The sequence below is a fragment of the Momordica charantia genome (assembly GCF_013281855.1).
Source record: "Momordica charantia cultivar OHB3-1 chromosome 3 unlocalized genomic scaffold, Mcharantia_2.0 BLBB01000003.1, whole genome shotgun sequence".
Taxonomy (NCBI): Eukaryota; Viridiplantae; Streptophyta; class Magnoliopsida; order Cucurbitales; family Cucurbitaceae; genus Momordica; species Momordica charantia.
The window spans coordinates 17,860,811-18,004,989 of record NW_028275161.1 but is presented as its reverse complement, the minus strand read 5'-3'; the positions used below and the strand labels follow the sequence as shown (position 1 = coordinate 18,004,989).

The 144,179-nt window shown below is 32.3% G+C and overlaps 4 protein-coding genes, 1 long non-coding RNA gene, 1 other non-coding gene and 8 pseudogenes across 6 annotated transcripts; 10 read left to right on the top strand and 4 right to left on the bottom strand.

Moving 5' to 3' along the window:
- Nucleotides 1–9,046: 9,046 nt before the first annotated feature.
- LOC111020165 (berberine bridge enzyme-like 21) lies at nucleotides 9,047–11,679 on the top strand. Its single transcript, XM_022296737.2, has 2 exons — nucleotides 9,047–9,519; nucleotides 10,313–11,679. Exons 1-2 carry the CDS (start codon nucleotides 9,091–9,093, stop codon nucleotides 11,477–11,479), a joined length of 1,596 nt encoding a protein of 531 aa, XP_022152429.1. The 5' UTR covers nucleotides 9,047–9,090; the 3' UTR covers nucleotides 11,480–11,679.
- A 1,731-nt stretch (nucleotides 11,680–13,410) lies between these two features.
- LOC111020214 (berberine bridge enzyme-like 8) lies at nucleotides 13,411–16,455 on the bottom strand. The gene is made up of 3 exons (XM_022296810.2): nucleotides 15,992–16,455; nucleotides 14,899–15,520; nucleotides 13,411–14,068 (listed from the first exon to the last, which is right to left on the bottom strand). The coding sequence occupies exons 1-3, from the start codon at nucleotides 16,433–16,435 to the stop codon at nucleotides 13,521–13,523; spliced, it is 1,614 nt and encodes a 537-aa protein (XP_022152502.2). The 5' UTR covers nucleotides 16,436–16,455; the 3' UTR covers nucleotides 13,411–13,520.
- Nucleotides 16,456–27,023: 10,568 nt separating this feature from the next.
- On the bottom strand, nucleotides 27,024–27,698 carry LOC148212495 (tetrahydroberberine oxidase-like). Its single transcript, XM_088122089.1, has one exon. The coding sequence runs from the start codon at nucleotides 27,696–27,698 to the stop codon at nucleotides 27,282–27,284; it is 417 nt and encodes a 138-aa protein (XP_087978215.1). The 3' UTR covers nucleotides 27,024–27,281.
- A 74-nt stretch (nucleotides 27,699–27,772) lies between these two features.
- On the bottom strand, nucleotides 27,773–28,903 carry LOC111020167 (tetrahydroberberine oxidase). Its single transcript, XM_022296740.2, has one exon. It carries the CDS (start codon nucleotides 28,901–28,903, stop codon nucleotides 27,773–27,775), a length of 1,131 nt encoding a protein of 376 aa, XP_022152432.2.
- An 862-nt stretch (nucleotides 28,904–29,765) lies between these two features.
- On the top strand, nucleotides 29,766–29,870 carry LOC148212494 (U6 spliceosomal RNA). Its single transcript, XR_015790061.1, has one exon. It is a non-coding gene; the product is annotated as a U6 spliceosomal RNA (small nuclear RNA).
- A 15,969-nt stretch (nucleotides 29,871–45,839) lies between these two features.
- On the top strand, nucleotides 45,840–47,696 carry LOC148212493 (tetrahydroberberine oxidase-like; annotated as a pseudogene).
- A 5,402-nt stretch (nucleotides 47,697–53,098) lies between these two features.
- Nucleotides 53,099–55,028, bottom strand: LOC148212492 (tetrahydroberberine oxidase pseudogene; annotated as a pseudogene).
- Nucleotides 55,029–69,608: 14,580 nt separating this feature from the next.
- Nucleotides 69,609–71,529, top strand: LOC148212491 (monolignol oxidoreductase AtBBE-like 13 pseudogene; annotated as a pseudogene).
- A 12,814-nt stretch (nucleotides 71,530–84,343) lies between these two features.
- LOC111020156 (tetrahydroberberine oxidase-like) lies at nucleotides 84,344–88,538 on the top strand (annotated as a pseudogene).
- Nucleotides 88,539–94,547: 6,009 nt separating this feature from the next.
- Nucleotides 94,548–96,394, top strand: LOC111020226 (tetrahydroberberine oxidase pseudogene; annotated as a pseudogene).
- Nucleotides 96,395–117,834: 21,440 nt separating this feature from the next.
- LOC148212490 (tetrahydroberberine oxidase pseudogene) lies at nucleotides 117,835–119,445 on the top strand (annotated as a pseudogene).
- Nucleotides 119,446–126,356: 6,911 nt separating this feature from the next.
- LOC148212489 (tetrahydrocannabinolic acid synthase-like) lies at nucleotides 126,357–127,976 on the top strand (annotated as a pseudogene).
- A 3,219-nt stretch (nucleotides 127,977–131,195) lies between these two features.
- On the top strand, nucleotides 131,196–133,310 carry LOC148212488 (uncharacterized). Its single transcript, XR_015789875.1, has 3 exons — nucleotides 131,196–131,731; nucleotides 132,037–132,126; nucleotides 132,842–133,310. It is a non-coding gene; the product is annotated as an uncharacterized LOC148212488 (long non-coding RNA).
- A 2,967-nt stretch (nucleotides 133,311–136,277) lies between these two features.
- On the top strand, nucleotides 136,278–138,052 carry LOC148212487 (tetrahydroberberine oxidase pseudogene; annotated as a pseudogene).
- The last annotated feature ends 6,127 nt before the right edge of the window (nucleotides 138,053–144,179 follow it).

Genomic DNA, 144,179 nt, shown 5'->3' with positions numbered 1-144,179 from the left:
ACTGATCAATGCATACAAATAATGAACATGTCTTTTCTTGATAGATCACCAATAAAGGAAAATATACTCGTATATACCAATGTATTACCGAAGTTCCTATGTAAAAGTCAGATATATTATATGTCCTAATACATAGACCATTGAAATTGTTCTTACATATATATTATATATCCTAATCAGTATCACTATATTATATATACTCAAATATACAATGTTATAAAGGATAATAGCAAATAGAATCGATAACCAATAACAAAGAGCAACAGATTCTGTCCAAAAAGAAACCTAAATTCAGCCTATACAATAAGAAATATATACCTCGATTCTGTGCAAAATTGAAACGATGTTTACCTATAAATGCGACGGAGGCCGCCGGAGATGAGAAACTTGGGTACGTAGCCGGTGACGAATGTTGGGTGTGTTGCCCTAAACTCGTAGTTTGTATTTTTTAAAAACAAATGTCTATTTAATAAAGTTTTATTCAATAAATTTTTGAATCATAGCTTTGCATTATCCAAAATCCAATAAACTAAACATCCAAGGTTATTTGTGATGTAATCGGGACAGTATATATACTGGGTATATAGTTGATATACGGGGTATATAGTTGATATACGAGGTATATATTTGATATACCCCTGATATATGAATGGATAATGTCCCATGAATAACCTAAAAGGTCTATAGTATATGGATAAGACTGGGTATCTTATCCTGGCAACACTATGGATACGGCCCGCTCTGTAAAGGTTACAGACGACTCGATCCAGGTCGTTCGTGTGGAGACATGCGAGTAGGGGTATCCTATACAATGACTTTGTATAAGACCGGACCGCGAAATAGGCAATCTTTAGATGTAACACCGTTAACTAATAGATTGTCATTTCTTAGGATGACCAGACAACTCATTCTCAATCTTGAGTGAGTTATGGACTCCTGCCCGTGAGGGCTCGTCCTTTGATCTGTATGGGTGAGAGTGGCCCGAGTCGCCGACTCAACATTCCTACCATTTTGGGGACGAGACCGAGTGAGGAGCTGTGAACATACTTCACAAGATGGAATTCACTCCTCCCCGACTTTCGGGGAGTAGATGAGTGTTCCCTTAAATGCTGACTCCGGGACTTGAACAAGGGGCCCCGCCCTCTCATTGGCCGAGAGGGACTTCCGGTTATTGGTTGGACCATAACCGGGTTGTTCATTAGAGGAGCAGTGATGTTTAAGGAGTAAGATGTAACTCAGGGGTAAAACGGTAATTTGACCCAACTTGAGTTACGAGCACTCGTGAAGGATTGACTCGTCATTTATGGTCGTATATCCATGGACACGAAAACATTCTGCAGTGAGAAGAGTGCAACTGCGGGTCTTTAGTGGAATGACCCGTAGTTAACGAAACTAGATTAACTCGGTCAATGAGTTTGACCGATTAATCTTGCATCGTTGGAGCTTCGGATCTGTAGGTCCATTAGGTCCCCTTGCTAGCTCATAACGGGTAAAACGAGGATCAAATTTTTGGAAGAATTTGAATTGTTCAAATTACTTAAGAGATTATATGTATATTGATACATTATAATATATAGTTAATTGTAAATTAAAACTATATATTATGAGAGATATTATTTGAATGAGATTCAAATAAAATTAATATGAATAAGATTCATATTAAAACTATAGGTTAAAAATAATGTGCATAAGATATACATTAAAACTATAGGTTAAAAATAATGTGCATAAGATGTACATTAAAACTATAGGTTACACAAGAGAAATGTTTTAGAATATGATTCTAATTTTATAAATAATTAAGTGTTAATTATTTATGTATATATATATATATTAATTATTAATTGGATTAATAATTAATTATATTAATTAATTTTATATATATTAATTATTATATATATATATTATTATATATATATTTTAATTATTATTGTATATATTATATATATATATATATATTAATATTAATATTAACTCCCCTGCAAAATTGCAGGGGAATGGGAGGTTTTGTGACGTGGGGAGTTACCCCACGTCATCCCTCTTCTTCAAGAGTGTTGGAGAAGGGAAGAATGCTTTTTTTTTTTACAGAACAAAACACAGAAAAAAAAACCTCCAACGATTTCTCTCAAACTCTCTCAACCTCTCCCTCTCTTCGATCAAGGTGCTACCACAAGCACGATCCCGAGACCCAAGAGGATAGCGAGGAAGATCCGATGGTGGTGTTTGAGGGGAATTCACTGAAGAAACGTTCTTCAAAGGTTTGAATTTCCTCTGTATTTTCCCTCCGTAAAGTTCGATTTTGTATCCCGAAAATCAGCAACGAAAGTCCGCTTCCGCTCCGGGATTCACATCCCTTCAACGGAGACGTTGACGGTGACCAAAAAAAAAGGAAGACGTTGCCTTATAAATGCAACGGAGAATAGTTCGGTGACGAGTTGCCCTATAAATGCGACGTAAGCCGTCGAAGATAACGTTGATGAGAACCTTCAAGGTGCGAAGTCTTCTGAAGCAACCGGTGACGGAGATGACGGGCAAGCCTTTCGATTTTTGGGTTTCAGTCGAAGCGGTGAAGATGGAGACGAAGAGGTTACGATTTTTTTTTCAAAAAATCGTGGGTTACGAAATAGTGGAATTTAAAATCTGAATTAGCTTAATAAACGGGATTTGGTATATTTTAATAACTATTTACCAATTTCAAATATTATTAATGATTTGATATTTAGATGGATATATTAGTAATTTCCATTATGGGTACCATGAATTTTGGGAATTATATTTGACAAAAGTGTAAATTCTTTAACTTTCAATCCTTTTATGTAATTAGGTCTCCTAAACAGACCATCTATATACTAATCCCTTTTCTTTTCTAGGGCACTTAGGATATGTTACATGTTTTAGGTGCCCATTTTTGGATTTTTAGTTATTAAGACATTATCCTTTTCTTTTCTCGAGCCCCCCTCGACCCTTCGTAAATCCACTCCTACTATGGATCACTCTCTTCCCTAATTAATATGAGACTTTTTTTTGAAAGGAGAAACCATTTCATTAAAAGGGGTAGGTGAGAAACATATAAAAGAAGGAGGCTATATAAAAGCACTTCAATTAAGCAAAATGGTAGATAAATTATAATTACAAAAGGGATAGGATTTTGAGGACCAAGTTGATGCCAAGACTATAATATCCTCCCAAAGTTGAGCAGAAGAGCGAGATTTGTCCAAAAAAAAGATCGGTTGTTTCTTTTCAGCCAATTGAGAACAACACCAATACCATTTTTCCAAAAAATGGATCTACTGCTTTTAGATGAAGGGTAGAGAGTCTCGGTGAGGAAAAACTCAATACGCCCAGGAAGAACATAGGAAAGATTGAAAGAGGGAAAAAAGATAATTCCACAATGTAGCTGTGAAAAAGCAATGGAGCAGTAAATGATCTAATGTTCCGCCCGAACAATTGCACAAAACGCACCAGTTTGGATTGATATTCAGAGATGCAAATCTAATCTGCATCTTATCAAATGTGTTGATACCACGATGGAAGATGCACCATAGAAAAAACTTGCATTTTTTAGGAAGGTATAAACTCCACAGCTTAGCAAATGTAGCAGAAATTGATATGGAAAATACAAATTAACATGAGACTTTGTACACCTTGCAATTCCAATAATCCATGGATAGGTTTAAATATTAATACAATATTTTATCAAAAATTTCATCATCTAATGTAAATTGACTTGGTATATTATGTAAAAATAGAAATTATAAATCAAACTATATTTAGATGAAATATAAATTTAACTTGATAATTTAACCACGTTGGCATTATTGGAAGAATAATACTTAGATGTGCCATGCTGGCACCATTAAAATTTTGATGAGTATAAGAGAGAAATGCAGAAATATTGTTCTTATTATTATTTTATTATCAATAACATAGGAATTTGAATCCACGATCTTTTGGTCAAGGATACATACTCAGTTAACTAAGTTAAGATTGGCTAAATATTTTGTTCCCAAGAGATAGTTTGGGTGGCTTGAAGCCTCAAAGGAATAGCCTTGAGGTCGACCGCGCTTGACCACAGGGCCATCAAGCAATGTCAATACAATTTGTGCACAGATCCGCTAATGTTTTTCGACTTGAGAAAAACTGAACATAATTTATAATATCTACAATCAAGGTAGGGAGCATGTTACAAATTAAAACATGTGCGTTTAGGTTTGAGGATAAGAAATACATTCTTATCTTTACATTTAATGCGATAAAGTCCTCGTCTCTTGTCTTTTACCTTCCATTTGAAATGAAAATGTTACGTCTCATTCAAGGCACGTCCCGAAAAGAACTCTTCATCAAGTGACATCTCTATCAAAATGAAAAGTAATTTTGGGGCTCTACCATTAAGCTATACTTCTACATTGTTTCTAAATACTTTTCCAAGCAATCAAAGCATTCTAGAGGGGAGAAACCAAAAGTATCACGGCCAAGTGTTTGACTTTTAAGATTAAACATTATATTTTTCTACTTAGCCTAAAGACATCCACGTAGGGCCTTAATTAATTAATTAGCTTCATCCATAAAAGTATAGCAAATACAACACATCTTTGGGTAAAGCAAGCTAAAGGAAAGGAAACATTCTTAGGGAAAGTTCGATACGTGGCAAAAAAAGAAAAGAAAAAAATATCAAAGAAAATTTCCACGTTCGCAATTGTCGGTGATACCACAAGACTCAAAGCCTTTGCCACTAGATCGTCTTCCATGGGATAATATGCAAAAGGTCTCGAAATTGTGCATTACCTTGGAGGGGTGAGCTAGCGTTTCTTTGATGACAACTTTGTAGTTTGAAAAAGTTTCTCCTCCCACGCACATGTAATAATAAAATTAGGATAATTAAGGTGTCATGCCATATTTTTCATTTTATTGAATTTTCTATATTTGATTGAACATCTTTAAGAGAGGACTTGATATCACCCTATGAAAAATGCTTGAAAAATATTGTACCACAAAATTTTGGAGAAAGAATCAATTTTCTCTTCTAAATAAAAAATATTGATCTTGTATTTTTTTAAAAAAAAGGTTATCAAATGAGATGATTTGATAATACGATACGATCTATGCTTTATTTATATAGAAAGATTGTATTAATATTAATTAATTTCTTGTATGTACTTTATTGGATCATGGAGAGTTTGTACAGTCTACATGTAAATTAATTGATAAAGTATGAGTAATATTGTAATATGCAAAATCACCCATCAACCTTAAAGGTTAAGTTGATAATGATAAATTTAATATTTTATAGATATATCTTTTTTCAAAGGTAAAAAGGTTTTTTTTTTTTTTAATTTTATAGATATATCATTACAACTGATCTCCTCATGCTTAGAAATTTGCACAAAATCCAACCAGTGGTAACCAATATTAGAAGGGGAAGAAATGATATTGCATAAAATAAAATATAAACCTCCTATTTTTGATACCATGTTTTTTTTTTCTATTAAAAGGGTAAAGTAACAAAATTAAGAAACAGGGAGTTCAAAATAAATAAAGTTCACCATCTAGATTGGGAAATTTCGATCTCATCTCAGATTCTCTCCTCCATCTCTGGCTCCCTATGCAATCTCGTGAGCCCCCTTATTCGAGTCTCTTGGCACTTGCTTGAAAACCTCAATCCTTAGCTTGCAATTCGACGCCTGATGAACTGCCTCCTCGATGACCTATTGAATTTATGCAAGCTTAGAGTCTTTTCTATTTAAGAGATTTATCACTTGAAGGCAGTCGGATTCCACAATGATCGATATCCTCTCAATCATAGAAATCGCCTTCAAGCCTACACAAATGCCAAAGCTTCAAGGAAGTTAATGTCTTATTTCTGCATGATTGATTGACCACCTGCTAAGATTGCTTCTCCGCATTAGTTGATACCATGTTAAATCATCAATCAACTCAACTCAAAAACTTAAGTCGATGAATTAAAGTAAATTTAATGTTTTTGTTATATATATGTGCCACATTTTACACACTTTTATCAATGAACTAACTTTCTTTACTTAAAAAAGAGAAAGATAAAATTTAACATTTGTTAAGGAAAATAATTAGTATTCAAAGAATTATTTTTTCACACAGTTATTAGGCGGAGAAAATTCAATGAATTTATCCATTTTTCATCATGATAAAGGAAATAAAAGTTGTGGTCTTAAACCTTTGACAATTCTAACTTTTGTGTTTTCCAAAATTTGACCTAAAAGTTAATCAACGATGGAGATATTTATCAAACTATTTAATGCGACCTAGACGACATTTTGGACTTTTTTTTTTAATTTTTTTTATATTTACTTAATAATAATTTTGTTTCACAACGAAAAATGTATCACTTCAATTGGTACTTCATACAATAATTTTCCAACGGATCAAATTATTAAAAAAGTTATATATATATTGCAGCAAGTGAGATTTGAACACAAAACCTCATGATAAATGAGGTCATAACCATTGCACCATTACTCAAGACTTATGAAACGTTTTTTTAATCCCTCCAAAAACGTTTAATGTCAATTAAAGATGAATTTATTCCAAATCACATTAATTTTCAAATGGAATATCGATGATTGTTCCTAAATAAAAGAATATCATTGAATTTTTTTTTTCAAAAAAATTATGTTGAAGACATTATCAGATTAAATCATTCATTCAAATTTAAATGACTAAAATAGAACTAATATCAAATCTGAATGTCGCATATTATTAAAATTTGAGAGATTAAAGTAAAAACCTTTTAATTTTAAAGGATCAATATTAAAAGCAAACACTTAATAAGCTGGTGAGAAAGATCTAAACGATTGATGTCAATAGCATATCTACAGTTTTACTTTTATAGATTGATTATATCATTCTCAAAAAGTTTTCTCTATATACGAATTTAACCATTCAATTTCTTCCACAAAGGAAAAAAAAAAAGAGAGAGTAAAAATAGTTAAAAAAAAATAATGTAAGACAAAAAACCTATCACCCAATAGAAATGACTAAACCTCTTAACGTATATTTTTTTTTTCGGCACAAACCTCTTAAATATGAATGTCTTAGTTCACAAATTGGCAGCAACTTTTGAATGAATCTAGTCTGGAGGTTGATTAGAATATATCTTGAAATTTCTAACTTTTAATGAAAGTTTCTTCCTTATCTTAAAAAAAAAATGTTCAATATATATAGGCTAATGAGGTAGATTATTATAATTGGTCAGAATATAGATTAATGACTAATATCCTAAAATTTCAGTTAGTCAATATCAATCTAGGATATTAATTAATTACTATTCAATTTGTTTATATTATTTGCAATCATTTAGAAAGAAAAAAATGACACAAAAGTTGTTATGTTTGCAATTGTCTTGAAAAAAAAGAGGATATACATTTACAATTAATTTTAGAAAATAATGTACTTCCTAATAGTTGGCCTGGGATTTAATTAATTTATACATTCACCATCAATCTATTTTCGTTGTACTACATGATTGAGAGTTGCTGTTCGAGTTTTGATCTTAAATTTATTGTTGGATCGGTATGGCAACACTAGAGGGGGTGAATAAGGTTTAATTAACAAAATATAAACTTTTTAATAAATGAGCTCAATTTAAACAAAAATAATACACTTTTTGAGATATGCAATTTTAACAAAGTAAGATAAAATAAATTCTAAGGCAAACAAGAGAAATTTAAAGCAAAAAATAAAATTCTAAAGCAAACAAGAGAAATTTAAAGCAAACAATAAAATTCTAAGGCAAACAAGAGAAATTTAAAGCAAACAATAAAATTCTAAGATTAATTGCAAAAATAAATAAGAGAGAGGGTTTGAGAAATTTGACACCGAGAATTTTTATAGTGGTTCGGCACAACTGTCCTACCCCACTTCCCAAGCACCTCTTGGGTTATAAATAAAAACTCTGACTCTTTCCACGGTAGGAGTTAAACCGGTACACTACTCTTCACAAGAGAAAATACGATCTTCTCCACGGTGAGGGTCACACCGTTACAATGAGTTGAAGATTTTGAAACACACATTTACAAATTCTCAAATAGAGTAAATATATAAATTTGAGCTCACAAAAATTTCAATCCTCTATAACTTTAAAATTCTCATTTGCTAATCTCTCCAAGTTCTCAATTTTTCAAACCAGCATGTTATCAATTGAGAGGATAATTTTGAATGAGAAGTTTAGTTTAGGTAGAGGAAAGAAAATGATAAAAAAATCAAGTTTAATTTTGAACCATTAGATATTAATTATTATTAAAAATGAAGGGTTGAGATAATTAAGAATAATATATATATATATAATAATGATAAAATAAAATAAAATATATATATAAAAAGATGTTACAAGTTTTGAATTATATATATATATATATGCATGTGTGTGTGTGAGAAAGCGGTAAAATTTTCCAAAACTTTTTTTTTTTAACACACACATGTCAACATTCAGCATTTAATGCTGACATGATGTAAATTTTTTTTTTCTAAATAAAGTATCCTGTGTAACTTTTGAGTTTTTTTTTTTAAATCTTTTTCTTTTCTTTTTTAATATATATATTTTAAAAAAAAGTTTATCACTTGTCAGCTTATGAACTGTCCAGGTCATCTTCTCGGCTATTTTTCTTTCCAATTTGTTTCGATCGTAACTTCTCCGTTTGAGTTCCGATTTGGATGATCTAATAGTCGTTGGAATCGTTGTAACGAGCTCTACGCTGTGGACACTTTAAAATACAAAAAATGTCAATAAATAAAATTAAGTTGGTTATCATCAAAACATTAATTAATTAATTAATTAAAATTAATTAATTTGAGATTAAGGCCAAAAAGCCAACAATTTCGGTCTGAGATTTGTTTTCTTGGTTTACTCTGATTTACTCTCTATTTTCTTGTCTCCAGTTGGGTATTTGCATTGATCTCGGTCTATGAAATCCTCGCTGGTTGGTTTAATATATTTACCTTCGGAAAAAAAAAAAGTAATTCCTAGTATGTTTTTTTCCCCTCTTCTTTATAAAAGCCATAATCACTCATGAAATCTTCTTACATTACTTGGTATCATTATATTCTTGATTCCCAACCATGCTTCTTCTTCTTCTCTTGCTCTCTCTTTTTTCTTCTTCCTATGGCTATGGAGGCTCAGATTTTCTTTACAACAGCTTCGTTTCTTGCCTGCAACATTCAACACATCCCTCCGACCAAATCTCAGCCACAGTCTTCGCCAGAACTAACGCTTCTTACCCCTTTGTTCTTCGAGCCTACATCAGAAACGCCCGATTCAACACCTCTTCAACTCCAAAACCTCTTCTTATTCTAACCCCTTTTCGGGAAACTCATGTTCAAGCCGCCGTCATTTGCTCCCGACACCTGCGGGTTCAGCTCAAGGTGCGTGCTGGTGGCCACGACTACGAGGGTATATCGTACGTCTCCGATGTCCCGTTTGTCCTCCTCGACTTGTTCAATCTCCGCTCCATCGCCGTCGACGTTGAAGATCAGTCTGCTTGGGTTCAAGTAAGGGCAGAGCTAGAATTTTTCATATACAAAATCTAAATCTAAATAATTTCATTTTATCCTTGAACTTTCAAAATATATCCCTCTCATTTAGAGAGAGAGTATTTCAAAAGGTATTTTTTATCCCCAACTTTAGGCAATTATTAGAGCCACATACATCGGTTGTGGTGGTGGATAATATTTTCAACTTGCTAACTTTACGCACACAGATATATATATATAATCTTTAAAATTTGAAAATTTAGGGAAGTAAATTACTGCCCCTCTTCCTTTCGATCACGTACAATATGCAAGTATATTAGTAACAAAACAACAAGAAGAATTAAAAATAATAATTTTAAAAAAGTTAAAATTTAAAATAAACATTTAAAAATGTCCAAGTACCAAAATTATTATTTTTAGACTTAAAATATTGAAATAGAAAAAAATCACTCTTATCAATGATATATGATGTAAACTCTAGATGCCAAAATATATATGCCGATTTCCTAATATGAACAAAATAAAAAAATATTAGAAAAATGATAAAACTAATAGTCCAAGCGAGCATAACACGATAATTGACATATATGTTCGACTAAAAAAGATTGTGAGTTTTCAACTCTATTTACGAAAATAAAGATAAAATTAATAGATTAGACGAAAATGAAGGACCAATAAAATGCCAAAAAAAAAAGAAATGACTCATTTCATAGATAATATGAATAGTAATTATCTAGAAATGACTTCATAGATAATATGAATAGTAATAAAGACTCTCATTTGTTCCTTGAATTTCTTTCCCTCCCTTCAGGCAGGAGCAACCCTCGGAGAAGTTTACTATAGAATATGGGAGAAGAGCAAAGTCCACGGCTTCCCCGGCGGAGTGTGCCCGACGGTGGGGGTCGGAGGGCACATAAGCGGCGGCGGCTATGGCAACATGCTACGAAAATACGGCCTAGCCAGCGATCAACTCCTCGATGTCCACCTCGTCGACGTCAACGGACGAGTACTCAACCGAGAATCCATGGGGGAGGATCTCTTCTGGGCCATGCAAGGCGGCGGCGGTGGCAGCTTCGGCGTCATCCTCTCCTACAAGCTCCGACTCGTCCCTGTCCCTGCCACCGTCACTGTCTTCCGCCTCGAAAGAACATTGGAACGCAACGCCACAGACATCGTCCACAAATGGCAGCATGTCGCACCCACGGTAGCACACAAACTCTTTATGAGAATGCTTCTGCAGCCTGTCGTCAGACGAGGTGGGAACAACAACGACACGACGACGATCCGAGCCTCGATAGTGACACTCTTTCTGGGAAGATCCGAAGAGCTCGTGCAGCTGCTGAGGAAGGACTTTCCCGAGCTGGGTTTAACAAAAGAACATTGCTTGGAAATGGGTTGGATCCAATCAGTTCTTTGGTGGGGAAATTTCGGCAATGGGACTGCGCCGGAAGTTTTGCTTGACCGGAATCTGGACTCAGCCAATTTTCTGAGGAGAAAATCGGATTATGTTGAGAGACCCATTTCGAAGAAAGGGCTTGAGAGGCTGTGGAAGAAGATGATCGAAATAGGGGTAACGGGAATGGCTTGGAATCCATATGGAGGAAAAATGAGCGAAATTGGTTCTTCGGCGACGGCGTTTCCCCACAGAAGTGGGAATTTGTTCAAGATTCAATATTCAGTGAATTGGGAGGAATCTGGGGAGGAAGCCGACAAGAAATTCGACACTCAGATAAGGGAGCTTCACGGTTTCATGACTCCATTGGTTTCGAGGAATCCGAGGAGGGCTTTCTTGAACTATAGGGATCTTGATATTGGGGTTAATGATAATGGGGAGACAAGGTACGAGCAAGGGAAGGTTTACGGGGCAAAGTATTTTCATGGGAATTTTGAGAGGTTGGCGAAGGTGAAAAGTGCTGTTGATCCTCGGAATTTCTTTTGGAATGAGCAGAGTATACCACCTCTTCCGTACAAAGTATAGATGGATCGCGATCGTAATCATTTATATGTCTTTAGAGATTTTTTTTCAATTTCGTTTTTTCAAAAATATAAATAGCTGTCAAATTTTTAACGGTGATTAGTAGAAAAATTCTTGTTGATGCACGAGTAAGAAAGTATGGTTCTTTATATCATTTGCATTTGGATCAACTCTCGTAATAAAAGCTTGTATTGATCCTTTTATATGATTTGTGTAAAGAAAAATATTTACCTAGCTACCATACCTAGTGTACTATTACATTTTATATGATTTAAAGGGAGATAGGGTTAAGGCCACGTTTACTTACCCATTGCCTCGAAGGATTGGGTACTTTTGTAGTTTTGTGTTGGTTGGGTTTTAGTTTCATTGTTCTCAAGGAAAAAAATAGATGAGTGGATTCCACTTTAATTTTTAAGTCAACGAAAATAAGCCACGACAAAGTCGATAGGAATTTCTACTCGTTAATGTAAGGAAAGTATTGTTGTTGTGTTTTAACAGCAGATTTACAATTTAATTTTTTTTTTTGGAAAATGGATATACATTTCATTGAGGTAGGTGAGAAACCTACCAAAAAAAGGGAGGCTCAAATAAAAGCTCCCTAGTTCAAAGAAATTAAACATCATAATTATAAAAGAGAAACAGAAATTTGTATGTCCCTCATTATAAGTTTGTAGGGGATCTTGATGAGGCTGCAAAAATGGTTTGATTACCCTCTAGCCATAGAATAGAACGGTTAGATAATATTATTTGAATTATAATTAGATTTATTTTAGTTTATATTATTTGAATTGGATTTCCTATAGCTTATATTATGCTATTATAAATAAGTTATTAGGTTTCTATCAAGCCATTCAATTCAATGAAATCTATTTGCTATTCTCCCTATTTTTTCTCCTCCTCTAAAAGTTAACATGGTATTAGACCTAGGTTAGTTGAGACAATAAGTATGGAAGACAATATGGAGGAGGATGAAGAAGAAAATAAAGATTGTTTGATGTATTTTCGAGAAGGATTTAGTTTGACGGGTGGATTTGTGAGTTTCTATAACGTTTTTGGTTGCTTTTGTTTAGTTTGATTTTGGTTTTGGATTGGTTTTTGGAAGCATTCGTTGGAATTGACATTGGAATTGGTTATTAGTTGGTATTGACATTGACATTGGTTGTTGGTTGGTATTGGTATTGTCATTCACATTGACATGTTGTTTGTCAACATGTTGCAGTTTCTTTAGCATTTTGCAGCTTTGTTGGCATGTTGCAGTTTCTTTGGCATTTTGCCGCTTTGATTTTGATTTTCGTTTGGTTCAGTTTGAGTTTTGGTATTCGCCTTAGTTTTCTATTTTTATTTAAGCATTAATTTTGGATTATTGAGCAAACTCACAATTTAGTTTTTTGAATTTAAGGGGACGTTAGATAATATTATTAGATAAATATTATTTGAATTACAAGAATGAGATATTATTAGATTTAATTTAAATTATATTATTTGAATTGGATTTTCTATACCTTATATGATTAGGAATTATACTATTATTATAAATAGGTTTTGCTTTTGGTTCCACCCAAAAGGTTTCATACCATTATGGAGATAATTGTCTCCCTTATATACCATGGATCATCCCTATCTCCCTTATATACCATGGATCATCCCTTTCCCTAATCAATGTAGGACTTTATTTTCACTCTTTACAAACCCAACAGAAAAAGTGTCGCAAGACGTTATTGACCCGATTATGGGAAAAAAATGACAGAAATTTACGTATTTCCAAATATTTAACGGTCATGAATTACTTTAACTAAATTCAAAGCTAACGACCTGCAAGTGTATTTCTCACTGAGAGAGAAAAACACATCAAAAGTCAACTAATTGGGCGCTGACTTATCATGATTCAACAACAGAACTTTAATTTTATTTTATTGTAAAAGTTTGTAAAAAGCTAGCCATAACAATTTTTTTTTTAATCAAGCTAATAATAATCATCGTCACATGACAACCAACAAGACAAATAAAACGACAACACACAACAACAACAAATTAAACAACCTTATTATAATCTTTTCACGTATGGCAACCTAGGAATGCTCTGTTCGTTTCTGAAAAAGTTGTTTGGATCAACCCTCGTCTTTATCTTTACCAATCTGTCGAAGTTCCCTTCAAAATATTTGACCCCAAAAACTCTGCCCTCATTGTAACTGTTCTTGCCATTGTGGTTGACACCAATGTCAAGATCTCTGTAGTTCAAAAAGGCAGTTCTCGGATTCTTCGACACGAATGGAGTCATGAAGTTGTATAGTTTTCTCGTCAAGTTTATAAAGTGGTCGGCTTCTTCGACTCCTTCTTCGTCCCAGTTCGTTGCGTATTGAATCTTCCATAAGTTTCCAGCTCTGTGCGGAAATGGAGTCTTTGAAGATGCGATCTCGGCCATTCTTCCGCCGTAGGGGTTGAATGTCAACATCGGTTTTTCGAGTTCGATCATCTTCTTCCATATCTGATTCAAACCCTCCTTTGGAATTAGGGTTTTCACGTAGTCTGATTTTCTTTTCAAGTGGGTGAGAACTTGAGGTTTTCTGGAGAGTAGCGCGTCGACTGATGTTCCTGTTTCACAAGTCAAATTTTGGGAAAGGAAATTTTAATTAAGGCTAGGATTTATGTTTAGGGGTGATTTGATTATAACGATTTCTTTTTTTGGTTTTTGGTTTTTGAAAATTAAGGTTATAAACACTAGTTTTGTGATTTATTTTGAAAAACTTTACAGTCTAATACAAAATTATTTGAAAACTAAATTAAAAAGAGTAAGTTTTAAAAATTTAGTTTTATTTTGAAAATTGGCAAACAATTCAAATGAAGTTTTAAGGGATGGGAATGAGTATCAAATAAAGGAGGAGAAATTAAGCATAATTAAGAAACTAAAAAGGAAAGGGTTATCAAAAAGAGCCTAATTAGTAATTTTTATTAGTTTCTTAAAAAACATATTTTGGAAAAGATAATACAATTTCTCATTTCTCTTGTTTTTTTTCTAATTATTAAAACACATAATTAATGAACAATATATTTTATCATTGACTCATCATTGACTCATCATGAATACTTGAAAATTTTATTTTGTAAGTAAAAATTTGAGAAAAGAAATGATAACTAAAAGTATTTCTATTTTTGTAACTAAGAAAGGCCAGGAACAAGAACCAAAAAATAAATAATAATAATAAAAAGCCAAACAAACAAACAGTGTTTATTTATATCTTAAGAAAACGTATTTAATGTTAGGTAAGACCAAAAATTATCTTATTTCTTGTCGTGTCTCTTTTTTGAAATCTTTTATAAACATTACCAAAACAAGCCAGATAAACTAGTTAACCTTAAACCCTACAATTAACATATGAGAACTGTTTAAGTTTTTGGATTAAAAAGAAATTAAATTACTTTACCTAGTGGGAAATTTGTCCAAAAAAGAACCGATTCAAGCCAACTCATTTGAAGGCAATCAGATTGCTTCAAACCCAATTTTGGAAAGCTCTTGTCCATTATAGACAGAAGCCTTTCGGAATCTCCAAGGAACAAGGCTATAAATGTAGCTCTCAATGTCTTCTTTCCATTTTCAGTTCCATTGACAACATCGAACGTTACCCTTATGAACAAATCATTGTCGATTTCATGTGCCACCCTCTGCCACTCATCCACAATCTCCGTCACATTCTCAGCCAATCTTCTTTCTACTTTGAACACCGTCACCGTCTCCGGCACTCGGACGGTTTGGATTTTGTAGGCAACCACGACGCCGAAGCTCGATCCTCCGCCGCCTGTGATGGCCCAAAACAGATCCTCTCCCATTGATTTTCTGTCGAGAAGCTTACCGTTGACGTCCACCATCTTGGCGTCGATGATTTGGTCCACTGAGAGGCCGTATTTTCTCATCATGTTCCCGTATCCACCGCCGCCGAAATGGCCACCGACACCCACCGTGGGGCAAACTCCGGCAGGAAAGCCATGGAGCTTACTTTTCTCCGCGATTCTGTAGTACACTTCTCCTAGCGTAGCTCCTGTTTCAACCTGTTAAGAATATAAATAAATGATTAAATATAATAGTAACCTGTAAACTTAAAAATGGTTTATAATATCTAAGTGTAGGAATTTGATAACTATTTTGTTTTTTATTTTTTCTTTTTGAAAATTTAGCTTACAATCATTACTTACATACCTATATATTTCTCTGCCTTTGTCATCAACTTTTAAAAATGTTTTGATAATCCAAGTCAAATTTTGAAAACAAGAAAAGTAGTTTCTAAAATCTTGTTTTTCACTTTAAAATTTAGATGGGATAGAATTCAATTGTGTTCTAAAAAAAGTGAAAGAAGATAGAAATTAATTGCGAGAAAACCAGGCATAATTTTTTAAAATAGAGAATTAAAAACAAAATCGTTATTAGACAGGATCTAAATTTTCCAAAACTCCACATGAACAATTTATGGCCCTACACTGGGAGTGTTATAAATATAAATAAATGATTAAGTGATCACATACCCATGCGGTCTCGGTTTCAACGTCGACAGTGATGGCTCGAAGGTTGAACATGTCGAGGACGAAGAAGGGAACTACGTCGGAGACGTAAGAAACGCCCTCGTAATCATGGCCGCCGCTCCGAATCTTCATCTGAAGATTATGGATTCTGGCACAGAGAATTGCAACTTTGACGTGAGATTCATGCAGAGCCGTGAGAATAAGGAAGGGCTTGGGAGTGCTGGAGGTGTTGAATCGCAAGTTTCGAATGTAGGTCTGAAGAACGGAGGAGAAAGAAGCATTGTCCGGTGTGAAGATCGCCGGAGAAATGGGGTGCGACGGCGGAGAGCGGCGGAGAAGACACTTAAGGAAATTTTCAGGCGAAGCAGTCGTTGTTGCAGAAGCAAAAAACAGAAGTGAAAATAATAGAGATAAGAGGAAAAATGGGCGTAAAATAGTTGCCTCCATTTTTGTCGATATATTTTTTTTTTTGTTTGGGAAGATGGGATTTGGAGTTGCAGAGGGAATTATTTATAAAGATTTGAACTTTACTGGAGACGAACAAAGATTATGCAATTTTACAACACATTTTGACCAAGAAAAGTTCAAAGTCAAAATAAAATGCCAAAGATGATGATAATTTGTATTAAAAAATAATGTTATCAATATAGTTTTATTTTTTAAAATTTATGAACAAAATTTTCAACATTACCGGTAGTTGAATTGCATGAACGAAGAGTTTCTGTTTGATGGGATTGGTTTTCTTTTTATTATTATTTTATTGAAAGTGCAAATCTGGTCAATGATGTCAGTTTTTTTTTCTTTTTTAAATTTATGAACTGTTTTCTATCCACTATCTATACATAGAAAGTATTATTGAAATACATAGTCAATAATAGTAAAATGATTAACATGTCAAATAATATATGAGTAAAATGTTCTTTTTTAATCTGAAATTTTTAATACACACTATCGACAAGTCACGTATTTAGTATCATAAATTAAAAAAAATAAAAGAGTAAAACAATGCGATCTTCAATCAGCATCGTACATTATAATTGTATCAAAAGTTAGGGGTATAATAAAGCGATTTGACTCAAAGCAACTTTAGAATTGCTAATAATCGGTTCGGTTCAACACAATCGAGAGTTTATTCATTTTATTTTAAGTTTTTGCATGCGCTTTTTTTTCTCTCTCCCCCTCCCTCGATAGAATTTGAAATAGGCAATCCAGAGATAGACTACAACGACGATAGTGATGATGACCTAGTGATAGCGGCAACTGCGTCCCAAGTGGCAAACCCAAAATCTTTAAAAATTGAAAAAAATGAAATGAATTCTCTCTCTTTATTTTTCGTTTTGCTCCTTCGCACCTCAATCCTTCTCTAGAAGAAAGAAAAAGAAATGCCAACGATTCGACACTCGTGTCTAAACCGACTTGCTTCAGGTCCTTTCGAGTTTCACACCTATATAAAAAACTTAGAATTTAATTTGATCTCTAAACTCATCTATTATTTATTGTATTTCATACCTAAACTTGGTAAAGAAAAAACAAGCTATATTAACCATTTGTTTTTTCTGTTCATTTTCGTTGATAACTTTAACAAAAATCTTTAACTTGTTTTGGAACTCCACATTTGATAATCCAGAACATCCACAACATGTATGATGACTAAGATTTTGATAATTTTTTTTACCAAAAAAAAAAAGAAAAACTTATCCTAGACATTAATTCATCCTAAAGACTAAAAAGAGGGTTGAAAATAATGTTAAAAATATTAGCAAATATGACATAATTGTTCCATTTGTCGATTACCAGTAGATATCTATTAATGTTTATCAATAAGATATCTATTCATGATAGATGCTCGCCCATTATAATATTTTGATTTTTTTTCTTCAAAATAAAGCTGTTAACGTTCTAATAACTAGATGAGATTATTTTTGAATGAAAGCTTATACCTAGATACATTTAGTCCTCTACTTTCTTATGCATCTCTTTTTGCATAGATTTTGAGAAAAGGAGGGCTTTATCAAGTCCTTTTACTTATCTCCAATGGATGTCGATTTGTACTAAAGAAATAAAGGTAGGCCAAATGTAGTTCACGTAACTTGTTGATTTTTTTAATGCATTTTTTATTTTTTTAAAAATTAATAATAAACATGCTAAGTTCTTAATAGTATTTTTTGTCGGAGATGGAGATCAAATCATCGACCTAGTCAATAATGGTAATTTTTGTAATAATATTGATCGACATGGAATAAAAAAAAAAGCCCCATTTAGAAAGTAATATAAATGATAGAGGCACATTAGTTACTGATCAAATAGCTTATTTTCAATACAAACAAAAGAAGTTAAATCAAATAATCTCCTGAAATGTATCTTTTGCTGCTTAGATTAGAACATTCAATGACTATGGTCCTGGTTTATGTAAAGATAACGTTCAGTACAAGGCAAATTATGAAATTTAATTTTATTGATCTTATTGTACCGAACGGGGAAGAAATTATTATAATCTTAATCTTGATATGACCTTTAATAGAAAAATATCTTTGTGGGTACCCAAATACCTCTATATAAATGTACCAAAATAGTTGCTTTCAACCAGACGTGTAGTGTGTACAGATCCTTTTTTATAATAAATATGGAGCGGATGATTAAACATTCGACTTCAGAAAAGAAATCTTCATTGTAAATTTCTCTCCTCCCCTTTTATATATATTCAAGAGGGTTTGGATAAGTTTTTGTGGTGTTCATCGAAGGATGACTTGTTCTCCGTCAAATTTACGAAGACTTACCTTGCTAATCAGAAAATTGTCTTAGAGGTAACTTTGAGCTTCTTTGAAATTTTATGGGCTTTAACCACATTAAAAAAATTACCTTTTCAATTAAAATTAGGCTAAAAAAATGTAAAAAGAAAAATGATAAAAAAGCACCGTAAAAAATATGCATGTTCATAATTTGAATTTTAATACCATGTTTGAAAATATCATTTGCTTCCATTTCTAAGCCAGCCACACTACGTTGACAAAGAAGTCTAATCTAAAATATTAGACTTTTTTTTTCCTCTCTCTTTTGTGATTTGTCAAAGAGTAGTATTTTGCTGAAAAGAAATAATAATAATAATATTGGACAGAAAATTCAATCTTGGGGGCAAACAAAATTGAACCAATAATGATCTTATAAGAGATTGAATTAATATGGGGAAAAGATATGGTTCTTCTTACTTGTAAGAATGGATAATAATATCTCATCTAATTTCATTGTTCAACTAATTAAAACTCTATAGTTTATTTTAGTTGGATATGTATGTCCTAGTCCTTTCGTATCATATTCAAATTAAATATTTAAAATTTCAATTTCATTCTTTATATATGATATTATATATTTTTTAGGAAATTTTCACATTGTGATCCAGATATGATTAGGAAGATAGTCAAGAATATGTTTAAATAGAATAAATTAATTATTAGCAATCACAACATTAGTTATTAGCAATGACAACATTAACTATATGGGTCAAAATTCTATGGTTTAATCAATTATAAATTATCATGAACTATTTTATTTTTAATATCAATATTTTTAGGGTATTTTTTTTAATGTCAATTATATCGTTTTATAATTACTCTCTAATATTATTATCATTTTGGATTGATCTTGTAATAGTAAACGGCTTACTATCATCGTCAAAACGAGAGTAAACTGCTTACCATTATTGATTTACTATGTTAATTAAATTTAAAATAGTAAACCATTTAATGAATTTATTTAAAATATAGCAAATCACTTTGAAAAAGTAATTTATACCAAAGTAATCTATATATATACTTATTTTATTAAGATTGTTTAGTGGCTTGAAAATACAATATAAGATTTTTTTACTTTTGAAACAAAAATAAATTACGTTTAAACTTAGAAACCAAAGCAAATACTAGAGATTTAAATATATAATATTTTGCTCTTTTTTTTTTTTGAGATAACGAAAACTATGTTTAACATTTTGCAAATCACTTGTCATGAGAAAAATAGAACCAAAAGATGCTGTGGAGCCAAAAATCTAGGTTGAACTTCAAGTTCAAAGCGCCATGGCTCTGATATATGAAGAGTCACGACGCTGCCACACAATTAAAAATGTGGAGAAGGAAAGTTTTAGTCGTTTACACGAGAGAAAAGTAAGGGAAATCATTCTCGAATATTTCATGGTTCCATCTCAAAATCAATTGGTTATGAGAGGATTAGCTCATGTTTATTATAAACCATTGTTAAATTCTCTCTTTTTTCAATGTGGGATCCTTGACAATCCACATTAGGTGAATCCATATAAACCTGCAATGGTCTCTCTTCTTATCTTTATTTGTTATCTTTCTTATAACTTTTTAAAAGTTTTAGGTCGTTCACCTATTCTTTTAAGTTGCGAGTTTCCGTTACTTTAATTGTGTTATAACTGGAATCCTAACTTAATTTACACAATTGAATGGATAATATACATCATCTGTTTTTGTAATTGATAAATATATAGTTTTGTCCAACCAATAATAATGTATAGATATTAACCCACCTTATGTGAGCTTACCTGTGCTAGTCTCCCCACACGTGTCGATGTCCGCCTCACTCTAAATGAGACTCAATATTTTGACCTCATGGTTGGAGGTATATGCCAGTTACCGCTGAGCTATGCTCGCTTTGGCAGATTTTATTATTACTTAGATTATGATTTCTTATGCGATTATATTTAATCCAGTAAAATTAATTTTTGGAAATTATGTTTTAGACTTTAATATCTGAGTGATTTTTCTAATTTAGTCCTCATTATTTAAAAAGTTCAACTTAGTGTAGTTAGTATTAACGATTGGAATTAATGGATGAATGTAAGGTATGGTGTCACTTTTTTTAGTAAAAAATGTGAAGGTAGGAGATCAAACTTACAATCTCTTGGTTGTACAATAATGATTAAGACATGCCACATGATGCATCTATTAATTTCTCGAGCTATTACACATGTGTAGGCTTTCCTCCTTGTGTCACTAACATACAACTAGGCAAAAAAGTTGATGTACTAGTAACAAAAAAATTCTTACCAACAAAAAGAATCAAATGGGGAAGTTTCTGAGAAGTTAAAACCTTTGATGTTCCAAAATTTTCAAACACAAAGCTTTTTAATTTCTTTGCTCAATCTGTGCTGCTAAAAGGCTACACTTTTTTATGGGGCTCAAAAGAAGTTTGAAATGAACAATCATTTTCAATTAGTACATATTTTCCTCTATTCTGTTTAGTCAGAGTTTGCTTAAAACCAAAAACAAACTGCTGGAAATAGTACATTATAATAAAATATACCTATTTTTTATGTAGGAGCAATCCAACAGGATCTAACTAGTTTTTCCCCTTCCACATAACAGAGCAGATTATAGTTTAATCAATTATAAAAGAAATATACGATAGGGATAGAAAATTAAACAATAGATAATATACGAGTTCGTCCCAAGTTCGGGACTAGTTCCAATCTTTTACAATATGTAGGTTTCACTATGTTGAGAAGATTACGATGGGTCTTTTTTCATTCTAAGACGATCTCTAGATGCTACAACAATAGACACCTAATTTTTAAGCACTACAACAATAGCTACTTAGGAATACAGAATGAAAAATCTCACAAGAGTTATGAACAGACGGCCGACAACACTCTACAGTCCAAGATCCACTTTGTTCTCTTTCTCTCTGCCGAAGAAAAACAACGTCGCCACTCTCCCCTCTTTTCTCCCCTTTTCTTCACTGCACAAAGCTAAAAAAAGCTCAATACATATATCAATGTAATGAGATGATACTCGGGGAAGAAGGAAAATTGGTTTGGGCCCAAAAGTGGTTTCTTGGCCCAATAATAAGCATTTAATGAATTTTTCTTTTGTATCCACCTTAGCTAATAATCTCCCACTGGGAGATAAAATATCATGCAATAACAGTTCCAATCCTCTTGACAAACAACCAAGGCTCTATTCCCATGTAGCAATAGCATCTGATCATCTTGGAAAACAACGACCAAGGTTCCATCTATTCTTCCCCTGAGATTAGACAACCTACGTGGTCTTGTCTCCCAGACGTAAAAGATATTGCCGCGTGCTCCTGCTCGAACTAAGTGATACCTCCCAATACTTCCTTCTTCAATCCTGCCCAACGACTCCCAAAGAAAGAAGTTGACTTAACATCCCCATTCAAGCCTGTTACCAAGCTAGAAACTCCAACCTCGACCTCAGCACCAACTGTAGTCTTTCTCTTTGATGCATCATTTCGCGTATACGACTTCATCAATTCGCTGAACCGTCTGACAATTAGGGCTATTACCTGACAACCAACATAACTCTTTTTCTTTTTCTTTTCCAGACCTTCAAATTGTTGAACCTAAACTAATAGATCTATCCTGGTTGTCAATGTTGTTGGTTCTAAAGTGTTTCTTGAAGTGGCCCTTCTTGTGGCAGTAATAACATTCGAATTCTCCATTCCCATTCTTCCTCAATTTCTATGTTGCTATCATCGTATTCAACATTTTTTTTACCTTTCAGTTGAACCGCTAATGTTGGGCCAGATGCAAAACTAGAAGTGAATTCTCTCTTTCCTATGAATTTCTTCAGTAATTGCAACATCTCAAATTTCTAAAAATTTCAAACTTCTATCTCCTAACGAATTAGACACAGTCGTCTTCATCGTTTCTCAACTTTCAGGCAAATAAGTCAATAAAATAGCATTCACCTCATCACTAAATGTAATCTTCAGGGAAGCTAACTGATTGATTAAATTAGTAACTTCATTTATATGAGAATTCACAAAAGCATTCTCACCCATTCGAATGTTAAAATTTCTTCTAACAAGATATATCTTATTATTGACAGAGGGTTTTTTCATACCTGTTCATTAGTGCATTCATCAGACCTATCACCATTGTCTCATTCGCCATGAGACTCACCACATTCTTGGACAGACTGCAACGTCCGAATAGAGAGGAGGAGTACATGAATGAACCGATACCATATCCGAATGAGAGGGATCATGAGACCATGAAAGTGTGGTTGAGAAATGACTTAAAAGAATTGATAGTTACTGCGTATACTAAGAATGTGCACCTTTCTTTTCGGTAACTCGATCATAAGAACTCCAAAGTAGACAAAACTGTTGGGATTAGTGGAGTCAGAACGAGCTAGGTATGAGTCGGGATCAAGCTGGGACGCGTCGGGTCTAAGCGGGGATGAAAAATGGGGAAGCGGGCCACTGTAGGCCACTTGGGCCAAAGAAGACAGTGTCGCGACACCGCTCTAGGGCGCCATGGCGCTGTCCTAGTTGGTGTGCCGGTGCAGTTTTGCGTCCATAGTGCCATGGCACCGGGGACAGCGCCATGGTGCTGTTTCGATGTTTATAAATATCCAGCCTTCGGATTTTAGGGTTTACCAGTCGAAAAGGGGTTATTTGCAGCCGTTTTCAGAGGGGTTTTTTTTGCAGCAAATCAGTGGCAACGGCTTGGACATTGACAGAAGCTTTGGGGTTGATGAAGATCGATATTATCGGGTAATTGTATCTTGATTCTGTGAGTTTTTCATTCATGTTCCTAAATATTAATTGTGTAAAATACTTAGAAGCTAGGGGGCTTTTGTTGAGACCTAAGGGATATTTTGGGGAGTGTTATTGTATCCAATGACTAACAATATTAGTGAATTACTCACATCTAAGTGGAAGATTGGACGTAGCCCTTACTAGTGAACCAGTATAATTTGCTGTGTCGTTTACTGCTTTTCTTTCTATTTGCATATTCTTGGTTGTGTTGATATTTTCTGTAGAATGGGAAATTATTAAGGTCAGTTAATTTCCCAGCAAAAAGATACTAACTTCTAAGTATACCGAGTGTAGACAACACTCTATAGTCCAAGATCCACTTCTTCTCTTTTGCTCTTCCGAAGAAAAACAATGCGCCACTCTCCCTTTTTTTGCTTCGGTTTTCCTTCACGGTAAAAAGCTAAAAAATGCTCAATAATACATATATCAAAAAATATTAAAGTTGAAAATGAAATTTATATTCAATATTAATTACGTTTCAAAAAATCTTATATTAATATGAATTCTACCTAATAAAATACAAAAATTAATACATACAGACAATTAGTGTAAAAAAACTTAAAATATTAATTTTAAGAAAATCTATTATATAAATGTAAATTATATTAGATTAATGTATAAATCATATGAATATTCATAAGAGTGTTTTCGGAACATTATATAAATTTATAACATTCTGATTAATAAATCCTGCAAAACAAACGTGGCTCAGACATCTAAAATTCCAGATATCTAAGATGTCGGGCATCTGCCTTCCCAAAAAAATAAATGGCCCCTAATTTCTTTTATCTTGAATTCTTGTTCTCTCTTTTGCCTCTCAAACGTTATTTCTATTTTAGTAATTTAATTATTCTAAAATAACTTTTCAAAACAAAAATCAATTATTCAAAACAACTTTTAAACCTATCAGAATCAACTGCAGAACCAAACATTAAAATAATTTATTAAACAATTTTTACAGAAGTGGTTATGATTCAACCACTGTACTTAAAAAAAAAAAGAAAAAAAGAAAATTCACTTCAGATAGAACACGTATTTTAAATTTACACATCCCAAACATGTCCCTATAAATTTGTCCTAAATGTATGAACTTTAAATCCCCACCCATGCTGTTAAACTAATAAAAAGAAAGAAAACCAATCGTTTGTTTTCTTGAAAAGTTAAATAACAAGAACCTAATTTTTTATTTTTTTTTTATAGTTCAACGATGCGCATATTTTTGTTATTTCTAACAAAAAGTAATAACAAAGCATAATTTAATGCCATCATTACATAAAAATGATGATTATTTTAATATGCTATATAAAGATATAATATACAATTCATTTAAACAAAATATCATGTAATATAGCAAATTTGAACGTAACTCAACGAGTTAGCTAGCTCTCCGATAAGCGGACATCTCCCGCAACGCAAGTTGCATTGTTCACCGCTATCCAAGAAGCAAAAGATTCGAGAGTCCAGGTTCGATCCGACCTTGATTCTATCGAATTGCCGTCTCACCCCACTCCGAAATCTCGAATAACTGGCCAAGCCACTAAAGTAGCTAAAGTGGTGATAAACCCCATCAGAAAAATGGATCCTATAGCAAGCAAGATACTTATAACCAAAAGGTCATGATCAGTTCGAATCCCCACCTCTATATGTTGTACTAAAAAAATCTATATAATGTAATAGGCAATAGTTATTATTAAACCATATGACAAATAAACTAGGCTTCTCAAATAAAAAATGATAGATAAAATATGATACCAACTCATGTATATGTCAATATGAACTTAGCTCATAACAGTTAAAAAATATTGCTCTTTTCATATGAGTCGGAGAGGTTTAATCCTCAATCTCTACATTTGTAGACCTAGGTGGTAAGTTCGAATTCTCATCCAGATTTATGATGCAATATTACAAAAGAGAATTTTTAAATTTTACCTTCGTAGAAATATCTATTTGTAATTTAACATATTAATTATTTAATATGTATTGCATCAAGATTATACTATTTTGTAATTACGTTAAAGCGAGCATAACTCAACGGTAATTAGCATATATCTTTAACCAAGAGGATGTGAGTTTGACTCCATCCTTACCCGTTGTACTAAAAAAAACTATTTTGTAATTACAAAAACTGTGTTATATATTAAAAAAAATTCAATAGTTATTCAAATATGCTGGCTGAATTTTGCTTCCTCTTTGAATTATGAATTGTAGCCCCAAAATGTACCCTTAACTTCGTTATTTATGGAGGGTATGTTTGGAAGTGATGCAAGGAGTGATTTTGAAAAAAGAGATCTAAGGATAATTGATTTTCCAAAATCATTATATTTTAAAAATGAATTTTAAATGATTTTATGTTATTCTAAAATCAATTTTTTAATTTGCCAAACATGATTAATGTAAATGAAAATGATTTTGACAATGACAAAAATGGTTTTGCCATACCAAAATCACTCTCAAACACACTCGAAATGTGTTGTGGCTATTTTCTTTGGGTTAAGTTCTTTTGAACGTACAATAATGTTAAACTCAAATTAATTTTTTTAAGTCGTAATTTTCTTTTGTCTATATATAATTTATATATACGAATTTTATAGATATCTTAATAATTTCGTAATGAAAATATTGGCATAGATTTTGAGTTTAAATGAAAAAGAAAATGTGCTTCCATGATTAAGATTTTCATTGGTTATTTCTTCTTTTCTTTAAATGGAACCTCCAATGTTTTGACCTAAAATATACTTGAATTTTGTGATTGATAGTGTATTACCATGTGTAAATGAACAGAAATGTTACTAAATGATTTGGGCTTAATGTTTTTAAGTATTATTAAATTAAATTTAAATTTAGTATGCTATTTTATTTTGTTGGTGGAATATTTTTCTTTTTTTAATTAAGTTAAAATCTGTTTAATTGAATCAAGATTGAATTTGATTTTTTTTTTCAACAACTTATAAAAATGAATTTTGGTTAGGATTTCAAAATATTGTTGAAATTATCTACGGCAGCATCAACAGCGGAGGTGGTCGGAGCGGCAGCAGAATCAGCAAGCAGCACCAGAGAGATGGTGGTTGATGATTTTGGTTGGAGGGGAAGAGATAAAGTGGGATGGGGTAAAAAAAAAAAAAGACATAATAGTCTTTCAAGAGACGACCAAATTACGGGTTTGTCATGCACATTGAATATCTCTTGAAGAAACGATACATTTTGCGGTAGGAGAGAGGACCTTCTTTTGGCAAAGAAGAAAAAAAATTTGTACGGTCGTCTCTTCAAGAGTTTACCAAATACTGACAATAGTACAATTGAGACCGAGTGACACCATAATATGGAATGCATTTTTTGGAGTAAGTTTCAAAAAACACAATTTTCATTTAATAGGTTTTAAATTACGATTAAAATAAGTTAAAAAGTATTATTTAGAAAAAAGTCTGAGAAAATAAGGATCCAAAATAAACAAAATAAATACGAAAATAGTGGAGGAACAAATTAGGATATATTTTGTTTATTTATCGAAAAATACACAATAGGATTTGTACCTATATAGGTTGCCTAATTATGAATACAAATTGATCATATACGAACGTAAAGAATACAAAGGAAGCAATTTTATATTAAGGCATAAACTATAATTAAACCAAAGTAGAAAACCCTCTTATTCTCTCCGTATGCATCCATCAAATGGGGCTTTCTTCGGTACACACAATCATATATTTAAAGTCATCTAAAGTCCCCTCTTCTCCCACCATGACAAAAGAGAAGGAATGCTCTGCTCATTTCTGAAGAAGTTAGAAGGATCGATCTTAGTTTTAACACTCACCAGCCTCTTAAAATTGCCCTTGAAATATTTTACTCCCCAAATGCTTGCTTCCCCATAGCTCGTGTTCCCATTCTTGTTGTTCGTCCCAATATCTAAGTCTCTATAATTGATATATGCCGCTCTTGGATTCTTCGAGACGAAAGGTGCCACATAACTGTAAAGCTTACGAATCCAATTTATATGTCTTTGTGCAACATCTTCGCCTTCTTCTTCCCAATACACCAAATGTTGAATCTTGTAAAGATTTCCAGCTCTATGCGGAAAGGGAATCTCTGATTCAGAAATCTCATTCATTTTTCCACCGTAAGGGCTCAGAATCATCTCTGCTGCTTCAGCATCTTCTTCGTTGAATAATTTCCATATGCCCTCAAGCCCAGGTTTGGGGATTGGCTCGTTTACATAGTCTGATTTGGCTTTGAAGAATCTTTGGGGACCAATGGCCTTCTATCGAGAAGAACCTCCAATCGCTCCCCTCTAGGGAAGCCGGCAAAATAGAGAATGGACTCAATCCAACTCATTTGTATGCAATCTTCTTTTGCCAGTCCCAACCCAGGGAAAGTCTTGTGCATTATCGAAAGAAGCTTTTCGACTTTTCCGAGGAATAAAGAGTTGAAAGCTGCTTCAATTGTCCTTTTTTCCCCATATTGATCCGTTGAGTTCACGCCTCTTAATATAATTCTGATGAAAAGTTTGTCATCTTGTTTGTCGGCCACGTATTGCCACCGGTGGACAAGGTCGGTGGCGTTTTGTTCCAAATTTCTTGTAACCGTGAAAACAGTCACCACCGGTGGAACGGGGAGAAGCTTTATTTTCCATGCAAGAACAATTCCAAAGCTTGCTCCACCTCCTCCTCTAACAGCCCAAAAAACATCCTCTCCCATTGATTTTCGGTCGTGTAGTTTACCGTTGACGTCAATGAAGTAAGCGTCAACCACGTTATCAGCAGCGAGGCCGAATTTCCGTAGCATCAAACCATAACCACCACCGCTGAAATGCCCACCAACACCGACGGTGGGGCAAACCCCGGCTGGGAACCCCAAAGTTTTGCTTTTCTCTGCAATTCTATAATAGAGTTCACCAATGGTGGCTCCAGATTGGACCCATGCAAATTTCTTTTCCACGTCAATATTGATTGACCGAAGGTTTATTAGATCGACGACGATGAAGGAGACGTCAGAGACATAAGAAAGACCCTCATAGTCGTGGCCGCCACTTCGTGTTCGTATTTGAAACCCGTTGTTTTTGGCACAAACGATAGATGCTTGAACTTGTGAAACTTGCAATGGTGTGACAATGACTTGAGGCTTTGGGGTTTCGGAAGTTGTGAATCTTAAGTTATGAGTTGAGAAGTTCAAAACTGAAGAGTACGAAGGATTAGTTGGAGTGTAAATAATATTTGAAATTGATGAGCCATTAGGGGAATGAAGAGAAAGACAATGAAGAAAATCTTCATGGTTGTGAGCAGAAGCTGCCGATACAAACAAGACAACAAAAGTATAAGCTAACAAGGTAATTGGAGACTTCATGTTTGGTTTTGTGTTTCGAAATGGATGAGGGCTTTGTTATTTATAGTGGTAAGGAGGCAGCTTAATTTGAGCCCAAGGAAAAGACAAAAGGAAAAAAAAAAAAAAAAGACAATGTCAAAGCTTCAGCGTTAAAATATTGAACAAAGAAAAATCAAAGCACGAAATTATTTGTAATGGATTGAGTAAGTTCATTTTGTCATTTTTTCGAAAATGAATTGGCTAAGTCAATTACTTGATAAAAAAGTGAGAAAAAATTATAATTTAGGCCTCGTTTGGTAACGTTCCCGTTTCTTGTTTCTCGTTTACAATTTTTTAAATAAATCTAAACATTTTCTTAAAAAAGATTATTTTATCATATTTGACTTTTGGAAGTTGGAACCATGAAATACATTTTTCTTCATTAAAAATAAAGAAACAAGAACAGGAATAAGAACGTTACCAAACGAGTCCCTGGGTGTTCTAAATAAGATGATGTTATAATATATACTTAAAAGAAGTTTTGGATTTATTGTCTGTAGTTAATCAACATGTTCCTTATTATTGTCCATATTCGCAAGGACAGAGAGTTTGCCATTAAAGGGGATTACGAATAAATTAGCCCAAAATAACAAATTGAACTTAATTAAGATTTCATAATCTAGTATTAGATCTAATTGTTTATTATACTTCTTATGAAGAAACGTTGTGCTATGTAAATCTTGAGGGGGTCTCCATTACCATTATTGGGTATAGAATTTTCCTGTTTGGAAATTTTATAAGAAAAGGGTTTTGAAAAGATATTGGAGAATTTTCAAAATTGGATATAGCCTATAGACGTTTAAACATAGAAAACAAGGCATACTGTAAGGTCTTATTTGGATAAGTTTTGATAATAGGGGACCTCCCATGAAATTGGAACGAGAGAAGATTAGCATGGTCCTTGTACGAGAGGATGACACGCAAAAATTGAGATAAATTATCTACAATAATATCTCGTCAATATTGGTGAATCCAAAAAAATTATCATCTTGAGGCAATAGGTTAAGGATGTCCCACGTCGAAAAATACTAAGGGACATAACAAGATTTATAAGATATATGAGGTTGTTCCTCTCATTTGCCTATTGATCTTGAGAGGTAACCATAAAACTCGATATGGTATCAAAGCTTGACAAGTTGAAATGAGTAAACTATGATCTTTTTTTTAAGTTAAAATATATAGTCTCCAACGTTAAGGTTATTTTATTTTATTTTTTCTTACTTTTCTTTCTATTTAGCTATCTCTATTATTTAAAAAGTTTTAACTTAGTCCCTTGTGTTTTATTATTGGCCAATTTTAATATTCACTGACAGTGATGATCTAAATTAGAAAATGTTAAAACATAAGGACTTTCTCAACTATTTTTTAAATAATAGAGACTAAATTTAGAAAAAAAAAACATTCAAATATATTTAATTAAAACTTTTAATATTTTTGAAATTTAGACATAAAGGATTTTGTTCTTTTTTTAATTTTTAATAGCATAAAAGAAAATATTTTCAGGAAAACAACATCTTGAAACATTCAAATTGGGACCAAAATTCCACATGTATAATTCAAATTTGCAATGCAAGTTGTTGGTCTTCTTGTTTTTTGGATCATTCACACGTGCATGTGGAAGATTCACACGATCGATTACATCCTCACGTATATGTATAATCTAAACTTGGAAATCCAAGTTCATTTCTAAATTGAAAGTCTTAGCGTTTACATTTGAGGAAAAAAAATGAAACAACAACTAAAACCTAACAACTCAAAATCAAATTACTCTATGGATAACATTATTAGCCACCTGGCGTATGTGCGACGTAGGGAAGGTGTCGTTGATAAGTGTTTTAGTGATGTGGAAATCGCTTATGTCACAAAAACTAAAAACGATGCGGTTTTAGCGACAAATTAACGACTCGTGCGATACCGTCGCTGGTACTTTTAGCGACTCAAACTGATCTTCAATGATATTTTTTCGACGTCCTTGAGAATCAAACCTATTTTCTTGTAGTGTATTGCTGATGTATGAACCTAAGAAAACAACATAACGGGCTAAAGTCATATATTTATCAACAAAAAAATCAGAGGTTCGAATCTTCATCCCACATGTTGTAAAGATAATAAAAAAATATCACACTTTCTATTAGTACAACAAATTGAAGATATGAAGCATCAACCCTCTAGCTTCGAGGGAAAAAGTACATGTCATGCTGAGTATTTGATGGATTTTTTTTTTCTTTGCATTCCTAATAGATGCATACATGTGTTCATTATAGAAATATCCATATTTACTTGACCTATAAAATTATTAATTATTATTATTATTATTTACTTAAAAAAATCAGATTTGATAACGACAACAAAATTTCTTATAAAAAATCCCGTGAGCATTCATAGCCTCAACCATTTTTGTCCAAATTTTTTTGGAGGATGGAGATTGGTTTAGGCGTATATATCTCTAAGTCAATGGTAGAATTATAATCCTCTCCAATTAATAAAACTATTTTTTTTATTAGATAAATTAGTTTGGACCAATTTTATTTTCAAAGATTCAAAGTGAGGTCGGAGGATTGGAAAACAAAAAGGGTTACATGGTATAATTAACTGAGGATTATTTTCATGAAAAATATAATTTCAGTTATAGTTTAAATAAATCTAATTTGAAATTAACTATAAACTTGAATATAGTTTAAATTGGTTAAAATATATTATGATCGTCTAAAATAATGAAAGTTTCAAAATTTTGTAGTCCGCTGAACTAAAAAATAAAAACTAGAAGTTCAGTAAAGAGATTTCATTACCAATGCAATATTATAATAAGGTCAAGTGTTAGTATTCAAACAAAGATAATTTTATAAAAATATGTCCTTTAACGTACGTATTTGACATCAAAATATTAATTTAGATTAGTCTTGACTAAGTTACTTGAAATTATTTTTTCCACGCTCACACATTTTTCCAAGTCAATTGTCTTTATTTTAACTTTATGTTAATCTACTTCAAAAAAAAAAATTAATATTAATCAATGTTATCTCTAAATTTATAAATATATAAATATTTTTAAAATAGTAATAAATATTTTATTTTATCTTTTAAATATCAGGTATAAAACCCATTTTTAATTTGTGCCATAAATTAGTACAATTCTTTTAAAGTGCTCGAACAGGAAGCACTCCATAGGCATAGCTAGTATAATTCTTCATAAAATTCAATATCTATTTTTTTTATATTTTTTTTTCAAAAATCATCTAAACACACTTGATTTATTTGATCAATATATATTCGCATGAATAAATGTTTGATGTCATGCACATGTAGTAGGTTAATTTTAAGTATGTGTTTCCAAATTAAATAGATTTGGGTTCCCTCGGTTAAAAATGATTAAAAAATTAAAGCGTAAGATAAATAGTTTTCGAAAGAATATGGAAACACAAAAATATAATATTTAAAAGTTTAGGGATCAAAATAAAATAAAAAAATTTATGAGTAAAATAAAATTTAGACTTCATTTTGTTTATATGTACATAATAAGTGATGAGTGACGTTGGCTATTGAAATAGATGATTCAACAGAAAATGACATTGCAAAACTTGGAGGATTGAAGGTTTGAAATTTCTTTATTCAACGAGAGGGCGTTTAGTTCAAAGTTTCAAGGTTTCGTGTGAATTTCATTGTTAGTATATATATATATATATACACACGTTGTGTTGGGAAATTAATAACTTGAATAATTTTTTCTTCCACGTAAATATTAAACACACACCACAATATGCAAATAAGGAAGAAACTGTAAATATAAGAAAAAAACACAACAAAATTATACTGGTTTACCTAGTCTTTCACTCAGATGTGAGTAATACACTAATAATGTGTTGAGGATTAAATTACAATAACTCTTCCCAATAATATCCCCTAGAGGTTCCAACAATGATGATCTTGATCTCCCCAACCTGTGATGCCAACACCCGAGTCGCTACCACTAATTAGCTGCCAAAACATTTTGAAATCGGCTGCTAAAACCCCCTTTTCAGTTTGAAAAACCCTAAAATCCGAAATGCAGTATTTATAAACATCGACACAGTGTCATGGTGCTACATACGAAACGATCGAAAATCCGCCCGCGCCCAAATTGACAGCGTCTCAGCGCCATCTATAGTGCTACGGCACTGCCTCCTCTCGACCTCCCTAGCTTGCAACGCGCCGCTTCACCTGTTTTCATTCCCGCTTCGTCCCGACGCTTCCCTGCTTGATCCCGACTCGTTCATAGCTCGTTCCAACGTCGTTTTGACTCCACCAATCTCAACATGTTGATGGTTAATTATTATTTTATTTTATTGACATTTTATGTTTAATAAATGAGTTAGACCAAACTTTTCTTATTTTGAATGCATAACTTAATTTGTTTTATATTTTAGTAAAATTTTCTTAAAAAAATATCATGGAAGATCATATTTTGAAAAATATTATATTATGTAAGCATGATGAATGGAGAAAATTGAAAAGACCCCATTTTATAGCCCAATATTGCATTTATTATCGTGACTACATCTTTTGTTCACATTACATGGGGAAAGTCCAAACTAGTGTATTGGAGAACATGTGCCACTAAATCTCAAGTCGAGATGTACAAGCTTGAAGACAAAGATTTGATACTACAATTTATTAATTGTAAGAATAAATCTAAAATATAACAAGTTAGAAAAGCAAAAAGATTATAGAAATGTTATACTGAGGGATCGTTTCTTATCTAAATTATTTTGTCTATATGGCAGATCTAGATCATAATTGTGTATTTGCTACTTAATTTGTAGGATTTATTTACAGCAATATGTTATAATTATATCTCAAAAGCCAACATGAGCATAGTTCAGCGATAATTGACATATATTCTTTTTCTCTAAGGTCGAACCTCCGGAAAGAAAAATAAGAAGAAACTGAAAGAGAAAAAATGGAAAGAGCTAGAGCAAGGAGAATTCGATTAACTTTCTTAAAATAATCATTTTTCTTTTATAAAGTTTGAGTACAACAATTTGGGGATATGGAAATTGAACCTCCAACTGTGAAGGAAAGAGTATATACCAATTACGCTGAGTTATGCTGAAGTCAGTAGTAGTTGACAATAATTTGTCTTTATTATTAGCCAAAGGTGCATAATAGATAGAATGACACGTATTGGATTTAAATGGACTCTATTATCACTCTGCTCTTTCCTACAATATTATCACTTTTTCCGTTACTCATTGTATAAATTATGCTCTAATTTAGGAGATCTTGATTGAGATCATTTTCTTTCAATTACCCTATCCACATCCCTCGTTTTGTTATGGTATGATTATTCCTAATTAATTATAACGGTTGATACGTAAATTTGTCCTAACAAAATTATTAAATCTCCATCATTCTTTTAGATAAAAGAGATTTGAAACCTACAAAGTAGAAAAATTATACACCGATAAGGTGCTAGCCACACATAACTAATTCTTAAGAAGTCATAACTGAATTTATGTGAAGCATAAAAAAAAAATAGAGAGAAAATCCTCCCCTCAGAATATCTTCTCCTTTTTTTTGAACGGTTGAGCTTTTGGAATAATTTTAGAGTCGTTCGACTTAGAGCATCCTTTAGGTTGAAATTGGAATTCCAAAAGCTAGTAGTGCCAACCAACCAAATGAGATAATATCTGGGAAATATAAAGGTCTTTGATACTATTTACCTCCCGCGTTGAAAGAATTATTCTTCTATGTGTATTAAGATTACTTTGTGCTAAAAGACCATAATATAAAGGGGCAACTTGAGATATAGCAAAAAAAGTTAGGAAAATAAGCAAAATAGCAACAAGGTTTGAGTTTTTCAAATATAGCATTTTTTTTGCAAAAAAACGGAGGCCCACGTTTTAAATTACAAGTATACCCTGCAGGCCCGTACCAACAATAAATTACTTCTGATTGACTTCTGATATACTAATGATTGACAGATATACTCCTGATATATATGTGATATATGTTTGATATACATATGATATGAAATTGATTTACTTCTGATATAACTATGATATCTACTACTATAGGTGACATAGAATTGATTGACTTCTGATATACTATTGATTTACTTATGATATAACTATGATTGACAAATATACTCCTGATATATATGTCATATATGTTTCATATACATCTGATATGAAATTGATTTACTTCTGATATAACTATGATATGTACCACTATAGGTGATATAGAACTGATTGACTTCTGATATACTATTGATTTACTTATGATATAACTATGATTGACAGATATACTCCTGATATATATGTCATATATGTTTCATATACATCTGATATGAAATTGATTTACTTCTGATATAACTATGATATGTACCACTATAGGTGATATAGAACTGATTAACTTCTGATATACTATTGATTTACTTATGATATAACTATGATTGACAGATATACTCCTGATATATATGTCATATATGTTTGATATACATATGATATGAAATTGATTTACTTCTGATATAACTATGATATCTACTATTATAGGTGATATAGAACTGATTGATTTCTGATATACTATTGATTTAGTTCTGATATAACTATGATTAACAGATATACTCCTGATATATATGTGATATATGTTTGATATACATATGATATGAAATTGATTTACTTCTGATATAACTATGATATCTACCAATTATTTCGAACATATTACCTCTAATATATGTTTTCTGATATACTACTAATATATGAAATAATTTCTTTTTCCGGATAAAAGCAATGTACAAACACGAAAAATGAAATAAAAAAACATCGTCGAAAATGTTGATGTCGTTCGTCCCAAAAGACAACATAAACCAACGTCAAAAGTGTTGTCTATGGAAAAACGAAAAGCTTGAAATATATTATCTCCGATGACACGACAATCACCAAGAACAAAGATTGATGTCTCAAGCTTTTACCTAAAGATTATACAAGAATGAAACTTACGCTTTTCTAGACTGTTGGAATTTATGCTTCTGGAACTTATGCTTCTTCTTTTATAGAATTTTAAGAATGACATTGTTAGTCTACTTTTGGTTTATGCTACTGGTTCGTTTTGATGTTTAAACCTTTAAGTTTTTGGTTGAAGGACTTTGCTGCTGATTTGATGTTGATGTTGATACCCAAGAATGATGTTTAAACCTTTTAAGAATGACATTGTTGCTGATTTCGTTTTGATCTTTAAAACTTTAAATAAAACTTAATTGTACTATTGATATATGTACGATGTATACTTGATATATCACTGATATATTATTGATATACAGAAAAACTCTAAGTTTCTATTTACCTCTAATTTCTTGTAGTGTTGTCATTCACAGTAATTTCGAAAATCACCATTGACGTTCACATTCACGTTCCTTTCAAGTTTTCTTTCTCATTTTCAGTAAGTATCAAATTTTTTTTCTCATTTTCCATGCATGCCAATACCTACTGATTTCTAATTGATCAAAAATATAAGACAAAAGGTTAAAGTAGATAAAATAGTGATTTACTATTATACAACTGATATAGAACTGATTGACTTCTGATATACTATTGATTTACTTATGATATACTAATGTTGTCAGATATACTCCTGATATATATGTGATATATGTTTGATATATAATAACGAAGCGATAACTGAAAAGGGCAATTTGGGAATACTGAAAATTTTAAAATCAGGATTTTAAAAAAAATGCTATATCTGAAAATATAAAAAAGGCATGCTATTTTGCTAAATATATAAAACTTATATGCTACCCATTACAAATCCCCTAATATAAAATATCGGTAAATGTGTGATGTTAAGTTTTCTCTAACTTATTTTATGTTTGAAGAAGAATGTTTTACATATTTTTTTAGAATGTGCTTTTAGAGCAGGTCAAGAAGTTAGCGTAAGTAGATCGCAGGGGAATGTTGGGGCAATTAGAGCCAAATCTGAATTCCAAATCCTAGTCTGAATCTGCGGCTTGGAAGCATTGCTTGGTTGTTCTGAAAGTAGTGTTACAAGTTTACTACGAGAAAGTTCACTGAGATTTTATGAAGTTTATAATATTACTTCAGTTTTATAATGTTTTTAAGAACTTGAATTCCAGTTGTTTATGAAAGACGTTTTATGAGATTATTTTCTTATCAACTTACTACTTTTTGAGATTTTCAGCTCACTCTTTATCTTATGTTTTTCACCCAGGTTGTACTTAAGTAGTTGTTCAGCTTCTGCCACCCAGAGTAGTTTAAGAGTTGCATATCATTTTGTACGTAAATGTAGTGTGTTTGTAAAGAGTTTTATATTTACCCTATGTTGACAGAATAGAATGTTTATAATAGACGTAGAAATGATTGTTTTGTAAAGATTATTATTTTAGTATTGCACATCCATTCAGAGCTTGTTAGTCAAAGTTCAGGTCAAAGCTAAGAAGAAGTTGACTATAGATTCCATAGCTAGTCAGGGTTTGTAGTCGGCACATCTCATCTAGGACTAGTAGGTGTTTTGGGGTAGATCGTGTCAGTTTGGTATCAGAGCATAACGATCCTGCATTAGATGAGAAGCATATGCATTAAAGTTCATTCAATGAATGTGTGATATGCATTATATTGTAGAAAGTCATTTCATCAAGATGGTAGAATGCGTAAGTTTTAAGAATTCGAAACTCAAGCTACTACTGGAGACAAAACATAAGGGAAGGGGAATAAGTTAGTAAGATCAGTCAAAACAAAAGTGAACGAAGAGTTTGCCCGAGTGTAAACCACCTTCGCAATGGAGTCGTCCCACGGCAGAACGAAGAGAGAACATCGGAGAAAATCAAGGTGGCTACCGGCTGAAGATTCCCAAATGCAAATTGCAAAAGTTACAATGAAAGGAAAGGCAAAAGCAAGAAAGGAGCTCGAAAAAGACTTCATTTTGGACAGAGCTTATGGTACTTGCATGGTTGGTTTAGGACAGTAGTGGGGCTGTCATAATACAAGATAAGAGAGTGTGTTGGGACTTTAGAGGACTAAGGGAGTGAAGAAGAGTGGGGAGAAAGGAAATACAAACAAAAAGAAATAATGGAAATGGATAGAGTTTTTTTTAAGGGCCTACTCTAGATTCTATTTTCGGACCAGATACTCGTTTGAATTCGTTGATTTGTGATACCATATCAATATCAATGAAGTTCATTTATTCTATAAATCTTGTTAGGTTCTCGTATTTTTTCACGTGGGATCTTTAACAAAGCGAAACAATAATTGGAGGTTGGTCGTTTTAGTAATTTGAAAGAGTGACGACTGATCATATGTGACACAACGATTAAGGACTTTGTCGAGCGTTACGAGCAAGTTATTGAATATTAAAAGAAGAAATTATTATCATCTAATGAAAAAAGTGTTTACATGTCATGTCATTGTCGTATCACTGAAATCCTAAAAAATTTAGGTTAGGATTCATCCCAAAACCATAGGCTCAATCAACCTAAACTACTTGATTGGCCCAATTGGCCCAATCTTAAGAAGTCAATTGGTTCAATTCGTAACTTATTAGATGAAGGGTTGGAAGTAATTTTGGCCCGACTAAAATTACTTCTACTATGGTCAAAATCACTCTTTTTTATTAATTATATTTGGCAAATTAAAAAGCTGATTTTAGGAAAGTTTCAAATTACTTTATAAACTATCACATGGATGAGATTTTGGAAAATCAATTATACTTAAATCTCTTTTTTCCAGAATCAGTAATTCTACTATCACTCTCAAACACACTCAACGTCTTTGATCTTATTTGGATTGGGCTTTCTAGGATCATTGAAATAAGTTTTTTTTTTCTTTTATTTTCTCCTTTAATGAACTTTTAATCTATATGAGATAAATAGTAGTAAGTTGCATTTTATACAATTGCTTCAGAAGATTAATATTTAACTTTTTGTCAACTTTTTTGTTTTAACTCTATTTTAGATCCTACCTTTTTAAAAAATAACTATTTTGATCGCAATTAAGACTGATTATATACTAATTAAAAGGAGAATGAAGGAAGAGGTGACACGGTGACAAAGAAAATGAGCCTAATAAGGCTTTTTAGAGCATAAGATGTGAAATTGGTAAGAAAAAAATGAGTTGCAAAGGTTTTAATCTATCCAATTTCAACATCGACTAGCTTATGTGATATATTAATATATATATTTTTTCGTAAATCGGAATTGAATATTCAAACTCACAACTTTTTTATCAGCCGAACTATATACTAAAATTTACATTAATATATATATTTGAAGCCATAAACATTAATTGATTGTAGAATAAAAGAACTAACAATATTATTTGTGGGGAGTTATTCCACCGATTCTTCTTCTCATAGCTCTTTCAATTTTCTCTAGCTCCCTCATAATTTCCTCTCCTAAATCTTTCTCTTTTCCTTCCCCAATATGTAATTATAATATATTAATATAAACAAATCGTACAAACTATTTAGCAATGATTTCATGTTTCCAGTTTTTAAAAATTATGTCTATTTTTTCTCAATTTTTTTATATATTTTTCACAATTTCTTACCAACACATTTAAAATCTTTAGCAAAATTTTAATAACTAAAAATTTTTTTTAGAAACTACTTTTCAAAATTTAAGCTAAAATTTCAAAACATTATTAAAAAGTAGATAAAAAAGTATGAAAAAATACGCAAGTGAAAAAACTCAAAATAAAATGTTTATCAAACGCTTATATAGTCCCTCTACAAAAAATTAAGATTACTTTAAAACAAAATAACCTCTCGGTGACATCTATAGTATATATAGAAGGGATTATTGGGAGAAATTTTTGTCCTCATTTTGGCCCTTTCTTTTTTTAACTCATGTATAATTTTTTTTTTACCTTTTCATTTTCTTAAATTAGATAAATATATATGTTGAGGGTAAAACCGAGAAGGATACGTATCCACCTTTGATGAGTGCAGGACCACAAGCGGTTACACACAGTACACTACAACGACAAGGGGATACTCGTTTTCGTCTCCGTCAAACCTTGGTAAGGTTCTTCGCTTTGCATCGAATTAAACCACATGCTCCACCATAATAACCCGTCGTCTTACTTTGAAACAAGGGACGCTTCTGGTTCTGTCAGTGCTTGAAACAATTTAGTCTTCTTAGCGTGCTTCAGCGACAGGTGGTAGGCTCCAAACCTGCCAGTGGTGGCACCACTTGCCAGTTGTCGAGGACGTACACCCTCGACAGGCATCATACTATGTGGCGCATCCCTGCCACCCCAACCGTCGTCCTTACTCGTCGGCTACCTGAGCCTATATAAGGAAGGACGCTTACCTTCACCAGGTAAGTGAAAAGCCTGTCACTAATACTTAAGGTGTCTTTTCCCTATTTCCTACCCCGGTTATTGACTTGAGCATCAGAGTGTATTAGGCAGGACACCGCACCAGTGCCACTCGTCCGAGGGACACGTGGACCTTTCCAAAATCCGGCGTCAACAATATTAATTGGGGATAAATTTTATATTTTCATTTTGTATTTCAATTTTAACAAAATATAAATAGTGGTCCATGATGTGATAAATAATTGACAATTTGGTCATTAATCTTGTAAAAATTTTTAATTTTGTCCCTAGTGTACTAAGATTTTCAATTAAGACATTTTGCAGAAAAAAAAGTTTATTGGAATGGTAAATAAAAAGTTGATATCATCAAATTATTACTTTATTAATATATTTATACACGTGAACATGCTACTTAGATACTACTCATTGATATATAAAATTCATCTGGCTTATCATCAAAATCAAACTTGCTCATTAACTAAGTGTATTATTTCTAGCTTGCATGTCTAGACATGCTCGCGTATCTAAATAGGTTAATGAAAACAATAATTTAATGAAATACATGTATTTTATTAACAAAAATTAATCTATATAATACAATGACCTAATTGAAAATTTTTAATTCATTAAAAGTAAAATCGAATATTTTAAAATATTAAGGACAATAGAACAGTTGATATATTTAGCATTTTAATTTTTGTAATATTCATATTTTAATCTTTATTTGTTCCTAAAATAAGAACACTATTCTTTTTAAGACTAAAAAAAATATTATTTTAATAGATGTAATTCGATGAGCATTTTAGTTATCAACAAAATCATCAACAATCTTGACAATGCGAGGAAAAATCGTAATTGGTTTTAATTTTTAAAAAAATGTGATATTATGTTCCATCACCTTTTTAAAAGTAAAAAGATATATTTTTTTAACCTTAAAAATAACTTGAGAGGAATACATTTTAATTTATTTTCTCTTTCCTCTCATTTAATATTCAATTTTATTTTTAACTATCTGAAAAAGTATTTTGACTGAATTTAAATTTTTAATAACATATTTTCATTTAAGTTATTCTATAATAATATATATTTTTTTCAATCCTCATCTCGGACCTTTTAGTGGAGAATATATGACTTAACCAATTGAGTTAGGCTCAAGTTGGCATATTAAAAAAAGATTATTATAAAAAATTAATTTACATATGGTCTATTATAGTCTATTTTTATTAAAAAAAATTAATGATCTACTTTATTGGGTAAACTGCATTTGCATTTTATTTTTATATTGTATTAAATAAAATGAAAATGTTACCGACAAAGATTATTTTAAAACGTTTAGAATCACGTGCTACACCTAATATTGTAATTAGGTTCCAAAGTTTGTTAGATTTCAACGTTATTGAATTTTAGATTTATTCGATCGACCAGCGGGGCAAGAAAGAAATTCCCGTGCACGTATTCTCCAATTAACTGTTTTTTTATTTTCCCATGTAACTTGAACAAAAGATTTTTGTCACACTCAATCCAATATTGAGCTTTTTTTTCTTTTTTTGTGATCGTTAAAAAATATATATTGAGCTTTTTTCGAATATATATATATCTATAATATCGGCTATTGAAGTGTCGAACCTACTGCCCCATTTGTCTAACAAGGGGGCGGGCGTAACAGCTACATGAACTCCTTCTTTTCCGTTGGTGCCAGTGCTTTCTTGGACCTTTGGTACTTCGGTAGGGCGAGCAGCCCTTTTTCTCTTTTTCGGGAGAACGAGGGGTAAAAGCCCGAGAACTAAGAGGAAACAATGAGACGGGACATGGGACACCGAACAATGTCAGCAATCAAAAGGGGATTACAGTCGGAATCACAATAAAAGAAATTACGACCAGAATTAGATCAAAAGAAATTACGCCCTAGTATAGTTACCAGAATTAGAGTCGGAATCATGACCATATTTAAAAAGGCTTATCAAATTTTGCCTCTTGGGATCTTGCCAAATTCGCACCAATCTTCTAAGAAGAGGGATTAACAAGACTGCAGAATAGAATAGTTTTAAGACCGGTGTGGCTTTTGCCACACGGACTCCGATGCTTAAGTCAGTATCACATTAGTTGAGTATAGAGAGTAGGGTGTATAGAAGACGAATCCTAATCTCTCCAGGATTTACATCAGTCGAATCTTATTCCCTTCAGTATTTACATAAGTCAAATTTAGTCCATCTAGGAGATCTAGATAGAGTGAGCCTTATGCTGCATTCACGACCGAGACTAAGTCAACTAGGATCGGGCTGTGCGGGCGTCGGGAAGAATCGATGAGGTTCTCGGCCCTCCTTGGCGCCAAGAAGGTCTCCACGCCGGCCCACTTACCTTTCGCGGGTCCGCTTCTTCTTTGGCTCCATTCCTCCTTCCCGATTGTTTAATCCGATCTCCATTTTCTTCGTATAACAATAAAATATATATATATATATATATATATATATATAGATATATAGATAGATATACATACATACTTATATATATACACATACATACTTATTGACAAATTGCAAATAGAATTTATTAACTGAATTTTGTAACTTTTCAATAAATTTCAGCTAGAATCCCTGCTTGTGTTTAAAGGGATAAATATCATAGGAGAAAAGTTATAAAATTTTATCCCAATAAAATATTTTAAAAAAAATTCACTTAAATGCGTAGTTTAAGAAAAATTAGATTAAAAGAAATTACGCCGTAGCACGGTGACAACAATTACCGCCGGAATCACGACCATATTTGAAAAGGTGCTTATCTATAAGGACGTTTGTTTCATGGAAATCTAAGATTCCTGTAAGACGGACATCTGGATTCTCACGTTTGTTTTGTGATAATCTAGGATATCCGAGTATCTCGAGATGCCTGGGTATCTTAGGATATCATTTGGAAGACATCCAAATCGATTTGGATGTCTTTTGAGACATGCGTTTTCCATGATTCCCATGTCGAGAGCATTCTATGTTGACATTTTTACTCCTACGTTATTTTTTCATATATTTTTTTTATCAAATTTCTTTGGTTTTATTTGTAATTTTATAGTTTAAATAAATAAATATATTCATGGACTAATAGCAATTAAGTATATTTATGTATTACATGTACATATAAAATAAACTTCAATTAAATTATATAATATCTTCATTTAGTTTTAATTTGGAATGAATTATTATGAATAATATCTATTATCTTAAAAAAATAATTTTGTAGCAGCATTTTTTTAACGATCAGCTTACCTTTGATATTTTCTTCTTAAAAGAATATAATTTGATAATATAATAAATGAATTTTACCTCATATAATATTAATTATATAATTGTATTTTTTAAAAAATATTAAAGTTGAGAGTGAAATTTATATTAATATTAATTAACTTTTAAAAAGTCTTATATTAATATGAATTCTACCTGAATAACATCAAAAAAAAAAATTAATACATATATAAAATTAATATAAAAAAACCTAAAATATTGAATTAAGTTTAAGAAAATCTATTATATAAATGTAAATTATATTAGATTAATGTATAAATTATATGAATATTGGTAAGGACGTTTTTGGAACATCATATAAATCTAGAACATTCTCATGAATAGATCGTGAAAAAAAACAAACGTGGTTATCTAAATATTCCCGAACACCCATATATATTTTCCTACGAAACAAATGTGGTCATTTGAAGATACCGAACATCTAAAAAATCCGGATATCTGAAATTCTAGGCGTTTGAAGATACCGGAGATTTGCATTACCGAAAAACAAACGACCCTTAAGGAGTATTGCAAAAAGAAACGAAGAGAATAATTTCAACCTAATAGTATACTTTAATTTAATTATGAGGCAGCTTCTTTACTGAAACGTAAATAACTTAAATTGTCTATTCAAAATAATAGTAAAAAAGTGGTCCAACTCATTCATTGAGCATACAATATCAATCAAATATTTACCTTAAACATTAATTATAAAATATTTATTTCAAAAAATAATATACGATGGTGAGTTTTGTTGGGATAATGGAGTCAAAATAGATGACCTATGCGGGATATTTGACCTCTTATAAATAGAACCTTTTTGTTAAGGTTTCATTAGTACAAAATCCAAATAAGAGAAACTTGAGTGGTTGTGGGCAGTACGTGAAAAAAAGGAGTTTGTATCCCGTGGGTTTTAGTGAGGGTATTTTCAATTGTGTAATCCTAGGTAGCCATTGTTAGGGTACTTAGAAGCAAGATAATAATATCTTGAGTGAGATCTCAATTGTAATATTCTCAACTATAGTTGAACCTGTTTTTTCGCAGAAGACTAGACATAGTCTTAAGATAGGACAAACCACTATAATCCCTGTGGTGTTAAGTTTTTTATCCGTATCTCTTATTCCTTTGTTATTGTTACTTACTTATTTACTTTTAGCATGTAGAAGGAGAAAATAAAATAGTTCATGTTTAAAGAACTTACATGAGGATCGATTGATCTATATTTTTTTTCTAAAATTTGGTGTGAATTTATACTTTATCAAACTAAGTACAAATTCACACGAAACCTTAACTTAAGCCCTGAGAAGAGATTTGTCAAAAGTTTTCTTTTATCGGCAAACAAATCCTCCAAGTTCTACATTGTCATTCTTTGATGGATGTATCTCAAAAAAGTCTTGAATAAAGAAATTTCAAAGGCTTCAATCCTGCTTGAAAGTTCTGCAATGTCATTATCACCACTTTTTAATTTGGAAGTGAATAAGATTTTTATTTCAATTTTACAGAACAATATATCTACGAAACATTAAACATATCCATCAATATTTGAACTCAAATTTTTTTTTTGTTTAATTAATTAAAATATCAAACACCTTAAACGGCTTGTTTTCTTTTCTTACCTGTTTGTGCTCTTAAATTCTGAAAAATCTCTAATATCTTTTCAAAGCTCATGTTTCTTAAAATTATATATATATACATACACGCACGCACACGGATCAAATGGGAGTAATAGACGCCCTAACGATTAATATTTTCTTAAGACTTAATAGTGATTTTAACGTAATATCTAAGTATGAAATCTCATATGTTGGTTTGATAACTATTTTGTTTTTCATTTTCTGATTTTAAAAATTATATTTGTTTTTTTAACATGAAATATTAAGTTCAATATGTAATCTGACTTTACACCAATTTCTTTTTATTTGTGAATGTTCACAACCTAACTTAATTTACTAAATCACTACTTTCACTCTCTATAGTTAATTAAATTATGTCAATCGAGATTAAACAGGTTAAAGATATTTATATCCTAATCCTGATTTCAAATACTACCCCACATTGTATTAAAAAAATAAAGAAAAATCTATCTTACTCATAATAGGAGGAATTTTCTTTTTCTTCTTTTTCTAATAAGTAATTGACTTGACCAAATTTCTTAGGAAACTATATGGAGAAAAACTGACCAAAAAAAAAAATTGTTTTCTCAATCCATTATAATTAGTTCCGTGCTTTGAATTTTCTTTGTTCAATAATCTAAATCTCAAACTTTGACACTTCCGTTTTCTTCAGCTAAATAAAAAAGAGAGGTGCCTCTTTTACACTATAAATGGAACCCTTCATCCATTGCCAAAACCCAAAACCAAATATGAAGTCTCCAATTACCTCCTTAGCCTATATTTTTGTTGTCTTATCCTTTGTATGGGTAGCTTCTGCTTCCAACTATGAAGATTTTCTCCGTTGTCTTTCTTTTCATTCTCCCAACAACTCTTCAATTTCAAAGATTGTTTACACTCCCATCGATATTTCGTACTTTTCAATTTTGAACTTCTCAATCCAGAACCTAAGATTTGCGACTGCCAAAACTCCAAAGCCCCAAGTAATCGTGACGCCCTTGCAAGTTTCCCACATTCAAGCATCCATCATTTGTGCCAAAAGTAACGGCTTCCAGATACGAACACGAAGTGGTGGTCATGACTACGAGGGTCTTTCTTATGTCTCTGATAACGTTCCTTTCGTTGTTATTGATCTGACAAACCTTCGATCGATCGACGTGGATGTGGAAAAAAACGTTGCATGGGTGCAATCTGGAGCCACCATTGGTGAACTCTACTATAGAATTGCAGAGAAAAGCAAAACTTTAGGGTTCCCAGCTGGGCTTTGCTCGACAGTTGGTGTTGGCGGGCACTTCAGCGGCGGTGGCTATGGTGTGATGCTACGAAAATTTGGCCTCGCTGCCGATAACGTGATTGATGCTTACTTCATTGATGTCAATGGTAATCTCTTTGACCGAAAATCAATGGGGGAGGATGTTTTTTGGGCCATTAGAGGAGGAGGAGGAGCGAGCTTCGGAATCATTCTTGCATGGAAAATAAAGCTCCTCCCAGTTCCACCAGTGGTGACTGTTTTCACAATCACAAGAAACTTGGAACAAAACGCCACCAATCTAATCCATCAGTGGCAATATGTTGCTAGCAAACAAGATGACAGACTTCTTATCAGAGTCATATTAAACGGCATGATCAACTCAAGCAATAATCAAAACCAAAAAAAAACACTGGAAGCTTCTTTCAACTCCTTGTTCCTCGGACAAGTCGATGAGCTTCTTCCCATCATGCAAAAGACTTTCCCTGAGTTAGGGCTAACGAAAGAAGATTGTATAGAAATGAGTTGGATTGAAGCTGTTCTCTATTTTGCCGGCTTCCAAGGACAACCATTAAATGTCCTTCTCGATAGGAGTTTGGCATGGAAAGGCACCTTCAAAGGTAAATCCGACTATGTCAATGAGCCAATCCCCAAAGCTGGGATCGAGGGTATATGGGAATTATTCAATGAAGAAGAAGTTCAATTTGCACAAATGCTTCTTATCCCTTACGGTGGAAAAATGAGTGAGATTTCTGAATCAGAGATCCCCTTTCCACATAGAGTTGGAAATCTTTATAAGATTCATTATGCTGTGTTATTGGGAGAAGGCGAAGATACTGCACAAAGACAAATAAGTTGGATCCGTAAGCTTTACAGTTACATGACTCCTTTCGTTTCAAAGAATCCAAGAGCTGCATATATCAATTACCGAGATCTGGATATCGGAACAAACAACAAAGATGGAAACACGAGTTATGACAAAGCAAGCATATGGGAATGAAATACTTCAAGAGTAATTTTAAGAGGTTGGTGAGTGTAAAAACTAAGGTCGATCCATCTAATTTCTTTAGGAATGAGCAGAGCATTCCTTCTCTTTCGCCGTGGTGGAAGAAGAGGGGACATTAGATGTCGTGATTCAAAGAAAACCCCAATTAATACAGTGGATGTATACTGATATCAGAATAATGGGGTTTTCTATACTTTGTTTAGTTTATGCCTTAATATATATTGTATTCTTTTGGCTCATATATGGTCAATTTGAAGCCAAATAATATACGTACAAATCCTTTTTGTATTTTTGCATTAAATAAATATTTCCTAGTTTGCTTGTTAGAATTTTTTGTATATATATATATTTTTGTAGCTAAGCTTGTATAAAATTTATTTGAGCAGTTCTTTATTCTATGATTTTTTTTGTTCAAATATTACCGTAAAAATTATATAAAAGTTACGGACTTGTATAGAGATGTATTAACCAATTGAGTTATATACATGTTCATATCAATTCTATGAAATTCATTTTGGTTTTTGTTTTTTTATATATATTAAGTTTGAAATTTTTGTGCTTAGTTCATCTCCAAATTGAAGTTAAAATTAATTTGAATAAAGAAAACTTGATGCTAAATTTGATGTATGTGGGTCAGAATTGAAAATAATAGCTCATGTGTCATATACCATCAACCTAAAGGTTTTCGTTCAAATTCTTTCCAAAAAATATATTAAAAAAAAAGAATAAGGAAAATTTTGAAACTAAAATACAATCTTTTAACGTTAATATATATTCAAGCTTCCGACCGAAAAGGAAGGAATAGATGCCTCTCCACTTAAACTATAGTCATTTTTGGCATATTTCTTCTCCCCCTCATACTTGATTTAATAATTCACATGATTCTTAAGGTAAAAATATATTTTTTAGAAAATGATAATATCATAATTTATGGATTTGGAAATCATACCGACTACTCCACGAGAGGTAGAGATTATATGTTGACAAAAGATATAAAGAAACAAACAAAATTAGATATAAAATGTATGGGTTGTTATGTTTGAATTAAAAGACAAAAGTTGCAAGTCTTTTTAGATCAATACATAATAAATGAACACTATTGGTTAAAATTTTTGTTACAATATAATATTTGAGTGTTACAAAGAAAATAATTAAAAACAGATCTCGGGCCCCTCATCATCGAAATTCGAAAATGATGTCTAAACAACTATAAATAAATTATATTTAATTGAGTTTTTAACCAAGTTTATATTATAATATTAGAATTTAATACCTAAAAAGTTTAAGTTTATAGTTCAAATTCATAACTCCACTCATGCCATGAAGTATATGGGTTAATGTAAATTGGCTTGATGGATCAGAATGTTTTAATTGTGTTTAGTTTTGGAATAATCAGGAAATTAAGTTCAATTTTGCATGATATTTTATTAAGACTAATTGGAGCACTATTTTTTATTAACTTTTAACATATGTCATATATAGTAGCTAGTATTATTATATTCAATGAAGAAAGAAGTTTAATTTGCACAAATGGTTCTTATCCCTTCCGGTGGGAAAATGAATGAGATTTTTGAATGAGAGATTCCCTTTCTGCTAGAGGTGGAAATCTATACCAAATCTACTATTTGGTGGTTTGGACAGAAGAAGATAAAGATATTGAACAAAGACATATAAGTTGGATCCATAAGCTTTATGGTTATGGCTCCTTTCGTTTTAAATGACTGAGACCTGGATATTTGAATAAACAACAAAAATGGGAACATGAGCTTTGACAAAACAAACATATAAGGAGTTGAAAACTTCAAGGGTGATTTAAAGAGGTTGGTGGGCGTAAAAATCAAAGTTGATCCTTCTAATTTCTTTAGAAATCAGCAGAACGTTCCATTCTCTTTTGCCATCGTGGAACAGAAGGGGACATTAGATGTTTTGAAATATTATTGGAAGAAAGTCTCATTGAATGGATGTATAGGGAGAAGAATAATGAGGTTTTCTAGACTTTGGTTTGTAGTTCTAAGCACCTTAATAAAATTGTCACCTTTGTATTCTTCAGGTTCATTCATATATTATCGATTTGTCTTTGGAAGGCAACTAATATACGAACAAATTCTATAGTATTTTTGCATTAAATAAATACTTCCTTGTTTGGTTTTTCGTTACTACGAATCTTGTCTTTCATGACAATTATGAACAGTAACAAAGATTGGAATAAAAAAAATTGCCACAAATTATGCGAGCGCATTATTAGTGGTAAAAAATGCTAACTTCTTGATTTTTATAATTTTATGATAGTTAAAAGCTACCACGAAAATTGAATTTTTTTAATTGTCACAAAATGATGGAGGCGCGATTTCGCTGGAAAAACGTGACATTATATAGTTAGTTTGACCATTTTGAAAAATGTAACAAATGATAACGGGTATTTTTTTCTTTTTTTTTTCTTTTTGCCAAAAAAAAAAAAGAGTCTTTAAGAATGACTTAATTCTTTCGGGATTGCATGATTGCAATGAGTAGAGATTTATGATTATTAGTTTCCACAAATTGGCCCTAAACTAGTAGAACAATTTCACATTTTTTTCAACTTTGCTCGGGGAACCTATACAATCACATTGCAACTATTCTTGGAGTCATTTATGGTGGAAAGGAAAAGGAAAATGTACTATCACGTTTTGCATGCGTCTCTGAAATTAGTCGTGGAACTTTGATACAAAACTGCCCCGTAAAATTAGTTGGGTTTGTCTGAACATTTTCATTTTGATTTTTCACTTCTTTAAATTATAAAATTCCATTCTAATCCTTGTTCTTTGTCATTACAAAGACCCCACGTATTTCTCGCATTTGACAACACGGCAGTAGGCACTTCGACAATACTATGGCTGTTCTTTTTGTTCATTTTTCAAAATTATATCTTTATTACTTAGTTTGGATTTTGTGGTTTATTGTGTTCGAAAGGTGTACAATATTATTAAATCTATTTCGCAACCGTCATGAATTTGTCATATATAAAATTTCCTTAGACATTGCAAATCGTTATTAAATACAAAATGTGGCAAAAAAAAAAACCGTTATAAACTAATTATTTTAGTGATATTTGATTATTTTAGTTACAGTTATAAACTGTCATCAAATAAATTTTCTGTGATATTTTTTAATTGTGGTGGATGATCCATTTGTGACAAATTATAACGTAAGTTTTTCAATAACTATCACGTTCTCTACTTTCTTGATGTCTTAGTTCATGACAGTTACATCACTGTCATCAATTATGTTAATGATAGGTTTTTAACTATCGTTGAAGCCTTAATTTGTTGTGCAGTGCTTAAACTATTTTGGTAAAACTTGGATCCTTTCTTTTTCATCTAAATTTGCATAAAGGATTGTTTGGGCAGTTCTTTATTTTTTTATTTTTCTTTTCTTGAATATTACTTTACAAATATGAGGAGTGAACCTATAACCTCCCATTCTATTAAAAGAAAATAGAAAGACCATTAACCAGTGTTATATACATGTTCATATTGGCTTTATGACATTTGGTTTGATTTTTTTTCCAATGATTAATGATTTTATAATAACAAAATTAAAATTAACAAAAGATATGGTATAAAATAGCATGGAGATTTATTTAAGTAAAATAATTAAACTAGTATGTATAAAAATAATTAGAATGTAGATTTTTTTTTTTTTTTTACCTCGAATGTAGATTTATTTAAACTAATATCTACTCAGGTTGAGATCCGAGAAAACATCTAAGGCAAATACAAAATTTGCCTCTCCTAAAAAAAATTTTAAATTAAGGTCAAAATACTACTTGATTCATGTACTTTAATCTTGGTTTATTTTAGTGTTTTACTCTCAAAATGTTTGTTTTAGTTCCTACACGTAAAAAATGGAGATTAATTTTGTCGCAACGTCATCGCGACGCTGAGCGGCCGACGTCATCCCCTGAAGGATCTCTTTCGAGATAAGGGTTTGGAGTCGAGCGTAGGGAATGTTAGCACCCTACGACACCCGTTCGAAAACGGTACCACATTTTATCATAAATTATCTTATCATATCCTCGAATAAATTGGAGGGTTCCAATTCCCGTCACAAGGCACATTGAGACTTGAGCTAGGTGACTTAAGCATTGACATTCCAACACCTCACCAAAGTGCCACCACCTTAAGAATGTAAGCTATGTTCTATCGAACTTGGGTCTGTATATTAAAAGACAAACATCTTATCATATGTCAACACCCTAAGAGGTAAACATTGTACTCTTTTACAAAAACAAAAGTTCTAATTTATTTTTTAAACTAAAAAAACCTACGAATTTTGTTAAATTTAAACAAAAAAATAATAATTTTTTATGTATTTTGACATTAAAAAGATTTTTTCAAGAAAAACTTTTATTTCTAATTAAAAAAATCAATTTTACTTAAAAAAAATTGTTAAGATATTTTCTGAAATTATACTCATCATTTAAAAAAATGATTTCATTCTCCTAACAACTTAGTGTAAATTACAAATGTTACTTTATTTAAATCAAATCCCTAGAAAACAAATTTCTTTAAATCCTCTATTTTTTAAATCCCTGCATCAGAAATTCTCTTTCTAAAAATAAATAAAAAAATAAGAAAACAAAATTAAGAACTTTGAACGTAAATTTTAAAGAATCCAAGTTATTTTTAAATAAGATTTAGTTTATAAAACTCTTATTATTATTTTTTTTAACTTACAAAACTTTAATGCAAAATCTATTATTTAAATGAAATTAACTTTTTGTTACTTTCTTTAAAAATTATTTTATTTTACTTTAAAAAAGTATCTACATTATTTTTCAAAACTTATTTTAAAAAGTTTATTTTCTTTAAAAGGAAAATTTTTATTTTTTTGTTAAAAATAAACTTTTTTTTTTATTAAAAGAAATGTAGGGGTATACCGTGCAAAGATTTTTACCACGGATGTCGTTGGTCGTGTTAGAGTGGGTCGTTGGACTCTTTGTCGTCGTCGGTCTATCACCGGAGGATGGTCTCAAGGCAGCAATGGAGGTTGTGAGGTGTGCACCGGAGTCTTGTTGTGTGTTGGTTCTATTGAACCGCCTTTAGAGACTAAGGGAAAAAATAAAAAATAAAAAATAAAAAATTTTCTTCACCCAAATCATTCTTCTGTGGGCTCTCCGTTTTTTCCGTGTCCTCTTGTGTTTTGTTTGCCCTTTAAATATACTAAAAAAATAACAGTAACATGCGTGAGTCGAATAAAACCAGAGAAAAAGAGGGAAGGGAAAGCGTTCGATTTTGACGGGAGGAGGAACCAAATGTTTCTTTTTAACCAAAACAAAATCTAAATTTTTTTAATTAAAAAATCTTTATTTAAAACAAAATTATATAAATCTAATCAAATCTTTTTATTTCTTTTATTTTAATTTTAAATCAAATTCTTTAAAACAAAATCTATTTTTTTTAATTTAATTTAAACTTTAGCTTATAACCAATAATAAAGTAATCCTATAGTATTTAATAAAATAAAAATTAAATAATTAAAAATAAAACTAAAATGAAGCCGGATCAAAAGTGTTGTGTTTTCTCTTCCGTTACGTGATTGATTTAAAATATTATCTACTGGTTCCTGCAGTAATAGAAAAATAGCATCTTAATAAGATCAGTGAGAGATAAATTTCACAAAAACAATTTGCCTTTCTCCAATACAAAATTTGAAACTAATATTTCAAAATTGAATTGTTGCACCGAGTCAATAAGATGGAAAAGAACCAAATTTAACCAATCAAATACAAAATGTTGAAGAACCTAATTAGGATAAATTTCATCCTTTTTTTTTTTTTGACATATGTTAGTTGTCTAAATTGATCATACATGAACTTGAAGAATGAAAGGTAGCTTTTTTTTTTTTTCCTGCTGCAAAAGAAAGGTAGCAATTTTATTTACGCATAAACTATAAACTAAAGTAGAAAACATCCATTTAATGGACCGGTCAAGCATTCTTCCAAAAATCATATCTCAAGACGTCTCATGTCCTTCCTTCTTCGTCCACCATGACAAAAGAGAAGGAATGCTTTGCTCATTCATAAAGAAATTACGAGGATCAACCTTAGTTTTTATGCTCACCAACCTCTTAAAATTACTCTTGAAATATCTAAGTCCCCATATGCTTGCTTTCTCATAGCTCGTGTATCCATTCTTGTTGTTTATTCCTATATCCAAGTCTCGATAATTGATATACGCAGCCCTTGGATTCTTCGAAACGAAAGGAGTCATGTAACTTTCAAGCTTACGGATCCAATTTATATGTTTTTGTGTAGTATCTTCGTCTTCTTCTGTCCAAACCACCGAATAATGAATCTTGTAAAGATTCCCAGCTCTATGCGGAAATGGAATCTCTGATTCAGGAATCTCATTCATTTTTCCACCGTAAGGGATAAAAAATATTTGTGCAAATTCAACTTCTTCTTCGTTGAACAATTCCCATATACCCTGAAGCCCAACTATGGGGATTGGCTCATTTACATAGTCGGTTTTGGCTTTTCCATTGGCTTCAAAAGCCACATTCCTATCGAGAAGGACATCTAACGGCTGTCCTCCACGGAAGCCGGCAAAATGGAGAACGGATTCAATCCAACTCATTTCTATACAATCTTCTTTCGTCAGCCCCAGCTCCGGGAAAGTATTCTGCATGATGGGAAGAAGCTCTTCGGCTTGTCCGAGGAACAAGGAGTCGAAAGATGTTTCTCGTGTTCTTTTTCCATTTTGATGATTGTTTGAGTTCATGCCTCTTAATGTTATTTTGATGAGAAGTTTGTCATCTTGTTTGTTGGCCACGTATTGCCAACGATGGACTAAATTGGTAGCATTTTGTTCCAAGTTTCTTGTGATTTCAAAAACAGTCACCACTGGTGGAACTTGGACGAGCTTAATTTTCCATGCAACAATAATGCCAAAGCTTGCTCCTCCTCCTCCTCTAATGGCCCAAAACACATCCTCTCCCATCGATTTTCGATTTTGGAGCTTACCGTTTACATCAATGAAGTAAGCATCGATCACATTATCGGCAGCGAGTCCAAATTTTCGTTGCATCATACCATAACCACCGCCACTGAAGTGCCCCCCAACACCAACTGTTGGGCAAAGCCCAGCTGGGAACCCTAGGGTTTTGCTTTTCTCTGCAATTCTATAGTACAGTTCTCCGATGGTGGCTCCAGATTGCACCCATGCAACATTTTTTTCCACATTGACATCAATCGACCGAATGTTTATCATATCAACAACAACAAAAGGAATGTCCACATAGGAGATAGATGAAAGGCCCTCGTAGTCATGGCCACCGCTTCGCGTTCGTATCTGGAAGCCGTGTTTTTTGGCACAAATGATGGATGCTTGAATGTGGGAAACTTGCAATGGCGTCACTATTGCTTGAGGCTTGAAGGTTTGAGCAATCTTCAAACCTAAGTTATGGGTGGAGAAGTTCATAATCGAAGAGTACGAAGGATCAGTTGGAATGTAAACAATCTTTGAAATTGAAGAACAATTGGGAGAATGAAGAGAAAGACAACGGAGAAAATCTTCATAGTTGGAAGCAGAAGCTACCCATACAAAGGATAAGACAACAAAAATATAGGCTAAGGAGGTAATTGGAGACTTCATATTTGGTTTTGTGTTTTGGCAATGGATGAAGGGTTCCATTTATAGTGTAAAAGAGGCACCTCTCTTTTTTATTTAGCTGAAGAAAACGGAAGCGTCAAAGTTTGAGATTTAGATTATTGAACAAAGAAAATTCAAAGCACGGAACTAATTATAATGTATTAAGAAAACAAATTTTTTTTTTTGTCATTTTTTCTCCATATAGTTTTCTAAGAAATTTGGTCTAAGTCAACTACTTGTTAGAAAAAGAAGAAAAGAAAATTCCTCCTATTATGAGTAAGATAAATTTTTATTTATTTTTTCAATACAATATGTAGAGTAGAGATTTGAAACCAGAGTAGGATATAAATATCTTTTAACCTGTTTAATCTGGATTGACATAATTTAACTAACTATAGAGAGTGAAAGTAGTAAATTAAGTTAGATGGTGAACATTCACAATAAAAAGAAAGTGGTGTAAAGTCAGATTACATATTGAACTTAATATTCATTTTATAAAAATCAAATATAATTTTTAAAATCAGAAAATGAAAAACAAAATAGTTATCAAATCACATATGAGATTTCCTATTTTGATATTACGTTAAAATTATTATTAAGTCTTCAGAAAATATTAATCGTTAGGGCGTCTATTACCCTCATTTGATCCGTGTGCGTACGTGCGTGCATATATATATATATAATTTTAAGAAACATGAGCTTTGAAAAGATATTAGAGATTGGTAAGAATTTAAGAGCACAAACAGGTAAACAAAGAAAACAAGCCGTTTAAGGTGTTTGATAATAGAAACCTCTACTTTGATATTTTAATTAATTAAACAAAAAGAAAATTGAGTTCAAATATTGATGGATATGTTTAATGTTTCGTAGATATATTGTTCTCCAAAATTGAAATAAAAATCTTATTAACTTCCAAATTAAAAAGTGGTGATAATGCCATTGCAGAACTTTCAAGCAGGATTGAAGCCTTTGAAATTTCTTTATTCAAGACTTTTTGAGATACATCCATCAAAGAATGACAATGCAAAATTTGGAGGATTTGTTTGCCAAAAAGAAAACTTTTGACAAATCTCTTCTCTGGGCTTAAGTTAAGGTTTCGTGTGAATTTGTGCTTAGTTTGATAAAGTATAAATTCACAGCAAACTTTAGCAAAAATATTTAGATCAATCGATTCTCTTGTAAGTTCTTTAGGCTAAAAGCAAATAAGTAAGTAATAATAACAAAGGAAAAAGAGATTGAGATAGAAAAACTTAACACATAGGGATTATACTGGTTCGCCCCTATCTTGGGACTAGGTCCAGTCTTCTGCGAAAAAGCAGGTTCAACGTATAGTTGGGAATATTATTACAATGAAAATCTCACTCAAGTTATTACTATCTTGCTTCTAAGTACCCTAACAATATAATGACTACCTAGGATTACACAATTGAAAATACTCTCACTAAAACCCACGGGATACAAACTCCTTTGTTTCACACACTGTCCACAACCACTCAAGTTTATCTTATTTGGATTTTGTACCAATGAAACTTTAACAAAATGATCTATTTATAAGAGGTCAAATATCTCAATCCTTATAGGAAAACAATATTATAATCCTTATAAGATAATAATATCTTATTCCTTGTAGTAATTGGTAGTAGTGTTGAAAATTCTTTTCCTCATAGGACACAGATCATCTGTTTTGGCTCCATTATCCCAACAAAACTCACCCTCACCCTCGTATATTATTTTTTGAAATTAATTATTTTATAATTAATGTTTAAGGTAAATATTTGATCGATATTGTATGCTCAATGAATGAGTTGGACCACTTTTTTACAATTATTTTGAATAGACAATTTAAGTTATTTACCTTTTAGTAAAGCAGCTGCCTCATAATTAAATTAAAGTATACTATTATTTTGAAATTATTCTCTCTGTTTCTTTTTGCAATAATCCTTAAGTGCTGTTTGTTTTTTTGGAAATGGAAATCCCCGATATCTTCAAATAACTAGAATTTCAAATGTCTGAAATTTTACATATCTAGTATCTTCAAATGACCATGTTTGTTTCGTAGGAAAATATATATGGATGTTCGGAAATATTTGGATAGCCACCTTTATTTTATAGGATTTATTAATTAGAATATTCTAAATTTATATAATGTTCCAAAAAAGCCCTAATGAATATTCATATAATTTATACATTAATCTAATATAATTTATATTTATATAATAGATTTTCTTAAACTTAATTTAATATTTTAGGTTTTTTATATATTAATTGCATATATATATATATAATAATAATAATTATTATTATTTTTGTATGTTACTCAGTTAATATAACACTTTTTTACCTTTTTTTAAGTAATTAATATTGAATATAAATTTCATTTTCAATTTTAATATTTTTTAAAAAATACAATTATATAATTAATATTATATGGGGTAAAATTCATTTATTATATTATTAAATTATATTCTTTTAAGAAGAAAAATATCAAAGATAAAACTTATCGTTAAAAAAATGTTGCTTTAAAATAATTTTTTTAATATAATAGATATTATTCATAATAATTTATTCCAAATATTAAAACTCAATTGAGATATTATATAATTTAATTGAAATTTATTTTATATGTACGTGTAATACATAAACATACTCAATTGTTATTAGTTCATGAATATTTTAATTTATTTAAACTATAAAATCACAAATAAAACCAATGAAATTTGATAAAAGAAATATATGAAAAAATAACTTAGGAGTAAAAATATCAACGTAGAATGCCTTCGACAGGGGAATTATAGAAAACTCATGTTTTAGAAGGGTATCTAAATCGACTCGGATGCCTTCTAAATGGACATTCTAAGATATTCGGATATCTCAACATACTGATCAGATATCTTACATTATCATAAAACAAATGTGGGAATCCAGATGTCTGTCTCACGAAATCTTAGATTCCCACGAAACAAACGATAAACACTTTTTTTAATATGGTCGTGATTTCGGCTGTACTTCTTGTCACCGGGCCTAATTTATTTTAATCTAATTTTTCTTAAAACTACGTGTTAAGTGAATTTTTTAAAAAGATTTTATTGAGATAAAAGTTTATAACTTTTCTCCATTTAAATATGATATTTATCCCTTTAAACACAAGCAGGGATTCTAGCTGAAATTTATTGAAAATTTAATAAATTCTATTTGCAAATTGTCATAATACATATACATGTATGCATGCATATATATACAAATATATGTATGTGTATGCGTATACACACATATATGTATATGTTTGTGTATATATATATTTTTTTATAGGAAGAAAATGGAGATCAAATTAAACAATTGGAAAGGAGGAATGGAGCCGAAGAAGAAGCAGACCTGTGAAGCATGGTAAGTGGGTTGGGACCCGGCAATCCGGGCTGGCCATAGCCGACTTTCTCGACGTCGAGGAGGGTCGAGAACCTCATCGATTCTCCCCGACTCCGCACAGCCCGAACCGAGATGACTTGGTCTCAGTCATGAATGCAGCATGAGGCCCACTCTATCTAGATCTCCTCAGTGGACTAGAATTCGACTTTTGTAAATCCTGAAGAGAATAAGATTCAACGGATGTAAATTCTGAAGAGATTAGGATTCGACTTCTATACACCCTACTCTCTACCCTACTCTTTATACTCAACTAATGTGATACTGACTTAAGCATCGGAATCCGTGTGGCAAAAGCCACATTGGTCTTAGAGTTATTCTGTTTTGAAGATCTCGATCCCTCCTCTTAGAAGATTTATGCGAATTTGGCAAGATTCCAAAAGGCCAAATTTGATAATCCTTTTTAATATAGTCGTAATTTCTTTAATCTAATTTCTTTAAAACTATATGTTTTAAGTGATTTTTTTTTTTAAGATTTTATTGGGACGAAATTTTATGACTTCTCTCTCATTTAAATATGATATTTATCCATTTTAACACAAGCAGGATTCTAGCTGAAATTTATTGAAAAGTTGATAAATTATATTTACAATTTGTCGTAATATTTTTTATTTTTTGTTTATTTTGAGTTGTCCATTATAAAATTTAAATGGATAAATTACAATTCGTAACCAACTTCTGTCACAAAAGATTTTTGTGAGTTGCCATAAAATCAAACCTCATTGTCTTTTAATTTTCACTCCATTTTTCATCTGTAAAATTCGGATTAAGGGAAAAAAAAAAGGTTGAGAGGTGGTGAAGTCTTAGTTCTAATAGAAAAGAAAATTATTTTTAAGAGAGACTTTAAAGAAGAAATGAAAAAATGTGAGAAAAGTAATTTCAAAATGTACATACTAGAATGGACTAGAAAAACAATTCTTTTCTTTTAAATGACCCAAGCTACTAAAAATGAAAAATATTTGGTAGAAAAGTCACATTAATTTTCCCATTTCTATAGCTCATATTGGATATATATATATATAGATAGATATTTTCGAAAAAAGCTCAATATATTTTTTTTGACATTAAAAAGAAAAAAAGAAGCTCAATATTGGATTTAGTGTGACAAAAATCTTTTGTTCACGTTACATGGGAAAGACAAAAAAATAGTTAATTGGAAAATACGTGCACGTAAATTACTTTCTTGCCCCACTGGTCAATCGAGTAAATCTAAAATTCAATAACTTGGAGAATACTTGCACGTAAATAACTTTGGACCCTAATTACAATGTTCGGTGTAGCACGTGATTCTAAATGTTTTAAAATAATCTTTGTCGGTAAGATTTTAATTTTATTTAATACAATATAAAAAATAAAATGCAAATGCAGTTTACCCAATAAGGTAGATCATTAATTTTTTTAATAAAAATATACCATGATAAACTATATGTAAATTTCCGACATGTCATTATTAAAATTAATTTTCTAAATCATGAAAAGTAAACAACTAATTTTTTTTTAATATGCCAACTTGAACCTAATTCAATTGATTAAGTCATATATTCTGGACTAAAAGGTTCGAAATTCAAATCCTCGTCCAAATTGAAAAAAATATATATTGTTGATGCATAGATTTGGCTTCCTTAGATCTTGCCAAATATACACCAATCCTCTAAATATAAAAAGGGATCGATGGATCAACGTGACCTGCAAAACAGATTGAAACTAGGACCGGTGTGGCTTTACAACACAGGCTTCGATGCTTAAGTTAGTATCAGAAGTCGAGTGCAGAGAATAGGAAGTTCAAGCGTACCTTTTGGGGTTTGGTTAATCTCTTACCTTATAGTCGTCCAATTCCAATCCTCTCCAGATTTGTCCTAGTCGAATCTTAAATCTCCAGGCCTGTTACTTCGTTGTTGGTTTTAGGTCGGATTGAGAATCAATGCGAGTTAATACGGGTGTAACTGCGCAACGGTTGGATGGACTGTTATAATTCTCTACTGGGGGATGAAAACTGTTCGGCACCGGCCACTAGTCGGTCGGGGGCCGGCTCGGGTCGCAGGGTGCCAGCCCCCTTTCCTGACTTGTGCTTTCTTCTCGGGTTCCTTTCGGCCTCCCATCGCTTGGTCTCTTCTCTTTTTATCTTTTCCATAACATATATTATTGCAGAATAACTTAAATGAAAATATGACAATAAAAATTTAATCAGTCAAAATATTTTTCAGATAGTTAAAACTAAAATTTAATATTAAATGAGAGGAAAGAGAAAATAAATTAAATTTATTCCTCTCAAGTTATTTTTAAAGTTAAAAAAAATATTTTTTATTTTTAAAAGGTGATGGAACATAATATCGCATCTTTTTTAAATTAAAACCAATTACGATTTTTCTAGCATTGTCAAGATTGTTGATGATTTTGTTGATAACTAAAAATGCTCATCGAATTACATCTATTAAAATAATATTTTTTTAGTCTTAAAAAAATAGTGTTCTTATTTTAGGAATAAATAAAGATTAAAATATGAATATTACAAAATTAAAATGCTAAATATACCAAATGTTCTATTGTCCTTGACATCTTAAATTTTCAATTTTGTTCTATTGTCCTTAATATTTTAAATATTCAATTTTACTTTTAACGAATTAAAATTTTCAATTAGATCATTGTATTATATTGATTAATTTTTGTTAATAAAATACATATATTTCATTAAATTACTCTTTCCATTAATCTATTTAGATACGCGGACATGCTACTTTAGACCTGCCATGTAGAAAAAAATACATTTAGTTTATGGGTAAGTTTGATTTTGAAGATAAGGCAGATGAATTTTATATATCAATGAGTAGTATCTAAGTAGCATGTTGACGTGTTTATGTTAATAAAGTAATAATTTGATAATATCAACTTTTTATTTACTATTCCAATAAACTTCTTTTTTTGCAAAATGTCCTAATTGAAAATCTTAATACATTAGGGACAAAATTAAAAATTTTACAAGATTAATGGCCAAATTGTCAAATTACACCATTATTTATATTTTGTTAAAATTGAAATACAAAATGAAAATATAAAATTTATCTTCAATTTATATAGTTGACCATGGATTTTGGAAAGGTCCACGTGTCTCTCGAACGAGTAGCTTCGCTCGAGAATAAATGAACCTGCAACCAGAAAACTCGACGTCGGTGCAGTTTCTCGCCTAATACACTATGACGCTCAAGTTAATAATCGGAGTAAGAAATATGGAAAAGACACCTAAGTATTAGTGACATGTTTTTCACTTAGTGAAGGTGAGCGTTCTTCCTTATATAAGACTCGGGTTGCCGACCAAGAAGCATGACAGTTGGGGTGGCAGGGGTGCGTCACATGGTATGTGTATGTCCTCGACAATTGGCAGGTGGTGCAACCACTGGCAGGCCTGGAGCCTACCACCTGTCGTTGAAGCACGCTATCAGACTTGGCCTGCTACCCTTATCGTGGAGACGAAAATGAGTATCCCCTACGGTTGTAGTGTACTGTGTGTAACCACTTTTGGTCCCGCAGCCATCAAAGGTGGATACGTGTCCTTCGCGATTTTACCCTCAATATATATATTTATCTAATTTAAGGGAATGAAAAAGTAAAAAAAAGTTATACATGAGTTAAAAAAAGAAATGGGAAAAATGAGGACAAAAATTTCTCCCAACAATCCCATTCTATATATACCATAGATGTCACCGAGAGGTTATTTTGTTTTAAATTAATCTTAATTTTTTGTTGAGGGACTGTATAAGTGTTTGATAAACTTTTTATTTTGAGTTTTTTCACTTGCGTATTTTTTCATACTTTTTTATCTACTTTTTAATAATGTTTTGAAATTTTAGCTTAAATTTTGAAAAGTAGTTTCTAAAAAAAATTTTAGTTATTAAAATTTTGCTAAAGATTTTAAATGTGTTGGTAAGAAATTGTGAAAAATATATATAAAAAATTGAGAAAAAATAGACATAATTTTTAAAAACTGGAAACATGAAATCATTGCTAAATAGTTTGTACGATTTGTTTATATTAATATATTATAATTACATATTGGGGAAGGAAAAGAGAAAGATTTAGTAGAGGAAATTATGAGGGAGCTAGAGAAAATTGAAAGTGCTATGAGAAGAAGAATCGGTGGAATAACTCCCCACAAATAATATTGTTAGTTCTTTTATTCTACAATCAATTAATGTTTATGGCTTCAAATATATATATTAATGTAATTTTAGTATATAGTTCGGCTGATAAAAAAGTTGTGAGTTTGAATATTCAATTCCGATTTACGAAAAAATATATATATTAATATATCACATAAGCTAGTCGATGTTGAAATTGGATAGATTAAAACCTTTGCAACTCATTTTTTTCTTACCCATTTCACATCTTATTGCTCTAAAAAGCCTTATTAGGCTCATTTTCTTTGTCACCGTGTCACCTCTTCCTTCATTCTCCTTTTAATTAGTGTATAATCAGTCTTAATTGCGATCAAAATAGTTATTTTTTAAAAAGGTAGGATCTAAAATAGAGTTAAAACAAAAAAGTTGACAAAAAGTTAAATATTAATCTTCTGAAGCAATTGTATAAAATGCAACTTACTATTATTTATCTCATATAGATTAAAAGTTCATTAAAGGAGAAAATAAAAGAAAAGAAAAAAACTTATTTCAATGATCCAAGAAAGCCCAATCCAAATAAGATCAAACACGTTGAGTGTGTTTGAGAGTGATAGTAGAATTTCTAATTCTGAAAAAAAGAGATTTAAGTATAATTGATTTTCCAAAATCTCATCCATGTGATAGTTTAATAAAGTAATTTTAAACTTTCCTAAAATCAACTTTTTAATTTGTCAAATATAATCAATAAAAAAAGTGATTTTTTCCTTTCTCCCCACTCTTCTTCACTCCCTTAGTCCTCTAAAGTCCCACCACACTCAAGCAAACTCTCCGTTCACTTTTGTTTTGATTGATACCTTATTCCTGCTTGTTTGAGCTTGTTGAACTCTGATACCATATCAATATTCATGGGTCCCATCTCAAAAACAATTGGCAATGAGAGAAGTAGTCCATATCTATTATAAACCATTATAAGGTTCATTTTCTTTTCAATGTGGGATCCTTAACAAAACACACTACATATACATACAAAATGATATGCAACTCTTAAACTACTCTGGATAGCAGAATCTGAACAACTATCTCCTTGAAACTCAGGTACATCCTGGGTGGAAAAACATAAGATAAAGAGTGAGTTGAAAATCTCAATTAGTGGTAAGTTGATAAGAAAATAATCTCATAAACGTCTTTCATAAACAACTGGAATTCAATCTCTTAAAAACATTATAAAACTGAAGTAATATTATAACTTCATAAAACTCAGGGAACTTTATCTTAATAAACTTGTAACACTACTTTCAGAACAACCAACACAACAACGCTTCCAAGCTCCGGATTTGGACTAGGGTTTGGAATTCGAATTTGGCTCTAATTCCCCCAACATATTCCCATGCAATCTAGTTATGCTAAATTCTTATTTGCTCTAAAAGCACATTCTAAAAAAACATGTAAATCATTCTTCTTCAAACATAAAACAAGCTAGAGAAAACTTAACACCACACATGTACCCATATTCTATTCTAGTCTACTAACGCAGAGTAATCTCAATACACAGAAGAATAATTCTCTTAACGCGCGGAGTCAAATGGTCCCAAAGACCTTTTTATTTAGGAGTATACTATAGAAACACATACATATAGCATACGGATAATCACTTGGATACAATAACATGATAGTTTAAGAAACTTATTTCTGAACAAAATTCTCAAATCTCAACACTTGTTCTAAAATTCCCCTTTCTAACTTTCTCAAATCGTTTATAAAATCTTTCTTTCTATCAACATTTCATAAAATTCTAAAATCATTTCTAAAATTTCTTTCTAAATACATTTCATAAGCTTTAAACATTTCTTTAAAATCATAAAACATTTCTCTATATCATAACACATTTATGAAATTCACAAACAAACACAACTTCTCTCATTTCAAGTGGAAATGCTAAAATATACATAATATATATAATTTCTAGAAATTCTATATTAATAGATATTATAAAACATTAATAAAACACCACTCACAAATCCTTCAAACTGAGTCGTTCGCGGCTCCAATTTTTGTCTAACATGAAATATCGATCCAGTACCAAATTAATTCATACTTTAATCCAATATAAATCCAACATATTCTTATTTACAACGTAAATCATATTATCTCCAAATTATCCCACAAGTCGAATTTAATAACTCATTATCTTTCCTCATTAAAAAACAATTTAAAACATTCAACTAATTTAAAACAAACTTTATCAATCCTCCAAAACATGATTTCAAATATTTCACAAATAAACAAAATATTAATTTCAAACCTTTAAATAAATCTAAACAAAACTTTATCAAATCATATAAGAATATTTCAAATACTTGCAAATAAACATAATATCAATTGTCAAATTAGTTTTCAAATCCATAATAAAACTTCAATTTATATGCAAGATATCAATTTCAAATCATTATATCAAAGCCAAAATAAATTTTAGTTTTTGAAGGGATATGGTAAATCACTTACAACACTTTTCGAAGGGATGCGTAAATTACTTACAACACTTTTTGAAGAGATACGGTAAATCACTTACCTCTCTCAGAAATCGTACGAATCTAATTAACTTCTTCCTTGTTAGTTGTCAACTCAGAGGCCTAGAAACAACCATATCCAAAATCAATCCTTAAATCCTAGGATTTAAAATTCCACCAATTACTAACCAAATCTTATCTACCCATTTCCTATTCAAAACACTTTTTTATGCAAAATAATTAGGAAAGTATGGATTTGGGGCTACAAAATCAGATCTAAAACTGAGTTAAAAAACCTCTAAATCAACAATAACAACCTTTAATATCTATTAAAATCTAGAAATATACATATGATTTCAAACCAAAAAGAATGTTTATTTAGATCAATAATAAGTTAGTTTGAAATTGAAAAAAAAAAAGTTTGAAACTTGTTGGTATGGAAAATGAGGAGGTTGTTGAAGATAATAGAAGGAAAAAATGAATTAGAAAGATAAATTATAAAATTTCAGAGAAAGAAATGAAAGAATAATTGAAGACTTACATTTCATATGATCTCGTGTTCTTGTTGATTTTTTTTCCCACGAAATTGGTAGGACCTCCATTTCTGTTCATTTCCCTTCAAGAATATGATAAGATATTGGACTTTGGGTTGATTTTTCTTCTAGAAGATGATTGAATCTTCTATTGTTTTGTTGGTTTTATGACCAATTACACCTAAATGTGATCACATTACACAAATTATTAAATCAAAACTACCACATCAGTTTATAAACTCAAGTTAATTAGTTAAAAAAATTCTTCTAAAAATAATGAAAGAGATGTAAACAATACATAAATAGATTCCAAGAGTAGTTAAAACCAACATCAATTAAGAAATACGAACATTCAAACTAAATATCAATGAATTATTTGGTCAAAGAAAAAAACTTTTAAAGACATTCTCAACGAGAGAAAAAAAAACAGACACAATTTTATGTATGACTACTTTAATTTTCTTTCATTTTATAGATGGTTTGCAATTCAACTTATATGTGAATAAATGTATCACTTTGTTGAAGAGTTGCACTTCTATTATATTAACTTCTCATTTGAATGTGTGAAACGATGTATGACACAATTTTCTAATATCCATTACTTCGATTGCGAATAGGCACAACTCTACAGTCTTGATCGCACCAATTCTCTCAATAGACAAATTGATCCATAGTTGTCATCTCATCGAAATCTGAAAAGGCAAAATAGATATGTGTAAGACCATACGCATTGAATCAATAGACACATCGACCAATCGCATCCCTTCGAAGTTTAAAGGGTAAAATTGGTATATATTAAAAAATTGAGGGCAAAATAGATAGATGAAAATTCTACTCCATAGTCCTAAATAGTATAGATGCTTATTTTTAATTTCTACCATTCTTTTGGTTGACAAAATTACACTTTCATTGAAAATTATAACCTCTGTCCAAAAACAAAAATTGAAAATTATAATCATACTCATGAATAGAATACGTGTATCAACTGTGTTAATTAATAATTAAAATAAATGAATTATCGTCATGATAGGATTGATAAAATATTTTTGGTTTCTTGTCTTTTTCATTAAAATAATGGTAGGGTCAATATAACCATCTTTCCATTTAATGTGTAATAAAGAAACAAAAATATTTATAAAAATTTGATCAAAATTTAAGAACATATAAAAAAGAAAAAAGAATTGGTCAAAAAAATAAAAACTAAAAAGTAGTTTAGACTTTCAAATTCTGTTTCAATTTTCTTATTAAAATTTTACTAGGGAGGGAAAATACACATTATTAATATTCATGAGCTTATCGATCTTGGCTGGATCCCATTTTATTTTGGGATCGGATGCTCATTTGGACGTTTTGAGCTCCGATACCATATTAATATTAATGAGGTTTCATCTCAAAATCAATTGACAAAGAGAGAGTAGCCTATAACTATTATAAACTATTGTCAGGTCCTTTTTCTTTTCAACGTGAGATCCTTAACACACATCTATATAACAATATAAATTGTCCAAACGAAGAAATCTTAATATAAAGAAAGAACATTTCTTAAAATAAAAATGGTTACAAAATAAACATAGAATAATCTTTCTTTTACCTCACATCTTCCATTAAGATGAAAAATTAATTATATGGTCAAATCCCAAACCACCATATAATAATATTATATAAGGATTCTCTTTCTTTTAAAAAAGTATACTATATTAAAACTAATTTTTAAAATATTTCATGTGTCAAACTATTTTTTAAATAATGCATTTTTATTTGGTTAAGACATTTTCTCCATAAATTTTGAGAGTTAAAATTAAGAAAAAAAATGGAAATGAGAAGATTTTAAGGTATGACTTAAGAGTTTAAAAATGAAAAATCTACCTATTCAATCAAATTAAAAATAGCTGCAATTTGAAAATTTTCTGTACATTGCATCCCAAATATGTTGATATACTTTCTAAAAAGAATTGGTTGGAGGTTATTTAACTCCTTCGACATTTTCTTCCGAACTCCTTATTAATAGAACTAGATTATCATAGTTAAGGTTTACCCATCTTCAGGTGACCTCCATCTTAACCATGGCAGATTCTTCCATCTCCAGAGAGTGTCTTATGATTCTCTGCCGCTAATAGTCCTCCACCACATGTCATTAATGCAAGAAGAAAACATTAAAGTATATGCTCAAATTAAAAAAAATAAATAAGAAATGGTTGTCGCATGTAGTTTTTTGAAGAGATATTATATAACTCCACATATTAATATCTTGAGAAGATAACATAGGAGTGGACCAAATAAAAACACGTTATTTTAAATTTCTTTCTAATCACTCTTCAATAATTGGAGCTTCCCCTTTACTATTCCATTAACATTCCACCCTACCCTAACATAAGGACTTTGGTAGATTCTATCCTGCATCACAGAAGAGTGGCCACAATCATAAAACTATGCTTGGATTTTTATAAAGATCAAAAACAATATACATGGTCACATGTAGTCCTTTGAAGAGACGATATGTATGTCGACACGTATTCGTCTCTTGAAAAAATGACATAGTGGTCCATCGAATAGGAAGACGTTACTTTAATTCTCTGTCTAGTCACTCTCCAATTGATGGAAGCTGTGAGAGGCTAAGACAGCCATGAAAGCATTTTTCATTATTCGAAAATTCTCAACAGTTGTTCTAAAATTCCCCTTTCTAACTTCTCTCAAATCATTTATAAAATCTTTCTTTCTATCAACATTTCATAAAATTCTAAAATCATTTCTAAAATTTCTTTCTAAATACATTTCATAAGCTTTAAACATTTCTTTAAAATCATAAAACATTTCTCTATATCATAACACATTTATGAAATTCACAAACAAACACAACTTCTCTCATTTCAAGTGGAAATGCTAAAATATACATAATATATATAATTTCTAGAAACTCTATATTAATAGATATTATAAAACATTTAATAAAACAATCACTCACAAATCCTTCAAACTGAGTCGTTCGCGGCTCCAATTTTTGTCTAACATGAAATATCGATCCACTGCCAAATTAATTCATACTTTAATCCAATAAATCCAACATATTCTTATTTACAACGTAAATCATATTATCTCCAAATTATCCCATAAGTCGAATTTAATAACTCATTATCTTTCCTCATTAAAAAACAATTTTTTCTCTCTCCTATTATATTATAAGTGGGTCCCACAATTACTCTTCCAATTTCTCTTCCTTACAAAACCCATGTGACTACCCTTTCATTTTCTTATTTAATTTAATCCAATTTCTTTTTCTCTCTTCCATTTACAACTCCTCATTTTCCTTCTCTCTTCTCTTTACTCCATCATTCCGACAAACAAAGTAATAAGTCCACCAAACTTCTTTTAGTTAAACCAAAATTATATACTTGAGTCACACAAACAACAATAAATATCTTCCAGCAATGGAATAAACGTGTCAAAAACTTTTCAAACCAAAACAGTTCAAATTTCAAAATGTGATTTTAAAATTCAAATTTTAGATCTTTTTATAATTATTTCCATAATATCAGTCTAAGGATAATACAATAAAGGTATTAAATAATATTTACTATTTTAGTTTTGCTATTTGTTTGTTTGTTTTTTTTTAGAATAAGTTTTGCTATTTACTCAACTTCTAACGTCTATATTATTTTGGTTATACTATAAGCTTCTTTAAAAGTTGATTATCTTGACAAAAAATAAAAATGTGTTTTATAATATGGTAATTAGACTCATGCAAAAACGAAAAGCTCACATTAATACCACAAGAGAGGAAGAAAAGAAAATTCACAAACACAAAAATAGAAAAAGAAAGAGAAAAAAACAAACAAAAAAACAAGGAGGCGAGTGAAGTGGGCCATTCTCTCGAAAATGAAAATAGAAGAGAATCAGAAAAATAAAGTATGGCAGACAAAGGCTCCGCCAATCAGATAGCTTTCCCAAGAACCCTTTAAAAAAATGTCTCTCACAAAGCCCCAAAACGAGAGAGCGCTGCCTCTTTTACACTATAAATAAAACCTTTCATCCATTGCCAAAACACAGAATCTATCAAACATGAAGTCTCCAATTACCTCTTTAGCCTATACTTTTGTTGTCATATCCTTTCTATGGGTAGCTTCTGCTTCCAACTATGAAGATTTTCTCCATTGTCTTTCTCTTCATTCTCCCAACAGTTCTTCAATTTCAAAGATTATTTACACTCCAACTGATCCTTCGTACTCTTTGATTATGAACTTCTCTACCCATAACTTAGGATTGAGGACTGCAAAATCCTTTAAGCCTCAAGCAATAGTGACGCCATTGCAAGTTTCCCACATTCAATTATCCATCATTTGCGCCAAAAACACGGCTTCCAGATACGAACGCGAAGCGGTGGCCATGATTACGAGCGCCTTTCCTCTATCTCCTATGACGACATTCCTTTCGTTGTTGTTGATATGATAAACATTCGGTCGATCGATGTCAATGTGGAAAAAAACGTTGCATGGGTGCAATCTGGAGCCACCATCGGGGAACTGTACTATAGAATTGCACAGAAAAGCAAAACCCTAGGGTTCCCAGCTGGGCTATGCCCGACAGTTGGTGTTGGTGGGCATTTCAGTGGCGGTGGTTATGGTATGATGCTACGAAAATTTGGACTCGCTGCCGATAATGTGATCGATGCTTACTTCGTTGATGTAAACGGTAAACTCCACAATCGAAAATCGATGGGAGAGGATGTGTTTTGGGCCATTAGAGGAGGAGGAGGAGCAAGCTTTGACATTATTGTTGCATGGAAAATTAAGCTCGTCCAAGTTCCACCAGTGGTGACTGTTTTTGAAATCACAAGAAACTTGGAACAAAATGCTACCAATTTAGTCCATCGTTGGCAATACGTGGCCAACAAACAAGATGACAAACTTCTCATCAAAATAACATTAAGAGGCATGAACTCAAACAATCATCAAAATGGAAAAAGAACACGAGAAACATCTTTCGACTCCTTGTTCCTCGGACAAGCCGAAGAGCTTCTTCCCATCATGCAGAATACTTTCCCGGAGCTGGGGCTGACGAAAGAAGATTGTATAGAAATGAGTTGGATTGAATCCGTTCTCCATTTTGCCGGCTTCCGTGGAGGACAGCCGTTAGATGTCCTTCTCGATAGGAATGTGGCTTTTGAAGCCAATGGAAAAGCCAAAACCGACTATGTAAATGAGCCAATCCCCATAGTTGGGCTTCAGGGTATATGGGAATTGTTCAACGAAGAAGAAGTTGAATTTGCACAAATATTTTTTATCCCTTACGGTGGAAAAATGAATGAGATTCCTGAATCAGAGATTCCATTTCCGCATAGAGCTGGGAATCTTTACAAGATTCATTATTCGGTGGTTTGGACAGAAGAAGACGAAGATACTACACAAAAACATATAAATTGGATCCGTAAGCTTGAAAGTTACATGACTCCTTTCGTTTCGAAGAATCCAAGGGCTGCGTATATCAATTATCGAGACTTGGATATAGGAATAAACAACAAGAATGGATACACGAGCTATGAGAAAGCAAGCATATGGGGACTTAGATATTTCAAGAGTAATTTTAAGAGGTTGGTGAGCATAAAAACTAAGGTTGATCCTCGTAATTTCTTTATGAATGAGCAAAGCATTCCTTCTCTTTTGTCATGGTGGACGAAGAAGGAAGGACATGAGACGTCTTGAGATATGATTTTTGGAAGAATGCTTGACCGGTCCATTAAATGGATGTTTTCTACTTTAGTTTATAGTTTATGCGTAAATAAAATTGCTACCTTTCTTTTGCAGCAGGAAAAAAAAAAAAAAAGCTACCTTTCATTCTTCAAGTTCATGTATGATCAATTTAGACAACTAACATATGTCAAAAAAAAAAAAAAGGATGAAATTTATCCTAATTAGGTTCTTCAACATTTTGTATTTGATTGGTTAAATTTGGTTCTTTTCCATCTTATTGACTCGGTGCAACAATTCAATTTTGAAATATTAGTTTCAAATTTTGTATTGGAGAAAGGCAAATTGTTTTTGTGAAATTTATCTCTCACTGATCTTATTAAGATGCTATTTTTCTATTACTGCAGGAACCAGTAGATAATATTTTAAATCAATCACGTAACGGAAGAGAAAACACAACACTTTTGATCCGGCTTCATTTTAGTTTTATTTTTAATTATTTAATTTTTATTTTATTAAATACTATAGGATTACTTTATTATTGGTTATAAGCTAAAGTTTAAATTAAATTAAAAAAAATAGATTTTGTTTTAAAGAATTTGATTTAAAATTAAAATAAAAGAAATAAAAAGATTTGATTAGATTTATATAATTTTGTTTTAAATAAAGATTTTTTAATTAAAAAAATTTAGATTTTGTTTTGGTTAAAAAGAAACATTTGGTTCCTCCTCCCGTCAAAATCGAACGCTTTCCCTTCCCTCTTTTTCTCTGGTTTTATTCGACTCACGCATGTTACTGTTATTTTTTTAGTATATTTAAAGGGCAAACAAAACACAAGAGGACACGGAAAAAACGGAGAGCCCACAGAAGAATGATTTGGGTGAAGAAAATTTTTTATTTTTTATTTTTTATTTTTTCCCTTAGTCTCTAAAGGCGGTTCAATAGAACCAACACACAACAAGACTCCGGTGCACACCTCACAACCTCCATTGCTGCCTTGAGACCATCCTCCGGTGATAGACCGACGACGACAAAGAGTCCAACGACCCACTCTAACACGACCAACGACATCCGTGGTAAAAATCTTTGCACGGTATACCCCTACATTTCTTTTAATAAAAAAAAAAGTTTATTTTTAACAAAAAAAATAAAAATTTTCCTTTTAAAGAAAATAAACTTTTTAAAATAAGTTTTGAAAAATAATGTAGATACTTTTTTAAAGTAAAATAAAATAATTTTTAAAGAAAGTAACAAAAAGTTAATTTCATTTAAATAATAGATTTTGCATTAAAGTTTTGTAAGTTAAAAAAAATAATAATAAGAGTTTTATAAACTAAATCTTATTTAAAAATAACTTGGATTCTTTAAAATTTACGTTCAAAGTTCTTAATTTTGTTTTCTTATTTTTTTATTTATTTTTAGAAAGAGAATTTCTGATGCAGGGATTTAAAAAATAGAGGATTTAAAGAAATTTGTTTTCTAGGGATTTGATTTAAATAAAGTAACATTTGTAATTTACACTAAGTTGTTAGGAGAATGAAATCATTTTTTTAAATGATGAGTATAATTTCAGAAAATATCTTAACAATTTGTTTTAAGTAAAATTGATTTTTTTAATTAGAAATAAAAGTTTTTCTTGAAAAAATCTTTTTAATGTCAAAATACATAAAAAATTATTATTTTTTTGTTTAAATTTAACAAAATTCGTAGGTTTTTTTAGTTTAAAAAATAAATTAGAACTTTGTTTTTGTAAAAGAGTACAATGTTTACCTCTTAGGGTGTTGACATATGATAAGATGTTTGTCTTTTAATATACAGACCCAAGTTCGATAGAACATAGCTTACATTCTTAAGGTGGTGGCACTTTGGTGAGGTGTTGGAATGTCAATGCTTAAGTCACCTAGCTCAAGTCTCAATGTGCCTTGTGACGGGAATTGGAACCCTCCAATTTATTCGAGGATATGATAAGATAATTTATGATAAAATGTGGTACCGTTTTCGAACGGGTGTCGTAGGGTGCTAACATTCCCTACGCTCGACTCCAAACCCTTATCTCGAAAGAGATCCTTCAGGGGATGACGTCGGCCGCCGCTCAGCGTCGCGATGACGTTGCGACAAAATTAATCTCCATTTTTTACGTGTAGGAACTAAAACAAACATTTTGAGAGTAAAACACTAAAATAAACCAAGATTAAAGTACATGAATCAAGTAGTATTTTGACCTTAATTTAAAATTTTTTTTAGGAGAGGCAAATTTTGTATTTGCCTTAGATGTTTTCTCGGATCTCAACCTGAGTAGATATTAGTTTAAATAAATCTACATTCGAGGTAAAAAAAAAAAAAAAATCTACATTCTAATTATTTTTATACATACTAGTTTAATTATTTTACTTAAATAAATCTCCATGCTATTTTATACCATATCTTTTGTTAATTTTAATTTTGTTATTATAAAATCATTAATCATTGGAAAAAAAAATCAAACCAAATGTCATAAAGCCAATATGAACATGTATATAACACTGGTTAATGGTCTTTCTATTTTCTTTTAATAGAATGGGAGGTTATAGGTTCACTCCTCATATTTGTAAAGTAATATTCAAGAAAAGAAAAATAAAAAAATAAAGAACTGCCCAAACAATCCTTTATGCAAATTTAGATGAAAAAGAAAGGATCCAAGTTTTACCAAAATAGTTTAAGCACTGCACAACAAATTAAGGCTTCAACGATAGTTAAAAACCTATCATTAACATAATTGATGACAGTGATGTAACTGTCATGAACTAAGACATCAAGAAAGTAGAGAACGTGATAGTTATTGAAAAACTTACGTTATAATTTGTCACAAATGGATCATCCACCACAATTAAAAAATATCACAGAAAATTTATTTGATGACAGTTTATAACTGTAACTAAAATAATCAAATATCACTAAAATAATTAGTTTATAACGGTTTTTTTTTTGCCACATTTTGTATTTAATAACGATTTGCAATGTCTAAGGAAATTTTATATATGACAAATTCATGACGGTTGCGAAATAGATTTAATAATATTGTACACCTTTCGAACACAATAAACCACAAAATCCAAACTAAGTAATAAAGATATAATTTTGAAAAATGAACAAAAAGAACAGCCATAGTATTGTCGAAGTGCCTACTGCCGTGTTGTCAAATGCGAGAAATACGTGGGGTCTTTGTAATGACAAAGAACAAGGATTAGAATGGAATTTTATAATTTAAAGAAGTGAAAAATCAAAATGAAAATGTTCAGACAAACCCAACTAATTTTACGGGGCAGTTTTGTATCAAAGTTCCACGACTAATTTCAGAGACGCATGCAAAACGTGATAGTACATTTTCCTTTTCCTTTCCACCATAAATGACTCCAAGAATAGTTGCAATGTGATTGTATAGGTTCCCCGAGCAAAGTTGAAAAAAATGTGAAATTGTTCTACTAGTTTAGGGCCAATTTGTGGAAACTAATAATCATAAATCTCTACTCATTGCAATCATGCAATCCCGAAAGAATTAAGTCATTCTTAAAGACTCTTTTTTTTTTTGGCAAAAAGAAAAAAAAAAGAAAAAAAACCCGTTATCATTTGTTACATTTTCAAAATGGTCAAACTAACTATATAATGTCACGTTTTTCCAGCGAAATCGCGCCTCCATCATTTTGTGACAATTAAAAAAATTCAATTTTCGTGGTAGCTTTTAACTATCATAAATTATAAAAATCAAGAAGTTAGCATTTTTTACCACTAATAATGCGCTCGCATAATTTGTGGCAATTTTTTTTATTCCAATCTTTGTTACTGTTCATAATTGTCATGAAAGACAAGATTCGTAGTAACGAAAAACCAAACAAGGAAGTATTTATTTAATGCAAAAATACTATAGAATTTGTTCGTATATTAGTTGCCTTCCAAAGACAAATCGATAATATATGAATGAACCTGAAGAATACAAAGGTGACAATTTTATTAAGGTGCTTAGAACTACAAACCAAAGTCTAGAAAACCTCATTATTCTTCTCCCTATACATCCATTCAATGAGACTTTCTTCCAATAATATTTCAAAACATCTAATGTCCCCTTCTGTTGCACGATGGCAAAAGAGAATGGAACGTTCTGTTGATTTCTAAAGAAATTAGAAGGATCAACTTTGATTTTGACACCCATCAACCTCTTTAAATCACCATTTGAAGTTTTCAACTCCTTATATGTTTAGTATCTTCATCTTCTACTGTCTAAACCATCGAATAATAGATTTGGTATAGATTTCCACCTCTAGCAAAAAGGAAATCTCTCATTCAAAAATCTCATTTATTTTTCCACCGAAAGGGATAAGAAGCATTTGTGCAAATTAAACTTCTTCTTCATGGAATATAATAATACTAGCTACTATATATCGCATACATTAAAAGTTAATAAAAAATAGTGCTCCAATTAGTCTTAATAAAATATCATTCAAAATAAAACTTAATTTCCTGATTATTCCAAAACTAAACACAATTAAAACATTCTGATCCATCAAGCCAATTTACATTAACCCATATACTTCATGGGTGGAGTTATGAATTTGAACTATAAACTTAAACTTTTTAGGTATTAAATTCTAATATTATAATATAAACTTAATTAAAAACTCAATTAAATATAATTTATTTATAGTTGTTTAGACATCATTTTCGAATTTCGATGATGTGGGGCCCGAGATCTGTTTTAATTAATTATTTTCTTCATAACACTCAAATATTATTATAACAAAATTTTTAACCAATAGTGTTCATTTATTATGTATTGATCTAAAAGGAGTTGCAACTTTTGTCTTTCAATTCAAACATAACAACCCATATATTTTATATCTAATTTTGTTTGTTTTTTTAATATCTTTTGTCAACATATAATCTCTACCTCTCGTGGAGTAGTCGGTATGATTTCCAAATCCATAAATTATGATACTATCATTTTCTAAAAAAAAATATTTTCAATTATTTTGATGGTATATCACACCTGAGCTATTATTTTCAATTCTACCCACATACAACAAATTTAGCATCAAGTTTTCTTTATTCAAAATAATTTTAACTTCAATTTGGGGATGAAGTAAGCACAAAAATATTAAACTTGATATACATAAAAAAAACAAAAACCAAAATGAATTTCATAGAATTGATATGAACCATATATATATAACTCAATTGGTAAATGCACTATAGAAGTTCGTAACTTTTATATAAAACAAAAGAAATCATAAAAAAAATCATAGAATAAAGAACTGCTCAAATAAATTTTATACAAAGCTTAGCTGCAAAAAAAAAAAATATATATATATATATATACAAAAAAATTCTAACAAGCAAACTAGGAAATATTTATTTAATGCAAAAATACAAAAGGATTTGTATGTATATTAGTTGCCTTCAAATTGATCATATATGAGCCAAAAGAATACAATTGTAAAAACTTTATTAAGGCATAAACTAAACAAAGTATAGAAAACCCCATTATTCTGATATCAGTATACATCCACTGTATTAATTGGGATTTTCTTTGAATCACGACATCTAATGTCCCTTCTTCTTCCACCATGGCGAAAGAGAAGGAATGCTCTGCTCATTTCTAAAGAAATTAGATGGATCGACCTTAGTCTTTACACTCACCAACCTCTTAAAATTACCCTTGAAGTATTTCACTCCCCATATATATGCTTGCTTTGTCATAACTCGTGTTTCCATTTTTGTTGTTTGTTCCGATACCTAGATATCTGTAATTGATATATGCAGTCCTTGGATTTTTTTGACACGAAAGGAGTCATGTAACTGTAAAGCTTATGGACCCAACTTATTTGTCTTTGTATAGTATCTTCGTCTTCTCCGAATAACACACTATAATGAATCTTGTAAAGATTTCCAGCTCTGTGTGCAAAGTGTTGGGAAATTAATGGTCCAGAATAATTTCATCTTCCACAGAAATATCCAAACACAACAAAAAATATGCAAATAGGAAGAAAACTGTAAAAACACAAGAAAAACGACACAGCAAATTATACTGGTTCACCACTAAGGACTACGTCCACTCTTCCACTATGATGTGGGTAATTCACTAATAACTGTTTAAAAATTGAAATACAAAACTCTCCCCAAAAATATTCCCTAGAAGTCCAAAGCCCCTAGCTTCTAAGTATTATAACACACTATAATTAGGTACAAGAATGAATAACACTCAATAAACCCACGGGATACAGAATCTTTTTCAACACTGCCTACAACCATCCAAGTCTCTTTTATTTGGATTCTGTAAAAATGAAACCTTTCATAAGGGCTCTAGAGGCCAAATATCCTAATTTTTATAGGAAAACAATATTGTAATCCTTATAAGACAGCAATATCCTACTCCGGTAGGAATTGGTAATAGTGTTGAAAAATTCTTTTCTTCATAGACATGAGTTTCTTGTTTTGGCTCCATAATCCTAATAATTTCCCACTTGGAGACAAAGCGACAATTCTCTGCCTCCCACTCTATTAATAGTGTCCCATCAACTTCTTGACATCCTTTGTCAAGGCACAATTCTGACTACTATATCAATGAACTGATCCACACTGCTCGACCCTACCCAAGCTCTGTCTGTGATTGCCTCAAGACTGAACAATCCTACGTGGTCTTGTCTCCCAGACGTTAGAGACACCACGTGCTCCCGCTTGAAATAAGTGGTCAACGTCGCTTCCTTTCTCAATTGAACCTAACGACTTCTGAAGGAAGATTCCCCTGATGACTTGGCGCTCCCATCCAAGTCTGTTGCCTTTTTGGAGACACCCAACAGTAAGTATCGATCACGTTATCGGCAGTGAGTCCAAATTTTCGTAGCATCACACTATAGCCACCGCCGTTGAAGTGCTCGCCAACACCGACTGTCAAGCAAAGCCTAGCTGGGGAACCATAAGGTGTTTCTTTTCTCTGCAATTCTATAGTAGAGTTCGCCGATGGTGGCTCCAAATTTCACCCATCCAACGTTTTTTCCACATCAACGTCAATCGATCGAATGTTTATCATATCAACGACAACGAAAGGAGCGTCATTGTAAGAGATAGAGAAAAGACTCTCGTAGTCATGGCCACCGCGTCGTGTTTGTGTCTAGAAGCCGTTATTTTTTGCTCAAAGGATGGATGCTTGAATGTGGGAAACTTGCAATAACGTCACCATTGCTTGAGGCTTAAAGGTTTTGGCAGTCTCGAATCTTAGGTTATGGATTGAGAAGTTCATAATGAAAGAGTACGAAGGATCGGTTGGAGTGTAAATAAATAAAGTAGATTGTCGATTATTTTAATTAATAATTAAATCATAACAAAATAAATAAGAGTGCCACGATATAGTAAATTTTATATAATTAAAGTCATTACAATTTTTTTTTATGAAAAGTTAGTTTCATTAATTTTAAAGTAAAGTTTATTGTGTATATATCAAAAAATATATAATATAACCTAAATGAAAATAAGTCATTTTTAAGGTTAAAAAATCAAAATACTTTTCCATTTTTAAAGGGATATTGTACATATCACATTTTTTTAAATAAAAATAATTATAAATTTCAATTTATTCGCATTGTCATGATTATTTGATGATTTTGTTGAAAAATAAATGTTTATCTAATTACATCTACTAAAGTAATATATTTTAGTCTTACAAAAGTAATGTTCTTATTTAGGGAAATAAACATTAAAATATCAACAATACAAAAATTAAAGGTCTAAAGATATCAAATGGTTCTTATAACATTTTTGGTTACTTTCAATTAAAAAAATGTAGCTTTTGCTTACAACCATTGAATGAAGAAACTCAAGAAAGTGAGTAAATGTCCATATTACACATTCATCTCGTGAGGTATTAATCGTACATGACTACAACTTATTTAAGATATACGGGTAAAGTATGCAGTTTAGATAATACATATAGTTTGACACACACGAAGCAAGTTGCGGGAGACATTGTATTCATGAGGCAAACTATTTAAAGTGTATATCTTTCTTGGGAAAATTGTTTGCCAATAATTTTTCTCTTTCCACATTTCGTCATAAAAGAAAAATAGGGAAAGCACAAAAAACGACACAAGCAAATTTATACCAGTTCACCCAACTATGTGCTACGTCCAATATTCAGTGACAACGAGTTCTATTATGATATTGGGATAAATACAATGAGTCTCACAAAAAACGCTCTACAAAGCTCTCTTTAGATGTTATAACAATGACCATCTAGATTCTAAGCACAACACAAATAAATACTTGGGAATACATAGTGAAAAGAAAAAAAAAACTTCACTGACCTGATGAGAACGAGCGGCCAATAATGCTCTGGAAACCAACGTTCTCTTTTCTCTTCTTCTCTGCCACTACCGCCGCAATATTTGTGTAACCACACACTCACGGCCAAGTTAATTAAATGAGGTAGCTAAAGATAGAAAAAAAAAAGTTATGTTAGGAAGAAAAACCTAAACTTAAAGGAGAGGTGGGTTTCAGCTTTTATGTTTTATGGCCCAATCACTTTTAATATTTATTTTGTCTCCATTATATCCTAACAATCTCCCACTTAGAGATAAAACAACAATAGCAATAATATCCCTCATCTTGGCAAACTATCAAGGTTCAGTTTTGACTGCACCACAATATACTGTCAACACCTTCTTGGCACAAACCGAGGCTCTGCTCCCATTGCACCAATAGCTTCTAAAATCTTTTTGGTACCAATCAAGGTTCCATCTACGATTGTCATGAGATTGAGCAATCTTACGTGATCTTGTCTCTCAGACGTAAGAGACACGGCTATGTACTCCCATTCGGATTAAGTGGTACCAGATGTTTCCTTCCTCCATCGCACCCAATGACTCCTGAAGGAAAGCTTATCCACTAACGACTTGGCCAACCTAACCAAGTCCATTGCCAAGCTAGAGACCTCACGCCTACCTCAACGCTAACTGTAGTCTGTTTCCTCAATACACTCTTTCGCCTATGCGACTTCATCAGCTCGCTAATCCATCTAACAACTTGGGCTAAATTTCGACAGTCTACTGAACAACTAACTAAGCTATTCTTATTTTCCTTTCCTTTACTTCCTAGCTGTTGAACAGGAACTAACAGTAGATTCTTCTGATTTGTCCTGACTGTCTCTACTGTTGGTTCTATCATGTCTCCCCTTAATCATCTACGACCCCGTGCATGATCCGTTTCTCTAGTCCTTTGGCAATGCCAAACCCCAACACGTATACTGAAGCTTCTCTATGGCCAACAACTATTACCTCGGATCCCCTCATGAGTTTTCACATGTTCTCTACAAGTTCACTTTTGTACCCTTCATCATCTAGCTTCTTTGAATATATCAAATTCATCCTGAAACTGGGTATATACATGACACCATGAAAAACTAACTCGGTCCCACTATCAGTCCTCAGACAAACATCCTCAATCCCTATGATTTGGAAAGTCTCTCATTCCCTATCCTCACCGCACCATAATTCACTGCAATGAAGGATGTGAATGTAGTAGAAATTGCTTACCGCAAGTGTACGGGTCAAGTTTTAATAAAGATGGTAAGTAATTACTGATATCGTCCACTGGATTGGGTTTCTAGTCACTCAAGTACTACGGATATTAATGTCCAATTTTATCTAGAGAAACAATCAGGAATTTCTTTTGACACACAAAAGATAAAATAACAAAGTGAATAAAAAGACTCTAAGAAACTCTTATGGAGAACGGGTCCTAGGGAAATGATTTCACCAATTGAACCTACAACCGGACAAATTAAACATGCCGAGATTGAATATGCAATTAATCTATAAGACAAGAAATCAAGAATCATAAAAGTCTCTCCCGAGCACAATTAATTCTCTCACTTATTAAGAAACCTATATCCCTATCTAGTTTCATTAACAAGCAGGGCCTTAAGTCTTAATCTTTTAACAACCTCTAAGATAATTCTAAATCTCCCGATCTTAGAACTACCCCAGTCATGCATGTTTCAACCTAAACCACCTCTCCCGAGCATAAGATTCAGACTTAGCAACAATTAATCTGTGATCAAGAGATTAAAAGCATTAAGCAAATAAATGCATAAATAGATTAAAAACAAATCAATCAAGACAAATGTTAATAAATCCAACTCATAAATCCAACGGCTACGTCAATCCCTAGAACAAGAAGATTAGCTACTCATGTTCACGAAAATACAATAAAATCCCATAAAGAATTTCATAATAAATCTAGAAAAGATAAGGGAAATGAGAGAAACTAAAGCCGTAGTGTCGATTGACCGTCCCCGACTCAATCTCCACGATCACGAGCCCTCGAAAATTGTCTCCTCAGCCTTCTTGCCTCAAACATCGAGCCAATCCTCTCCAAAGATCCATTACCCCCATGTGAGAATCCCTATAAAAGTCCTAAAAACGGCGCACTCATCTTTCTCTTAAGTTAAGGCATCGCTACAGCGCCATGGCGCCATTAGTGAGCGCCATGGAGCCGTCCCAGATTTGTGACGGACGTGCAAGTTCGTAGCGGCATGGCGCTACTATACAGTGCTGCGGCGCTGTCATCGCGGAAAAAGGCCCAAGTTTCATCTGCAGGGTGCCATGGCGCTGTGTACTAGCGCTGCGGCGCTCCTTTGGGATTTTGCTACCAATTCTGACCTGCAGGCGCGCCATGGAGCTAAATGATGGCGCTGCAGCGCTGAAGTGGTTTCATCAAGCTCCTATTTTTCGTTCTAGTTTCCCTCAATTGATCGCTTATGCTTCATTTCTTTCTAATAGCTTGATCCTATAAAAACATCAGTTATGCACGTAAATAAACCACAAATGATCGAAAATTGTTAAATAATTTCTACCTGAATATCATGAAATGTGGTTTATAAAGTATACTATCAGTGAACCAATTACTCCTGTCTGAAGATACATGCACCGAAGCTATACTCTCTACTACCTACTCTGATGATTGGTCTACAGGTGTTGTGTTACCCTCAATACAAGCTAACACATCCGCTGACACGTAATTTAAAGTGCACTCATTTTCCTAATCCTCCTTGATTTATTTTCCCTTTTTCTTTGCTCTAAATTACAAATGCTTACTCCATAGAGTTCTCCCCACCAGAAGTGGATGCAGAGTTCTTCCCATTTCCTTTCCCACGAATCTCTTCAGCAATTTCAGCATCACACATTTCTGAAAACTTCAGACTTTCATTTCCCAACAAATTCGATAGTCGTCTTCATCATTTTCCAGCTCTCAGGCAAAGAGGACAGCAACTTTATAGTCTTCACTTCCTCTGAAAAAGTAATCTCCATCACTTCAACTGATTCATTAGTTTAGTCACCTCGTTTATGTGGGAGTTTACTGACGTGTCTTACTCCATATGAATGTTGAAGTATCTCATAATAAGATACACTTTGCTGTTGGCATAGAGTTTTTCATATCTGTCTGTCAGGGTCTTCATAAGTCTCATCGTCGTTGTCTGACTCGCCACGAGACTTGACACGTTCATTGACAAGCACAACCTGATGATTGTTATGACTTGTTCGTCCATCTCCACCCGTTCCATGTCTGTCATCCCAACCTATCGTTCCTTCATGGTTTTGTGCATCTTCTTATACATGAAAAGATAATTCACTTGCATATTCCAAAACTAAAAAATTTCCCCATCAAATCTCGTATCCCCATCGAAGTTGACCTTTCCACTAGATCCCATGATGCTGAACACCTACAGCTCTGATACCACTTGTTGGGAAAATTGCTTACCAAGAACTTTTCCCTTCCACAGTTTGTCAGTGAAACTAAGCCAATCACAATATTAATAAGAGAAAATTAGGGAAAGCACATAAATAACACAAGCAAATTTATGTCGGTTCATCGAACTATGGGCTATGTCCAATCTTCCGCGACAACAAATTCTACTACGATATTGAGATAAATATAATGGGCTTCATAAAACGCTCTATAAAGCTCTCTCTAGATGCCACAACAATGACCACCTAACTTCTAAGCACTATACCAATAGATACTTAGGAATACCGAATGAAAAAAAAAAATTACTAATCTCATGTGAACGAGCTACCGACCATACTCTACAACCCAATGTTCTCCTTTTTCTTCCCCTCCAAAAAAATACCATTGCCACCACAATATTTGTGTAACCACACACACACTCACAGCCAAATTAATTAAATGAGGCAGCTAAAGACCAAAAAAATAGGTTTTGTTATAAAGAAAAGCTAAACTTAAAAAGGAGAGGTTGGTTTTGGGCTTTTGTATTTTATGGCCAATCACTTTTAATATTTATTTGAGATAATGCCTTGGACCGATTGGTTTGAAAACTCATTTTAAAAAATGTTTAATGTTTACAAATTTTGCAATTTAGATTTCTGAATTTAAAAATTTTCCACCATGGTCAAATTTGTTCTTATTTATGGTATTTGTATTTATTATAATTAATTTATATTTAAATGTAAAAGATTTAGTGTTCTGTGGTGGAAGTTATGAGGGTTGGATTGTTGGAGGCATGGTACTATTCAAAACTTTTTGTTTTGTGTTTTTTTTTATTTTAAGAAAACCAATAAAGATAATGTTAATTTTCCCTATTTATATTTACCTTTTATTTATAAATCTAAATAGGTAAATTTCAAAATATACCTCAACACAGTCTTATCATTTTTTTAAAATCTACTTTCAAATTATAATTAGCAATTTTAAATTAGATTTAAGTTAATTATTTTAATTTCATTTATTTTTTATTTGTAAATCTTCTGATTTAGAGGGGTAAATTTCAAAATATACCTCAATACAGTCTTATCAAATTTTTTTTTAAATCTACTTTCAAATTCTAATTAGCAATTTTTAAATTAGATTTATGATAATTTTTTTAGTTTCATTTACTTTTTATTAAATATCGAATTCCTGTTATTAAGTTCAATTGTTTTTGCTATTTGTAAAAATCTTAAATCTCTAAAATTATGCATATATACCTAATTGGTTACAAGGTATATTTGTCTTTTAACAATTTTTCAGTATTTAAGGAAAAAATTAATTTAACCATTATTGCAATATCCTATGGGTTTGGCCATTTTTTAAAATGTGTTATTAAATTTGGTCATTTATGCAATTGCCCCGTTTTGTAAGATCACAGATCCAATGATATGATAATGGCATGACATATAAACACTTTTTTCATTATCCGACAATATTTTCTTCTTTTAATATTAAATGACTTGCTCATCACTCTAGACGAAGTCCTAATCACTGTGTCATATTAGTTGTCATTCTTTCAACAACTTGCTAAAAACCAACCTCTAACGTGGTATTTAGTTCGTTATTTTTCACTAGTTCATTAAGTGTGAGTTTGTTAAGTGTGAGTTTATTAAGTCTGTGTTTGGTTGACACACGAAATAGGTTTATTAAGTCTAAATTTCTTTAATTTGTATTTGATTGGTGTTAAATCTGGGTTTGTTAAGTCTGTGTTTTGTATTTTGTTAAACTGATTTTATTAAGCGTGTGTTTGGTTGGTTGAGTTTTATTTTTTTAAATATAATTTAAATTATTTTACAAAAGTGAAATTAGGAAATATTATTTTAAGGATATATAAATATTTTTAATATATTTGTCAATCCAATTTTTTTTTTCCAATGATTAATTTTTAAAATAAATATTCAATTATCTATAAAAATACTTTTAAAATATTTATCAAAATTTAAACAAGAGTAACAAATTCATTGGACATAAATTTTACCATAAAGAAAATGTTATCAATCATTTATTTAATTTTTCACTATTTACTATTTTAAGTAAATTTGATTACTTGATTATTGTAAAAAAAAAGTATTACTTAATTATCATCAACATTACTATTAAATTTGACTTATTTTTATTTGACAATTACAGTTTATTACAAAGCCTTTTAAATAATAATTGTTTAAAAAAATATTAACTTAATAAGCTAAAAAGAAGATATAAAATTAAAATAAATAATTATACAAAATTATAATGTCTTTCATTAATTAAGCAAATGACATTTACATTTTCAAAAAATAGATAAGAATACTTACATTTTATAGACCTTCTTCAAGGTACATCTCAACATACATTTCATATGGTTCACCATCAAAACAAGTAAACCAAAAAATGAAAAAAAAAAACCAGCTAGAAATAGATAGTAAGAACAAAACAAAAATTAGATTATGCTCGGATCATTTGGAAAAAAAAAACTAGATAAAAAGTATCAATATATGAATTAATTATTTATTACATGTAATTTTAATTAAATTGGGGTGGAATAGTATTTACTATAATAAACTTGGGTTCATAAAATTGTGAAACAAAAGAGGGTTTGTCTCAACAAACGAGGGTTTGTCTTAACAAACTCTACCCGTCGGTTTGAAAATGGGGAACCAAACACCCCCTAATTGTTATTTCCCTTGGTTAAGGATCACACATGAAAAAGATACGAGAATCTAATTAAGTTTACAAGATAAATGAACCTCTTGATATTGTCGCCATCCAACCAATTCAAACGAGTTTTTTATCTAAAGTGGAATCTAGTGAGTAAACCCTTAAAAAAAGGCTCATCTATTTCTATTATTTATTTTGTTTATATTTCCTTGCTCCCGACTCTTCTTCACTCACTAAATCCCCAAGTCCCACCACCTCTCTATCTTGTATTAAAACGAGCCCCACTGTCCTAAACCAACCATGCAAGTGCCATAAGCTCTATCCAGTCTTTTTGAGCTCCTTTCTTGCTTTTGCCTTTCCTTTCATGGTAACTTTTGCAATTTGCATTTGGGAATCTTCCGCTGGCAACCACCTTCATTTTCTCCAATGTCTTTCATTCTCCGAAGGGCGACGACTCCATTTCGAAAGTCATTTACACTGGAGAAAACTCTTCGTTCTCTTATGTTTTGAACTTTTCCGCTCGAAACCTCAGATTCTCAACTGCCACTACCCCTAAACCGCTTGTCATTATCACACCGTCAAAAGCTTCCCATGTTCAAACATTTGTTATTTGCTGTAGAGCCCATGGCTTTCACATCAGAATACGGAGAGGTGGTCATGACTACGAGGATCTTTCTTATATCTCTGATATCCCATTTGTGGTGGTGGATTTAGGTAACGTTAAACTACCAATAAATCCAAAATTTTTATTTTTATGGTTCTTTTTGTTAGAGTTGTAAAGCGAGTAAATAAAACTCCACATTGATTATAAATTAAAAGGGAAGTGATTCATGATATATATAGACATGAACCATTATTTTCATTGGTATAAAATCATAAGAGTTATGTCTAAAGCAGGCTCGTACCATGAAGATACTTGGAGGTACACTTTGGTTACCTATTATTATAAATAATACTATTTATTCTTAACAGGAAATCTTAGAACCATTGTCATGTTAATTGAAGGTTCATGTCATGTTTTCTATCTATTATCATATTTAAACTACCAATAAATTAAAAAATTTAAATTTATAAATTACTATAAAGTTATTCTTCATTGTAAATTATTTTAGCAGCTAATCTTAGATCAATTGTCATCCACGTTGAGAACAACATTGCATGGATTGAGTCTAGTGCAACTCTCGGCGAACTTCGTTATTGGATCGCCAAGAAGAGCAGGACGCTTGCCTTTCCAGCTGGTGGGTGTCCAACCGTTGGCGTCGGAACACACCTCAGCAACGGTGGCCACGATGGACTACTGAGAAAATATGAGAAAATATGGTCTTGCAGCTGATCATGTGGTGGATGCTTACATGGTTGATGCAAACGGAAAGCTTTTGGATAGAAAATCAATGGGAAGGATTTGTTTTGAGCCATTAGAGACGAAGGAGGAAGCTTTGGAATTGTTCTCGCATGGAAGATAAAGCTACTTCCAGTTCCACAAACTGTTATAGTTTTTACAATTAACAAAAGATTGGATCAAAATACTGTCAAAATAATTCATCGGTGGCAAAATGTTGCAAGCAAGCTGGATGAGAATCTGTTCGTCGAAATCACCTTGAGCATTGGTACAAAATTTGACCTTTTTTGTTTATGAATTTCTGTTTCAATCTTTATTTTAAGTTACTTAATTGCGCCACAATATTTTACCTGTTCATAGGCTTTGAAGAATGGTTAAAAACATAAAAATTAAAAAAAAAAAAGACCTTATGTTCAATGAATTATAACATATGTATCTAGTATCAAATTGATAGAACTATCGAAAATACGACATTTGAGCTATAGTTGGAAATGATATATTTCATGGTCGATCTTATGCACAAGCTTAATTTTCTTTGAATTTAACGGATTTTGGAAGATTTTTACCAAACTTTTTGGTAAAATTAGTTGGTGAACTTAATAGTAAAATTGTAGCCCTTGTTAAGGGCAAATTACTACACCTTACAAAATTGAGGCTAAATTTGATTTTTTTTTTTTTGTTCTTTTTTACCATCAGTCTACTAGGTCCTAATTCCAAACAAGGAGGGAGAAGAACAAGAACAGTGGAAGCCTTATTCTTTTCCCAATTTCTTGGAAAATCCCACGAACTTCTTTCCATCATGCAAAAGAGCTTCCCGAGCTCGGTTGGTAAAAGAAGATTGCGTAGAAAAGAGTTGGATCGAGTCGATCCTTGTTTTAGCAGGCTTTACAAATGGAGAATCCTTAGAAGAAGCTCTTCTAAATAGAATCACCACACCCCCTTATAATGGAGCTTACAAAGTTAAATCAGATGATGTGAAGGAACCCATCCCTCAATCTGGCCTAGAGGGGATTTGACAAATGTTAAAGACTTCCAACGTCGTTGGCAAATGTTAAAGACTTCAAACGTCGAATCAGCCCAAATTGTGCTTCTTTCGTACAGAGGGAAAATGGTGAGATTTCTGAATCGAAAACTCCGTACCCACATAGAGCTGGTTATGTGGTCAAAGTTGGATACTTCATCGTGTGGAAAGAAAAAGGAGTTGAGGCAGTCGAAAGGCACCTTGTTTGGAGTAGAGAGCTCTACGATTACATGGCTCCTTTTGTTTCAAAGTTTTCGAGAGCTACTTATGTCAATGATAGAGATCTTGATATCGAGATGAACATCAAGCATTGGAAGGCTACGAGTTATAAGCAAGCGAGCATTTGGGGACTCAAGTATTTTGGAAGTAATTTTAGGAGATCAGTGGAGGTGAAAACTAAGCTTGATCCTTATGATTTCTTTAAGCATGAGCAAAGTTTACCCTCTTTTGTGATTGGTGGAAAACAAACACATTTATACTTGTTTTTTCTGATGCCATAATGCTATGTTATTTTATCTCTCTAGCTGCGAAAACAAGCTGTGAGCTTGTACTTGAGTTAATTAATTAGCCTAAGTTTGTATTTGATTGAGCTGATAAAAGAAATAAACTCAATTTTGAGTTAAATTAATCTAAATTGGGTGAGTTGAGTAGTTACTACTAACAAGACCCCACTTATTATTAAAACTTTGCATTGAGAATGGAACTAAAAAATAAAATACATTTTATTGATAATATTACTTTAACACGATTCTACATAGAAGATGTATAGACGGCCAAATTTTTGCTTGACAAATAGCTAGGTTGTGGGATTTAGTTTAAAACACTCATAAAAATAATTTCAAGTTTTCACCAAATTCCATATGCACTTGAAAAGGTGGGTATGCTCTGCTCATGTCTCAAAATACTTCAACCCCAAACTCTAGCTAGCTCCCTCGTAGGTTATTTTTTCGTAGTTATTATTTCGTTCCACGTAAAAACCTTATGTTATTGATATATACATCATCAAATATGCATCATTACATCTCTGTCATTAACTGTCCGTCATTAAATATTTGATGTCCGTCATTTGATGTTTTACCTTTTATAAAATTATAAGTCAAATCTAGAATTTTTTTAAGAAAATCGTCAAACATTTCCGGTTGCTATCGAAGGAAATCAGACATCTACTACTACAGATACGGTTGATCAAGGTTTTCTTACCATTTCCATTTAGATAATAAATTCAACAAAGGTGTACTCATAGAGCCCTATTTTTTTGCAGTGAGTTGAATAACTCTCTTTGTCCCCAAAAAATATTTTGCAAATGCAATAAATCAAGTTGATATCATTAGGGGTAAAATTATTTCGGGCTGACACGATCTCAAGTCGGTTCAGTTCAGGTTGATGTCGGGTCATTTTCGGGTTTTTCTTTTTTTTTCCGCCTTCTTCATCAAAGTTCCACACCTTGCCTATTTGGATTCTTCAGAGTTTCTTTTCATCCATGAAATCTCACCCAAGATCACAACTCAATGTGAAATTTAGTGTAAAAAGCCAGATTTGTCATTTGTAACTACAAAATTAGTGATTTTGATTTTGAAACCCACCTCTACAAATCTTTCCACTAAAGTACAAAAACCCACCCGAAAATCTGATTCTCCTACCGATCTTCTATCCATGAAAGCTCACAAAAATCAGATCTTTTTCTTCCTTAGTTCTTATTTATATGAAAACCCACAAAAATCAACTTAAGATCTCCATCTTCTTCGGATCTTCCAAAAACCCATTTCAAATCTTCTTTTCAAAATCGACTTCCACCAAAATCCAAGAAAACCCATCTCGAATCTTCTACTTCAGATCTTCTTCTTCGCCAAAAACGATCTTCATTAAAACGTCACCGCCGCGGATATCCTTTTTGTTGCCGACGCATTTGGGAGGGAGGGAGGAAGTGAGGCGCATTTGGGACAAGGGAGGGAGGGAAGAACAACAGCCACAAGGGTTAGGTTTGATAAGAAATCGTTACATGATATCTGTTTTAACCGAACCGAATCGAATTGCCTCGGTTCAGTTCGGTTCGTCGGCGGTTCGAGAATTTACACCCCTAAATATCATACATATAAAATCCCCAAATAAATCAGCATACTAGAATCATGCCTCATTGCACTGTAGATTTCCTCCTCTTTCAAGTCTAAACTGTTGCTAAAATCTCGCCTCCAACTGGTGCAATTATCATGAAATGCTGAATTATACTATTATAATTAAATCTCGCCTCAAGGCATGGGAATCAATTTTTTCATTCCGTTTGGGATGGGACTGACGTTGATGTCTCAATTTTATGCAGAGCCCACAAGAATAAGGAATAGGATTGACAAGGACGCCACATAAAATGAGACACATTCCTCTCCTACAGTCTTATGAATCCCGCATTGCTTTATTCCGTGGTCTCACATAAAATTGAGATATCGACATCAATCACATTCCTCTCCTATAACGTTTATACAATTATCTATCGGTATCGATAATTTATCAATATTTTCATCGATACTTCCATAAAATTGAGACACATTTTCATCGACATCGACATTTCAGATCTTGGTGACTCTTAACACATCTCCTGTGTCCTGTGTTTACTTGGCATAATTACTTGTTAGTTCTAGTTTTCAACCTTGCTAGCAAGCTAGTCTTCTTTGCCAGTGTGAGTTAGATCTCTGTGTGAGTTATGAAATTCCCCGTTTAGTACTAAATCTTGTTCTTTGTCATCCAAATAAATAACCTCAGCTCAATCAAAGGATCATCAAACCACTATAAATGATCGTGCAATTGTTAGTTAGTTTCTCACAACATGTGTATTGGAGAACATTTGCATCTAGACCCACATTCAGTCGGGATTGATTTTAAAAATTAAAAAAAAAACTAATTTGTTTGGCAATCGGGAAGCATCGTTAATAGAAAAGTAATTGCAGTAAATGTGCCGAAAAGAATGAGATTGCTCAATTTTAAAAGATGAGAATGAAAAAAATTGGGTAGGTCTTTGATTTTTATCCCTTCATCCCCATTCAATTAATCAGGTTTAATTTAATGAAAGTCCAAAGGAAAAAATTATAAATTTCTTTAATAAAATAAATCTCCTTGCTTTACCCTACCAGATCTTGAGTTAGTTTTTTATTGTTAATTACTTTCAATTATTGTCAAATCATTAATCATTAGTTAACAACTATTCATCATTAGGAAAACTCAAATTAAATATAATTTATTTATACATGTCTAAGCATCATTTTAAATTGCACAATTTTAGTAAATACTCCCTAGTTTTTGGTTCTTGAACTTTTTTATTAGTTTTGTTTAATTTTGATTTTTTTTTCCTTCTAAACTTGTATAAAAATTTATTTTGGTAGTTTTTTTTTCTATGACATTATTGTTATTATATCAGAGATATGAGAGTTAAACTCAAACCTATAACTTAAGTAGGGGTGCACTAACCAAGGAGTTATATGCATGCTCATATTTGCTTTTATGTGATATGCGTTTTGACTTTGTTCCATATATATCAAATCTAATATCGTCAAAACGAGCATAGTTTAACGGTAATTGATATATATATCCAATAAAGAGGTTGTGAGTTTGAACTCATCCCACATGTTGTGTTAAAAAAAAATTCAAATCTAATATATCAAGTTTGAGATTGAAGGTAACTTTATTTTAAAACTCGAAGTTAAAATTAATTCGAAAAAAGAAAACTTAGATGCTAAATTTGATGTATGTGTGTCACAATACAAAATAATGGCTCCATGTGAAGTACAAAAAAAAATTAATATATATATATATAATAATAATAATAACACCACCACCAAAAATATATATATATATATATATATATACACAAAATCTTGAAACTAAAATTCAACCTTTAAAATTATGAACGCCAAAATAATATAGGTGTCGACAGATGAATAATTAACATAGAATTTCACTTTCACCATTTTTTTTTTTCATTTTTTTTCAAGAAATAATTATTATTTAAGAAAAATAGAGATATGAAAGAAAATACAAACACATTATTTTTTAAATATAATTTGGTTCTTTTCTCTCTTTTAAGTTTAAATCACCAACATTTTTCGTATTATCTCGTATCTAACACAAAATTATAGTAAATCGTGTATCCCACTATATGAATTGTACAATTTTAGTTTCTTGGACCTTGACCTATGATGGTTGGGTGATACTGTGAGATATGTACTATATGTATTAAATTTACCTAACCTATTTTAAATTTTTAGGTTGAGTTGTGATTTACTCATCTTTAAGAGATACAATTTCCATAGCTCAAAAAGAATATTACATTATAAATTACAAGAAAGTGATTCAAATCTATGGTCTATAAAACGATTAAACTCGTAACTGTTTGGTCATTTAAGCTACAAGTCAACATAATGATGTAATATTTTAGATTAATAAGCAAGACCTCAAAAAAAATATATCCAAAAATATAAAATCAAAATATAAATTTAGCACACACAACCCTCCAACAATATCCACTATATAGATGGAAATGAAAATGACATAAATTTAGATATCTAAAATCCCAAGATTAATTATGTAGAATGACAAATATGAACTAAACATGACGACATATCCCTATCGTGATTTAGGTGGAAGAAAAACTAATTGGTCGCGTGGCGGCCACCCTTCTTCAGTTGCTCCACCACCTCCTTCCCCCTTCCCTTTATCAATTATTACATTACATTAGTTACAAATCCAAAATGCAATCAAGTACGGGAGACCAAAAAATTATTTATATGTTAAAAGGGCAAGTAAATGATAGAAATTAAACAACAAAACGTTTTGGAAATTGAAATTTTAATTATATCTTTAGAAATTTAGAAGGTTAAAAGTTTTAATTTAGGTGAAAAAAATGATATAGGTTTCTATCGAAGGAATACCTATCTTATTTATCTTATTAAATTTTATGGCTTGTGAATTCTTTAAATTTTAAAATTAACTTAAAAAGATAAAATGTACAATTGAAATAATATAAATACTCATTATATTTTTAGTGATAATATTTATAGAGTCAATGTTATTAGTTTAGTCCATTTATGTAGAAGGAATAGAACCAAAATAACCAAGAGAAATTTAATAAAGAAGATATAAGGTCTTATTAATTTTTAGAAAAATCAATATTATTAAATTTCAAGACTTTTTACATTTTTGTTGATTTTATGTCAATGTGATAATTATTTGTTAGTGTAAAAAAAGAAAGCATCTAAATTATTAATAGTTAAAAAACTCGTCACATGCTAGTTGAAATAATATAAAAATATTTTATTTATTATTAGTTTTGAAAGAGAGGGAAAGAGATAAATTTATAGTTGAATGAGAGACACTTTGATATTAGGTATATTAGTTGTATTAATGATGTTTGATTAAAAAATAAAAGAGACCTACTTCGCGAGGTTGGAAACAAATAGGTAGATTGAACAAACATGTAAAATATATATAATATATATTACTCTTTTTTATTTTTAAAATTCTAAAAATAACAAAAAATAAGTACTAAATTGATAATTTTCCTTGCCAAAAAAAAAATCCCCGTCCCAAAATAGAGATTTCTTGACTCAAACTTTTATTTCCAAAATCAGAGAATGAGATAGAGACGAGAACTAAAAATCTCTTCGAAGACGATAATGGAAAGAACATCTCAACTCTCACCCCACGTGGTTGACTTCTCTCCTATACATATATTTCTTTCTCTAGCATATCTTCAAAATCTCTAAGGTTTTAAAAAAAACTGAAAACCAAAACAAGTTACGTTTGATGTTCTATTTTTTAAAAACAAAAAACAGTTATCAATTTTTGTTTTTAAAAAAACATAGACTAAAAACCAAAAAATCAAAATCAAAATGGTAATCACACGGCCTTTTTTTTTTTTTAATTTATTAGAGATCAAAAACGATTTTAAAAACCAGAAAATAGAAAATTGAATTGGGCAAGTATATTTTTTAAAAACGTAAAAAACAAAAAAGGAAATAGTTATCCAACCGACCTTAAAAATAGAAAAAAAATAAATAAATAAATACTCCTCACACCATGTCGTGAATCACGTGGGGAGGGAAAATTTTGAAGAACCATGCTGAACGAACTAAAATATTAATTTCAAATTTTGTATTGGAGAAAGGCAAATTGTTTTTGTGAAATCTCTCTCACACTCTTATTAAGATGCTATTTTTCTATTCCTCCAAGAACCAGTAGATAATATTTTAAATCAATCACGTAATGGAAGAGGAGACACAACACTTGTAAATCACGTTCAAATTAAGAAAAAAAATCTCCAAATTTGCCATGCGAGAACAAATTTTGTTTTACTTAAATAAATTAATCTCCAAGTCTTTGAGTTGGTGATTCTTTTATTATAAATCAGCAACCAATGACCATTAGTATTTGGAATTATCTAATCTCAAATTAAATGTAATTTGTTTATAGTTGCTTACACATCATATTCTCAAAATTCGAAATTTCAATCCGAGATTCCCACCCCAAACCTCAAGAACTCAGAAGAGTTTCAAAAAAATGTCTGAATCGCACAAGATAAAAAGAGAGCTGCCTCTTCTGTACACTAAATACACAAGCTTTCATCCATTTCCAAAACACAAAAACCAAACATGAAGTCTCCAATTACATCCTTAGCTTATATTTTTATTTTCTTGTCGGCATGGGTAGCTTCTGCTTGCAACCATGAAGATTTTCTCGACTGTCTTTCTATTCATTCTCCCAACAGTTCTCCGATTTCAAATATTATTTACACTCCAACGGATCCTTCATACTCTTCGGTTTTGAACTTCTCAATCCAAAACCAAAGATTTTTGGGTGCCAAAACTCCAAAGCCTCAAATAATTGTGACGCCGTTGGAAGCTTCCCACATTCAAGCATCTGTCATTTGCGCCAAAAATAATGGCTTCCAAATACGAACACGAAGCGGTGGCCATGATTACGAGGGACTTTCCTATGTCTCCGATGTTCCTTTTGTTCTTGTTGATTTGACGAACATTCGGTCAATCGACGTCGATGTGGAACAAAACGTTGCATGGGTGCAATCCGGAGCCACCATCGGTGAACTCTACTACAGAATTGCAGAGAAAAGCAAAACCCTAGGGTTCCCAGCTGGACTTTGCCCGACAGTCGGCATTGGTGGTCACTTCAGCGGTGGTGGTTATGGTTTGATGCTACGAAAGTATGGCCTTGCTGCAGATAATGTGATCGATGCTTATTTCATTGATGTAAACGGTGAGCTCCATGATCGAAAATCAATGGGGGAAGATGTATTTTGGGCCATCAGAGGAGGAGGAGCAAGTTTTGGAATTATTCTTGCATGGAAAGTAAAGCTTGTCCTGGTTCCACCGGTGGTGACTGTTTTCTCAATCACAAGAAACTTGAAACAAAATGCCACCAATCTAGTCCACCGATGGCAATACGTCGCAAACAAACAAGATGACAGACTTATCATCAGAGCCGTATTAGGCGTCACGAACTCAAAGAATCATCAAAATGGCAAAAGAACAGTGAAAGCAAATTTCAACTCCTTGTTCCTTGGAAAAGTTGGAGAGCTTCTTCCCATAATGCAAAATACTTTCCCCGAGCTAGGATTGAAGAAAGAAGATTGTATAGAAATGAGTTGGATTGAATCTGTTCTCTATTTTTCTGACTTCCCTAGAGAGCAACCATTAAATGTCCTTATCGATAGGAATTTAGCTCTCAAAGGCATCTTCAAAGGCAAATCGGACTATATAAATCAGCCGATCCCTAAAGCTGGGCTAGAGGGTTTATGGGAATTGCTCATCAATGATGAAGTTGAATTCGTACGAATGCATCTTGTCCCTTATGGTGGAAAGATGAACGAGATTTCTGAAGCAGACATTCCTTTTCCACATAGAGCTGAAAATCTTTACATGATTCATTATGTGGTGTCTTGGACAGAAGTTGGAGATAGTGAACAAAGACATATAAGTTGGATCCGTAAGCTTTATAGATATATGACTCCTTTTGTTTCAAAAAATCCAAGAGCTGCGTATTTCAATTACCGAGATCTAGATATTGGAACAAACAACAAAGATGGGAACACGAACTATGAAAAAGCAAGTATATGGGGAGCAAAATACTACAAGGATAATTTTAAGAGGCTGGTGAGTATAAAAACTAAGGTTGATCCTTCTAATTTTTTTAGGAATGAGCAAAGCATTCCTTCTCTTTTTCCATGGTGGAAGGGAGGGGGACATGAGACGTTTTGAGATATTTTGAGATATGATTGAAAGAAACCCAGCCAATTAAACGGATGTATACTCCTACTTTCGTTTTTAGTTTATAACTTAATAAAATTGTTATTTTTGCATTACATAAACATTTCCTAATTTTGTTCTTGAACTTTTTGTATTAGTTTAAGTTTAATTTGGATGATTTTCTTTTTTTTTTCATCTAAACTTGTATATAAACCACAAAATAATTTCACCTATTTATTCCAATTCAAATTACACGAATCTTTGCATGTAATCACAACTTTCTAAATGAGTATAGATTAGTTAAAGGAAGATATTAATTTCACCTATGTATTCCAATTCAAATTTTAATTCGATGAAATTAGATTTTGAGGCTATAATCACTAAGCCAATTGAAATAGGATTTCGATCCCGGTTTCAACCAAAGTTTTAAATGTCGATGTCGATTGAAATGTCGAGCTCCTAATTTCATAGAAATATCGATAAAATGTCGATGTCAATGGATATTTCTGTAAAAGTTATAGAAATTAAAAAATTATAAAAAATATTTAAATTAGCGAATAAACATTTTCATATTTCTAAATAAGTTAAAAAATAATTAATATTAATTTTATGTATATATTAGTGACATTTGGTTGATATTTTTTCATATTTTGTCGATTTTTTTATACTATGATGAAAATGTCGATTTACCTCACATGTCGATATCGAACCCATGAAAACATGGACATGTTGATGGAAATGTTGACGTGTCGACGGATATTTAGAACCATGATTTCAACCGATGAGATGACAAATCTAAAGTTCTATTTTCATGTGGAATATATATATATTAAATAAACCATAAAGTGACTTTTTAACCCTAAGACACTAAGGGGTTGTTTGGTTGGCGTTTATTGGGTGGGAATGTACATGGGCAAGTAAAGTCCTTTGTTACACAGATTTGAAAATTTTTCTTATTTTCATGGACAATGGCTTTCTTTGTCCTACCATTTCATGGATTTGTCGGTAAATTTTGTACCAGACTCTTATCTCTCCCCTTCTGAATAAATTATTTTTTAATGAAATTATTTACTTTGTTTTATTGGAATTAATTAATTAAAATTAGTTAAAATATTTAAATTAAATGTATAATTAATAAAACAACATAATTTTACCAATAATGTCCTAAATTAATTTATTAAAGTATATACTTATTTTTTTATAAAAAATGTAATTAATTGAGGCAATTAATAAGATGAACATAATTAATATTGTTAAACACATAAAATTATCATTATTAAGATTGATTGCTAAATAAAATCAACAGCATAAATTTAGATATATTATTTATAATATACTTATTAACGAGTGAAACTTAAATTAAAACATAATTGCTTAAAATAATTTTAATATTTTAATTTAATAGAGATCAATTAATTAATGTAAATTAATTAATCAATTATTTAAAGTTAATTTTGATTGATTTTAAAGCTTTATACGACATTTTGTATATATTGAATTTTAGTTAAATAACCTTTACTATTAATTGTTCAATTGTTCATCATTGTAATAAATTTTCAATATAGCTAAATTGTCAATTATAATTTAGAAGGCTAATATAAAATAATTTATAACTTAAAATAATTAAATTTATATTATTTATTTTTTGAATTAATTTGATTTGATATTAATCAATGTTTATAATGACATAAAATGCATATTGCCAAAGTAATCAAACAAAATAAACATATATATAATTTATTTTTAGACAACTTGATCTTAGACATCTTAATCTCAGATATATATACAACCTAAACACAATTATCTTTTCAGACATCTTATTACCAGACATATTAATCACATCATTCTCAGAAGTTGTTTAAATAATTGATGAATATATTTCATCCTCCATTTTTTGTGAATTCCTTAATTACAAGTACTAGCATTATTCAATGAGTAGTTAAAAATATAGTTTGTTAATTTATGTTCCAAACAACCTAACAATGTAGAAGTGAGATATTATACGGTTTTTGTATTCTATACGGACTGCTAATAAATTGAGAGCAAAAAAAAATCAGATTACCTTTGATAAGTTATATCATCTTTTATTTTTTTTAATGTGGGATCCTGCTCCATGTAACTCTTTTAGGTTCACCAATCTTGACCAGATCTATTTTCCTTTTATAAATTTTTTTAGTACAAATATTGCGTGGATGAGGAATCAAACCATTGACTTGGAGAGAAGAAGTTAACTACTGCTAAATGGGATCTGACCAAGATTGGTAAATCAAAAGAGACCATTTTGTGGGACAAGTTAAGGATCTCGCGTTGAAAAGATAAAGAACATAACAAAAGTTTGCAATATAAGTGGGCTACTTTTAGCATTCTCAATTAGTTTTGAGATGTAACCTCATGAATATTAATATGGTATCAGAGTCAAACAAGTTCAAACGAGCATTCACGATTTTCATAGACTACTCCTCTCGTTACCAATTAGTTTTGAGATATATTTCAATGAATATTGATTAGTTATTCACTACGCATAATAATTCATGAGTGGATATAATATATATTGTATAACTTCTGTTTATGCATAAATTTGACCTCCTGGGATTCCGTCAAATTCGCACCAATCTTCAAGAATAAAGGGATCGACGAGACCTGCAAAACAGAATATCATTAAAGACCAGTGTGGTACTTGTCACACAGGCTCTGATGCTTAAGTTAGAATCAGAGTATTTGAGTATAGAGTGTTATAAGTATCCCTTTAAAGTTTAGCTTACTCTCCTATTTATAGAAGTTGAATCCTAATCCTTTTAAATAGGATTTACAAAAGTTGAATCCTATTCCCTTTAGGATTTACATAAGTTGAAACCTAATGCACTCAGGAGATCTAGACGGAGTGGGCCTCATGCTGGGTCCGTTCGTTTCATTGTGGACTTAAGGTCGAATAGAGAATCGAGACGGGATGATTCGGGATGAACCTCTAGGGTAACGGCTCCTCGGTCGAGGGGCCGAGAATTGCTCTGCGTCGAGGAGGTCTCGGCGTCGAGGCCTGGTCAGCGCTGACCACTACTTAGCCAGGGGCCGACTCGGGTCGCCAGGTGTCGGCCCCCTTTCCTGATTTGTGCCCACTTATTGGCTTTCTTCCGGTCTCCTGTCGCCTAGCTGAGTCTCGCTTATTTCCCTGTAACAACTTCAATCTTAGGTAAAATATTATATATCTTGATGTAGTTGAATAATTGTAATAAAATTTTTATTGAAAGTCTCAATGAACTAATTACAATACTTGAGACACATGCATTTAGGACGGTTAAATTACCTATCACATTTTTCACTTTCATTAGTAATTTTTGTGTTTATCTTTTTATAAACTTTAAAAAAATTTGGTTGACGGCAAATTTTGGACAGGTCCATATGTCCCTGAGACGAGTAGCTTTGCATGAGAGCAAATGAGCCTACATAAAAAGAACTCGACATTAGTATGGTGTCCTGCCGAATAGCCTCTACACTCAAGTCAGTAATTGGAGTAGAAAATAAGAAAAGACATCTTAAGCATTCGTGACAGATTTCTCACTTGGCGAGGGTGAGGGTCCTTCTTTATATATGCCTAGGCGACCAACTGGGAAGGACAACAGATGGAATGGCAAGGGCACTACAAGGTACGACGCCTACTGAGGACGTACGTTCCCTACAACAGGCGGTGGTGCCATTGCCTACAAGCTTGAAGCTTGTTGCATGCCGATGGGGCTCGACGTGCTACCCATACTTGGCAGACAGAAACGCGTATCTCCTGCCATCGTGGCTTACGATGTGCATTGTCTATGGTCCCCAATTGTTAGAGGTAGATACGCGTCTTCATCGGTTTTACTTCGCCCTCTTTCGACGCCAGGCCACTCAGTGATGAGTGAGCTGGGTCAGAAGTGTTGAAGTGAGCATGGTGCGTGTGGCCTATGCTCGTGCGACGGGAGATCTCCTTTGGATCGGGACTAGGGTCCACATTGTGCAGTAGCCATGATGATTCGGCGTCAGCATATACGGCTGCATTTATGGGAGGACACGTGCTCATCGCCGTTTCGCGGGTGGTAGCATTCTTTGTACGACGTGTGAAGCGATGGAGTCGGCGGTCGTGATTCATAGTGCCGTTGGGATTCGAAGTGGAACCCAGTGGCCTTTAAATTTGCTCAGTTGAGAGCGACGGTCACTTTTCTTGCCCTTCACGTTATCTGTGCTTTTGTCTCTTTGAGTACCATGGCTAATCGTCCAGTGGTGAATCACGTTCCGACGCAAGCGATGGAGCAAGAACTCTTGGGTCTTCGCTCTAAGTACCGAATTTCGAATTACATCCTCATGCGTCTTCCGGCGGAGGATGAAAGGATTGACAACCCTCCTTCCGGATGGGTAAGTTTTTATCCATAAACGTTCTGGAACGGGCTCTAGCCCCGCTTTCTCTTTTTGCTCAATCTTTTCTATCCTTTGCCGAAGTTACGCCGACACAACTAGCCCCAACGTCTAGGGAACCATAATGGCGCTAGCCATCCTCCGGCCGGAGCTCTGCGATGGCAAGAAGATGAACTTTACCCTTCTGACTGCGTTGACCCTGATAAAGTTAATTTTGGGCTTCTCGAAGTTTTATAACCTATGTTCTCGTCATGGAACGGTTTTCAAGGCCCCGACTTCGAACAAGCATTGGAAGGATCGTTGGTTCTTTGTCGGCAATCCTTTGTTGGTTGGTGACGGGCCGATAGTTGGCCGCATGCCCAGCCGTTTCAGAGAGAATGGTGAGTCTTCTTTCTTCCAGCAGTTTTTTTTACGGCCTTGTCCTAGCTTTGAAGTCTCTATTTCTCCTTTTGTAGTGTTGCCTAGCGAGGTTCTTCCGTCTTCATCTGAGTCGATGAAGGTGTTGCGGAAGATCTAGGACGCTCAAAAGGTTCCTATGCTCATCGCCACGAATGAGAAGATAATACATCATTGCCTTGTTGGGATCCCAACGGACCAACCCAAGGTAGTGATGACCTCTCTAACCCTTCAGGCACCTCGACAAGTAAGAATACTCACGCTTTTCTTCGAGCAGTTTCAAGGGGCTGATTGCCTAATTACTATGGACTTTTGGTGCAGGTTTGGTGAGGCCATTTGTTAGCCTTTTCATCTAGGTCGATTGCTCGACCCACATTCTAAGGATAAGGCATGCTCCTCCCGACAGTGCCAGCAGCGGGAGTGCCGCATCGACTAGCGCAGCCGCTACCATGTCATCCCCCGCCTTTGAGATTAAGACCAACGAAGGAAGCTCCTCGGTTGAGGTCCTGACTAACCCGGAGGAGATAGTGCCTCCACTCAAACATCGTCACTTGGTGAGGTTGGGTACGACTGCTCCCTCAACGAGATTGCATATCGATGAACTCGTCTTCCGTATTGTAGATGTCACCGAGCCCTCTTCAAGTGACGTCGTCTCCTCGGATCCTTTTGACAGTGGCTGTCAAGCAACGCTTGCCCTAAGGGCTTCGCCAGGTATGGACGAGTGAAAGGACGGAGTGAGGGAGACTATTCTTGCAGGGTCGAGATTTTTTAGAACCGTGTCGAGGGGGCTCCTCAATCAGACGCATCCTCTCTACTTCCTAGGGGGGACGGATGCGTTGCGTTCCTGTTTTGACCTTCCTCTACAGCCCTTTCCTTAAACTCTTTATCGTCACATGGGGAGAGGCAAGAAATACGTCTGAGTGAGAGCCCTAGTTGAGTCCTCCACTCGGGAAAATAATTTTGGAATATCATGTCTCCAGAGGCCTACTCGCAGCCAAGTGGTTGCCACGTCGGTAGTCCGGACTCGAGGGTAGCCTTGGAACTTTGAGTATTCCTGCAAGGCAAGGAATGCGTCTAAGTGAGAGTCCTAGATGGGTCATCTACTTAGAAAAATACCTTGGAATATCAGGTCTCTAAAGCCTGCTCACAGTCGAGTGCTTGCCACGTGGGCAATCCAAAAGGTCGTAGGTTCCAATCTCAATCTCCATATGTTATACTAATAAAAGAAAAAAAATCCTCTTTTAAAGAAAATAGAGATGCATTAACCCGTTGAATTATATACATGTTCATACTGGTTTTATGATATTTGTTTTGACTTTATTTTCATATATATCAAAGACATCAAGTTTGAAATGGAAGGTTACTCCGTTTTCAAACTTGAAGTTAAAATTAATTTGAAAAAGAAAAAATTATGCTCGATTTGATGTACGTGTGTCACACTACATGTTGGAATTTATGAATAAAATAATTTTTAATAATAATGAATAACCACACCTTTTAATGAAATGATGTGTTTTTCAAATGACAAAACCTTGTATGAAAAGATGTCTTTTTACCTGGAGACGTAATTTTACATGAAAACTATAACTACTTGAATGACCACAAATAATCTATATATATGAGATTCATTGTTTGTTTTTGATAATAGAAATATCTTCCGTCAAAATCTTCCGTCAAAATCTTCATTCCATTTTTTCTATACGAATGTTCAAATACTAAAAATTTTTAGAGTTCTGTGTGCGATGTGCTACATCTATAGGTTGGTAATCTATCCCATGAGACAATTGTTCATGATACCTTGAACACCCATAAAAAGAACAAAATCATCTTAAAAAAATAATTTCACTGTTGGGTTCAGATGGTTTATTTTTGGTATTTCCAATTTTCTGTTATGGCTCTGACAAATAGTTGGTTTATGTGATATACCGTTTGCCTAAGGTTTTCGTTCAAATACATTAAATAAGATAATAACAAAACCAAAAAATGAAAGGAAAAATTATACAAAATTTTGAAACTAAAATACAACCTTTAAAATCATGAATACCGAAATAATATAGGTGTCAAAACTTGAATAAATATCAAAGAATTTCACTTTCTTTATTTTTCGTTATTTTTTTTTCTGATTTTTATTCTTTTTATTTTTGCAAGGAATAATAGTTATCAAAAGATAATGAGAGATATGGAAGCAAATAAATAAAATAAAAAAATAAGTTGGACAAAATACACATCTACACTTGATATTAGTTATACCAATAATGTGGCTGACTTTTCTGGCCTTAATTTTGATTAATTAATTTAGTTAATTAATGTTTCGATGATAACAAACACAAAGTATGGATTATGTTTTGGTGTGGATTAGAATTAAGGTTGAATAACATAAATTTATTATGAGCTTCAACTAAATGGTATGTTTTAATGATAATAAATCTCTAATTAATTTGATACTAGTATTTTTTACATGTCCATGACGTAGAACTCAAAACAACAAATTCAATTTGTCTTGAATCACCCAAATCAAAGTTCAAACGGACAAATTATTGTAACCGAAATTGAAAGAAAAATATAAATTATAGACGACATGATGGCTTAATCATCTTGATAGTATACTTTATACACCACATTTCATGATATTCAGGTAGAAATCATTTAACAATTTTCGGTCATTTGTAGCTTATTTACATGCATAACTGATGTTTTATTTATAGGATCAAGCTATTAGAAAGAATTGAAGCATAAGCGAACAATTGAGGGAAACTAGAGCGAAAAAGAGGAGCTTGTTGAAACCACATCAGCGCCGCAGCGCCATCATTTAGCGCCATGGCGCGTATACAGGTCAGAATTGGTAGCAAAATCTCAAGGAAGCAGTGCCGCAGCGCTGTATTGTAGCGCCATGGCGCTCACTAATGGCGCCATGGCGCTGTAGCGATGCCCTAACTTAAGAGAAAGATGAGTGCGCCGCTTGAGACACTTTTGGGGGGATTCTAAAATGGGGGTACAGGATTTTGGAGAGGATTGGTTTGAGGTGGGAGACAAGAAGGTTGAGAAGACGATTTTCGAGAGCTCGTGATCGTGGAGATTGAGTCGGGGACGGTCAATCGACACTACGACTTTAGTTTCTCTCCTTTCCCTTATCTTTTCTAGATTTATTATGAAATTCTTGGTGGGATTTTATTGTATTTTCGTGAACATGAGTAGCTAATCTTCTTGTTCTAGGGATTGACGTAGCCATTGGATTTATGAGTTGGATTTATTAACATTTGTCTTGATTGATTTGTTTTTAATCTATTTATGCATTTATTTGCTTATTGCTTTTAATCTCTTGATCACGGATTAATTGTTGCTAAATTTTAATCTTATGCTCGGGAGAGGTGGTTTAGGTTGGAACCTGAATGCATGACTGGGGTAGTTCTAAGATCGGGAGATTTAAAATTATCTTAGAGGTTGTTAAAAGATTAAGACTTAAGGCCCTGCTTGTTAATGAAACTAGATAGGAATATTGGTTTCTTAATAAGTGGGAGAATTAATTGTGCTCGGGAGAGACTTTTATGATTCTTGATTTCTTGACTTATATATTAATTGCATATTCAATCTCGGCATGTTTAATTTGTCCGGTTGTAGGTTCAATTGGTGAAATCATTTCCCTAGGACCCGTTCTCCATAAGAGTTTTCTTAGAGTCTTTTTATTCACTTTGTTATTTTATCTTTTGTGTGTCAAAAGAAATTCCTGATTGTTTCTCTAGATAAAATTGGACATTAATATCCGTAGTACTCGAGTGGCTAGAAACCCAATCCACTGGACGATATCGGTAATTACTTACCACATTTATTAAAACTTGACCCGTACACTTGCGGTAAACAATTTCTGCTACACATCCCTATGGATCCAGGAGGTTAAAGACAAGGTTTTAAATGTCGATGTAAATGTTCAGATCTTAATTTCATGGAAATATCGATGGAAACATCAATAAAATGTCGATGTCGATGGATATTTCTATAAAAATTATAGAAATTAAAAAATTGTAAAAAATAGTTAAATTAACGAATAAACATTTTCATATTTCTAAATAAGTTAAAAATAATTAATCTATGTATATATTAGTGACATTTTGTTGATAATTTTCATATTTTGTCGAATTTTTTTTTTTTGTATTATGATGGAAATATCGATTTACCCATCATGTCGATATCGAACCTATGTTGTACTAAATTTGATTTCAAGTCTGTCTCCAATCCAATCCCCCACCTTGGTAAATCCAAGCAACAATTTGCTATCTTTTCTCTTCAAATCTTACTTGTTCCAATTAAAGCTTCCATTTTTATTCTAGTTGTAAGATTTTTTTTTAGTTTTTTAAAAATTTGTGAAGAAAAATTTGTTATCAAAGAGATTTTGTAAGATAATTCTTTGTAAGGGTTTCTCTTTACTCCGAGAAGAGTAGATCATCAACCATATTGAAATGATCTCCCAAAAGAGAAAGGTGTTATGGTTTGATTCTTACCGTCAAAATAGTCAGATTTCTTAGTCGAACACCCAATAGAAACTTCGGGATTGGAGTAGGCGATGTTATCGGATTTCTTAGTCGAACACCCAATAGAAACTTGGGGATTGGAGTAGGCGATGTTATCGAGCCACTATAAATTTCCATTATCAAATTTCTTTAACTCTCTCCTATTTAATTTTTACAATTAATTTTCTTTATTATAATTTGCATGAAATTAATTGCAAGAATAATTGTTAGAATTAATTGAATCTTCTCGATTTTATTGCATATTTTTAAGTAAAATTAATTATGTGGTAAAAGTATCAGTAAAAAAATTTAGTAGAGTTTCATTAAACCATATTCACTGCTCTAGAGTTGCCATATCAATCTAACACATGTATTAGATATGTACTTGGTATTGGTTAGGTTGATGCTATATTTTGAACCAACTGACACGTCAGCATGAATCCAATGTTGAAGCCTTACCGACCCAAATTGGTACTTGCATGTCAAAAGACAGCATTGGTGTGGTGCTCGGTCAAATGTACTTCGAAGCTTAAGTTAGGACTTCAAGTCGTAGAGCATAAATGACGAGCTAGAAGTTTGTGCAAAAGATTGGATACCTTTGAGAATGGTTTGACTCCACCTTTTATTGGAGAAGAAAGTCAGGAAGCATGCTCAGGATAAAAATGTTTGTACCTATCTGTTAAAGGATATTTCGATGGCTATAAAGATATCCTGGTAGCATATAGAGTCACTTTTCCACCCTATGTCAACATATATTTTGCCGATTGAAACTTGCCCCAAGTAAGAGTCGAACTGAGCACTACTTGGTCGACACGTGTACCTTTCCTCTCATTTCAATAGGGTAAGCTCATTGAATCAGAAACACGTGTCCTACTAGGAGTGGTCCAATGTCACCCCCAACTTTACCTCATAATACTTTATATGAAATATACCTCAATGCGGCCGAATATTTATATATCAAACTTTCGTTCAAAGTCTCAAATAACTCTTTTCAAACTTGAGCTCCATGTTTAAGTCCACTAGAAAAGAGTATCAAATTACCAATCTATTTTCTATTTCATTTTATAAACTCAAAAATATTTTAATTACATTTTTAGACTTTAAAATTACTCTTTTTTTTTTTTTATCTTCATATTGTTTCACTTCAATTAAAAATCATAACCATATTCACAAACATAGGAAGACTATTAACTACGATAAGAATTAAAATAAATAAATTAATTTCACAATTTTCTTGATAAAATGGGAGTAACTCACGACATCCGAACTCAAGCAAGCTAGACTCCTTAACCAGATTTGTTGTGATTTACTGATTAACAATTCAATTGGCTTCAAAGCCTTATTGAGATTAATAGAGTATCTCAATTAATGTAGTACAAGTGGCATCTCATGTCTAATAATTTTCTTCTTCTCTCGCGAAAGAAAGAAGAATACTCGTCTAGTTTTGTTTCTTGTCTTATAATTAAAATCGTGGTAAGTTCAATATAACCATTTTTTTCATCGAATGCACACTCAAGAAACAAGAACCAAAAAGTATAGTTAAAATATGAATAAAAATTTAATAACAAAAAAGAAAAAAAGTTCATTAGGCTACGTCCAATCTTCCACTCATATGTGGTAATTCACTAATAGTTGTTTAAGATGAGATACAATAACACTCCCCAAAAATATCCACTAGAGATCCCAACAAAAACCCTCTAGCTTCTTAGTATTTTAACACAATTAATATTCAGGAACAAGAATGAAAAACTCACGAATATAATCAAGATACTATACCCAAATAAAGATGATCTTAATCTACCCAATTTGTGATGCCAACACCCGAGCTGCTGCCACAAAATCTGCTGTCAAAAATCCCAATTCGACTGTCCTAAAATTATGATAAAGTTTAAAATATTAATTTAAAAAAGATATTCTTACTTTAAGTTGAATAACATGGGAAATGGTAAAATATTGGACTCTTTAATCTAAGTTTGGTCCTAGAATGAGTAGAATTGGTAGTGAGTATTTTATATAAATGGGAATGTAAATCATAATTTTTATTCAATTTCTTATTGATTGAATCAGAGTTTCCAAGAGTTGCTTTCTCAGCCAACGGGTTGCTTACAAAAGAATTCCATTCGCTCTCTCTTGTATCTAGTCTCACTTCTACCCCCTTGGCTCCTCAATCTTGTGGAGGAGAATATTTGCTCTTTTTCTACCCAGGTGGCCTAATGAAAAGCACACACTTTTCCAAAGAAAAAAATGAAATGGGCCAGTCTCTTTATCCAAGATAGAAGAGGGAATTCAAACAAAGGCTCTGCTAATCAGAAAGCTTTCCCACCCCAAAGCTGAATATAGGCACCCTATTCCTAAACGAATCACGAGGAGAGAGAAATAAATAGGGAAGGGACATGTGACTCATCTTGTTGTGTCTTTTACCTGAGAGTTATGGGTGGGACTCGTCATTGTCTTTCGTTTGACCTTTTTTTTTTTTTTCCCTGATCTTCTTCTTCGATCTATTTGGCTTTTGTCAATGGTTTTATATCCTCAGTCTAGTCGATACTCTTTTGTTGTTGTTGATTATCATTTCTCATGGGTTGGCTGTCATAGCTCGAATTCTCTTTTGTTGTAGTTGGCTGCAATCAAGTCTCTTATACACTACTATACAGTTAGTTTTTACCATTAGATTTTGGCCTTGGGATTTAACTTCTCAGCAGGGTCAGTGGTACTTTTTTGGGTTTCTAATCTATTTGGCTTTCGATAATGGTTTTATACTCTGAGTCTAGTCGGCTTTGGGTTTCTAACCTTTTGGCTTTTGCCAGTTTTTTACCCTAAGTTAATCAACATCCTCAAGTTTTTAACCTATTTTGGTTTTTACTAAATGGTTTTCTACCTGTGGGTTTCATTGGTTGGTTAGGCTTGTATGCTTTTTGTTTTAACCTTGCTGGGCATGTATGCGTGCCTTTCAGCACCTTTGGGATTCTTTTCCCTGGTTTCACTAACTAGCTAGCTAGTTATCGACCTGTTTCTAGGTCTGTCCTGCTCGAGTTCCTTGACCAGTTGTACTTACCCATGCCCCCACTTGACGGATTTTCATTTAGAATAAAAGATAAATGTAGTAGTAAAGATTTAATTATATTTCAAATGTCAAAAGTCTTATTCCGAATATATAAAGAGATAATGGCTCAAATAATAAGGAATTAATTAAATTTCAGATGAAAGAGACCCTGTCGACGGAAGAGACTTGGTCGGCATAAGGGATCTGGTCGACTGAAGACATCTGGTCGGCAGAGACCTGATCGGCCAACACCTCGTCATGCTTTAGATCCAGTCATGCCCTGGAATCTGGTCATGGCGTGGATTAGGTCATGACCAGTTATGTAGTTTGCTCATCAGGTTTTTACAATAGCTTTGTTCTTCTGTGGACCTCGAACGAAGGTTGCCTTTTATTTTCTAGGATTTGTTGATTCGTTTATCCTGGAGTCTGTTTTGGAATTCGTTGATTATCTCATTCAGGATCTATCTTGGAATTTGTTGATTCGTTCGTTCTGGTTCCTACCTCAAAACTTATTGATTTATTTTTTTCTCGGCTATCTCAAGTAGGGGAAACCCTCGAGTCGTATGACATTCGTCTTTATAAAGTTGAGGTATGCCTCTAGAATACATGTCAATTTGTTTCGCCCGATATCTCCTTGGATCTAAGTAGTTCTCGGTCAATTCGTTGTCAATCGTCTTGACTTTTAGATCTTTAGTCATCCCCACAAACAACGTCAATTGTTGATGTAGAAATTTGGCATCTTGGGATTCCGTTAATTTCGCACCAATCTTCAAGAATAAAAAGGATCGACGAGACCTGCAAAATTGAATAGCGTTAAAGACCGGTGTGGCTCTTGCCACACAGGCTCCGATGCTTAAGTTAGAATTAGAATAGTCGAGTATAAAGTGTGGGGTGTTGTGAGCATACCTTTAGGATTTGGCTTACTCCCTATTTATAGAAGTTGAATCCTGATCCCTCTAGGGATTGTGGAATTGGAATCCTATCTCCTTTAGGATTTACATAAGTTGAATCATAATGCACTCCGGAGATCTAGACGGAGTGGGCCTCATGCTTGCTTCGGGTCCTGTTCGTTTCATTGTAGGCTTAAGATCGAATTGAGAATCGAGACGGGATGGTTGAGGATGAACCGTTAGGGTTCTCGGTCGGGGGGCCAAAAACTGCTCGACACCGACCATTGATCGGTCGAGGGCCAACTCGGGTCACCAGGTGCCGGCCCCTCTTTCCTGATTCGTGCCCACTTCTTGGCTTTCTTCCGATCTCTTATAGTCTAGCTGGATCTCACTTATTTCCCTGTAACAACCATATTTACAAATTTTAGTCCTGCTATTTATTCAGCTTCTAATTAACATGAACTTCTTTAAAAAGTTGATTGTCTTGAGAACATCCATTTATATGATAATATCATGCAAAAAAAGAAAAAAAAAACCACATTAACAATCACAAAGAGAGAAGAAAAAGAAAATTCTCGCATAAAAAAGAAAAAAGAAAAAAGGAGACATAAATGGGTCATTCTCTTTCGTACAAGAGAGAATTTAGAAAATAGTTTAAAGTACACTTTTGGCCTTTATACTTTTACAAATTTTATAAGTTTTCAACTTTCATCGTAGGGTTGTGTTTATTCATTTTATAAATCTTTAAAAAAAATTCAGTTACAATTTTATACTTTAAAATTATGCTTATTTATAATAATAATTATTTTGTTTGAGTATACGGACTCATCTCATTGAAAATTATAATCATATTTATAAAGAGAAGACGAGTATTGACTGTATTAAGAATTAGAATAAATTAATTATTATCATGATATGCATTTTCAAACTTAGCCCCACTTTTAAGACGAATATAAAAAAAAATGGTAAATTACATCTCATTTTCTATTTTGATTCGTATGTTTGTGTTTATTCATTTTAATAAATTTTAAAAATATTTTAATTATATTTACAGACTTTAAAAATTATGTTTATTTTTAATTTATATCATTATTCTGGTTGACAAAATTACGCGTTAATTGAAAATTATAAATTTTCTATTTTGATTAGTATTCATTTTATAAATTTTTAATTATATTTCTAGACTTTAAAATTATGCTTATTTTTAATTTATATCATTATTGACAAAATTACCTGTTCAATTGAAAATTATAAACATATCTCGTTTTCTAATTTGATTAGTGAATCATTTTTATAAATTTTAAAAATATTTTAATTATATTTCCAGACTTTAAAAATACTAGTTAGATTCATGTACATTGCACGTGGGTTAACATTTTTAGAATATTATTTTTTACGGTGATTTCATATTTGAATGAATATATATTTTATTAATGTTTAACTATTAAATATTTGACATGACTTTTTAAAATAATAAAAGTGAAAAAATAATAAAAAACACCATAGATAATTAAAATATAAGTACATATATATATAGCTTCATACATTTTTTCGAATAACTTTTTCCATGTTAATAGTTTATGCTAAAATTCGAATTAATATTCATTTTAAAATAGTAATATATTGTACAATTGACATAAAAAAGTTGAAAATTAAAAAAATGTAAATTATTCGAATTGTGAAATAACCATTAAATGTAAGATAAATAGGTAATTATTGTACTAAAAAAGTGAATTAGGTAATTTCCTTTATTTATTGAAGATATTTTGTGGATGATCTTTATTAAAAAAAAGTATATTCTTTAGTTTTTCTTAAATGCTTATTATTATTATTTTTACAAAAAAAAAATTATTTTCATAAAAAATATATTGGGTTACATTTTTAAATTATAAAACATATTTTACTTATAACACCTTTAGGTAAGAAAGTAATTATTTTAAACCTATTTTTTAAATTTCTGTTAAATTTTTAGTTTTCGAAAAAAAATCTACTTCTTATTTTTTTAAATCATTTATGACTACTTGTTTTCAAAAAATTATTGTCTATTATATTTTAAAATTATTGGTAATATTTTATCTAGTAAAAGAAAATGAGATATTAAAGAAATTTAGAAAAAAAATAATCATTACAAATCTTTGGAAAAATAAATCATGTGCACAAATTTTTTTAAAAAAATGTTTGACATATGATTAATATCTATTAAAATCTATTAATATTTATTAAAATCTAGAAATATAATAATGTAACAATCCGTATTTTCTAATATGGTCATTCTGACAAAATGTAGAAGTGTAAACAAATAAACACTAAATTAACGGAAAAACTTCTTTATTTAATTTGATAGTATGACAAAAGATTAGGACGTCCAACTTTGAAACAAAAAAAAAAACTTACATTATAATAAAGCTAAAGAATAATTATCAGAGGTAACTAAGTTCTCATAAACTAAAAACAATGGAAAATATTAAAGATTTCAACTCCTCATGCGTTATTCTTCAATCACTATCTGAGCAGAGTACAAAAATACTCAATAAGCAATTTCCATATCGAATTTCGAAATTCATTTTCCTTTCAAAACATTCGTAAACAAAAATATGAACGGATCGAAACTTATAAAGTCCTTTAAAATATTTAATACAATTTTCAAAACTTTCAAAATAAATTAGATTTTCGAAAACAAAGTTTTCAAATAAAGTAAAATTTCCAGTCAATCAAAACAAACTTTCATTCTTTCAAAACTAACTTTTATTTATTCAAAACGAACTTTTAATGATTCAAAACAATCTTTCATTTGTTCGAAACAAACTTTCATTTGATCAAACTTCAAATCCTTCAAAACAAACTTTCTTTCAATCAAAACTTTCAAAATTCCTTCTAAAACGTTTGGTACAACTTTCAAACTTTCGAATAACTAAATTATTCAAACATTCAAAAGAATCTTACATTTATTCATACTACCTACCAATGGGAGAGAGAACTTGTTGGACGTCTCGAGGAATAGTTTCACTAAAATGGAGACGAACCGGAATAACGTCCGATCTCTTTCAAAATCAGAGAGGAAGGTTGCATTATTTGGGTAGCCTACAGAACATATGTGGTTACCCGTCGGTAACACCAATCAATCAGAAGCTTCTATCAGAGTTGTCGAATTAATATCGACCAAAACAGAGTTGTCGAAATAATATTGACCAAAACAAACACAACGGTTACTTAAGTATAGGGCCATGTGAATAACACACACATGAATCTTCATTCACAGGGAATACCAAACCACAAAAGTGCATTCCCACAAATAAGCTAGAACAGAAATTCAGCAATTCTCAAATTAGGCTACTACCCTAAATAAGCAAAACATTCCTCAAAACAAAATCATGACATATGCAGATAGTTGTATCAAATCAATCAAAATATCTTTCAAATAAAATGCAAAACAAATACTTACTTTCAATATTAAATTAATTCAAAACATTCAACTAATTTAAAACAAACTTTATCAATCCTCCAAAACATGATTTCAAATATTTCACAAATAAACAAAATATTAATTTCAAACCTTTAAATAAATCTAAACAAAACTTTATCAAATCATATAAGAATATTTCAAATACTTTGCAAATAAACATAATATCAATTGTCAAATTAGTTTTCAAATCCATAATAAAACTTCAATTTCATATGCAAGATATCAATTTCAAATCATTATATCAAAGCCAAAATAAATTTTAGTTTTTGAAGGGATATGGTAAATCACTTACAACACTTTTCGAAGGGATGCGTAAATTACTTACAACACTTTTTGAAGAGATACGGTAAATCACTTACCTCTCTCAGAAATCGTACGAATCTAATTAACTTCTTCCTTGTTAGTTGTCAACTTAGAGGCCTAGAAACAACCAATATCCAAAATCAATCCTTAAATCCTAGGATTTAAAATTCCACCAATTACTAACCAAATCTTATCTACCCAATTTTCCTATTCAAAACACTTTTTTATGCAAAATAATTAGGAAAGTATGGATTTGGGGCTACAAAATCAGATCTAAAAACTGAGTTAAAAAACCTCTAAAATCAACAATAACAACCTTTAATATCTATTAAAATCTAGAAATATACATATGATTTCAAACCAAAAAGAATGTTTAATTTAGATCAAATAATAAGTTAGTTTGAAATTGAAAAAAAAAAAGTTTGAAACTTGTTGGTATGGAAAAATGAGGAGGTTGTTGAAGATAATAGAAGGAAAAAATGAATTAGAAAGATAAATTATAAAATTTCAGAGAAAGAAATGAAAGAATAATTGAAGACTTACATTTCATATGATCTCGTGTTCTTGTTGATTTTTTTTCCCACGAAATTGGCAGGACCTCCATTTCTGTTCATTTCCCTTCAAGAATATGATAAGATCTTGGACTTTGGGTTGATTTTTCTTCTAGAAGATGATTGAATCTTCTATTGTTTTGTTGGTTTTATGACCAATTACACCTAAATGTGATCACATTACACAAATTATTAATCAAAACTACCACATCAGTTTATAAACTCAAGTTAATTAGTTAAAAAAATTCTTCTAAAAAATAATGAAAGAGATGTAAACAATACATAAATAGATTCCAAGAGTAGTTAAAACCAACATCAATTAAGAAATACGAACATTCAAACTAAATATCAATGAATTATTTGGTCAAAGAAAAAAACTTTTAAAGACATTCTCAACGAGAGAAAAAAAAACAGACACAATTTTATGTATGACTACTTTAATTTTCTTTCATTTTATAGATGGTTTGCAATTCAACTTATATGTGAATAAACGTATCACTTTGTTGAAGAGTTGCACTTCTATTATATTAACTTCTCATTTGAATGTGTGAAACGATGTATGACACAATTTTCTAATATCCATTACTTCGATTTGCGAATAGGCACAACTCTACAGTCTTGATCGCACCAATTCTCTCAATAGACAAATTGATCCAAATAGTTGCATCTCATCGAAATCTGAAAAGGCAAAATAGATATGTGTAAGACCATACGCATTGAATCAATAGACACATCGACCAATCGCATCCCTTCGAAGTTTAAAGGGTAAAATTGGTATATATTAAAAAATTGAGGGCAAAATAGATAGATGAAAATTCTACTCCATAGTCCTAAATAGTATAGATGCTTATTTTTAATTTCTACCATTCTTTTGGTTGACAAAATTACACTTTCAATTGAAAATTATAACCTCTGTCCAAAAAACAAAAATTGAAAATTATAATCATACTCATGAATAGAATACGTGTATCAACTGTGTTAATTAATAATTAAAATAAATGAATTATCGTCATGATAGGATTGATAAAATATTTTTGGTTTCTTGTCTTTTTCATTAAAATAATGGTAGGGTCAATATAACCATCTTTCCATTTAATGTGTAATAAAGAAACAAAAATATTTATAAAAATTTGATCAAAATTTAAGAACATATAAAAAAGAAAAAAGAATTGGTCAAAAAAATAAAAACTAAAAAGTAGTTTAGACTTTCAAAATTCTGTTTCAATTTTCTTATTAAAATTTTACTAGGGAGGGAAAATACACATTATTAATATTCATGAGCTTATCGATCTTGGCTGGATCCCATTTTATTTTGGGATCGGATGCTCATTTGGACGTTTTGAGCTCCGATACCATATTAATATTAATGAGGTTTCATCTCAAAATCAATTGACAAAGAGAGAAGTAGCCTATAACTATTATAAACTATTGTCAGGTCCTTTTTCTTTTCAACGTGAGATCCTTAACACACATCTATATAACAATATAAATTGTCCAAACGAAGAAATCTTTAATATAAAGAAAGAACATTTCTTAAAATAAAAATGGTTACAAAATAAAACATAGAATAATCTTTCTTTTACCTCACATCTTCCATTAAGATGAAAAATTAATTATATGGTCAAATCCCAAACCACCATATAATAATATTATATAAGGATTCTTTTCTTTTAAAAAAGTATACTATATTAAAACTAATTTTTAAAATATTTCATGTGTCAAACTATTTTTTAAAATAATGCATTTTTATTTGGTTAAGACATTTTCTCCATAAATTTTGAGAGTTAAAATTAAGAAAAAAAATGGAAATGAGAAGATTTTAAGGTATGACTTAAGAGTTTAAAAATGAAAAATCTACATATTCAATCAAATTAAAAATAGCTGCAATTTGAAAATTTTCTGTACATTGCATCCCAAATATGTTGATATACTTTCTAAAAAGAATTGGTTGGAGGTTATTTAACTCCTTCGACATTTTCTTCCGAACTCCTTATTAATGGAACTAGATTATCATAGTTAAGGTTTACCCATCTTCAGGTGACCTCCATCTTAACCATGGCAGATTCTTCCATCTCCAGAGAGTGTCTTTTGATTCTCTGCCGCTAATAGTCCTCCACCACATGTCATTAATGCAAGAAGAAAACATTAAAGTATATGCTCAAATTAAAAAAAAATAAATAAGAAATGGTTGTCGCATGTAGTTTTTTGAAGAGATATTATATAACTCCACATATTAATATCTTGAGAAGATAACATAGGAGTGGACCAAATAAAAACACGTTATTTTAAATTTCTTTCTAATCACTCTTCAATAATTGGAGCTTCCCCTTTACTATTCCATTAACATTCCACCCTAACATAAGGACTTTGGTAGATTCTATCCTGCATCACAGAAGAGTGGCCACAATCATAAAACTATGCTTGGATTTTTATAAAGATCAAAAACAATATACATGGTCACATGTAGTCCTTTGAAGAGACGATATGTATGTCGACACGTATTCGTCTCTTGAAAAAATGACATAGTGGTCCATCGAATAGGAAGACGTTACTTTAATTCTCTGTCTAGTCACTCTCCAATTGATGGAAGCTGTGAGAGGCTAAGACAGCCATGAAAGCATTTTTCATTATTCGAAAATTCTCAACAGTTGTTCTAAAATTCCCCTTTCTAACTTTCTCAAATCATTTATAAAATCTTTCTTTCTATCAACATTTCATAAAATTCTAAAATCATTTCTAAAATTTCTTTCTAAATACATTTCATAAGCTTTAAACATTTCTTTAAAATCATAAAACATTTCTCTATATCATAACACATTTATGAAATTCACAAACAAACACAACTTCTCTCATTTCAAGTGGAAATGCTAAAATATACATAATATATATAATTTCTAGAAACTCTATATTAATAGATATTATAAAACATTTAATAAAACAATCACTCACAAATCCTTCAAACTGAGTCGTTCGCGGCTCCAATTTTTGTCTAACATGAAATATCGATCCACTGCCAAATTAATTCATACTTTAATCCAATATAAATCCAACATATTCTTATTTACAACGTAAATCATATTATCTCCAAATTATCCCATAAGTCGAATTTAATAACTCATTATCTTTCCTCATTAAAAAACAATTTTTTCTCTCTCCTATTATATTATAAGTGGGTCCCACAATTACTCTTCCAATTTCTCTTCCTTACAAAACCCATGTGACTACCCTTTCATTTTCTTATTTAATTTAATCCAATTTCTTTTTCTCTCTTCCATTTACAACTCCTCATTTTCCTTCTCTCTTCTCTTTACTCCATCATTCCGACAAACAAAGTAATAAGTCCACCAAACTTCTTTTAGTTAAACCAAAATTATATACTTGAGTCACACAAACAACAATAAATATCTTCCAGCAATGGAATAAACGTGTCAAAAACTTTTCAAACCAAAACAGTTCAAATTTCAAAATGTGATTTTAAAATTCAAAATTTTAGATCTTTTTATAATTATTTCCATAATATCAGTCTAAGGATAATACAATAAAGGTATTAAATAATATTTACTATTTTAGTTTTGCTATTTGTTTGTTTGTTTTTTTTAGAATAAGTTTTGCTATTTACTCAACTTCTAACGTCTATATTATTTTGGTTATACTATAAGCTTCTTTAAAAAGTTGATTATCTTGACAAAAAATAAAAATGTGTTTATAATATGGTAATTAGACTCATGCAAAAACGAAAAGCTCACATTAATACCACAAGAGAGGAAGAAAAGAAAATTCACAAACACAAAAATAGAAAAAGAAAGAGAAAAAAACAAACAAAAAAACAAGGAGGCGAGTGAAGTGGGCCATTCTCTCGAAAATGAAAATAGAAGAGAATCAGAAAAATAAAGTATGGCAGACAAAGGCTCCGCCAATCAGATAGCTTTCCCAAGAACCCTTTAAAAAAATGTCTCTCACAAAGCCCCAAAACGAGAGAGCGCTGCCTCTTTTACACTATAAATAAAACCTTTCATCCATTGCCAAAACACAGAATCTATCAAACATGAAGTCTCCAATTACCTCTTTAGCCTATACTTTTGTTGTCATATCCTTTCTATGGGTAGCTTCTGCTTCCAACTATGAAGATTTTCTCCATTGTCTTTCTCTTCATTCTCCCAACAGTTCTTCAATTTCAAAGATTATTTACACTCCAACTGATCCTTCGTACTCTTTGATTATGAACTTCTCTACCCATAACTTAGGATTGAGGACTGCAAAATCCTTTAAGCCTCAAGCAATAGTGACGCCATTGCAAGTTTCCCACATTCAATTATCCATCATTTGCGCCAAAAAACACGGCTTCCAGATACGAACGCGAAGCGGTGGCCATGATTACGAGCGCCTTTCCTCTATCTCCTATGACGACATTCCTTTCGTTGTTGTTGATATGATAAACATTCGGTCGATCGATGTCAATGTGGAAAAAAACGTTGCATGGGTGCAATCTGGAGCCACCATCGGGGAACTGTACTATAGAATTGCACAGAAAAGCAAAACCCTAGGGTTCCCAGCTGGGCTATGCCCGACAGTTGGTGTTGGTGGGCATTTCAGTGGCGGTGGTTATGGTATGATGCTACGAAAATTTGGACTCGCTGCCGATAATGTGATCGATGCTTACTTCGTTGATGTAAACGGTAAACTCCACAATCGAAAATCGATGGGAGAGGATGTGTTTTGGGCCATTAGAGGAGGAGGAGGAGCAAGCTTTGACATTATTGTTGCATGGAAAATTAAGCTCGTCCAAGTTCCACCAGTGGTGACTGTTTTTGAAATCACAAGAAACTTGGAACAAAATGCTACCAATTTAGTCCATCGTTGGCAATACGTGGCCAACAAACAAGATGACAAACTTCTCATCAAAATAACATTAAGAGGCATGAACTCAAACAATCATCAAAATGGAAAAAGAACACGAGAAACATCTTTCGACTCCTTGTTCCTCGGACAAGCCGAAGAGCTTCTTCCCATCATGCAGAATACTTTCCCGGAGCTGGGGCTGACGAAAGAAGATTGTATAGAAATGAGTTGGATTGAATCCGTTCTCCATTTTGCCGGCTTCCGTGGAGGACAGCCGTTAGATGTCCTTCTCGATAGGAATGTGGCTTTTGAAGCCAATGGAAAAGCCAAAACCGACTATGTAAATGAGCCAATCCCCATAGTTGGGCTTCAGGGTATATGGGAATTGTTCAACGAAGAAGAAGTTGAATTTGCACAAATATTTTTTATCCCTTACGGTGGAAAAATGAATGAGATTCCTGAATCAGAGATTCCATTTCCGCATAGAGCTGGGAATCTTTACAAGATTCATTATTCGGTGGTTTGGACAGAAGAAGACGAAGATACTACACAAAAACATATAAATTGGATCCGTAAGCTTGAAAGTTACATGACTCCTTTCAAGGGCCGCGTATATCAATTATCGAGACTTGGATATAGGAATAAACAACAAGAATGGATACACGAGCTATGAGAAAGCAAGCATATGGGGACTTAGATATTTCAAGGGTAATTTTAAGAGGTTGGTGAGCATAAATAAAATTGCTACCTTTCTTTTGCAGCAGAAAAAAAAAAGCTACCTTTCATTCTTCAAGTTCATGTATGATAAATTTAGACAACTAACATAGGTTAAAAAAAAGGATGAAATTTATCCTAATTAGGTTCTTCAACATTTTGTATTTGATTGGTTATTTTGGTTCTTTTCCATCTTATTAACTCGGTGCAACAATTCAATTTTGAAATATTAGTTTCAAATTTTGTATTGGAGAAAGGCAAATTGTTTTTGTGAAATTTATCTCTCACTAATCTTATTAAGATGATATTTTTCTATTACTGCAAGAACCAGTAGGTAATATTTTAAATCAATCAACACTTGTGAAATGTGCCATGTGAGAACAAATTTTCAAACCAAAAAATTATAAATTTTGTTTCAATTAAATAAATTAATCTCCATTTTTTACATGGATCAAGTAGTATTTTGACCTTAATTTAAAATTTTTTATTAGGAGAGGCAAATTTTATATTTGCCTTGTGAAATGTTTTCTCTAATCTCAACCTTAGCAGATACTAGTTTAAATGCGAGAAATAATAGGACTGCAACTACATGGGGTATTTGTATGACAAAGAACAAGGATTGGAATGTAATTTTAGAATTTAAAGAAGAGTGAAAGTTCAAAATGAAAATGTTCACAGAAAGCCAACTAATTTTAGGGGGATTTTCTATCCAAGTTCCACAACTAATTTTAGAGATGCATGCAAAATGTGATAGTACATCTCCATTCTTTTCCTTTCCACCATAAACGACTCCAAGAATAGTTGCAATGTGATTGTATAGGTTCCCCGAGCAAAGTTGAAAAAAATTTGAAAGAGATCTACTACTTGGTGGGTAATGAATTGATAATCATAAATCTCTACTCATTGCAACCATACAATCCCGAAAGAATTAAAGTCGTTCTTAGTGACTCCCCTTTTTTGCAAAAAAAAAGAAAGAAAAAAACATGCGGGAAATCATTTGTTACATTTTTTTTCTTGTCATAGATTTTAAAAATGGGCAAACTAACTATAATGGAATACTGGATTTTTTAAAAAAATTTCCTGACATTTGTAAAATGTCATAAAAATTGGAAAAATCTGCAAATCACCCTTTTTTCTAACGAAATTGCGCCTCCATCATTGTCATAAAATTATAAAAATCAAGAAATTAGCCTTTTTTACCACTAATAATGCGCTCTCATCATTTGTGACAATTTTTTTATTCCAATATTTGTTACTGTTGATAACTGTCATGAAAGACAAGATTCGTAGTAACGTAGAATCAAACGAGGAAGTATTTATTTAATGCAAAAATACTATAGAATTTGTTCGTATATTAGTGGCCTTCCAAAGACAAATCGATAATATATGAATGAACATGAAGACTACAAAGGTGACAATTTTATTAAGGTGCATAAAACTATAAACCAAAGTCTAGAAAACCTCATTATCAATTCAATGAGACTTTCTTCCAATAATATGTCAAAATATCTAATGTCCCCTTCTCTTCCACGATGGCAACAGAGAAGAAACGTTCTGCTGATTTCTAAAGAAATTAGAAGGATCAACTTTGATTTTTACACTCATCAACCTCTTAAAATTACCCTTGAAGTATTTTAACTCGTTATATGTTTGTTTTGTCAAAGCTCATGTTCCCATTTTTGTTGTTTATTCAAATATCCAGATCTCAGTGTAATAGATTTATACAACCTTCAAGTTTTTTGAAACCAAAGGAGTCATCTAACCATAAAACTTATGGATCCAACTTATATATCTTTGTTCGTATCTTCGTCTTGTTCTGTCTAACCAACCGAATAGTAGATTTGGTATAGATTTCCACTTCTAGCCGAAAGGGAATCTCTCATTCAGAATTCTCATACATTTTTCCACCGAAAGGAATAAGAATTAGATGTGCAAATTCAACTTCTTCTTCATTGAACAATTCCCATATACCTTGAATGGCGATTGACTCATTTACATAGTTAGATTGTTGTGAAAAAAATGCAGCCTACATTTAAAAGTATTAGATAAAATAATCTAAAACTTCTAAGTAACAAGAACGATAAATAGATTAGGGAGAAGAAAATTAAACGCCGGATTTATACTCGTTCACCAAATTGTGGGCTACGTTCAGTTCTCTGCTACCGTTGCAGGTTCTACTAAAATGTCAGGAAGAATCTCCCAAGAGTTTACAAGCCCCTTACAATGATTTCTCTCAATTTTCCCTCGCACAGAAAACGCTCACGAATCAATCTACAAGCCTTTCAAACTCTATACACAAGTATTTAGCTCTCAAACTCTCTCTTCTAATAGATGGTATGACAAAAACTAAAACGGAATGAGAAAATTAAAAAGCCCAAACTAAATAGGACAAGGAAAAATTTAAATAGACGTTTTCCTTATAGGAAAAAGATTTTTTCCTTGGTTTGGCTCCATAATCCCAACATAGATTTGCCTTCGAAAGGCTACACTCGTATCGAGAAGGAGATCAATTATTGTCTTCCAAGGAAGCCGGCAAAAAGGAGAACGGATTCAATCAAACTCATTTCTATACAATCTTTTTTCAGTCAGCCCTAGCTCAGGGAAAACATTTTTCGTTGATGGAAGGAAGTTCTTCGACTTGTCTGAGGAACAAGAAGTTGAAAGATGCTTACCGTGTTCTTTTTCCATTTTGATGATTTCATGCCACTTAACATTATTATGATGAAACGTTTGACATCTTGTTTATTGGCTATGTATTGTCACCGATGGACTAGATTGGTGACATTTTGTTCCAAATTTCTTGCGATTTTGAAAATAGTCACCACCGATGAAATTGGGGAGCTTAATTTTCCATGCAAGAATAATGTTGAAAAATAAAATGTTCATCTAATTACACCAACTAAAGTAATATTTTTTAGTCTTAAAAAAAATAATGTTCTTATTTGAGGGAAATAAACGTTAAAATATGAACAATAGAAAAATTAAAGGTCTAAATATATCAAATGGTTCCAATAATCTTTTTGGTAACATTCAATTTGGTCGTTAATCTTTTAAAATTCTCAACTTCACTCTTAATGTATTAAAATTTCTCAATTAGATCATTCTATATGATATCAATATTTAAAATTTGTTAGTGACACATTCATTGACAAACACAACCTTATGATTGTCACGACCTGTTTATCCACCTCCGCCCATTCCTTGTATGTCATCACAGTATATTGTTCCTTTAGGGTTTTGTGCATCTTCTTATACGTGCGAAGATCCTTGTAGAAACATAGATAGGGTCGACGATGGAACGAACAGGAAAATCTTCTTTTGGGCTTGCCTTAGGCGTCTTTGGACTCACGGAACCTGCTCCTCAAGCCTTCGAGTGCTGATCTTCGCTTGGGCGTTTTTAGGGGGATCTGATCGAAAGACCGGCCGGTGCCCTTCCAAAACCCAAAATTTTCCCTATCAAATCTCGAAACCCCCTCGAAGTTGACTTTTCCACTGGATCCTATGTTGTTGAACAGTTACAACTCTGATACCACTTGTTGGAAAAATTACTTACCAAGAACTTTTCCCCTTCCACAGTGAAAACTAAGCAAACCATAATAGTAAAAGAAAAATAGGGAAAGTGCAGAAAAATACAAGAAAGTTTATGCGGGTTCATCCAACTATGAGCTAGTTCAGTATTCCGCAACAACGAGTTCTACGATGATATATTGGGATGAAGACAATGAGTCTCCTAAAACACGCTACAAAGCTCTCTGTAGATGCTACAAGAATGGTCACTTAGCTTCTAAGCACTACACCAATAGATACTTAGGAATACCGAATGAAAAAAACTTCATTAACCTAACGAGCTGCCGACAATGCTCTACGAACCAACGTTGTCTTTGAGGCAGCTAAAGACTAAAAAAATAGGTTTGGTTATAAAGAAAAACCTAAAGTTGTAGGTTTTGGGCTTTTGTGTTTTATGGCCCAAACACTTTAATATTTATTTTGTCCCCGTTATATCCCAACAAGAATGTCCTCTTCATCAATGTGAACATATTTATTTTCTACGATTCAGATTTCAAATCAATTTTATTAGAATGAGTAAAAGAGGAATAATGGTGTTCTAGAGACTCCCAAACTTGTTTGAAGCTAGTGCAACCAATCACAAGAGATAGAGCGAATTGAGATAGAGTTCCTCAATGGATGGTTCCGAGAGTGCCACAATATGATATTGTCAACTTTGGGCATAGCCCTCACGACTTTGCTTTTGGGTTTCACCCAAAAGGCCTCATACCGATGGAGATAATTGTTATGATCATTCCCTTCTCTAACATATGTGGGACTTTGTTTGTATTCACTTTACAAACCTAACGCATAACCAAAGAGATGATGTAGCTTTAAAGTGGAATTAAGTTAGTATTGTCAAATGGGGTAGTTGCTAGAGTCAAGCCAAACAGAAGAATAGTGAGTGGGATAATTAGCGATCGAGGGTGTGAAAATCGATCACAAGATGGGTAAAGGGAGTGAAATTAGGATTACTTTATTGGGCTTATTACTTGGGGGCCAAGTGAATTAGGGGATAAAATTGGACAGGATTGAGCCACCGGCTTGCAACAATAGGCTGGGATGGAAGTTTTTAAGGGGCAACTAGAGGCTTAAAAAATGACATCATAAAAAAGCTAACCGACAGAGTTTAACCCTAAAATTAAATATGGACAAATATACCCTCCCATCAAAATAGCTATAAAATTATCAATAACTTTTGATGCACCTAATTCTTAGGAAATCAAATAGTAATTTTAAAGTTAAAATTTCAAAAATAAAATTTAGATTTAGAAATTTCAAAGTTTGAAATCAAAAATAAAATCCCATAAGTGAAAACTTTGAAATCAAACAACATTAATATGCCTAACAAATGCAAAATAGTAAAATCAAATGTAGAATAGTAAAAAATGAGTAAAACAAAAAAAATTGAAAAATCAAATGTTGTTTTTAAAATTATGGAGGGAGTAGCTATATTGGGAGACATGATAATTAATACCATGGGAATATCGATTATGGAGGTTGGTAGCTAATCGAAACGTTTCCTTCTTCCCCGATTTCATAGTCTACAAGGGTATGTACTCCACAATAGCGTCCAGTTCGAAAGTTTTTCTTTGCTCTTCCTCCAAATTTTTCGACTGCATATCTGCAATTCACCCAAAATTTGTTTCGATCATACAATCTGTTTCTTTGTAGTTCCTTGAATGTCCTTTTAAATAAATGATGCTTAAATGATAGGGTAAAATACGAGACATGTACGATACCTATATTTTTATCCATCGGTACGGGTCGATCAAAATCAATAGTTCAACTACATTAACTTGACTCGTTGAATGTAAACATAGTTAAAAGATTGAACCTAATTTGCCTAATTTGCCTTCTAAAAGTATATGATTGAACCTAATTTGTCTCCATGGATTTGATTCTTTTTATTAGGTTTACTTTGAGAATAGTCATAAATCAAAGATTTCATTTATTTATTTATTTTTAGTATGACATGAGGGTGAAAATTCAAGCTCATGACTTTTTCACCCGCAAGATTTTTCTAATTACATGTGCCCTATCCATGATATATATAATCAATATATTTAATCCAACTCCGGGCTCTCATGGTAATCTTTTAGTTAGCAAAAGATTTTAATCAAATATGGGCCAAAAAAGTTGGATTAAAATTATTCAACTTGCTTGTTTATTTAAATTGAAACAGCTGTTTGAATCCATAAAAATAATGTAGATAGTGTATCTCAACTAATATAATAGCTAGATTGAAATAAACAAATTTTTTACAAAGAAAAATTCCTCAATACAAGGAGAGAAGTCAACCAGAAGCCAAATAATAATAACCAGTTGTAGAATCTGATTTTGGATAGCATTATTCTTAATATTCTATATGTGTAGCCTCTCAGTCTTTTTCCGTATCACGAGGCACGTGGAATACAAATATCTGTCGACGTGTTAACATTTTTATGTATCTATGGTTCAACATTAATACTAGGGATAATCCAACATTTTCAAAGTATTACGAAAAAAAAAGTAAAATATGAAAAAAAAAATCAATAAAATATTATTAATATTGACATATTATTAATATTAATCATTTTTAACTTTATTTTGAAAGGGTGAAACGCTAGATGTATTTTTATAACATTCTTAAAAATATCTATCGACATCGATAATTTATTAATATCTTCATTGATATTTCTATAAAATTGAGATTTTGACATCTCCATTAATATCAACATTTAAATTCTTGCTAACCCCTCACATACGAAAAAGAAGAGCTAGTATTCTTTGTTCAGCGTGTGAGTTATGAAATTCCCCATTTCGTAGAGCTTGTTCTTAGTCATCCAAATAAAGAATCTCATCTGAATTGGGATAGTGGAGCAATCAAAGGATCATCCAAACTAACGTAGTAGATAGAGTTTCTTCATCCCTTCACCCGCTTATTGATTAGGGCGAGTTATTCAAATCCCTTGATACTCGTTCCTCTTTTTTAACGTGGGCAGGTGGACCTGTAGGTCGTTTACAACTTGAAATCCGGACTTTGTAATACTTGATCACCAATATTAAATTAAATAAGAAAATCACACTTCTCCCACCATTTCGTGAATCACAGGGCCGGTGTGAGATTTGAATATTGTTGAATATAAATATTTTAATCGATTGAACTGCCCTTTGGCGAATCACGTAACTTCAAACGAAAAAATTATAAATTTTATTTTAATAAAATAAATCTCCATGCTTTACGCTACCAGATCTTGAGTCAATTTTTTTATTATAAAATCATTAATCATTGACCACTGTTCAGAATTATCAAAATTCAAATTAAATATTTATTTCTACGTATATAAACATCATTTTAAAATTTATTATATACATATATTTTTAATTATTTCCATTAATTCCCACCCCAAAGCTTACCTCATAAATAGAAGCTTTCATCCATTGCCAAAACACAGAACCAAACATGAAGTCTCCAGTTACCTCCTTGGTTTATATTTTTGTTGTCTGGTATTTTGCATCGGTAACTTCTGCTCACAACCATGAAGATTTTCTTCAATGTATTTCTTCTCATTTCACCGACGATACTTCAATTTCAAAGATTATTTTTACTCCAACAGATCCTTCGTACTCTTCGATTTTAACATTTTCAATCCAAAACCTAAGATTCTTGGGTGCCAAAACCCTAAAGTCTCAAGTAATCGTGACACCATCGCAAGTTTCCCACATCCAGGCATCTATTATTTGTGCAAAAAATAACGGCTTTCAGATACGAACACGAAGTGGTGGCCATGACTACGAAGGTCTTTCCTATGCTTCAGACGTTCCTTTCATTGTCGTTGAGCTGAGGAACCTGCGGTCGATTGACATTGATGTGGAAAAAGAAGTTGCATGGGTGCAATCTGGAGCCACCATTGGCGAAGTCTACTATAGAATTGCGGAGGAAAGCAAAACTTTAGGGTTCCCAGCTGGACTTTTCTCGACAGTTGGTGTTGGCGGGCACTTCAGTGGCGGTGGCTATGGTTTGTTGATACAAAAATTTGGTCTTTCTGCCCATAACATTATTGACGCTTACTCTATTGATGTCAACGACAAGCTCCATGACCGAAAATCGATGGGAGAAGATGTGTTTCGGACCATTAGAGGAGGAGGAGCAAACTTTGGAATTATTCTTGCATGAAAAATAAAACTCGTCCCGATTCCACCAGTGGTGACTATTTTTTAAATCATGCGAAACTTGGAACAAAACGCCACCAGTCTAGTGCACCAGTGGCAATACGTGGCCAACAAACTAGATGAAAGACTTATCATCAGAGTCCTATTAGATGTCACAAACTCAAACATTCAGCAAGATGGAAAAAGAATTAATTGTACTGAAAGCAGCTTTCAAAAGCTTAGAAGACGAAGAGCTTCTTCTCATCCTGCAAAATACTTTCAGAGGGCTAGGGTTGAGGAAAGAAGATTGTATAAAAATGAGCTGGATTGTGAATCCATTATTTATTTTGCTGAATTGCCTATAGGGCAACCAAATTCCCTTCTTGATAGGAGTTTGGCTCACAAAGGAACCTACAAAGGAAAATGCGACTATGCCAATGAACCAATCCCCAAAATTGGACTCGAGGGTATATGGGAATTGTTAAATGAAAAAGATATTTATTTTTCACAACTGGATCTTATTTCTTACGGTGGAAGAATGAACGAGATTTCTGAATCAGAGATTCCATTTCAACATAGATCTGGAAATCTTTACAAGATTCATTATACGGTGGCTTATAGAGAGGACTGAGCTGAACAAAGACATATAAGTCGGATTCGTAAGTTTTACGATTACTTGACTCCTTACGTTTCAAAAAATTCAAGGACTATATATCTCAATTATCGAGACCTAGATATTGGAACAAACAATAAAAATGGGTACATGAGCTACGAAAAAGCAAGCGTATGGGGACTTAAATACTTTAAAAGTAATTTTAAGAGGTTGGTGAACGTAAAAATTATGGTTGATCCTACTCAGTTCTTTAGAAATGAGCAAAGCATTCTTTGTCTTTTTCCATGGTTGAAAGAGGAGGGACATGAGATTTCTTGAGAAATGATTAGAATGATTAGAAGAAAGTCCGACCTCTTAAATGGATGTATGCTGAGATCCGAGCAATGGACTTTATACTTTGGTTTTTAGTAATGCATGAATAAATTTGCTATTTTTGTATAAAATAAATATGTTTTAAAGCCATCTGAACATAGCTCAATAATTAAGATATCATTTTCCTTTTCAGGAGGTTAGATGATCAATTTTCCATCATCACATTGATTGTACTGAAAAAAAAATAATAAATACTTCCTAGGTTTTGGTTTTTGAACTTTATTAGTTTCTTGAACCTTATTAGTTTTGTTTAATTTTGATTTTTTTCCTTATAAACTTGTATACAAATTTATTTTGGTAGTTTTTTTTTCCTATGAAATTATTGTTTTTAATATTATATTAGAGATATGAGAGCTAAACTCAAACCTATAACTTAAAATAGGGGTGCAGTGACCAATGAGTTATATGCATGCTCTTTTTTTTTTATGTGATATGCGCTTTGATTGTTTTCCATATATATCAAATCTAATTTCAAGTTTGAGATTGAAGGTAACTTTATTTTCAAACTTGAAGTTAAAATTAATTCGAAAAAAGAAAACTTGATGCTAAATTTGATGTATGTGTGTCATCATACAAAATAATGGCTCGACTCGATGTGATAGATTTTCGTTGCAATTCAGTACATAAAAATATTGATTTATATCTCAAATTTAGGTTGTGAGTTCAATTCTCACCCCTACATGTTCTACTAAAAAAAATATACAGAAATGTATATAATAATAATAATGACACACCAAAAAAAACTATACAAATTTTTGAAACTAAAATTGAACCTTTAAGATTGTGAACGCCAAAAATAATGTAGGTATCGAAAGATAATAATTAACATAGAATTTCACTTTCATCATTCTTTTTCATTTTTTCAATAAATAATAATTATTAAAGAAAAATAGAGATATGAAAGAAAAAATATACTTGATGAAACTAGTAAAAACCAGTGCGATACACATGAAATTTCATTGTTCTATTTAAAATATTAAAAATATACAAATTAATTAAATAGTTATTTTTAAAAAATATAATTTGGTTTTTTTTTTCTCTCTTTACATCACCAACATTTTCGTAATTTCATTGTTCTATTTAAAATATTAAAAATATACAAATTAATTAAATAGTTATTTTTTAAAAATATAATTTGGTTTTTTTTTTTTCTCTTTACCTCACCAACATTTTCGTATTATCCTTCTCTGTAGCTAACACGCATATAGTAAATCGTGTAGCGCACTATATGGATTGCACAAGTTTAGTTTATTAGACATTGACCTATGATGTTTGGTTGATACTGTCACATGTATTTGTTCTTATCAGTTCTAGTAATCACAATAAAATCTTCCAGAACACTCCAAGACGAGATTCTGTAAGAAAGTAGTTAGCATTCCGAAGATTTTGTCAGTGCAGGTTACTAATGTTTTTGGTAAAGCCTTTTGAGTCCAACTTTTCACATACCTGGTCATACTTCCTTGTCGGTATTTATAGTACCTTTGAGATAATCGTTGGAGGTCGTGGGTTTCTGGTAAAACTCATGACTGTTTCTTACATTGTAGGCGGTCTCCACGCGTGAGTGGAAGAAAAGTAGGACGTGTCATTAAGTTGACACGTCGTGGGGGGTGAGTTGAGTGACCGGTTCGTCATGTGCCGAATTGATCCCCGATGTTACGAACCGGTCCCTACGTGTGCGCCCTGTTCTTATGGGCCTTCCTCTCCAGGTTATCTCAATGGCGTGTGCCGGACCAGTTGTTCAACTTCATCAGTATTAAATTTATCGAACCAATCAGCTCAAACTTTTAGTTTGAGTGGTGGTTTATTCATTCTTAAAAGATATCATTTCCATAGTTTAAAAAGAACATTACATTATAAATGAGAAGAAAGAGATTCAAATCTATGGTAGGTGAAAGAACAACTAAACTCGTAATTGTTTGCTCATTTAAGCTACAAGTCAACATAATGATGGTAACATTTTAGATTAATAAGTAAAATCTCAAAAAGAATATATTCAAAAAATATAAAATATAAATATAAATTTAGCGCACACAACCCTCTAATAATATCCACTATATATAGATGAAATTGAAAATTGCATAAATTTAGATGTTCCAAAATCCCAAGCTTAGCTAAGTAAAATGACAATTATGAACTAAACATGACGACATGTTAATGTCATGGTTTAGGTGGAAGAAAAACTAATTTGTCGTTGTCATCGCCACCCTTCTCTATCTCTACGATGTTGCCCCACCTCCTCCTTCACCCTTTTCCTTATCAATCATTATATTACATTAATTAAAAATCCAAAATACAACAAATTATATGAGACCAAACAAAATATTTATATGTTGAAAGGGCTAGTGATAATTATTTGTTAATGTAATAAAAAAAAAAGAAAGAGCATGTCAATTATTAATAGTTAAAAAACTTGTCACACACTACTTGCAATACTATCAAAAAGTTTATTTATTATTATTCTGTATAGGGAGGGAAAGAGAGAAATTTGTAGTTAAATGACAGACACATATCATATTAGTTGTATTAATGATGTTGGATCACAAAAATGACCAACTCTGAAAAGATCTAATGAGATAGGTCGACGAACGCTCAAAATCTAAAAAATATATAATACATACTACTCTTTTTTATTGTTTAAAATCTAAAATAACAAAAAATAATACATTTTCTCACAAAAATCCTCGTCCCCAAATGGAGATTCCTTGACTTAGACTTCAATTCCCAAAATCGGAGAATGAGACTGAGACGAGAACTAAAAATTTCCTCGGAGACGAGGATGGAAAGGACATCTCAACTCTCACCCAACCTAATTGACTTCTCTACTATACATATATTTCTCTCTAGCATATCTAACCAAAATAAGTTATATTTGATCTTATATTTTTTAAAAACAAAAAATAATTATCAATTTTTGGCTTTTAAAAAAACATAGGACTAAAAACTCAAAAAATAAAAATCGAAATGGTATGGGCCTTTTATTTTTTTTAATTTATTAGAGATTTCAAAAACGGTTTTAAAAAAAAAGAAAATAAATCAGTAACCAATGACCATTAGTATTTGGAATTATCTAATCTCAAATTAAATGAAATTTGTTTATAGTTGCTTACACATCATATTCTCAAAATTCGAAATTCCAATCCGAGATTCCCACCCTAAACCTCGAGAACTCAGAAGAGTTTCAAAAAATGTCTGAATCGCACAAGATAAAAAGAGAGCTGCCTCTTCTGTACACTAAATACACAAGCTTTCATCCATTTCCAATACACAAAAACCAAACATGAAGTCTCCAATTCCATCCTCAGCTTATATTTTTGTTTTCTTGTTGGCCTGGGGAGCTTCCGCTTACAACAATTCTTCGATTTCAAATATTATTTACACTCCAACAGATCCTTCATACTCTTCGGTTTTAAACTTCTCAATCCAAAACCAAAGATTTTTGGGTGCCAAAACTCCAAAGCCTCAAATAATTGTGACGCTGTTGGAAGCTTCCCACATTCAAGCATCTGTCATTTGCGCCAAAAATAATGGCTTCCAAATACGAACACGAAGTGGTGGCCATGAATATGAAGGACTTTCCTATGTCTCCGATGTTTCTTTTGTCCTCATTGATTTGACGAACATTCTCATCATCCTCATTCTCATCTTAATTATTATGGGCACAACATCTTCTTATCATTCTCATTTCTGCTACTTCTTGGTTGGTACGGTTCTTCTTTATACCCATTCTTGTAGTTTTAGTTTTTTATTTGATTGCTTGAATATTTCAACAAGTAGAGTTCATTCATTCCTTTATTCATACCCACTTGAATATTTGCACTGTCGTTCACATTGTTTTATTGTGTTGTTTGAGTGCAAGGTTTGTTTTAATGAAATCAATTTATGAGGTTTAGATGCTCATTAATTTGGCAAGGTCTTATTTCTACTGTGTTTGAGGTCATCTATGGCTCCCGCTGGTTTTCAAATGTCTAATTAATTTTTTTTTTTTTTGTTATTTATCCTTTAACAGAAGATACTTAACGGGAAGCACGTATTGATTGACGTCAATATTCAAAGGAGAAGAAAAACACAGTTTATCTATACATCGAAGTAAATATGGGTATGAATGAATATTATTTTCTTTTTCTAAATTACAGTTTAGCTATTTCTATAAATGGGTATAAATTATGTTCATGTTGTTTCGTTACTATAACATATATTCTACTTGTACTTTTGAAATCTACTATTAACATTATGTATAAACGTCTTTTAAGTAAGATATAGTTTAGACCCACGTAAGTAAATGTACTTTTATCACTATATCCATCAAATTCTATAAGACACGGTAGTAAGTATAACATATTGAATATACAATATATTCGGTATAATATAGACTAAACTTTTCGAGATATAAAAGTTATCCAGATATAATCTAAATCTCATATAAACTTTGATATCTTACAACTTTCTCCTTTAGTTATTGCTCTAATTCAAACTAGTTAATACTTAGAGCTAGATAGGTACCATAAGACACTTTCAGTATGTAGGCAGTATGTAAATCACCATCAGTATATATCACTATCAGTATATATCCACCATAATAATATTGTAGGCAGACAAGATGTAAATCATATATATCCACAAAATATCATAAACATCAGAAAGCCAAGATGTAAATCACTAACGGTATATGTCTAGTAGTATAATACTGTAGGCAGTATATATCCACCGGATTTTTAGTTTTAAATCACCATCAGTATATATCCGAATATATAAAACTTGAGTTATAATATATCCTAATCTAATCACTATACTATATATCCTCACATATACAGTATTTCAAATAAACGAAATCAGAAATTGAAACTTATCAAGTGAAATGCAAACCCTTCAAATTGAAGATGAACTACTCTGGCGACTGAGAAAAATAGAGGACGTCGGCTAGAGACGAATGTAGGCAGAAACTACTGGAGAATAGGAACCGACGAAATGAAATGCTCTTGTGAAGGCGGCCGAAGATGAAATAATTTGCGACAAAGAAAAGGGGAGTCGCCGGAGAGGAAGGGAGATAGCGACAACGGTCGAAGAAGAGCAACGGAGGTTCAGAGGAGGGAAACCCAACGGTCGAAGGAAGGAAAGAAAGACGAGGAAGAAGAACGGAGGTTTCGAAAATTTGGGGGTTTAGGGATTTTTCAATTTTTGAAAGTGTAAATGTTAAGGGATTTAATGGATTTAGCACGTTTGAAGGGATTTCCTCCCAATTTACCAATTATATAATGTAATAATTATTTAATATTGAGATGGATCTTATGGACATATTAGTAATTTGTGTTATTAGGGATTGTTTGTGTAAATTATATACTTTTCCATCATTTTACGTAATTATGATTCTTAAATAGACCAGTACTAATCCCTTATTTGTTTAATTAGGCCCACTTTGTTAAAAAAGTTTAGTAGAGTTTCATTAAACCATATTCACCACTCTAGAATTGTCATATCAATCTAACACGTGTTAGATATGTACTTGGTATTGGTTATGTTGATGCTATATTTTGAATGAAGTGACACGTCAGCATGAACTCAAAGTTGAAGCCTTACCAACCCGAATTGGTACTTGCATGTCAAAACCTAGCATTAGTGTGGTGCTCGGTCAAATGTACTTTGAAGCTTAAGTTAGGACTCCAAGTCGTACAGCATAAATGACGAGCTAGAAGTTTGTGCAAAAGATTGGATACCTTTGAGAATGGTTTGACTCTGCCTTTTATCGGAGAAGAATGTTGGGAAGCATGCTCAGGATAAACATATTTGTACCTATCAGTCAGAGGATATTTCGATGGCTAGAAAGATATCCTGGTAGCATATAGAGTCACTTTTCCGCCATATGTCAACATATATTTTGTCGGTTGAAACTTGCCCCAAGTAAGAGTCGAACTGAGCACTACTTGGTCCGACACGTGTACCTTTGCTCTCATTTCAATAGGGTAAGCTCGTTGAACCAGAAACACTTGTTCTACTATGAGTGGTCCAGTGTCACCCCGCTTTTACATCGTAATACTTTATATGAAATATACCTCAATGAGGCCGAATATTTATATATCAAACTTTCTTTCAAAGTCTCAAATAACTCTTTTCAAACTTGAGCTCCATGTTAAGAGTCAAATAGAAAAGAGTATCAAATTACCGATCTCATTTTCTATTTCATTTTATAAACTTTAAAAATATTTTGATTACATTTTTAGACTTTAAAATTACTTTTTTTTTAATCTTCATATTGTTTCACTTCAATTAAAAATCATAACCATATTCACAAACATAAGACAGACTATTAACTACGATAAGAATTAAAATAAATTAATTATTTTCATAATTTTCTTGATAAAATGGGAGTAACTTCACAACATCCGAGTTCAAGCAAGCTACCTCGGTGACTTTTCCTAAGGTTTGTTCCTCACAAAATCAAACAATGTGGCTGACTCCTTAGCCAGATTTGTTGTGATTTACTAATTAACGATTCAATTGGTTTCAAAACTTCATTGAGATAAATATATCTACTAACGTAGTCCAAGTGGCATCTCATTTCTAATAATTTTCTTCTTCTCTCGTACTCGTTTAGTTTGGTTTCTTGTCTTATAATTAAAATCGTGGTAAGTTCAATATAACCATTTTTTTCATCGAATGCACACTCAAGAAACAAGAACCAAAAAGTATAGTTAAAATATGAATAAAAATTTAATAACAAAAAAGAAAAAAAGTTCATTAGGCTACGTCCAATCTTCCACTCATATGTGGTAATTCACTAATAGTTGTTTAAGATGAGATACAATAACACTCCCCAAAAATATCCACTAGAGATCCCAACAAAAACCCTCTAGCTTCTTAGTATTTTAACACAATTAATATTCAGGAACAAGAATGAAAAACTCACGAATATAATCAAGATACTATACCCAAATAAAGATGATCTTAATCTACCCAATTTGTGATGCCAACACCCGAGCTGCTGCCACAAAATCTGCTGTCAAAAATCCCAATTCGACTGTCCTAAAATTATGATAAAGTTTAAAATATTAATTTAAAAAAGATATTCTTACTTTAAGTTGAATAACATGGGAAATGGTAAAATATTGGACTCTTTAATCTAAGTTTGGTCCTAGAATGAGTAGAATTGGTAGTGAGTATTTTATATAAATGGGAATGTAAATCATAATTTTTATTCAATTTCTTATTGATTGAATCAGAGTTTCCAAGAGTTGCTTTCTCAGCCAACGGGTTGCTTACAAAAGAATTCCATTCGCTCTCTCTTGTATCTAGTCTCACTTCTACCCCCTTGGCTCCTCAATCTTGTGGAGGAGAATATTTGCTCTTTTTCTACCCAGGTGGCCTAATGAAAAGCACACACTTTTCCAAAAAAAAAAAAAAAAAAAAAAACTTTCAATTTAATGGTATTTTACAAAATTGTAGGAACAAATCAATTAATAAAATTCACCTCAAATTTGAGAATAACTCTTCTACAACTTCTCATTTCAAATGGTTAAAACATTTATATCTAACTAAAAGATCATGAGTTCAAACCTCCACCTCCACATGTTCTACTTCAAAAAAAAAATTAGTTGGAAGGGATAGAAAGAACTAATAAAGAGAGAGGACACGTCACACACGTGAATCACGTCCACCTTAGAGAAATAGGAAGGAAACAAGAGAAAGACGGGTAGAAAGGACTAATAAAGAGAGAGGAAGAGAGAGAGGACACGTCACACACGTGAATCACGTCCAACTTTGAAAAATATCTAAACTAAAACTCCAGCAATGGAATAAATATCCCCAACCATTTTTTAAACCAGAAAAAAAAATTTCTTTAATTATTTCCATAATAACACTCTCACGATGATACTATAATAGGTATAGAAAAATATTTATTTTACAAATATAGTAAAACTGTTTTTTAATTTTGCTATTTATTCAACTTCTTAACACCTGTATTATCTTGGTTATCCTATAAACTTCTTTAAAAAGTTGATTATCTTGACAAAAATCTATTTCTGTGGTAATACTCATGCAAAAGAAAAGAAAAAAACTCATATTAACAATCACAAAAGTGAGGAAGAAAATGAAAATTCACACACACACAAGAAAAAAGAAAAGAAACAAGGAGACACTTTTCCCAAAAAAAAAAAAAAAAAAGGAAATGGGCCAGTCTCTTTATCCAAGATAGAAGAGGGAATCCAAACAAAGGCTCTGCCAATCAGAAAGCTTTCCCACCCCAAAGCTGAAGAATCCTTAAAAAAATGTCTCTCAGAGCTGCCTCTTTTACAATATAAATAAAACCTTTCATCCATTGCCAAAACACAAAACCAAACATGAAGTCTACAATTACCTCCTTAGCTTATATTTTTGTTGTCTTGTCTTTTGCATCGCTGGCTTCTGCTTTCAACCGTGAAGGTTTTATCCATTGTTTTTCTCTTCATTCTCCCAATAGCTCTGATTCAATTTCAAACATTATTTACACTCCAAGGGATCCTTTGTACTCTTCAGTTCTGAACTTCACAATCCAGAACCTAAGATTCTTGGATGACTCAAATCCTCAAATAATCGTAACTCCATTTCAAGCTTCCCACATTCAAGCCTCCATCATTTGCGCAAAAAATAATGGCTTTCAGGTACGAATACGAAGTGGTGGCCATGACTACGAGGGTCTTTCGTATCTCTCTGACGCTCCTTTTCTCATTGTTGATTTGATAAACCTTCGGTCAATCGATGTCGATGTGGAAAAAAACGTCGCATGGGTGCAATCTGGAGCCACTATCGGCGAGCTCTACTACAGAATTGCAGAGAAAAGTAAAACCTTAGGGTTCCCAGCTGGGCTTTCATCGACAGTCGGCGTTGGCGGGCACTTTAGTGGCGGTGGCTACGGTTTGTTGATACGAAAATTTGGTGTCGCTGCCGATAACGTGATTGATGCTTACTTTATTGATGCCAATGGTAAGCTCCACGACCGGAAATCAATGGGGGAAGATGTGTTTTGGGCCATTAGAGGAGGAGGAGGAGGAAGCTTTGGAATTGTTCTAGCATGGAAAATAAAGCTCGTCCCAGTTCCACCAGTGGTGACTATTTTCAAAATCACAAAAAACTTGGAACAAAATGCCACCGATCTAGTCCATAAATGGCAATACGTGGCCAGTAAACAAGACGAGCGACTTATCCTCAGAATCTTATTAGATGCCATGGACTCGAGCAACCAGCAAAATGAAAAAGGGATAGTTCTAACAGCAACTTTTAAAGCCTTTTTCCTTGGAAGAGACGAAGAGCTTCTTTCCATCATGCAAAAGACTTTTCCTGAGCTAAGGGTGACGAAAGAAGATTGTATAGAAATGAGCTGGATTGAATCGGTTCTCTATTTTGCGAAATTACCTTTAGATCAGCCAAATACCCTTCTCGATAGGGGTTTTGCTCTCAAGGGCAGCTACAAAGGCAAATCCGACTATGTAGAGGAGCCAATCTCCAAAGCTGGGCTTGAGGGTATATGGGAATTGTTAAACGAAGAAGGACTCCAATTTGCACAATTAGATATTATACCTTACGGTGGAACAATGAACAAGATTTCTGAATCAGAGATTGCCTTTCCACATAGGGCTGGAAATCTTTACAAAATCCATTATACAGTGTCTTGGGGAGGAGGCGAAGATATTGCACAGAGACATATTAGTTGGATCAATAAGTTTTATGATTACTTAACTCCTTTCGTTTCAAAAAATCCGAGGACTCTATATGTCAATTATCGAGACCTAGATGTTGGAACAAACAACAAAAATGGGTACACGAGCTATGAGCAAGCAAGTATATGGGGAGTTAGATACTTCAAGGGTAATTTTAAGAGGTTGGTGAGCATAAAAACTAAGGTTGATCCTTATAATTTCTTTAGGCATGAGCAGAGCATTCCTTCTCTGTTACCTTGGTGGACGAAGGAGGGACATGAGATGTTTTGAGATATGAGCTTTGGAAGAATGTCTGATTGACCCATTAAATGGATGTTTTCAACTTTTGGTTCATAGTTTATGCTTTAATAAAATTGCTACTTTCCTTTGCAGGTAAAAAAAGAAAAAAAAAAACTACCTTTTATTCTTCAAGTTCATGTATGATCAATTTGTCTCTGGAAGACAACTAACATAAAAAAAATGAAATTTATCATAATTTGGTTCTTCAACATTTTGTATTTGTTTGTGTTGATGCGTGGATTTTGACCCTCTGATTCTTCTTCTCGTACACACCTAACTCGATGATAAGGGAACCGATACTTGCAAAACCAAAACGATCTAAATCGGTGTGACCTCAGTCACACAGGCTCCGATGCTTAAGTTAGCAAGGGAGAGTTGAGAAAACAGTGAGCTAAAGATAAGTCACTTGCCTCCATAGGGTTAGGCTGCACTGCTATTTATAGATGTGAGGGTGGTTTCAGAACCTTCTCTAGTCGAGCCCTAATTTGGAGTTACGGCCCTGAATAGGTATGCTTAACCTACTGATGTAGATCCGAGCGGAGGATGCCCACATAGTACCTTGGCCCAAAGGCAAAGGTGAGAAGTAGGCACCTCGGCACCGAGGTGGGGTTGGCGCCGGCATTAGGTCGTCCTATGGGCCGGCCCGTTACGTCGTTGGCCGGTCTCCCCTAGTTAATGATCTCGGGCTTCAACTACTTGTCTCGTTTTGGGTCGTTTTTGTTCTCTATAGCAATGGCCCCCACTCTCAAAATAGAAGACGAATAATTGTGTCAAGATCTTTGTTTTGAGAGTACCTGTCGCTTGTCGTTACCGCAAGATCATTCTATAACATAGCCTAATTTATATGTATATCAGTGGCTAATAATGTCAATGTTTCTAACGCACAAGGCTTCTACCAAAAGCTTTTGATCCAATTTTGGATTTTAGCTGCTTGGTTCCTGCCACTGGTTTTGGGCCTTGAGCTTGTCGATACTATTCATGAATTGGAAATTTTTTCCAATTTTCGTTGACCACAATCAAGTCTCCAGAGCCTGGTTTTATTCTCATCTGAGTTTAAACCATTTACTTTTGGCTTTGGGATCTAACTTTAACAGAACTAATGTCGATACCTCTGGATTTCTAACTTGCCTGGCTTTTTATGCCAAACAATTTTATATCCTATATTTTTCTGCTTTAGTTTTGACCATGCTAAGCCATTACTGGCTTTTTGCCTGTTTGGCTTGCTTCTAGGTCCGTCCCAATTTTGAGTTTCTTGACTGGTCGTAGATATGTAGATATTCATATGATGCCCCCTACTTGAGAAATTTATTTCAGAATTAACATAAAAACTCAAGTATCACGTCGAATGTCGAAAACTTTATTAGTAGGAAGATCGTCCTGTCGAAGATTTAGTTACAACAATGTTAGTTGCTCCAAATAATGGAAAGACATAAAAATATCTAGAAATATGTTGAACTAGTGGCAGTATCTTTTGAGGTGCTGAGCGTGTCATGGGTGTAGTAAGGCCTTCCCATGTTGGTCTTCTAGAGCATAAGTGTATGTTCGCACTACTTTAGTGACTTTGTATGGGCCCTCCCATGTTGGCCCGAACGTCCCGCTAGTTGAATCTTTGGTATTAGGTATAATCTTTCTTAACACCATATCGCCTTTTTTAAAGTCACGTTTCTTAACCTTCGAGTTGTAGTAGCGAGCTATTCGATTTTTGTATTCAGCCGTTCGTAGTCGTGCTGTTTCTTGATGTTCTAATAGGTTGAGGTTGAGTTGTACGGATTTGTTGTTGTCAAGTAGATTGAACTACTCTACCCTTGGGGAGGGGAGTCCAATTTCGACTGGTACTACCACTTCAGAGTCAAAATGATAGTGAAAACGGTGTTTCTCCTGTTGAAGTACAAGGTGTTGTTCTGTAGGCCCATAATGCATTGGGAAATTCCTTTACCCACATCCCTTTGAACTTTTATAATCTGGTCTTCAGAGTTCTTTTGATGATTTTGTTGACTGCTTCAACTTGCTCATTAGCCTACGGATGTGCTAGCGAGGAATAGATATGCTTAATGCCCAACTCCCTGCAAAATTCTCGAAAGGCAGCATTGTCGAACTGCTTCCCATTATCACTGATAATGGTGTAGGGTATTCCAAAGTGGCAAATTATCTTCTTCCAGATGAAGTCGATGACCTTCTTCTCAATAATTGTAGCTAGGGCTTTGGCTTCGGCCCATTTAGTAAAATAGTCGACTGCCATTTGGTCTAGCCCTTTCCTAGTGGGAGGGGCCCTATAAGGTCTATTCCCTACTGAGCAAAGGTCCAAGAACTCATTATGCTTGTTAGAGGCTCTGGCGGTTGCCTAGGTACTGTTGCAAACCGTTGGCATGTGTCACATTTTTTCGTGAATTGCTTCGTGTCGTTCAGCATGGTCGACCAGTAGTACCCTTGTCGAACTATTTTGTGACTTAGGGATCGTGCTCCAGTATGGCTCCCACAAACGCCCTCATGTATGTCTTTCATGACGTAGTCAGCTTCGTCGGGCGTTAGACATTTTAAAAGCGGCAACGAGTAACCTCTTTTGTACAGACTGTCATCTTTAAGCACATATCTGGCTGCTCATCGTTGTAGCTGCTAGGCCTCTATCTTTTCAGTAGGCAGGATCCCATCTCTCAAATATTTGATCAAAAGGCTCATCCAGTTTTCTTCTAGTTGCCCTTGTTCCTCGATATCCATTGCTTTCTAAGCTTCTATACTTGGCTCGGGTAGAATCTCAACTGGTACAGCTCTTCCTAGGTCGATTTCATAAGCTGTAGCTAGTCGAGCTAACGCATCTGCGTTGACGTTTTGAGCTCGTAGAATTTGTCGAATCTCATATTTTAAGAACTGGTTGAGCTGGTTTCTTACCTGTGAAAGGTATTTCGCCATTCGCAGTTCTCTAGCCTGGAACTCCTCTTTCACCTGACCGAGGAGTCATTGTGGGTCGATACTATATACTTGAGGTTCTGTTGGTGTTAATTCTGCTATAAAGTCTGCCATGGCCTGCCTTTTCATGGCAGTTCTTGGCTTATAGTGCATGTCGTATTCGCTGAGCTCCACAGCCCACTTTACCAGTCGCTCAGAAGTGTCTTGCCTTTGCAAGATCTGTCATAAGGGAAAGTTGGTGAGGACAATTATTCTGTGAGCTTGGAAATACGGGCGTAGTCTCCGAGCCCTAGCGACCAGTGCTAATGCCAGCTTCTCCATTTGCGGGTATCTAACCTCTGCATCTACCATTGCTTTGCTTGTGTAGTGGATTGGAGACTGTCGTCCATCTTCTTCCTTTATCAAAGCGGAACTCACTGGAGTGTTGGATACAATTAAGTATAAGTAGAGTTCATCACTCACGATCGGCTTTGAGAGGAATGGGGCTGCCCCCAAGTACTGCTTCAGCTCCTTAAAGGTAGCTTCACACTCTTCCGTCCATTCAAATTGCCCTTTCTTCCTCAGGATTTTGAAGAATGGCAGGCACTTGTCAATTGAACGGCTAACAAATCTGTTGAGTGCTGCTATCCTTCCGTTGAATCCCTGTAGCTGCTTTAGAGTTCTAGGTGGATTCATCTCCAGAACAGCTTTGATCTTATCTGGATTGGCTTCGATTCCCTTTTGGTGGGATTCAGCTTCATCTTGTACTTTTGCAAAACGTCGAATGCTCATGCCAAATGCTCTTGTGTCGCTCGTTCTTTCGACTCTTTACCAACATGTCGTCTACGTAGACTTCCATATTTTTGCCGATTAATTAAGGCTGCAAACATCCGATTCACCATTCGTTGGTAGGTTGAACCCTAATCCTCTTATGGTTTACATTCGTCAAGTCCTTGATCATAGAATGGGCCTCACGCTGTACTATTCAAGGCTGAGACCAAGTTGACTCGGACTGGGCTTGCATAGGGATCGGGAATCACTCGAGAGGTTCTCGACCACTCACTACTCGGCGCCGACCCCGGGTCGGCCACGGTCAGTTTGGGTCGATGAGCCCCGACCCGCTTACCTCCCTCCAAGTCGCTCCTTCTTCGACTCTCTTTCCTCTTTTCGGTTGCTTAGCTAATCTCTATTTTCTCCCTATAAGACATAGAATAATCTTTCTTTTGTCTCACGTCTTCGATTAAGATGAAAAATTAATTATATGGTCAAATCCCAAACCACGATATAATATAATATAAGGATTCTTTTCTTTTAAAAAAATATACTATTTTTTAAAATATTTCATGTGTGAAACTATTTTTAAAAATAATGCATTTTATTTGGTCAAAGACATTTTCTCCATAAATTTTGAGAGTTAAAATTAAGAGAAAAAAAAGTGGAAATGAGAAGATTTTAAGGTATGGGATTGTCATGACTTAAAGAATTTAAAAATGAAAAATCTACATATTCAATCAAATTATAAATAGCTGCAATTTGAAAATTTCCTGTATATTGCATCCCCAAATATGAAGATATACTTTCTAAAAAGAATGGGTTGGAGGTTCCTTTAATTCCTTCAACATTTTCTTTGGAACTTCTCATTAATGGAACTAGATTATCAGAGAGTGAGGTTTACCCATCTTCAGTTGATCTCCATCCATGACGGATTCTTCAATCTCCAGAGGGTGTCCTACGATTCTCTACATCTAATAGTCCTCCACAACATGTTATCAATGCAAGAAGAAAAAAATTAAAGTATATGCTCAAATTAAAAATAAAAAATAAAAAATAAGAAAACGTGTTCGCATATAGTCATTTGAAGAGACATTATATAAGTCCACGTATTAATATCTTGAGAAGATAGCATATGAGTGGACCAAATAAAAATACGTTATTTTAAATCTCTTTCCAATCACTCTTCCATGGTTGGAGCTTTCCCTTTAATGTTCCATTAACATTCCACCCTAACATAAGGACTTAGGTAGATACTATCATACATCGCAAGACGGTGGCCACAATCACAAAAGTATGCTTGAATTTTTATAAAGAAAAACAATATACATGGTCACATGTAGTCCTTTGAAGAGATAGGCAGGTCCACACGTATTCGTCTCTTTAAAAAACGAAGGTCAAGGCAGCATGAAAGCCTTTTTCACTATTCCCTCTTGGTCTCAAATTTTGTTCAATCTCCATCTAGTCTAGTCACCCTCCAATTGGCTCTAAAGTCATCTCGTGAACCACGTTGGGACAGAGAGACAAAAAGACAAGGAGAGAGAAATCTTGAGACCAATTAATATTTGTCCGTACACACATGGAATGATGTTGACAGAATAATACGGCTGTAGACAAATTATATTGCCTTTTTTTTTTCACTAAATATTGGGATATTCCCAAGGATTGACTTAAATTAGGAGATAAGATTCGTTTTTTAAGAAAATTTGCTATTCTAATCTCCGCAACATCATCCTATAGCAGGAAATTACTTCTCATGTCCTTACTTATCTCTTTTAGTTACAGCGTAATGACAATGATAGAGATGACGATAAAGAATAACGATAATGGTAACAATAACGATAGTTTATATTAGCAACATACTAACTTCCAATTTAATCAAAATAATTAACATAATAATGATAATAATAACGATAATGATAGGGATAGCATAATAGTGGACAACAATAACGGTAACGATAGCATAATAACAATAACGGTAGCGATAATGATAGTTTAAAACTTTCAAAAACTTTTCTTAATTATTACTTATTTTTCTCTTTCAAATTTTTTTTCCAAGTATGATTCCTCATTTTTTTTCTTTCAATTTTTTTTTCTAATTCTCATTCTTTATTTTTCTTTCAATTCTATCTTGATCTTTACATTTATCTTTACCGCTACTTATATCTATACTTGTATCTCTACATCTACTTATGTCTATATCTTATCTTTCTCTTTCAATTTTTTCCCAACTTGAGATTGGAGGTAGAGATACGGGTCGTGGTAGAGGTAAACAATTAAGAAAACGTGAGAGAAGCAAAAAGTGGATATTTCAAGTTGGGGAAAAAATTAAATTTTGATTTTGGTCCATTAATTTTATTTTTAATCTCATTTTTCTATCACAATTTGAACATAGTGCTACATTTAATATATTTCTTAAAATATAATGTAACAATTACTTTTATACTAAAAGATTTTAGTTATGTAAAGAATTTGTGATAAAATTTTGTAAAGATGGACTCAAATGATCTCTTTTCACGATTACATA

What these genes read in the sequence shown, in the direction of transcription:
- LOC148212495 (XM_088122089.1), bottom strand. Translation starts at nt 27,698, where the DNA reads ATGATTCTGAGCCCTTACGGTGGAAAAATGAATGAGATTTCTGAATCA.
- LOC111020165 (XM_022296737.2), top strand. Translation starts at nt 9,091, where the DNA reads ATGCTTCTTCTTCTTCTCTTGCTCTCTCTTTTTTCTTCTTCCTATGGC. An exon ending in ATCAGTCTGCTTGGGTTCAA is followed by an intron (nt 9,520 to 10,312) that starts GTAAGGGCAGAG and finishes CCCTCCCTTCAG; the next exon opens with GCAGGAGCAACCCTCGGAGA.
- LOC111020214 (XM_022296810.2), bottom strand. Translation starts at nt 16,435, where the DNA reads ATGGAGGCAACTATTTTACGCCCATTTTTCCTCTTATCTCTATTATTT. An exon ending in TTGAAACCGAGACCGCATGG is followed by an intron (nt 15,521 to 15,991) that starts GTATGTGATCAC and finishes TATTCTTAACAG; the next exon opens with GTTGAAACAGGAGCTACGCT. An exon ending in TTGGACAAATTTCCCACTAG is followed by an intron (nt 14,069 to 14,898) that starts GTAAAGTAATTT and finishes CTTGTGAAACAG; the next exon opens with GAACATCAGTCGACGCGCTA.
- LOC111020167 (XM_022296740.2), bottom strand. Translation starts at nt 28,903, where the DNA reads ATGAAGTCTCCAATTACCTTGTTAGCTTATACTTTTGTTGTCTTGTTT.